Source organism: Pinus tabuliformis, chromosome 7, assembly GCF_031772625.1.
Source record: "Pinus tabuliformis cultivar Carrire ecotype Pingquan chromosome 7, CPIR1, whole genome shotgun sequence".
In the NCBI taxonomy this organism is placed as follows: domain Eukaryota; kingdom Viridiplantae; phylum Streptophyta; class Pinopsida; order Pinales; family Pinaceae; genus Pinus; species Pinus tabuliformis.
Window position 1 is genome coordinate 982,341,313 of NC_142293.1, and position 144,179 is coordinate 982,485,491.

A 144,179-nucleotide genomic window follows, 5' to 3' on the forward strand; every position below is an offset into this window, starting at 1 on the left:
CCGTACGGAGATGATTTTGACCCAGCTCTGGATACCCTGGAGAAAGTCCTACAACGTTGTATCGCTACCAGACTTTGCCTGAGTCACGAAAAGTGTTACATGATGATGACAGAAGGGCTCATTCTAGGGCACTACATCTCAGCAGCTGGCATCCAGGTAGACCCAACTAAAATTCAGATTCTTTTGCTCATCCCTACTCCCACTACTCAAACAGAGGTACACAGTTTCCTTGGATTTTCTGGGTATTACAGACGATTTATAGAACATTACTCACACATTGCTGCACCTCTATATGCTTTGACTGGAAATGTTGATTTCTTGTGGACAGAAAAATGCGACCAGGCTTTTAAGGAATTGAAGAACCTGTTATCAACAGCTCTAGTCCTTCGAGGACCCAACTGGAATTTGCCATTTCAAATCTCAACTGATGCCTCGGACACAGCAATTGGTGCAGTCTTGGGACAAGAAGAGGATAAGAAGCCATATGCTATTTACTATATCAGCAAAAATTTATCCTCTGCCGAACTTAATTATACTGTTACTGAAAAGGAATTCCTGGCTGTAATACATGCTGTTAACAAATTTAGACATTATATTACAGGCTATCCTGTTGTGTTATATACAGATCATTCTGCTATCAAATATTTGGCAAATAAACCTGTTACGAATGCTAGAATAACCAGGTGGTTGATCTTATTGCAGGAGTTCGACATCACAATTAAGGATCGACCTGGAAAGGAGAACCCTGTAGCTGATTTCCTCTCACGGATGCCGAAAGTAGTCGAAACAGCAGCAGTAGACGACCAATTCCCTGACGAGCACCTTTTTGCTGTTGCTGTTCGAACACCCTGGTATGCCGATGTCGCCAATTACCTCGCAGTCGGTAAGTTACCAAAACACTTAACCCCTCAGGAACGCAAGCAGATTGTTCAGAAAAGCACTCGCTTTTCATGGATTGGAGGCCATTTGTTCCATACAGGGGTAGACATGCAAATCAAAAGGTGTATTCGAGAAGACGAAATCTTCGACATTCTAAAAGCTTGCCATGACGGGCCATGCAGGGGACATTTCGCTGAAAAAAGAACAACACATAAAGTATTGCAGACCGGATACTATTGGCCTACAATCTTCAAGGATGCGAAAAAGTTTACACAAGCCTGTGACAGCTGCCAGCGAGCAGGAAAACCTGGCCAAGCCGATGAAATGCCTCTGAGACCACAATTGGTCATTGAGCCATTCGAACGATGGGCTCTGGACTTCGTTGGGCCCATCAATCCATCATCAAATCAGAGGACATACATTCTGGTGGCAACAAACTATGTTACTAAATGGGTCGAGGCCGAATCATTACCTAGGGCTACAGAAGACTCTGTGATACAATTCTTGTTCCATTTGTTTGTACGTTATGGACTTCCGAGAGAATTAATCACCGATGGTGGACCACAATTTGTTGGAAATAAATTAGCTGCAACACTTAACAATTACCATGTCCAACATAAGATTACTACCCCATACCATCCGCAGGCAAATGGGCAAGTAGAAAGTAGTAATAAGGTAATAGAATCAATTTTAACAAAAACCATTGTATCGCATCGGCGAGATTGGGCCGCTCGACTACCTGAGGTGCTATGGGCCTACAGAACCACATGGAGAAGCACTACAGGCTATTCACCCTATCAATTAGTGTTTGGAAAGCAACCAATTTTCCCCATAGAATTCGAAATCCGAACGCTACGAACTGCACAGGAAGTCGGCCTAGATCTGAGTGAGGCACAAATCAACCGATTACAGCAGATTAATGAATTAGACGAAATCAGGCTCTCTGCATTACAGAATACAACGTTGATTCAACAACAGCGGGCTAAATGGCACGATGCACTGATCAAGAATAAAATCTTTCATGAAGGAGACTGGGCTCTGTTATACGACTCTCGGTTTCAGGATTTTCCGGGGAAACTCCAGACTCGATGGCTAGGACCATACGAAATCCAGAAGGTACACGAGAATGGGACCCTTACCTTGGTCACAATTGACGGTTCTGGATATGCATTCAAAGTAAATGGCCACCGAGTTCGCCTTTATCGAAAGCCACTCACTCGGGAATCCTTCTGTCAACAGCTGCGACAAGATACTGATATGAAAATTTTAGGAGAGGAAGCGCAATCTTCCTCACCTATAGCTTAAGAAATTCATTTTATAACTTGTACATAACATCTTGTATATATGTTTCCTTGATTTTTTTCCAAGTGTTTTTGCTGTTCCTTTGCGAAAAGGAAAAGCACTGGCGAGTTCTTGCTGTTCCTTTGCAAAAAGGAACAACATTGGTGTGTTTTTGCTGTTCCTTTGCGAAAAGGAACAACACTGGAGTGTTTTTGCTGTTCCTTTGCAAAAAGGAACAGCACTGGTGTTTTGCTGTTCCTTTGCGAAAAGGAACAGCACTTGCGTGTTCTTGCTGTTCCTTTGCGAAAAGGAACAGCATTGGTGTGTTTTGCTGTTCCTTTGCGAAAAGGAACAGCACTTGCGTGTTCTTGCTGTTCCTTTGCGAAAAGGAACAGCATTGGTGTGTTTTTGCTGTTCCTTTGCGAAAAGGAACAACACTGGAGTGTTTTTGCTGTTCCTTTGCGAAAAGGAACAGCACTGGTGTGTTTTGCTGATCCTTTGCGAAAAGGAACAGCACTTGCATGTTCTTGTTGTTCCTTTGCGAAAAGGAACAACATTGGTGTGTTCTGCTGTTCCTTTGCGAAAAGGAACAACATTTGTGTGTTCTGCTGTTCCTTTGCGAAAAGGAACAACATTTGTGTGTTTTGCTGTTCCTTTGTGAAAAGGAACAACATTTGTGTGTCTTGCTCTTCCTTTGCGAAAAGGAACAACACTTGTGTGTTTTGCTGTTCCTTTGCGAAAAGGAACAGCACTTGTGTGTCTTGCTGTTCCTTTGCGAAAAGGAACAGCACTTGTGTGTTTGCTGTTCCTTTGCGAAAAGGAACAACACTTGTGTGTCTTGCTGTTCCTTTGCGAAAAGAACAGCACCTGTGTGTTTTGCTGTTCCTTTGCGAAAAGGAACAACACTTGGATGTTTTGCTGTTCCTTTGCGAAAAGGAACAGCACTTGAGCGTGTCTGCTGTTCCTTGTCAAAAGGAACAACATTTGAGTGACTTTGCTGTTCCTTTCTCAAAAGGAACAGCATTTGCGATTTTCAGTGCCTCCTCTCAAAGAAATGGTATCCTATGAATGCCATTGTCATGTTTTCGTCCTTATGGAGGATGCTTTGTGACCATGGTTTCCTCAATCTTTTAGATACAGCAATGAACTTATGCCGTGAACATAAACCATGAGATACCGAAATCAGCACATCATAAATCGCTATCACTATGAAGCCAGTATGTATAAAAGAACAGGAGGAGGGACGTGAACTTTTAATCTTCACTGTCATTGTCATTTACCGGTACCATTGTTATTGGTGATCTTTATTTCCCTAAAATCTTTTTTGATCACTACTTGGGAGTAAGAACGGATGATTTATATCTATCTGTTGGGATCGTAAGACTTCTTCCACCATTCCCCACTCTTAAGGAGTGTGGAACCACCCTGATGTGAAAATAAACAAGAGAGATGCTCTGCAAAAGAAAACAAAATCAAAATATGAAAGTTGTCAAATGCAGGATAGGAGGTCTCATTTAGAGCCGGCCTACCATGATCATAAGGGTGGAAGCGAAGTGGCATTCCCATAATGGCCACCACACCAGGGATATGGTCCAAAAATAAATTAACAAGCAAATCTTGGAATAGGAGGTCTCATCGCGAGCCGGCCTGACCACGTTTCGCGCCTACCTTGTGAATGGCATTATGACTATCTGTTCACCAAGCCAGCATAATGGCCTGCATTTTGACAAAGCACTCTTCAAAATATACACAAAGGATCATGGTTCCGGAGGGTGAGATAAACAACTCTGCCAAGGTTATGAACACCTGTTGGCAGCAGAGCTCTGTTAATGGCATCGAAGTCGTAATATTTACACCAACAGGTATGATATTAAAATCTTTCTGTCTCTTATATCCTTCGCATGTATCATATGTCACACCCCGATATATTTATCGCATGAACATTACCACCAATCATGGCAACGGAACTGACAATGACTACTGGAGACTTCGTACAGTTGACAAACGTCCAATCCCCCGGTTCCTCATTATATCACGCAGGCTTCTATAAAACGCGATCCACCTTTTTGCCTCGGTTTTGGCATTTCATTGTTCTTTTACAACATGGCATACTTTCATATGATGTACTTGATGATTGCACTCCCGACTGGCTGCTGCTCCTCTCTTTGACGGCTGTGGGCAGCCTATCAGATCACGGGGGGGGGAAGTAACCTCATTACTCCGTGGATTACGTGGCTGCATACCATTCGGGAAAAATAATGTACAAGGAAATGGCATGATTTAATGGTATGATGCTTCCATCTCATGGAGACTGTTGTCCACGATCTCTTCTTTTTGTTGCATGCCCTGTGAAGTCCTTTCCTAAATTGGCATCGATCATCCTTTTTGCGTCGTAAATACCACAAACAGTTGCTGTTCCATTTCTGAGTTGAATCATGGGCGGAAGGATGGTCCGGAGCGAACCTCACAAGCTGACAGTCTCCGATGCTGCTCGCAAAATCCTGGAAAATGCAGGATGGTTGAATTACTTCAACCGCCTGCAAGAATCAAATGAAGCAGTAGCATTGGAATTCCTGCAGAATTTGCAGGAAAACTACTCCGTAGTAGGAGGAAAGCGGATAGAGGTTACAGAGGATATCATCGCGGAAGTCTCAGGATTACCAGCTGTTGGACCCAAATGGGCGCCAAAGAAGGAGAGATTACAAAAAGCTATGGAAACTTTCCAGGACGAAGGCCAAAGCTTGACAGTCAAAGGGAAAGGAGTTCTGCCGGCAGCACTAGGGGAACCCTGGACCGAGCTAGCGAAGACAGTACAAAGCTATATCACCTACGAAGGGAGAAAAGACGTGGTAAGACCTCGTCATCTGAAACTCTTAGCTATTTTAAAAGGAAAATGTTCTATAAATCTCCCTGCACTTTTAAATTCGTTACTGCATGGCGCGGCCCAAAGCCTGAAAAAGGCCCAGCACATAGAAACAGTCATTAGCCACCATGGGTTGATTCGGTTGATAGTGAGCCACGGTCTCACTCAACAGCAAAGCTCTTGGGAGGAATTGGTCGCAATAGTCGAAGGGGGATCGGCTGTACCACCCCCAAAACCTGAACAATCCTCTGGCACGCCGGAATGATTAGAGAAACGCAAGAAGTCAGCAGCAGAGAGACATGCCGCTTCAAAACGGAAGCAACCTCCCGATACGCCAGAGCAACCAGAGAAACCCGCAGAACCTACTGATACTCCCGACCAACTTGAGAGGCCAAGGAAGTCAGCTCGGCTGGCCCGGATACGAGGAAGGTTGGAAAGAATTCAGGGAACAACGGCCCAGCCAATTGAAATTGCAGATGAACCTCCAGAATCAGAGGGAAGACCCTCCGAAGGAAATGCTGAGAAATCGGAGGCCGAGACTGACCAGCCAGAAGGAGAAATTGTAAAAGGACATGAACCCTCTGAGGGAGAAGAGGCCACCAAACAAGGCAATCAGGAAGAAGAAATTGCACAGCCAGGGGGTAGCCCGTTGCAAGGCCCTCCAAGTGAGGAGGAATTGGCAGCAGTTTTGGCCAATATGGGAGGATATGGCCAGGACTCCAGCACAGGAGGTGTCCCTGACGGTCCCACAGAAAGAGAATTACCCGAGGAAATGCATGCAGAAGAGGCAGGGGGAGAAAACCTGCCTGGCCATGATAATGAAATGGAAGATAACAGTCTGGGACAATCTGTCCCCAGGATGCCGGAAGATATCACAGAAGACGCAAGCCTGAGAACCAAACCCTCTGCCGAAACAAGGGAAATTGCGAAATTAAGAAAGAAGCAGCAGAGGTTGCTGGGCACTATAACCAGACTCCGGCGGCAAATTCAGATGCTGAAAGCCAGTCTGAGGATACAAAAGACTGCAGGGAAAAGGAAGAGGACCATGGTAGCAAGAACCCCAAGGACGAGAATTCGCTTTGATGGATGAAACCCCATCAGGAGACCTACTGCCGAGGAATAGTCTGCTGTTCCAAATAATAATGAGGAACAGGGTGTTGTTCCAAATGACATGGAGGGACAAACTGCTGTTCCAAATAGCGCAGAGGGACAGACTGCTGTTCCATCTGGCCTTGAAGAACGAATGGATATCCCAATGGAACAACAAGAGGCTCCGATGGCAGGAAGACCACAACAACCCTTCGTTCGCATTAAGAAGGAAACAGAAAACAAAGAAGTCCAAACAGAAGCACCACCCTCGGGCGTAATTCGGGTCCGAAACTCAAAGCAACGTAATAAGAAGGTCCAGGTTAAACTCCCAGCCTCTACGGCTGTGTGGAAGAAGGACCCAAAAACCAGAACCTTGCATAAAATGATGAAGGAAGCCCAGCAGGAAGCCGAGCAATTGCGAGAACAGACAGTCCCCAAGGAAAGATACGAAGAGCTCCAACAACAACTTCGAGACATCAGTCAGTTCGAGAGCCAGGCTTTTGAAGGATGGCAGAAGGAGCAGGAAAAGGTTGCTAAGGTAACTCGTCGATTAGATAGTGTTGTTAAGCAGATGGACACCGTGTGTTCCTTATATAATGATGTTTTGACTTGTAGGGTCCCTGCTAAAAATTATGCTTTATTTTTTCTTGAACGATATCTGAGATTAAAAATAAAAGCCGTTAGGGCAGGAGCACCTATCCACATCAACACTGTTAACGATTTTATAGATTGTTGCAAGCACTATGGAGTTAGAGTTCAGAGGTTATTATGCGAGTTTTACCTGCACAATCTTGTGCTAGACCAGGAAACTGATTTAAATCCTGGCCCTTTTGTTGGTGATGTACAATTCCAAGCCTTCATCTCATTTGGGGTTAATCAGGTGAAATGGCTCAGAGCTTATAACACCTTTCAGAGACAAGAAAATAGCCTAGACTTGTGGATACGAGTTGAACCTAGAGACCCAGTGACGCTATGGAGAAAGCATAGGAGTCTCATAAGGACCCCAGGAGTCATTGAGATAATAGGGCCCATGCACGAAGACTTGATCCGAAACGGTCTGGAATATTTCCTGACTATTAAAGATCTTGCCCTCGATGCTGCAAAATTTCGATACCGGACTTCTAGTCCAAGCATCCAGCTCAGGGAACCATTCAAATATGAGAATTTTGAGCTGGCTGCCAGCCGGTTGAACCTTTATGGGGAACGGATTCTGCAAGCAGGGCCATCCTGGTTAGGGTATCGATTTCGCAGTCCAATTATTTGGCACCCTGCACCCGGATATCAGGCCTTATATGAGATGCCTGCAGATCAAATAGACTAGTTCTTTGACCATCTAGTTGCTCATCACGGTTGCCGGCCTCCTCATGAGATCCCTTCTCCGGCCTATTCTCTCACCGCCTTGCATCTCAACTAAAGTGTTTTCATGAGGCCATGAAACAGGGTAAGCAGGGGGGTGTGTGGAGCACCTGGAAGGTATGCTTTTGACTAGCAATCTAGTGGTTTTTCAATAATAGTTGTAACCTTTTCTGCATTATGATTTCAAAGAAGATAAAGGGTTTTGATAAAATGTGCAACAATCGATAAAGGAAGCTTAAGTGCTAATGATTGACGTTTTCTATGCAGGAAGACGTGAAAACAAAGGATCGGCGATTGAAAGCAAGAAGCAAAGGGAAAATAACTACTGTCCCGCCAACAGGGAACTGGATGCGGACAAGATCAAGTAAAATTAGAGCCGAATAGCCCAAAGAAAGAAGGCGGGATACTGAGACGGAGAACGCAAGAAGGGAAAGAGAAGAATCGAACGATTAGCGAATCCCTCAGGATCCTTGATCCTGAGGGATCGCTGCTTTAACTTATCTTTTGATTATCTAGATACCTCCGTCATTTCTGTTATATAAAGGCACCACGCCATTGAACGGAGGAGGACTGTCTTTGTAATTTTCAATTCCAGAACCAACTGTAATTATTGAGTCTCTCTGAGACCTGACTTTGTTATACTTTTGTTGATGCAATTAATATAAAAGACTTGGTGTTCATTTCGTCTCTGCATCTGGAGTAACCTCAGGCAGTGTTCCATTGGTAGCCAAGGGCGCAGCTCCGAAGGAAACTTGCTTTTGTACTATTATACTGTGTGGTTTGTTTATTTCCATTATTTCAGTAATCTGATACATCTTCTATATGATATGATATGTTTCATTATAACTGACATCTGAATGAGTTCTTTTATCTCATGTCTCTGCATTGTATAAGTGGATCCATTCGAATTACGTCCTTCAGCTATTTCTGTAGCGGAATGTTGGTATGAATATTACTGTTATCAGATCCATGTGAAATAGTATTTGTAAGACTTGAAAGCAATATTACCTCGTTCAAGAACATAGTCATATCATCCATTATTCTCAGATTGTTGTGGTAGTAGAGAACGTGTACATACGGTTGAGGATTGTTGTTCCATTATTGTTGTTCCATTATTGTTGTTCCATTATTGCTGTTCCATTATTGCTGTTCCATTTATTACTGCTGTTCCATTTCCTTACTGCTGTTCCATTTCCAGACTGCTGTTCCATTTTCCTTTTCGCTGCTTGATTTACCTACCTTTGTTGTTTTTAGTGTGAGAGCAGGCCTAAGGCTATCGTGAGCCTCAGCAAGACGCTGCTTAGCCCCAGACCTATAAGTCCATGCTCTGATTTCCTTTCTTTATCAGTTTCTAAAGGGATGGGTTATTGTTTCCGTACCCTTGACTGATCGATTGCCTTGTGTGATTTTGGGTTAGTTTCGTTACAACTTAGCATCTGTTTCCTTTCAAACCATTAGGACACTATACTACTGAGAATTACTCGGACAAACAGCCTCGGATTGAGTTACTCCTTGCAATAACAAAACGTTCCCGGATTGACTTATTAATGTAGGATAATTAGCAGTGTGAGAGACCCTAGTTACAGCTCTACAGAGAGGTGATAGAAATAGGTATTATTCCAGCTCTGGTTCTGACCGGAATTTGTCATCGTCATCATCCTTACAGGAGGATTGATAGGGGATACTTTCCGGATGAGTTTAAGAAAGTGAAGCCACCTACCTTTGATGGAGAGATGAAGAAATCACTAGATGCAGAGGCATGGTTTCTTGGTATGAAAAAATTCTTTCGATTGCATGATTATTCCGAAAACATGAAAGAAAAGATAACCACTTTCAGTCTCAAAGGTAAAGTGGATATTTGGTGGGAAGACGTGAAGAATTCCTAAGATACACATGAGGAGGATTTGACTTGCAATGCATTTGAAAGTATTTTCAAGAAGTACTTGTCTAAGAGGTACTATCATGATAGAGCTAAGGAGTTTTATGAGTTGCAGATGGGTTATATGGTAGATGATGAGTATACTAGAAGGTTTTTGGAGTTGTTGATATATGTGTCTTACCTCAGGGAGGAGAAATCCAAGGTTCAAAGATTCATCAATGGATTTAAAGTTGCATACAAATATCGGATTGAGTTCGATGAGCCTAGATCGTTGGTGGAGGCCATCCGAAATTTGAAGCAATGTTATGAGTAGTTGAAGCGCAAAGTTGAGCCTAAGAATGAATTGAAAAGAAATGATAAAGCTAAAGGAAAATGGACACCAAATAGAGGAAGACCTCAATATGCAAGTGAGAAAGAAAATGTAGTTCCTTACAAGAGATTCAATACATCTGTGAAGGGACATGGAGCGCAACAAGCTAGAGGCGGTTGTAGGGAACCATTACAGTGTTGAATATGTGGTAAGGATCATTGTAAGAGGGATTGTCCGCAGTATCAGAGTGGTGGTAGACCCTAGATCTATAATTCTTAGGAGGCATATACAGTTGGTGATGTTGGTCATAGCATTCCTCGAATCTATGTAGCTGTGGACAATAGGCAGGCATATCATCACGCATCGATCATTCAGATGGATGGTAAGCTTTGTGATCAAGTTGTTTCTATTTTGATTGATCCTAGATCTAACTGTAGTTATATTAATCCTAACCTGGTGGATAAGTGTGGCTTGAGAAAAGAAATGCATGCAAAATCTTGGTTGGTACAAATGGATACATGTATAAAGAAGTGAGTTTACCATTGGGTAAGAGCTTGTGCATTTGAGTTAAATGGTATGCCTACAACAACACATTTGAATGTATTTCCATTGGGATTGTATAGTATGCTTTTGGATGTGGATTGGCTATACCTTCACAGAACCAAGGTGGATTTCTTCGACAAGGCCATTGAGTGTGTGGATCATAGTGGGGAAAAGAGGACTTTACAGGGGAAGAAGAAGCCTACATTAGTACACATTTCTAGTGACAAGGGTAAGGAGGTTGAGGATGCAGATGTGTTAAGCAGATACCTAGTTTTGTAATAGTTTCAAGATGTATTTCCTGAGGACATTACAGAGTTGCCACCTCACAGGGAGGTAGAATTTTCTATTGAGTTGGTGCTAGGGGTAGCTCCAGCATCAAAAGCACCTTATAGGATGAGAACACCTTAGTTGGTTGAGTTAAATTTGCAGCTGAAGGAAATGTTGAACAAGGGATACATTAGGCCAAGTTTATCACCTTGGGGTGTGCGAGTGTTGTTCGTGAAGAAGAATGATGGTACTATTAGATTGTGCATGGATTATAGGAAAATGGAAAAAGTAACTATCAAGAACATGTACTTCCGAGGATTTATGATTTGTTTGATCAGTTGAAGGGAGAAGCAGTGTTCTTTAAGATCGAATTGAGATTAGGATACCATTAGGTACACATCAAGGAAGGGGATATATTCAAGATTGTGTTCATGGAAACTAAATGAGCATGAGGATACTACCCCACACACATCTTGAGATAATAATGATTATACATGCATTGAAGATGTGGAGGCACTATCTTCTGGGTAGGAGGTTTACATTGATGAGCGATCACTGTGGGTTGAGATATTTGTTTGATCAGTGAAACCTAAATGCCATGCAAGCTAGATGGTTGGCTACCCTTAGTGAGTTCGACTTCGAGATCAGATACATCAAAGGGAAGGATAATCAGGTTGCAGATGCTCTTAGAAGGAAGGTATAGGTAAATCATATAATAAATATGAGATCTTATGGGACAAAGTTACAAGATAGGATCTTGCAGGCAGGACAACGTGATGAAAAATACATGGAGATCATTACAAGCTAAAACAAAGCACATGTACAGGTGCTGGTACAGGTGAAGGTATAGGTATAGGTGATCGAGATGTAGACTATCGTCTCATGACAAATGGTTTGGTGATATTTAGAGACAGGATCTATGTAGCAGATTGTAGTGAGATCAAGAAGCTTATATTGAGGTGGTTTCACACCAAACCATACTTGGGTTATCCAGGATATCAGAATATGTTGAAGGCAGTGAAGAAGTTCAACTATTGGCCGAATCTAGAGAAGGAAGTGGCAGAGTTCATGGCTAGATGTTTAGATTGTCAACAGGTTAAGAAGGAATGCAAGCATCTAGGTGGTTTACTACAACCTATAGCAATTCTGGAATGAAAATGGGAGGTCATTTCCATGGCTTTCATCACAGGTTTTTCGAGGAAAATGAGGCATCATGATTCTATTATGGTCATGGTTGACAAGTTGAGAAAGGTAGTTCACTTCATTCCAGTAAAGACTACATATTCAACTAGTGAGGTAGCATAAGTGTTCATCAAGAATATAGTGATACTACATGGTGTTCCAAAGAAGATTATGTCGGGCAGGGATGAAAAGTTCACTTTCAATATTTGGAAGGATCTATTTGTAGGTTTGGGTAAAAGTTGGCCTTCAGTACAACTTATCATCCGAAGAAAGATGGATAGACAGAGTGGGTCAACATGATCTTGGAGGATATGTTGAGGATGTACGTGATGAACCAGTAAAAGAAATGGGAGGAGTATCTTCCATTGGCTGAGTTTGCATATAGCAATAGTTATCAGGAGTCATTGAGGATGAGTTCCTTCGAGACATTGTATGTGAAAATTTGTAACACTACCATAAACTGGAGTGATCTAGTGAATAGGTTACTTATTGGACCGAACATGTTGGTAGACATGGAGCAAGAAATGCAGGTTATAAAGAAGAATCTAAAGGTGGCACAGGATAGACAGAAGATTTATGTGGATCAACATAGGGTGTTCAAGGAGTTTCAAGTTGGGGAGCATGTGTATTTTCACATCAAGCCTAAGAAAATCTGTTTGAGGATTGGTTCATGTGCCAAGTTGGCATCACGGTATTACAGGTCTTTCAAGATCCTTGAGAGGATTGGATTGGTGGCATATCGACTTGCACTACCTCCAATAGTGAAAGTCCATGATGTTTTCCACATTTCATTGCTTAAGAAACATATAAAGGATGTTGATCATGTTATTGATTGGTATCTATTGCAGGTGGAGCAAGAAGAATATTTCCAGCTGGAGCCTTAGTGCATATTACAACGAAAACATCTCATGCTCAGGAACAAAGCCCTAGAGCAAGTTAAAGTGTAGTGGAAGCACTTTGGGCTTGAAGAAGCTAAATGGGATATGGTGAATCAGATGCAGACCTTGTATCCTTCATTGTTTTCTGGTTGAGGAAAAACAATTTTGGTTTGATGTTGGTATGTGTTTGGCATATGTTTTATTGATGTTTTTGTATATTTACGCGTATGTATATGGATGTAAATACCACCATGAGATAAGTTATAAATCTCCAATAAGCGGTATGGCTGTCATGTTAATATGGTTGTTATATTGTCATGTTCTCATGATGTTTTTCTTTTGAGTAGGTCTTCCATTGTAAATACTGCAATGAGCTATGTTACAAAGCTCCATGGGAAGTATGTTTGCATTTCAATGATTTTTCTGAGGTCTTGGTGTGGTTTAACACCGAGGAAGGTGTTCCCCGAGGGGGAGGGTTCTATAACAACACTCGTGAAAATTCCATGTAATAAAGGTTAATAAAGGCAAAAAAAGACCATGGTTAAGAGACATTTATTCCAAGCTAAATATTGGGCAAAGATATCCTAGTGGGCATCACTGGATGTGCGTTTTTGGCTAAGTAAAATTGGTAAAGGATAAGGAAAAGGCATTAAAAGGAAAAATGGAAATTTTAGCACATTTATTAATGAAAATAAAGGATATTAGGAGAAAATTAAGGTGAAATTTTGCAGGTTGCATGTGAGGAGAAAATTGAAGGAAAATAATGGAAAATGAAGATCAATTGGTAACATTTTGTCAGTTCAAGTTTGGATCTCCCTCTCTCTCTCTCTCACAATATTGGTAACTTAGAGTTTTCTTGGAGCACTTTAGCTTTGGATCAAGGAAGGAAAAACAAGCAAATTGAAAGGAAGGAAAGCAAGGATCAAGGAAGAAGAGCAAGATCAGGTAGCTTCAACAGGAATAATTGTAGGTAACCTTTTGCATGTGTGATTTCCTAGCTTCTTCGGACGTTCATGGCTTTTCATGCTAGTTTATGGTTCTCTTCTTGTCGGTGGCATGGTTTTGTCAGGTTATGACAATGGGTTTTAGCCTAGTCTTACCTTTTTTTGGATTCTATGGTGTTGGGATGTTTACGTTGGTTTTTTAGCTTTGGTTTTCTGGATGGATTTGAGAATCCAGGGTGGAGGTGGTCTCAAGTTTCATTCCCAAAGGCCTAGGAATCCCTTGACCGATTTTGGCAGGATACACGGTAAAGCCTGAGGGATAAGTCTAGGTTTAGGGCCTAGTGATATGGGTTTATATTGTGGTAAATCCTGAGACACTAGTCTCGGTTTAGGGCCTAGTGACCCATGATTGGTTTCTAGTAAATCCTAAAAGATGAGGAGTTAGAAAATTCCTCAAGGATAGCGATGGATTCCAAATGGAATTCCAAGTTCAGTTTGGTTGTGATAGGAGAAATGGTTTTGGTGTGATCATGGTTTTATGAGGATGGAGTTTGTTTAACCTCTGGATTCCCTTGGTTGTTCATGGATTGGTTTTTCTATGATATCCCACATTCATGATTGGAATATGGCACGGGGGTGACTGGCTGAAAGAGAGATTTGGTTCAACCATTTCTATGGTCGGGTGGTATGTGGAAGTCCTGAAACTGGTTGGATTTGCCTATGATTAATAAAAGTTAAGTTATCTTACTTTTTCACTGGTTTATATGTGGATTTAATGGTTGTCATATCTATGATATTTATATGGTTTTATGCTAGTTATAAGCATGGTTAAATGACTAGTTCATGTCATGGTTATTTCATGTATTTACTTTTAATTGTTAAATGGATGGATGCAAGACCTAAATGATGTTATAATAGTTCAATGGAGAAGGAAGTGATCCTTCTGGTTATGTTTCATAAGTTCTTTCAGTCATTTATGTTCTGTCTTGTATCCTAGACTTGTAGGTTACATTGATGCCAAGGGTTTGACAGAATGCCAGTCCCAGTTAGGGATGCTTAGGGCTAGTCCTGAGGTTTATTTTTTATTTGTTTATATTATCATTAGCTCTTTGATGTATTCTGAAGGTTAGAACACGTTCTTGGTATAGGTCGTGATTATGGGCTAGGAAAATGGCCCAAATCTTGAGGACATTGGCACATGTATACTGGAAAAAGTCTAAGGACGCTGGAACACAGGCATGTGACATAAAATTTGGCTTCTGGTCACTGTCTTTTCCAGAACATGAGAGTGACCAGGGGTTAAAAGGCTTAAACCATTAGTGGGACTCAGGGACATGATGTCTGAGTGGTTGACATGTCTCCTAAGGGTGTTGTTGTTGATGTGGATGGTTTTGTTTGATATGTTTCATCGGTTCCACTTCCTTAAGGTCACCAAGGAAGTTGAATCCCTTATAGTAGCCTCTCTCCTCGCATGTTTACCCCAACTAGATGGCTACTTGGGTGGACCTAGGAGGAGGGGGTGTTATAGTGGACTAGTGATATCACAAGGTTTACCAATCATAAGCTCATTTTTCTTGAACAAAAAAAGGTTCTCATGAAAGAACATATTGTATTGAGGTGAAGGAGGTCTTTAGGTGAGGGTTGCTTCCATCAACATGCCTAGCTAAATATTTTGTATTCCCAACTTATTGAATTGCATTCTATCTTGTCCACTTATTTCCTCCTCTGCTTTCCATTTGATCTTGTAAATTTCTATTGTTTTTACCCATTTATCTTTCATTACTTTAAAAATCTTTTGGTTCTCCTTTAAGGGTATAAGTACTTTTTCATAATACAAAATCAATTCTTTCCACTTATATTATTGTTTCATCACCCATCTCTCAATGATGTTAACTTGTATCTCTTTGTGTTCCCCTATCTTGGTTTCCATTTTAGTTTGAGTGATTTTATTAGTAGTGGCACATGTGAGACTTGTGACTTGAATTTCCACATCTCCCCTTTCTCTCTCTTCATCCTAGGTTGTCTCTTTTTGGTGTTCAATGGGTTCCTTTGCAACAAGATAATATATTACCTCAGCTAGATATTCCAATCCTTCAAAATATTTCACTCTATTTGACTTCTTCCTCAACATATTAATAATTGCTTGAATTTTCTTATTTTCCATTATGATTACTTTGTTTTATCAAATGAGTGATGCATATAGAGGAAAAAAGTGCATATTTCTTACCCTTTTACACATCCTAGGAGTAGTACCAATTTTTTCTTTAGGATTGACAACATTGGTTTCCTTATCAGTGGCAACAATTATTTCCACAAGGGTGGCCACAACTATTTCCTTAGTGACACCCTCATTAGGGGAATTTTGAGGTCTAAAATGGGTTTCCTAAGAAAAATGCACAACCAAAATAAACTTTATAAGAACCAATATGATTCAAGATGATGATGTCAACCATGGGGGATGATTCACCATTTTTGGAGTAAAAAAGTAAAAATAATAAAAAATAACAAAATAATAAAAGTACTTTTTCATCTCATATTTTCAACTTATCTCCCTAAGATTTTAATCAAATTTTGAGTGGGAGTACTTGTTGGATGCAAAATTTAATTTCTCATGCAAGGAGATGTTTCATACTTTTGATGGACCCTGCTACACGAAAAATGAGAAATACATGAAACAAATGTGATTGCAATCACGTTTTTCATGTATTTCTCATTTTTCTTGTAGCAGGGTCCATAGAAAGTATGCAACATGGGTACTCCTTGGATGAGGAATCAAATTGTGCATCCAATGAGTGTTTCGACTTGAAATTGGAGTAAACCCATAGGGAGAAAAGTTGAAAATACGACTTGAAAAAATAGTTTTTTCCTTTGTCCCTCTATATTTTGACGATGTAATCTAATCTTATTTTTTTTATTTCCACTATTATTTTATAATTTCCTTATGAGGCCCATTTTAGACCTCAAAATTCCCCTAATGTATATTTAGAATATACCTCAAATAAGGCAACAAAAATTGCTCCAAGAGTGCTCTTGGTTTGTTCTTGTGGAGTAGCAATGACATCTACTTTAAAGTCTCCAAACCCTAGGTCATCTTCCCTTGCTATTTTTTGTGTGGTAGTAGGGGTTTTTGTTGGGAATCATGATTTATGTTAGACCAAAACCTGCAGGAATTAGTCAACGGTCGCATCGCCAGAGATAAGGATCCATGAGAGGTGGTTAGTCCATGTCACAAAACACATGAGGAGCAATCATTTATCTAATGTCTAACAATCTCCCCGCCAATGCAATCTAGGTGTGTATTGAACTCCTGACCTACGCTCTGATACCACTTGTTGGGAATCATGATTGTCATTAGACCAAAAACTCAAGTGTTAGTCAACGATTGCATCATGAGAGATAAGGGCCCACAAGAGGCGGTTATTCCGGTCGCAAAACACAGGAGGAGCATTGGTTTATCTAATTTCCAATAATTTCATATCCCTCTTTCTCTTCGACTTCTTCTATCCATACTAGTAGTTATGGAATTGTAAGGGTTTCATAAGGTCCCATATCTAGTTCTCCAATTTCTTCTATTCTTGTTGGGGTTATTGTGGAGAAGTAGGGGTCTCATGGGTTTCTTGAATTATCATAGGAGTATACCTAGTTATTATTTTCTTTGGAACATTATCGACATAGGGTGGTCTTATTCGAGTCAACCCTCTCACCCTTTTTGTAGCTAGAATGCTACTTATTATTTCTACATCACCATCACGATTGATTTCCCTTTACATAGTTTCAGTTCTTGACCTTTCCTCCTTGAAAGGTACTGGTGGGTATTCTATGGCTAGAGGAGTTACTGTGATGTAGCCTCCTACTACAATTCCTAAAATGTCATCTTCATGGGATTCTAGAGTTGAAAATTTTTCATTCCCTGGGGGAGCTGTAGATGTAGGAGCTACAACTGGTTCCTGTACAAGCTCTTCCCATGTTCTTCCCACTCTACTAAAATATTGTTCCACCATTAATTTAGTCATTATGTGTTGTGGAATGGCATCTCATGGTTTTCTCAACCTATCCCCATAAGTTACCATATTAAATAATTTTTTGAGGAGGAAATACAGTAGGTTGAGGATGGAGCCATGCCTGAAGTGTTTGAGGAGTCTAATGTGCTAAAGATAAACAATTCCATAGTGTCCTTCACATGTGATATAGCTTTTCACTATATAAAATATGTTGTCCTAGGGGTTTGGTACAAACAAATAGTCAAATCTTGTCCCTTTCTTCACTAAGACCTCTCTCAGTTCCAAGAGCTATTGGTAAATCTCTAGTTTGGAGGTTACCCCTGTAATACCATTTCTCTCATGTCTATGGAAGCCAAATCACTTCTACTACATTTTTCTCAATCATATCTACAATGTATCGCCAACCTCAAATCTGTTAGTCATACAATTCAATGAAAACATGCGTGCAACTTTTTGAGTATACCAATTTAGTCTCTACGCATATTTCATCCATCATACCTATTGAAAAATGGTTTGATTATGGTCATAAGTTTCTAATAGAAATGCCTCAACATGTTCATGGTGAATCAGAGAGCCCCCCATGGTACTTGTTCTTTCCTTTCTCTTGATTGTTACTGTTGCAAGGGGGAATGGATGCTTTGTAATTTCCATGGTAGATTCCAAATTCAACTTGACTATAATGAAATGAAGAGTGATTAGTGATGTTAGCAATAATAAATAGGAAATTCCACTTAAACCCTATTCATTACACAATGTTAGAAATTGCACCTGTTAATTCTTACCTTAGTGACTTCACCTTCATACAATTGTTGTGTTGGTGGATAGGCCCCAAACTCATATGATTTAACATTTCCATTGGAGGTGAAGCCACATGAGTTTCAACAATAGGGGTTGATTGTATCATGGCTTGAAATTGTAGTACCAACATCATGGACTAGGGTTGCAACAATTGGAATTGCATCAACAACGTCGGGTTCCATTATGGGAATTGTAGTTGTAGTGTCACAAAATGGAGTTACATAATGGAAATTACAACAATTGGAGTTGCAACCATAAGGTATATGGTTATAGGGTTTGCAACAATAGGAGTTGAAATTTATTAAACTATGTTCCTTGTTGTTGAGTTGTGGCAAAGTTGTAGAAAAAAGAGTTGTAGAAATGCTCCACCTTGCATGTTCTTAAGTTCAGTTATTAGTTGGAAAAATACGAGAATGATACTGACATAACCATAAAACAAAATATGAAGTTCCTCGCCCCCCTTTTTTTAACCATGTCATGTGCCAACTAGGGTTGGTTTTCACATGGCATCGGCCCATGCATTCCCCTAAGAGTTTTCAAACATGGTCGCTATTTTTTTAGATGGACATAGGAATGAATCATCCAACAAGGATTTTTCCTTTTTGGACCAACTCCAAATCACTATTAGGCCACCCACGTGTAATTTTACTTAGAAAGGATTCCTTAGATAGAGGTTGGTGATATAAGAAAAGCTTGTTTCTGTTGACCATCAGAGTGGTCCTGAATTCACCTATTTTTCAAATTTTGATGGCTCCATTATCATACATTATGTTGATCTCATATGACCTCAACTATCGAATATGGAATGCTCCTCTAAATTCCTTGAATCTAGAGTCAAATAATAGAGCCCACTCGCCTACTTTGATCCTCTTATTTTTTATGAACCTATTGTGCCAATTGGATCTTTGATGTTGTATCGTTGTATCATGATGTAGTGTTTCTTGACATAGATGATCCAACTCATTTATTTGAAGATCATTTGTTTTTGAGCTTCTAATAGTTACATTCCAAGTTTTGTTGTGGTCCATAGTGTTTGGATTTCTATCTATGTCCACAAAAGCACCCTCTTCCCTTACACTCGTTCATAGGGTGTACATCTAATGGTGGTTCTCCAAGTTATCTTATAGGCCCATGAAGATTTAGGGAGCCTTTCAACCCAATCATTGAGGTGAAACTTCACTGTTTTGGTGATGATGGCCTCAAAAACCTTATTAGCCCCCTCTACTTGTCCATTTTCTCGCGGATGATATGGTGTGATCATTTTTTTCTTGATATTGTAGTTGCGCATTAATTCATCAACAATCGTAGTGTGAACTGAGTTCCTCCATGGATCACTATTTCTCATGGAATCCAAAACGTTTTGAAGAATAATTTCTTCATAAAAAAATTGTATAAATTTTTGTTTGATTGTTGCTAGTAGTATCTTAAATTCCATCCATTTGGTCACATAGTCTATGCAAACGAGGATATAAGAATTTTGACAAGAGGGGGGATTCATAGGTCCCACAAATTAAATAACCCATTTGTTAAAGGGCTCCAACACCACTTATGGTTGTAATGGATTTTTTCCGAATGCACCCGTCTACACATACATTGGCAGTTGTCAAGCTTCTTTACATATTATTTTACATCTCTAAATATGGTGGGAGAATAGTACCCCTAGTGGAGTGCCTTGTACCTAGTTATTTTATCAGAAAAATGGCCTCCACATGAACTAGCATGGTAGGACTTCAAAATTTCATGCACTTGGTATTCTCACACACATCTTCTGATAAAAAGGTCAAACCCTGTGTAGAAATGGAAACCATCAACCCATGAGAATATCTCATTTTGTCAAATGATCTTTTGTTGTTCTTTTGGAGTCATATGATGCAGTAATTTTTTGACATCCAAATAGTTAGAAATATCTACAAACCAAAGTGAGTTACTAGATACTACATAAATGTACTCATCTAGAAACAAATCCTCAATGGATGGCTCATTTTCATTAGATGCTATTAGAGAATGATAATCAACAACTATATTGTTCTTTCCTATTTTATTGAAGATGGTAATATTGAATTCTTATAGCAAAAACATCCATCTAGTAATCCTACCATTGGTATTAGGTTTGTTCATTAAATATTTGATAGCAAATGACCAATGTGCAAAAAAAAAATGGATACCATGTGTTGTAATGTCTAAATTTATTGATAACATGTATGATAGTAAGAAATTCAATTTTGCAAGTGAAAGGTTCTTGCTAATGAAATAAATTGTGTACAAATAATTACCATCTTATTATATTATCAAAACTCTGATGGTGGTGTTTGACACATATTTAAAGACATGGAACGAAAGGGACCAATTAGGCCCTCTCAATATAGGATATTCTAACACATGGAGCTTAATATTTCAAAGGCATGTTAGCAGCTATCCATCCACAAAAACTCATTTATTTAAAAAAGTAATACAAGCAATGGATGAGTTGTATGTCAAAAATATTCAATAAGATGATGATAATATCCAATGTACCCTAGAAATATTGTACATATTTTTGTGAATGTGGAACAGGTAGGTCAAGTATCACCTTTGTTTTAGTCGAATCCTCCTTTACACCTTTCTCTTAAGCTCTACTACAATTCCATCCATTAGCATTATGCAACATTTTTCATTACTAAGAGAAACATTACTTATTTACACCATATTAAGGTTTTTTCCAAATTGGCAAGTTCTTCATTGAATTCATCAAAGTTGTGAAATCCTCCATATAAATTTCCATGTAGTCATTAACAAGATCGGAAAAGATTCTAATCACAACTCTTTGGAATGTGATTGGAGCATTACATAAACCAAATGGTCACACATGATAGGAAAATGTCCCCCATAGACAAGTGAATGCTTTTTTATCTTAGTCTTATGAAGAAATTTGGATTTGGTTATACCCATTGTATCATTCATGGAAGGAAAAATACTTCTTCCCTATAAGTGTATCTGGGACTTGGTCAATAAATGGAAGAGGGAAGTGATATTTTTGCGTGGCCTTATTGATATCTATGTAGTCTACACAAATTCTCCACTTTCCATTCTTTTTGGTAAATTAAATAAATGAAATTAGCTGTAAGTAACTTCTACAATTCTTCTTTTAATATTTCCTTCATTGCAGGGTTCATGATATGTTGAGGTTATCTAACGGGTTATGATCCTTTTTTGATATAAATATGTTGTGTGCATAGATCTGAATGGTTTCATTTCATTTCCACATAAGACAATGCAATGGCGTCATTATGCTTCAATAACAATTTGACTAGTCGATATTATTCCTATGGTGTTATAGCTCATTTTATTTTCAAGGTTTTCTAGGGATTATTTTGATGGTTTCTCTGGATGAAATTTTGTCTTCCTTTATTGAGGACTTGTGTTTGGGTAATGAAGCACTAGTTGTAGCCAGAGATTCTTGTATGAAAAGTTGCATAATATGCTCAAGGGTATGCATGTTTGTAGATGAATAAGAGGTGGTTGAAATAAAATCATTAATTTCATCATCCTCCATTTTATCTCTAACAACAAGATACTAATCTATGTTAATTACTTTATGGGATACTTCCTTTCTATCACTATCTTCCCCATCTACCTAAAGAGGTTCTCCATAGTCAACGTCGAGTTTAGAAGGTGTGTATAAAGTCCATTATTTGGTGTAAATTCCATAGGAGATTTTCATGCTCCCAGAACTACATCCAATATATGCATTTGCAATGGAAAACCATGATCTTCTAGGAATAAGAGGGTATGCCTAGAAGAATATTTAGGTTATAGGTCTATGAATTCTGCAGGATACTCTTAAGAATCTATAGATTTCACCATATCTTCTAGGATCCCTTCTGGATTAATAGTAGACCTATCAACTAATTGAATTATAGTTGGAGTTTATCTAAGTCTTGAAATTACTAAGGTTTCAATGGTTTCTCATGTCATTAAATTGATAACAACACCCAGGTCATTCAATTTTTTTTGGATAACGATATTATTGATTTTCACATTGAATACAAAGCTACTATGTTCATAGTATTTTTCTACTAGGACTCCTTCCATCATAAGCCTAATAGTTTTCCCATGACATGAAAGGTTTGGAGATATTTTCTCTTCCAACTAGGTTTCCTCAAATAAATTTTTCTTAGTACCTTAGAATAGATTGGCACATCCTTTTTTTTTTTTTTTCACTTCTGGTTCACGGATACCATGGTCAGTGGTCCGCTACGTCCAGGATCGAAAGTCTCTAGAGTGGACCCCACCCGAAGGGGGTCACACCCCTCGGCCATCACAAACCTAACCCCAAGGGCTTTCGGGTTTCGACCCTGTGACCTCCCATTGGCGAGGCCACGGCTTGACCGATTGAGCTAACCCTTGGGGCTGATTGGCACATCCTTTATTTCTTAGAACATTATAATTTTAATGCATTCATTCTTGAGTTCTCCCAAGAAATTGTATCTGGGCTAGGTTAATGGTTTCTCTACGTTTAATCTCGCAAGATAAGGTGGTCCTTGGGGCTCAAGGTTCTTAGGTTCAACCCTTAATGATTTAGGAGATGTTTTTTTCTTGGGTTCTTCATTTGGAATTTCCTCATTAAGGTCTTCAATGTGTACTGGAGGGTTTTTTTTGGCTAGCATCTTCCATGATCGAAGGTGGATGTCATGGAAATATAAGGAATAAATAGCATAAGTGGGGTAAGATTCCATCCCAATAACTTTCTTTGGATGATTGGTTCTAATGGTATTGGGGTTAGTAACAAGTTGTACAAATATTGTGTAACAAAGGTCATGGTAGGTTCTTTTATGGGTGGGGAAGGTATAAGTTGCATGGGTGGCTGCATAGAGGGTTGTTGAGGCCCTTCACATGTTAGGTTTATCCATCCTTTCTACTAAGGATGCTAAGGAAGAGGGTCCATCCATGGTTAAGAAGCTAAGATAAACAGTTGAGAAGAGTTCTATGTAGAATGATTAGAGCAATAAGAATTGCCATAATGAGACGGGTATTGAGTCATAATTTATGGATTTTGGGACCAGGGTCATTTCTAGGCCATGGAGCATATTTTTTTTTATTCCTCTGCTTCTTGATACACAAATTTCAGCCATGATAGATAGGGACAACTACCTATAGAATTCTCTTTACTAGAAATGGAACATATATGGCATTCCTTCAGTGGGTGCTTTCTTCTACATTTCTGGCAAAAAATTGCGATTGCTAGTTATTCATCTTATTTTTTCTTCTTCTCATGCAAAGTATCTATTTGAGAACTAAATGTGCTAAAGGCACTAATAAAAATTGAGTCTTTTTCCATGGAATGTTTGTTGTTATTTCCATGACATTTTGTTGCTACAATGACGAAATGGGGTTTCTAAATGTGGAACATGGTACAATCACATTATTGATGTTTTCTAAATTCATTGTAATTATGACACCTACTTCATGTCAACAAACCGATGAAATGAAAATATTATGATGTCATAGATCAACAAAATTTATCATTGAAATACCAACGTAAGTAGGAGAATTATGGTGTCGTATGATCGATGATAACTATGGTCGGTCTACCACTGAATTGGTGTCGCATGATTAACAAAAATTGTTGTCAAACTACAAATAGAAGAAGGGGTCTTATGCTATCACATGATCAACCATAGTTTTGGTCAGTCTATCACCAAAATCAGACTTACTTCTATGAAATGGGTCATTGATGAGCCTCAATATTGCAACAAGAATGGTACAACTCCCAAGGCTACTGACTTTAATTATCAACCCAGAGTTCATACAAAATTAAGAGGTATCAGAACTATATGTGCAGCGTTCAATGTATCCTTCCTTTGTTGTCATGATGTAATGGAGTGAATGTACTGAAATCAAATCCTAAACTAATTGCAGAAAATGAAATGCTCGAAATGGAAACCCTAAGCTATTGCAAGAAAATAAAGTACAAGGAAAGAAACATATTCTAATTGCATAAAGATCATGAGCTAAATGTAAAAGAAGCCTAACTCAACCCTATTTATCACATGTGATGACTTAAGCTAACTGAGCATGGAATCTGATCTAGGGATTATTAACTGTTGCAAGCAGGTGCTAATTAAGAAATAAAAAGAACTATTTTTCTTTATCTTTTGATTTTGTAAATGCAAATGCTAATCTTTCCTTGTTCTTTGGTAGGGGAGACAGTTGTGGAGGAAGAGGGGTACAATGGTTTTGATGGATTGGAGGTCAAGTAGAGGCTTAATCCTAGCTTAAATGATTATTTTCTCAATTTGGTCTCAAAAGAGGCCGCTACAATATTTCCTATAGGATGTACTAGTTCCTATAGGATGTCTACACGATCCCCTATTTTATTACCAAAAACAGGTCAAAAGCTTAGGAAGTGGTCTAGAAAGTGGAATGGAGCTTGGGAAAGGTGGATAATGGAAGAATAAGACATGGAGGTGGTGGACACTACCCAAAACTCAAGAAAGGGCTTCAAGATGGGTAGATTTTCTCAATGGAAATGGAAAAACAACAATTTAGATTGAGATTTTAGTGGATTTTGATGACGTGGGTTGATGGGGCTTGGATGAGACGAATGATATGAGGTCTCCCTACAATGTAGAAGCTCCTGCAACAACACACATTATTGTCTTCATCTATCCACAAATTCATCTATGCATGGGAAATATTTATTAAATAATGGAAAATTACTAGTGTAAAAATTAGGAATTCGAGAACTAGTGAGCTATTAAATCTATCAAATGACTAACCTAATCAAGTGCAAATGAAATGGGGTAAATTTTCTTATTAAATAGAATGTTTTTGTGATCTAATTAAAGTGGAACCAACTTGATTGGATCTTGTTAGAATGCTCTAAAAAATAGCAGAAATTTGTTGCTATTTGCCACAAAGGAGTTCCAAAAATCTAGATTTGGGAATAAGAAGACTAATCCAAGTAGCTCAATGAATACTATGACCTTCCAAATATTTTCCAAGTATGAAATTATTCTTTTTATCCCACAAAATAACTTACATCAACCATTTAACCAAATCCTACAACAAGAAATCATTAATACTAAATACAGAAATATAAATAAACAAAAAGAAGAGATGCATGTGAATAAGAAGCGAAAAGAGTAAAAAAAAATGATACAAAAGGGCTCTGAGGCTCCTAGGATGGCCAAGAACATGGAAACTCGGAGACCTATGGAGGAAAACAATATTTAGAAGTTGAACATGACAACAATATTCATTATTTTCATCAATACAATTACATCCCTGCAAGAAAATACAATGGAGCTGTAAAAATACGAGTTATATCCACAAGAAGACTAATAAAGATCTACCCCTAGAGGAAAATTCAACTTGGTACTTATAAAAAATGATTAGGAATCATTCCCCATGAAAGGAGGAAGCTTTCCCACCAAAATACCTCGATTAGTGGATCTGGTTCCCAATACTAGGAATTTGCATTAAATGGCAGGGAACACATTCCTAGATTTTCTCAATCATTGGAGTTCCACAATCTATGCCATAATTCCATAATATCTTTTTGATTTATTATTTAATGTTGATCCTCCTATAGTAGGGAGAAAGTCCCTAAATTATCTCCTCCTCCAAATCTTCATAATCTGCATAATATTCTCATAAAATACCACAAAAATAAATAATATTAGGCACAAATATGTAATTATTTATAAAATTCCTGATGAATATATTAAAGTTAAAATACATTATCTAATTCAAAAAGAGAGGTTTAATGTGTTGAAGGATACTCAGATGGGCCTTAATTTATGTTTAATTCAGAGGCATGGGCCTTAATTTATGTCTAATTTAGAGGCCCATCATACCTCCCTGCTGAAAGTATTGCTAATCCTTTGAGCAACTTAGTGACCTCATTGTGCCCCATTCATGGCCCGCGTGGCCTCTCTCTTGTGCATTAAGAATATTGGCTGTAAGTTCTACAGGGACAAGCCCAAAAACATATTTGTGCAAAGAAAAATCATTGTTTCTTGTGACCATTAACTTTCCTTCTTCTTTTATTTTGTGGCCTAGATGATTGCCTAATGGCCTTGGAGTTTTCTGTTTTGATTAGGTCTTGTTATAACCCCAAGAAACTCTCCTAGATTGTAGCTCGGAGATGCTCGAGACATCAAAAACTCAACTTAATGTTGGAAATGGATGAGTGGAAGGAATGATGCATATTCAAGCCAGATAACCACTCCTACTTTGCTTGACTCCAGACATGCATGAACACCCCCAAACTACAAGGCTTTAGACCACCAATTACTCACAATTTAAGGATTGGGTGAATATGGAGGATACTGACCACACCAGCAGATGCATAGGACCCTGTGATGGCTAGCTGCAACCAGTAAAAATGACTGCAAATCTAATTCCCTAGTGCGCAGATAGGATGACAGCTCTCTGTCACTAAGTGAAAAGAAACCTAATCAATACATTCACTGATACATGCAAGATTATAACACAGAGGTAGGATGATAACTCCTCTAATGCTACACATCAATAGTTCAAGAAAAAATGCAAATCAAGCATAGCTTAGAACAGAAAAGAGGTGGAAAGTGAGAAATTAACAACAAAAGAAGCTTGTATTAGCTGAAAATGTCGACGAGACGCTGCAAGTATCAAAGGAGTTACCGTCTCCAGAAGTTGAACCTTACATCAAAACAATAACCATCAACCCTCATTACATCTATCTTTTGGTTATATATAGAGTTTTATTACAAAAATGTTCTGCTATTCTATGCGTGGAGGGGTCATAATGGACCACCAACCGCTTTAACTCTCTGGCAAAACTTCTGAGTGCAGTTGCTTGCTGTAGTGAATAAAATTGTTATTCTTGGATGCTCTGTTGTCTTTCTCAGGCATGTGGAGTGTTATATGGGATGAAGTCCCATAGCCATTAAATGTGTTTACCTACTCGGCTCTGTACCTTTCTTTCTCGGCCTTGCTGTTTGTTGAAGACGGTGGTTGAGGAGTAACTGCGTAGAGTACTGGATGCTAGCCACCTTCGTCCTTTCGGGAGTTTGGAATGGCTATGGACGTGGACAGTATGGATGAACATAGGGGGGAAGATCAGCCTTTGGATCGCGCAGATTGACAGTGGGAATTGGTCGGCGGAGGGTATCGGGAGATACGGAGGCGGAGAAATGCGGGCCGTTGGATCAAATGAATGGACGACAGGGATCTCTCGGCGGGCGGCATCGGGCTGAAGCGGGAACAGAAAATCGTGATCCATTGGATCTCGGGCAGACAGATCCAACGACCATTGGGCAGAGGAGATACAAAGGGGTTAACCGGCGGGGATGGTTGGTTGCGGTAGTGAGCGGTATTTATCGCACCGCCTTTGGGGGGAAAGTGGTAATCATACAATGGGGTGCGATCCTGATCATCAGGTGACGCGTGGCGGATGAGACACGATGAAAATTGCTTTTGATCGTGGGTTATTGTGCGATCAGTTTGCGAGCACGGGAAGAGCGGATGTCGTTGGATCGCATGGTAGGAAATCATATGGTGGGGTTTAATTGCACATGTTTTCATTGGATGTGATGGGGAAGGGCTTGTGAAAGCACGCGGCCATGTGATCATAGTCTTATGGGTTTAAACGTCGCACCCGGGGACCTGAGGGAATATGGGTTTATACAGAGTTTTGGAGGAAAGTAGAGATAGTGGGAAGGTATGAGAGTATAAGCTGAGTGAAGGAGAATATGAAAGATGACTGATGCAAACCTTCCCTAAGCACAAACCACACGGCCAAACTTGTATTTGACCCTCAAAGTGCCCAAATATGTATCAGAGCTAACACTGGCTCCCTCTGGGGATGAGATCCTCCCTGTGAGGTCTCAAGAACTTGCGGACCACTGCCTTTCCTATGAAAATAAAATAGCAAAATATCCTAGTGTTCCATTGGGCATGGAGTCTAATTGATCTTACACTAAAACTGATAAAACAACATATTTACAAATTTAAGGCCAAAAGACCTTAAACCACATAAATTTTCAGAAAATTCCCATTAACTGGGCCATCAAAAATTGCTTCTCTTCCAATACTTTTCAGCATGAAGGTATTGTTCCCTTGAATCTGAGAAATAATAAAAGGCCCTGTCCAGAAAACATCAAACTTCCCATGGTTGCCTTTCTTTTCTTTCAATGCATCCCACTTCAGAACCAGATCTCCAACCTGAAAATTATCTGTTTTTGTCTTTCTGTCAAAAGCTTCCTTGATATTCTTTTGATGTGTTGTTGACTTCTCCACTAGCTGTTCTCTAATCTGATGTACCTCTGCTAAATCAATGATATTTTTTGCCATGTCTTCTTCCTCATTCTGTTCTTTTTGCAGGAATTTTGCCACAGGGAGAGTTAACTGAATTGGAAACACAACCTCAGTGCCAGATACCAACCTGAACGGAGAATTCCCTGTGGATTTCTTAATGATCACTCTGTCAGTCCATAGTGCATATTTGAGCTTAGAATCCAAATTCTTTTTATAGTCTTCTAGCAGCTTTTTAATTATCCTTATTAGGCTTTTGTGGGAAGATTCTACCATACCATTGCCTTGAGGGTAATATCAGGTGGAATGAACTAGTTTAATGCCCATTGAACCACACAAATCCACCAATCCCTTTGCCCTGAATGCTGTTGCATTATCTATGATTATTTTATGTGGACAACCAAATCTGGTAAAGATATTCTCTGTTAAAAACTTCATGACCGCATGGTGATCAACCTTTCTGGTAGGGATTGCTTCAATCCATTTAGCGAAGTAATCTGTGGCTACCAATATCCATCTGTGTTGGCCACTGGAATGTAGATTGATTTCTCCAAAGAAATCCAAGCCCCATTGCTGAAAAGGACCATTTGCAAGTATTGGTTTTAAGGGCAGGGACTTCAGTTTTTGTTTTCCTTCAAATCTTTGGCACCTGTCACAAGATTTAACAAATGAGAAGACACTAGAAAATAAGGTGGGCCAATAGTACCCAGCTCTGAGAATTTTGTGGGCTGTAGTTTTCCAATAATGATGCCCTCCACACATGCTGGAATGAAATTGCTACATGACTTCAATGGATTGTTCTTTGTCCAGACATCTCAAAAGAATTCCAAAGGAATCCCTCCAATAGAGCAGATTTTCATGAATGCAATATTTTGCTGCCCTGAGCTTAACAGTTCTGGCTTGACTTTGAGTAAGGCCTGGAGGGATTTCTAGCTTCAACAAGAATTTAGCTATTGCAGAGTACCAATCACAAGAAGCTATATTTTCTACTAATGACTGTTCTTTCCCTGGTTTAGTTGCTTTCCCTTCCTCTGTTTGACCATTTTCTGCAATTGTGCCCATGAAATCTATGTCCAACGATCTGCAATTTCTTCACCCAATAACTTGGAAAGGCCCTGACCTCTGACAAGCTTGGTGGGCTTCAATTCTATATTGAACTCAATTAATTTTGCAATCAATTTAGCCCTTCTCCCATCAGCGTCAGGTTGTGTTAAGACACCTTTTATTGAAGTAGAGGGCACATTTGCAATTACTTTAGAATGCAGAACGTAAACTTTGAAAGCCTTCAAAGACTTGATAAGATCATATGCTTGTTTCTCCATGATATCATACCTCAGCTCAGTATCCCTTAAGGTTTTGCTGAAGAACGCTACTGGATGCTTTGAGTCTTCTTCATCTGCTTGCAATAAAACTGTTGCGAGGGTGTCTTTAGAGGAAAATGAAAATATATGGAACTCCTTGCTGTAATCTGGGTTGATTAAAGTAGGAGCTTCCATAATAGATTTCTTAATGGAATCAAAGGATCTTCTTGCTATATCAGTCCATTTGATCTCTGACCCCTTTTTCAACATGGAGGTGATATGCTTCACAAGTTCTGCAAAATTTGGGATAAACCTCCTCACAAAATTTATTTTGCCTAGAAAGGACTGAATATCGTTCTTTGATCTCGAGACAGACAAGGTCTGTATTTCTCTTACTCTTTCTGGGTCAATTTTGACACCTGCAACAGAAACAACGTGTCCTAACAGCTTGCCCTCTTGTAAAGCAAACTGTGACTTTTTAGGATTGGCTGAAATTCCAAGCCTTCTGCACTTCAGGAACACTTTCTTTAAATGTTGCAAATGGTCTTGATGGCTGTTGGAGTATACTGTTATATCATCAAGGTAGATAAGGACAAACTTATCCTTCTCTCCCACAAATGTTATATCCATAGCTCTCTGAAAGGTGGCTCCAACATTCATCAACCTAAAAGGCATATTGGAATACATAAAAGTGCCCCAAGGAGTGGTGAATGTAGTCTTCTCTTGGTCATCTGGATGTATAGCAACCTAGTTATAACCTAAAAATCCATCCAGGAAAGACATTACTTTGGCTCCTGAGAACTTCTGTAACAAATGCTCCATCTTGGGTAGAGGGTAATTGTCTTTCTTAGAACATTTGTTTAAGTTTCTGAAATCAACACAAAGTTTGATTTCTCCACTTTTCTTCCTCACCACAACCAAATTGGCTACCCATTTTGAATATTTGAGAGGAACTATGATTTTGGCAGCCAGTAATTTCCTGATATCTTTTTCAATTAGAGTAAGGAGGAAAGGATTTATTGGTCTCAGCTTTTGCTTGAAAGGGATGGTGTCTTTTTCTAAAGGGATTTTATGTTGTATAATCTTATTGTCATATGTTTTCAGGTCACTATATTCCTAGGCAAAGACATCAGAAAACTACTTCATTAAATTGCAGTATTGAGTGCTTTGGTCCGCAGACAGACGAGCAGACAGATTTATGTGTCTTGGCTGATCTAGACTCCCTATGTTATGCTTACAGACTGTAGATTGATCTTCTTTTTGGGCAGCCTTATAAGGCACATCATTATGGTCAAACAACTTTTCTAATGCAACCAGACCCTTAGGTATATGATTTCCGGGTAGTTGGACAATGCTATCTTTACCAATTCTATTTCTAAGCTGGGATTGGTTTTCTTCCAAGGCTCCATTCTCTTGGTCAATTTTCATTTAAGAAAATTCATCAATGACTTGCAGGAACATATTTACTTCATCATCATCCTCAAAAACTTTCCAATTCTGGACATTATCAGGAAAGGATGGTCTATACTTCACTTGGACTTCATAAACTAGTCTGGGAGGCATGTGAGGAATAAAATGCGAGCAGACACAACAAGAGAATTAGCAAGCTGAGTTTTGGCTCTAGGGACATATGAGATACAAAAATGATCAAAGGAATCTCTGAGTCTCCATACCTCATCTCTGTATGCTTTCAGCCTTGGGTGCTTTGCTTGGAATGTTTTATTTACTTGCTGAATGATAAGATCAACGTCTCCAAACACTTTTATATTTCTGATTCCTCTATCTTTAGCTGCATTAAGGCCCAATAGCAGAGCTTCATATTTTGCTATATTGTTGGTCACTTGGAAAGCTAGCTTAAAAGACAGATGTGTGCTTTCTTGTTCTGGAGATATCATCACCACCCCTGCTCCTGCAGTCTCCCTGGAACATGCTCCATCAAAGAACATCTCCAAAACCTGACCTCCTTGCTCTCCCTCGACCTGATTGATTGGTTTCTTGATCTGCATTGAGGCCTTCTGAGATTCTTCTATTTGGAGGATACAAGCTCCAATATCAGTGTCCATGGCATATATGGGATGATTAGTAGGGTTCTCCTCATCACTGATGATGTATGCCAACTGTGCTTCCCTGTACAATCTCCTGCTTTCTCCTCCAAAAACTGGGACAGTGGCATAAGATAGATCATTTTGCAATGTCCCACCTAGTCTCTTTATCCATCATCATACTCTTCATGAGCAACTGAGTTAGGGTAATGGCTAGATCATTGATTAATCCTAGACATTTCACCATCCTTGAATCAAATGAGAATAAATCATGATATGGTCTAGTGATATCAAGGCCTAACTCTTCCATGACGGCTTTAGGCATCAGATTGTGGCTGGCCCCCGTGTCTAGCAGGTAGTTGTGGAGGATTTTGTCATGAATGGTCAAGGAGACATAAAATGATGGAGAATTATTATTAGCAAGTTCGATCATAGGGCTAAGCACAGCTGTGGGCTTGTCATCTTGCAAATTCACATAATCAGTGGAGGTTTGTGTGGCTTTCAGCTCAAGGGCCTCAAGGATAGGCTTTTTAAAAACTTCACTCTTACAAGTTCTAACAGAGGCACAAATATTTTTAACTTTTGGACTTCTGACTCAAAACTGAAAGGGGAAGGGGACTTATCAGGGCCTCTTACCTCTTGAGATGGTATTTTGAGGATGACTGGATCAGCTGCTGGTCTTTTCTGTCTGATATTCTATGGCTCTGTCTGGACAACAGCTCTTTGGGCAGGACACTCCTTGACATTTTTTTCTTTTTACCTCAAATTATATCTTTGTTGTTCACCAGTCTGTAGAATAGCCTCTCTGTCCCACTCTTGACTGGTTTCGTCCAATATTAATGATTCTTCATATGCAGCTAATGTAAAAAAGGTAGCACTACCTTTATCTTCCATGCAATGAATTTCATCCTCTTCTTCAAACTGCTCCTCCTCCATGACTACATTCTGGGAAGGAGCCTTAACCTTTTGTTCTTCATTTGTTTCTTTACCCCTTTGAATGAGTTGTAATTGTTCATTTGCTCTTTTAAGTGGATTTGGATTTCTTGAAGCAAATGTGTTTTGAAACCTTGGTTTCCCAAAGCTCTGCTCAAATTTCAGCTTAGATATCTCAGTAGCCAATGACTCTATCATTTTATTCATTTTATCTAACTTGGGTTTTGAAAATGAAGCAGAGGAAGAAGAAGCCTCACCTCTCTGCCTTCTTCTGTCAGCATGTGTTTTAAGCTTTTCTGCAGCCATAATATTTGATTCCACCTCCAGTGCTGCATCTTGCATATCAACTAGAGTGGCACATCTTCTCTCTCTCAAAAGCAGGCAGAAATCAGAGTCAAAAGAATTAGCATAAGTGAGTTTGGCAGAGGTGCGGGTAGGCTTCACTTCAGCTGGTATCTTACTATACATACGGTTAAATCTTTTGTTAAAATCGGGCAAAGATTCCCCATTTTCCCTCTTTAGGTTTTCAAACTCTGTATGGTAGTAGAGCAGGTCTTTTCTATCTCCCCATTGCTTCAGGAATGCATCATCGAATGCTTCAATGTCAGTAATAGACCTATGGGGAAATTCTCTGAACCAATTTCTAGCCTCTCCATCAAGGCTCTGAACAAACACTCTCATCCACACATCATCTTCACTGATATCTAGGTTATCAGCATAACTATAAAAGGACTCAAGGTGTTCTTCAGCTGTTACCCCCTCTGTACCAGTGAATTTGGGCATATATTTATGATATTATCCCACAGACATGGCATTCAAAGGAACAGGCAAGACCCGGGGTCCATACCTAGCAGCTATAATTCTTTCCATCTTCATGGGAGCTTGTTGACCTGCCATGACTGGGCGAGGTGGGAGGATACTGGTAGATTGAATGGTAGGAAGTAATGAAATGGATGACAGAACTAAGGGAAAATGATGGACTGTATGGGAGGCTTTCTTTGGACTGAGATCCAAAGGGGAACTGACTGAACAAGGAGCTGTATGAATCTCTGAAGGTATTTTTTTACTAACAAAGCTAGGCTCTAAATCTTCAAACTGTGTATTCTCAGCTGTAATATTTCCTTTCAGAGATGCATAAGATTTCTTAGACTTACCTGATCCTGATGCTCCTTTCAGTGAGGTTTTCTTCTGCCTAGAAATCTTCTCAAGGTCAGGCACTGGGTCAGCTGGTGATTTCTGAGGATTTCTCTGGGTATGCCTCACAAATTGAGCTAGAACTGAAACGTGGAGTCGCCACCGGGTATGTTCTCCAGTAGAGTCACTAGATAGATAATTACAACCAGAAATGTGTCCAGAATTTGTCTATCATCAAAGCATGGAACTGTGTTGTTCTCCCAAGGAAGTTGAGCTTCAATCTCCTCTCCCCGACAACGGCGCCAATCGATGTTATCACCCCAAGGAACTCTCCTAGGTTGTAGCTCGGAGATGCTCAGGACATCAGAAACTCAACTTAATGTTGGAAATGGATGAATGGAAGGAATGATGCATATTCAATCTAGATAACCACTCCTACTTTGCTTGACTCCAGACATGTGTGAACACCCCCAAACTACAAGGCTTTAAACCACCAATTACTCACAATTTAAGGATTGGGTGAATATGGAGAATACTGACCACACTAGCAGATGCATAGGACCCTGTGATGGCCGACTGCAACTAGTAAAAATGATTGCAAATGTAATTCCCTAGTGCACAGATAGGATGACAACTCTCTGTCACTAAGTGAAAAGAAACCTGATCAATACATTCACTGATACATGCAAGATTATAACATAGAGGTAGGATGACAGCTCCTCTAATGCTACACATCAAGAGTTCAAGAAAAAATGCAAATAAAGCACAACCTAGAACAGAAAAGAGGTGGAAAGTGAGCAATTAACAATAAAATACTCTTGTATTAGCTAAAAATGCCAATGAGATGCTGCAAGTATCAAAGTAGTTACCATCTCCAGAAGTTGAACCTTACATCAAAACAAAAACCATCAACCCTCATTACATTTGTCTTTCAGGTATATATAAAGTTTGATTACAAAAATGTTCTGCTATTCTATGTGTGGAGGGGTCATAATGGACCACCAACCGCTTTAACTGTCTGGCAGAACTTCTGAGTGAAATTGCTTGCTGTAGTGAACAAAATTGTTCTTCTTGGATGTGCTGTTGTCCTTCTTGGGCATGTGGAATGTTATATGGGATGAAGTCCCATAGCCATTAAATGTGTTTACCTGCTCGGCTCTGTACCTTTCTTTCTCGGCCATGATGTTTGTTAAAGATGGTGGTTGAGGAGTAACTGCACAGAGTACTGGATGCTGGCCACATTTGTCCTTTCGGGAGTTTGGAATGGTTATGGACGTTGACAGTATGGACGAAGGAGGGGGGAAGATCGGCCATTGGATCATGTAGATCGACGAAGGGAATTGGTTGGCGAAGGGTATTGAGAGATATGGAGGTGGAGAAATATGGGCCGTTGGATCAAATGAATGGATGGCGGGGATCTATCGGCAGGAGGCATCAGGTAGAAGCGGAAACAGACAATCACGAGCTGTTGGATCTCGGGCAGACAGATCTGATGGCCATCGGGTAGAGGAGATACGTGGGGGTTAACCGGTGGGGACAGGCGGTTTTGGCGATGAGTGGTATTTATCGCACTGCCTTTGGGGGGAAGCGGTAATCGTACAACGGGGTGCGATCCCTATCATCGGGTGTGTGTGGTAGACGGGACGTGACGAAAACTACTTTTGATCGCAGGTTATCATGCGGTCAGTTTGCGGGTGCGGGAAGAGCAGATGTCATTGGATCGCGCGGTAGGCGATCGAACGACGGGGCTTAATTGCACATGTCTTTGTCGGATGTGATGGGGAAAGGGCTTGTGAAAGCGCGCGCCCATGTGATCACGATCTTATGGGTTTAAAATTCGCACCCAGGGACCTAGGGGAATATGGGTTTATATAGAGTTTTGGAGGAAAACAGAGATAGCGGGGGGGTATGCGAGTATAAGCAGATTGAAGAAGAATATTAAAGATGACTGATGCGAACCTTCCTTAAGCACAAAATGCATGGCCAGACTTGTATTTGACCCTCAAAGTGCCAAAATATGTAGCAGAGCTAATAGGTCTCTCTTAGGTATTTCCTTTTTTTGGTTTTTAGGACAGTTTTTTGCTTTCTTCCTTCTTATAGTAGCATTTTGCATTCCTGTAGTAGTCATTCCTTCTTCCTTTAGATTCTTCTAACCGTATGGGAGTGATGAGAAATAATGTAGGTTTATGAAAATGGAGAGGATGCTTTGTTTGTTTTTTCAAGAAATTTTCAAGGTGAGATAGAGTGTAGGTCTTGTTCTTGAAATTATGAAATGGGATGGATGAATGCTGGGTAGATAGTGAATATGAAGTGGATGGAGGGCTTGGAGTGTTGTGGTGACTTGGCCTTTGAAAAAATTTCTTCTTCTAATTGTTGTCCTCATTCCTTAAAATCATCACCCTTCATAATTTGACTTTTCAACATTGCATGAGTGAAGGAGTGAGTTGCAATTAACTAGTTGAAGGTGGCTGAGACTACTGACCCATCCTTAGCTTATAAAACCTCATATCTCATGCATTGACAACAAATTTCTAACTATAATATGCTCAAAAGAAGAGGTCAAGAATATTGCATACCTGTACCTACTTGATGGCTATTGGAGAGACATGCATGCTACTGCTGAGTTGATGTTGTTGTGCTGCTCATGATTAAGGTACAACTTCTTAACTGTCTTTTTCTTTTTTATTGATCTTATTTTGCTGATGGGTTATGTTATTTTTAATGTGTAGGTGTTGGATTCCTCTATTGCTGCTAAGATCTGGAGGAGTTTCATTGTGCCTATAGTTAGGCCTGGAGCCTGCTATTACCTCAAAATAGGCTGCTACAAGGTTTCTTGTAGAAATATTATAGGAAGTCCTATAGCTTCCATTTTTTTGAATTTTTGTGCCTTTTCTCTGTTAGAGGGTAAATAGGTATTGGAATGAGTGGAAGGTGTGGCCATAGAGTGACATGGTCATGATGGGTGTTTTTGGGCATGAAATCCCCCCACAACATGTTTTGGGGCTCAAAGCCCAAGTTTTGAGTTGATATTGTTGTAAAGCTCCGTGAATTGCGGGTGCGAAATGTATGTTAGAGTCATAGGGTTGTCCACCCTAGTTTTGAATGTAATGTCGGCCTACCCATGGTCCACGGACCATGGGATTATATAAATAGAGTGAATCTCTAAGTGTAAAATATAGTAAGTTAGGAAGAGCGAAGTATGAGATAGAAGCACAGAGCAAGTGTCTAAGTGTGTCTTGGGTCGTAGAGTAGGAAAAGGCTCTGCAGCTGAGTGCACAGAGGCCTAGTAGAGTCAGAAGCTGAGTGCATAGGGCGGAGTCAAGTCTGTAATCGAAGAAGAGATTAATAAAGAAAGGTTTTGTTACCAATTATATGTATCTATTCTGAGTTATTACATGTTTGATATCATTTGCGAATATATTGTTTCTTTACTACACACACTTGTATGAATTGTGAGTATTGTTAAGTATAACTGAAAGCATACAAATAAGCTAAGTTAATCACTCAATATTGGATTACTAGTAAGGACTTGGGTAATAACACTATTCGGCCCCTGAGTAGGGTTTCGAGATATGAACATCATAGGCTGCAAGGTATGGGTAAGTGCGCGTAGTGATGTGCGCGTGGGGTCGAACTGCGGACCAATTGAAACCATCAGACATATCTAGGGTGCGGAAACTTGGTTCTAGCACCCTCCCACACTACTTCGGGTGAGACCTCAGTCTACGCTCCGTGGACTATTGCTGAAAGGGCTAGTAGTACCGGGATTTTTTGGCTAAATCAACTCCGAACCTGGGTCAGGCCCTAACAAGCCAACAAATGGTTCCATTTTCGGGACCAAGATCTGCATAATGGATGTCTGATGTTGTGTCACTGGAATCCGACAAAGAAAGAAATTGAAGGGTGGCTGGAGAGAAAAATTCACAAGTTCACAACGCAAGAAAATAGGAATCCATGAGTATTAAAGGAATAGTGGTTAGAGCACTACTTATATACGAAAATTCACAAAATTTTCTTTGAATCCTTCCCCTCTAAGTTGTATGAATGGATCACGAAGCTAGTAGACAATCAGGGAAGGTGTAGGTTTGACAAAACGATTGTGTGGACTCTAGAATTGATGCACAGACTAGAAGCATCGGAAGATAAGATTGCGTGAGATGCAGACCATTAGCTCGATGGAATTATAGGAGGGTTTATCATCGAGTTCGTGGTAGACATGATAGTCAGGTACATCGAGGTGGAGCGATGCTTCTTCAAAGGACCGTGAGGTAAGTATATTAAATCTTTGAACACTTGGATTAAAATGCTACTATGTGAAAAGTGTGTTATGTGAAAGAATTGATGTTTGGGGCTACGTGAAGTGGGAGGATCTATAGAAACGAATGTAGTGTAGAGATAGAAAATAGCCCCTTGATTTCGCCTCGGCGGGAAAGCAAGGAAGAGCTTGCAAAAGTTTCTTTGAGAAGTGTGATTAGTCTGATAAGGCAGCGAATTCCACGCATACCAACCCCACCTACACCACCACCAGTCTCACCATCATCACCCCCATCTCTGCCCACACCACTTCCACCACAACCACAGTTCAATATGGCAAGCGCAATAAAATTCCGGTATTTAGAGGAGTAGGGGACGAAGATATGGACCAATTTTGGTCCATGGTAAAAGCTGTATGGGAAGCTCAAGGAGTCATGGATGAAAATATAAAGAAGGAAATGCTGGTAAGCAGGTTGCAAGGTCACGCACTAACATGGTACATTAAGCATTATAATGACCATCCAAACACGGGGATCGCAGATATCCAGGCTGGGCTTAACAGGGAATTTAGTAGGCCAACGTCAGAGACACAATTGATTATCAAGTTTAAGGAAATCATGATGCTTCCAAGTGAGACCCCATGGGATATGGATTAGTGACTGAAGAGTATGATTCATGAATCCAACATGACCTTGACGGATGGATAGCACCGCAAATGGCTTGTAGCATCATTAACGCCGCATTTAAGGATGGCACTGTCACAACAGAAGTTATCCACCCAGGCTGAAGCCTTGGAAATTGCAATGAGACTGCATGAGACCCCAATACAAGATCCTAGCCTGGGAGTCCAACAAATCCACACGAAATTGCAAAATTTGTGTCTAGAAATGCAGAGTTTGAAACAGGATAGGACAACTCACCCAGAAGTGCGTGAGGAGGTATGGTGCATAAAATGCAAAGGCCAGGGCCATGACAAGGACCATTGTCCAGTCTTCCCGAACTACTTGGCGAGAGGAGGGCCGATGCCATTAAGACTAGAGGCAGAAGTAGGACCGAGTGCGGTGCCTGCATTATGGTGTGCAATTTGTCAGATAGGAGGAAAACATGTTATGGATAATTGTCATCTATTACAGAAGTATACATAGACTTCCCAGCAATTGTTCTATAATTTCTGCAGGTCAGTAAGCCATGATGAGCGCACCTGCGGAAGTTATGAACTGATGATGGATCAGATTTTTACCTACAAAGTACAGACTGAAACACGAGCCCTCGATCCAAATGCAGGGATGGCATGCACTGGACTTCATGGGCATGGATGAGGTTGAGGTGGAATGGGACCAGGAAGGGGTCGAGGTGGAATGGGACTAGGAAGGGGTCACGGACAACTAATTTGTTACAACTGCAGAGGGCCAAAGCATTATGCCCACAATTGTACAAATCCGACGAGAGCATCATGTTTATATTGTACTCAGTTTGATCATGAGACAGACGACTGCCCTACACTTATAGTGAGGTTGCATTTTAAAGGGATACTCCAGCCTCCTTTGACTCAGAATTTACAAATGATGAGGTCTTACCTGAGTAAGAGGTCCCAAATGTAAACATCGTTCTCCGAAGCGGTATCATGACAGGAGATGACAAAGGTAAGTAGCCTGAAGAAAGTGAGTGGGTTCGCTAGGCTCCTACAAAGGAACCTGAATTTGATTTGGAGCATGTGAAGGAGACATTCATGGAATCTAAGAAGAGCTTCACAGAGGCTTCCACTTTAGGTAGTAAGGATAAACTAGAGCCAGAGATGGATCCTTCAATGCTCACTACCTTTCTGGAGACATGTATGAAGCTACTGTGTGAAAACAAGGTTGTGAAAGGACTACAGGCTAGGTCAGGAGAACTGCGTGTAGTCTGGAAGCTCGGGAAACATACATCGCAAACAGGAAGGGAAATGAGATTGACTACGCAAATCAGGGAGTATGAAATGGATCATGTAATTCTGGATCTAGGATTGGACGTGAATGTACTGCTAAAGAAGACATGGGAGCGCATGGGCAGGCTCGTGCTGCAGTGGTATCCTATTCAATTGCGAATGGCGAACCAGCAGAAGATCCTACCAATGGGAAGATTGCAGGGAATAACGGTAGACATCGAAGGTGTGAGCATGCTTGTAGATTTCAAAGTGATAGAGGTTGTTGATGACAACAATCCCTATCCCACAATGCTTGGAATAAATTGGGCCACTGATATGAATGAAGTGATAAATCTAAAGAAGTACAAAATTATTTTTGAGAAAAATTCACTGCACGTAGTGGTACCTTTAGACCTTGTGGAAGGATTGCATTATACAGAGCCATTGCGCAATGATGATCTAGACTATATCTACAAGATAACTGCTCATAACAGGATTGGGTTAATCCTACAGTGGATGGCAGGAATTCATGGGAGCACAAAAGCTCCTACACATCAGATTTGGATGAGGAAATAGAATGATGGAGGAACCGGTTACACGAGGTAACCACACTCAATTGCAACATGATGGTAAGTTCACTGCACTGCGTGACAACAGAGGTAAGGGATCTACCTATGTACGATGGGTTGATAGCAGTGAATGAATTTCTGTACAAATTTTGAAAGCAAAGTTCCAGAATAGCAATGGTTCGATGCTCTAAAATGGGCATTGCGCACTACGCCTGCAAGGTGGTGGTGTACACATCAGAGAAGTATTAAGAGCTAGTGTGAATGTAGAAATATGATGCGCTTATGGTTTGGGAAGCCTCAGATGTGGATGGAATCTGGGCATGATGGATGAAATAGCCTATGCGCCCACCTTTCCAGATGGGTATAGGTGTATGGTATGCAACTCGCATGAATTCACACCGCTCTCACGATAGGAAACTGGAACAACAAGCAGAAGCAGGCAAGGAAAGTGTGCGAATGACGAAGTATGATAAGACCTAGCGTGACAAAAATAATACATGAGGAAGCCTTTAATAAGGTGTGTGAAGTGCTGAACAAGGTACACCATGTGAGATGCATCGACTGGGACCTGCGCAGACCTATCGTGCTATGGTCTTACAGGACAACATGCAAGAAACTGATGGGAAAAACACCTTTCCGGTTAGTTTAAGGCGTGGAAGCTATCATGAAGATGGAATATATTATACCTAGTCTACGAATAGTAATGCTCACATGGATGACAGACCACAAAGTTCTGGAGGAAAGGCTCATGCAATTGGAAGAACTTGAGGAAGGATGGTTTTTGGCTAGGTTTCATCAGCAGGTGCAAAAGAAGCCTGAAAACTCTTGGCACGACCACCATATCAAGTTGCGCACCTTCAAGGTAAATGACTTAGTGTTGCTGTATGATGATAAGTTTGAAAAATTTCTAGGAAAATTCAAAATCCATTGGCTGGGACCATACTTGGTTAAGGAGGTCACAGATGGAGGCGCGGTCAAGCTAGTCAAACTAAATGGAGAATCCTTCCCAGGAAAATAAAATGGCAGCTGCTTGAAGCCCTACACTGGTGGGCTGGCTATCTGACTAGAAGGCTGAAGCACAGTATTCACGCTCTGAGGAGTCAGAAAAAGGCACGAGACTATAAACATACGCAACAGATGCTGGTACAAATGTAAGGAAACAATTCAGACACGAAGGTCTTAGAATAGAGGATGCAATAGATTCAGCAAGCAGCAGTGCAGTGTGCTGCCGACATCAACATCGTTCGAGAACAATTGGAGGGACTCCACGCCAAGATCATCATGTCGACAGAATGACTCAAGAGTGAGTCATGATGTTTGTGTTGGGAGCTTGTTGGGCATGAAATCCCCCCACAACATGTTTTGGGGCTCAAAGCCCAAGTTTTGAGTTGATATTGTTGTAAAGCTCTACGAATTGAGGGTGCGGAATGTATGTTAGAGTCATAGGGTTGTCCACCCTAGTTTTGAATGTAATGTCAGCCTACCCATGGTATGTGGACCATGGGATTGTATAAATAGAGCAAAGCTCTAAGTGTAAAAGATAGTAAGTTAGGAAGAGCGAAGAATGAGATAGAAGCATAGAGCAAGTGTCTAAGTGTGTCTTGGGTCGTAGAGTAGGAAAAGGCTCTATAGCTGAGTACACAGAGGCCTAGTAGAGTCCACACCTGAGTGCGCAGACCCCTATAGCTGAGTGCACAGGGCAGAGTCAAGTCTGTAATCAGAGAAGAGATTAATAAAGAAAGGTTTTGTTACCAATTCTATGTATCTGTTCTGAGTTATTACTTGTTTGATATCATTTGCGAATATATTGTTTCTTTACTATGCGTACTTGTATGAATTGTGAATATTTTTAAGTATAACTGAAAGCATACAAATAAGCTAAGTTAATCACTAAATATTGGATTACTAGTAAGGACTTGGGTAATAAAAACTGTTCAACACCCGAGTAGGGTTGCACGATAGCAACATCATAGGCTGCAAGGTACGTGTAAGTGCGCGTAGCGACGTGCACGCAGGGTCGAACCGCAGACCACTTGAAGCCATCAGACATATCCAGGGTACGAAAACCAGGTTCTAGCACCCTCCCATACTAATTTGGGTGACACCTCAGTCCGCACTCCACGGAATCTTGTCGAAAGGGCCACTAGTACCGGGACTTGTTTGGCTAAATCAACTTCGAACCTGGGTCAGGCTCCAACAAGCCAACGTGTGTTGGCTAGGATGTGGTGAAGTCAGTGTCTTTTTTTCCTGTTCCAAAATAGGTCTACATCATAGTTTTTCCATCGGATTGCCTTTCCTGTAAATTTTCAGACTTCATGTAGTACTACTGGAAAATCCCGTAGTAATTACAGGAAATCATATAGAAAGAAAAAACTTGCTTGAAATTGAAATTTTTCTATCATTGGAGATGAGTATGGATGAAGGAACATGGGTATTATGGATGAGATGAAATGGATGAAGAAAAACATGTGGATTTGTATGGCTTGCTGCCCACTTATCTTTGTGTTTATTATCTTCTTGCAAACTCGCAAAAACCAAAATTGTTATGAGTGGGCAGGTTTGAGGTCCCTGCCATTATTTTTGTGCTTTTCTTAAAAAAGAAAACCAGGTTGCCGCAAAGGAGGCTTTCATCATGGTTTCCTTCCCTGGGCGCCTCAAAAGAGGTTTTCACCCATAGTTTTTTTTTTTTTTCATGTGAGGCAGAGTGAAATTTGAAGATGGATTCTGTTAGATGGAGTGGATGAGTGATGAAAGTGGTGTTGGGGACATATATAAACTTTCCCTAAAGAATACATGACATTTTAACCCATTTCTACATCATATTGCCTCTTGCAGCTTCTTCTCAGCCTTCCTGTAGAGATCCTATAGTAATTCAGGACAACCTCTTATAGTAGACTTGTTTTGTCCATATCTCCCAAAAGGTAGTATGGATTTACCTGAAACTCTATGAGCCTATTTTCCTCATCATTATGCACCTCCCCCTAAAAACATCTTAATCAATGGATGCATAAATAAACAAAAAAATTAAAAATGGCTGAAGGTGATGGAGGCCAATTTCTTGGAAACCGTGTACTGCAATTAGCTGAAATTTCTTGGGCATGTTACCATCATCCATATGCATCTCTTGATGAAACAATTTTTTAAGCATATGTAGGAATATCAAGAAAATGAAAAAATGGATGTACGTTGATGGAGGTCAATTTCTCGAAAACTGTGCACTAGAATTTGCTGAAATTTCTTGAGCATGTTACCATCATCCATATGCATCACCCCCTAAAATGGATGGAAAATGGATGCATGGTTTTCAAGTTATGGAAAAATTAAAATTCTTCTCTATGTATTTTTGTTTCCTGTAGTAAAACAAAGAATTCATGTAGGTTTTTAGGACATCAAGCAAATTGAATGGGAAAAACTTGAATGATGGGTGGATGGTGGAAATAGATGAGTTTGATCGATTGGCATGGCCTTGGCCTTGTTGGAGCATTTGAGCAAAGGAGGAGAATGTCAAAATCTGACTTCTTTTGACTAGACTTGACCAATTTTTTCTTTTGGTACCAACTTGTTTTTGTTGCTTGTAGATGTTGGAGAGTACATGCATTCATTAGAGAGATACATGGATCAAAGATTTTTTTTTTCCCTTTTTTTTCTTCTAGGCCTAGCCGCCTCAAAGAGGTTTTCAACTAGTAGGTCTTCCTAGGTGCCCCAAAGGAGGTTTTCACCTAGGATCTTTTATTTTTTCTCCTTTTTTTTTTCTTTTTTTCCCAACCCATTGATTTCCTCTTAGAGGTTTTCAATCAATGAGCCAATCTAAGGCATCTCAAAGAATGTTTTCACCTGAAGTTTTTATTTTTTCTCTTATTTTTCATTTTTTTTTCTACCCTACCCTACTTGAAAGACAAAATCACTTTCAAGTATAAGAATACTTCTAATGGATCCATGTGCACATCAAGATTATAGAAAAGCTAATGTGTAGGCTTGAAATGTATGCTTTGACATGTACCTGAATTTGAGTGATTAAATGCTTTGACTTTGATGATATTAAGCACGATTGAAGAAGAGAGTATTGTTGCACCTTGTTGATTTTCTGGAACCAAACCTCAATATAAATTTGATGCCCTTGGTTTTCTTGTTGATTTGGATCATCTTGGATGTCTTCTTCTTCCATGAAATTCAAATCTTCCCCTTTTTGCTAATTTTTCTCTTGAATACATGGAGGATTTGATGGTAACCATGAGGGAGATTTCTTGATCTTTGATTTTGTTGTTTGATCTTCATCAAAAGTAACCCATGATCCTTTGGTATTCTCATTTGAATCTTCTTATTTTGGATGTAGTCTTTCAATGATATCAAGAGAATATCTTTTTTGCAATACGCTTCTTGATCTATGGTGAATACCATTTGGCTGAAGAGGAGATGTTTGGAAGTGTTGTACCTCAACATTGTAAGTAGGTAGAGCCACTATTAACACTCAGGTTGTTTCCTTTGACTCCAAAGGGAATACGGCCGAGGTAACCACTAACCAATATTTTAGCCACAGGTCCTAGCCTACCTGCAACCAGAGAGGGCTCTCTCTTTCTGATTTAGCTTTATTTTGGTGTAATTTTAGGCTAGTTATTATGCAGAGGATTTTGTTTTGTATTTGTTGGGATGATGATTTCAGTCAGAACTGGTACGTTGTTTCAGAATAATCTATGCCATTGGGCATGGAGTCAATGATGGTTTACTGCTGGAAATGTTTATTGAGAAAAAAGGTTATGCTACAGAGCGAGACAGGCATTCATGGAACAATTCTTCAAATCTGTAATATGATGGCATGAAATCAGGAAATGAAAGGCAGCTAAGGATCTTTCACTATACTGATAGAGGGAAAAAGTGGGAACATTATCTAGGAGCATTTAAGAATTCCTGAATAACATTCATAATGATAGAATGAATACAAACATCAGCAGTTAAGAATTCATGTTTATGATTAATTCTGAAGAAAACATAGTTAACAACAGAGATTGAGCAGAGGGTGCATTTGAACAAGTCCTCAGCTATTCTTTTTCTCTTTTGCTAAGTTAATGAAACATATATTTGAATTAAGCAAACATAGAGAGAAAAAACATGGTTTAGAATAAATTATTGCTCCATCAAACAACACAGGAATTCTGTAGTAGAACGCAGATCATCACTTTGACATCAAATAGTGCATAGATCATGAACTTTCCCAGCCATTTGTATTAGATAGTTTGAAAATTTACAAGACAGTGTCTTAGAGAGAAAATCACCAACCCCAAATACGTTCTGTGGGGAGGTATGTATACAAAAATAAGATACAAAATATCTAGCTGATGAGTTAATAGCTCATAAATTCTATGCCAACCCTTGAGGAATTATAGCTGAAAGAGTAAACGTTGGAGTAAATATTTAATGCATTAGCTCTCCATTTTGTCAGAGAGTTTTGACTTTTGTGACCAATTGAGTTGGCTGGGGCTGCGCTGTCTAAAATCTGTGTTTTTTCCTTTTTGGGCTTGCTGTCCCAGTATTTTGCTGAGTCACTATTCTCACCTGCTCTGCCCATTGTCTCCATGCTATGCCTGGTGCCTGCGTATTCAATTCCGTTGACCTGAGGTTGACCAAAAAGAGACATGACTGAGATCATTTTGGCAAAATTTGCAGCATTGCTTTCCACCAATCTTCTTTAGGCAGTTGGTGTCTTCGTATTTTTATTAAAGTCTCATCTGCCTCTGTGTATTTGTAAAAATTGGGTGGGACCTCAAACAAGTGATTAATTTCATGTTCAATGTAAAATAAATTTTCCAGCTTATCATACAGGCTCTGTCCTGATGGAGGTCCTGTTTCTTCTGAGGTACTTGTGGATGTTGTTATCTGATTGGAAATGAAATTACTCATCCTGGTGGCATACTGCTCACGGGTCAAAAGTATTCCAGCACCGGTCAGTAGGCTGGGAAATCCTTTGCCTTGCAATGCTCCCATCCTCAGCTTGTAATCATCTACCTCTGCCTTCATTTCCTGACATTTTCTCTCCAAACTTTGCACAAAATTTCTGAGGGTCAGCACCTTTTTTGCTGTTAAAATAGTTTCTGTTCTGTTAGTGATGTCTAAGGCTGCCAACTCCTATTTAGTGTGAGTATTTAGGAAGTGTATCATCTTACTAGCATGCTCAGGCATATTTCCTAGTGCTGCTTTGGCATTTTGACTTTCAATTTGGGCTTGGCATATTAATTCGATCTGCTCATGCACAGTTCGGATTGATTTCCACTGTCTAGTGATAGAGTGGTCAATCCTGGTCCACAAAATCTTCTTTATTTCATCCAGAGTCTTTTCTAAATTCAGCTCCTTCTCCAAGGCCTTTATTCTGTCCTTCAGGGCCTTAATTTCTCTGGTCTGTTCAACCACTGTCATTTTGGATTTATCATATTTTGCTTCTAGATCAGCCAATTTTTCTTTGGCCTGTTTAATCTCTGTTGCCTGAAGCTCTAGCTCCTTGAATACTTTTGTCAGTTCATCCATGCTTATGCTAGACTCAGGAGCTGTTGTTGTTGCCGCTGTAGCATCTGTAGTTGTTGTAGTTGCTATAGTAATAGGAGGGGTCACTGCTACTTGTGTAGCTGCAATAGTAGTTGGGGCAGTTTGAGGTGGCTGGGAGGTCGACTCTCCCTGCTTGTCTTACAGTGCTCTCTCCAATTCTCCTTCCATTTGAACTATTCTCTGGTTCATTTGCATTAGCAGGTCCAATGTATCCTTAGCTTCTTTCTCTTTCACTAGCTATCCCGTTTGTGGGTGCATAGTCGAGGAGAGCCTCGTTTGCTTTTTCAAAGCAGCAATATCGTCCTCCTTTTTCTTCATTAGGGCCTTGATAGCTTTGGGATTCTTAGGATCATGCCCCAGGTCCACAATAATGTCCTCCAATGTTTTAATTCAGTTGTCTTTGGCTGTGGAGGACATTCTTTCTAAATCAAGCTGAGTATTTGTGTTGATCAGAGATTCCTTTAACTCATGAGCCAGTGTGACCTTGTCTCCAAGTGTGGCATAGACCATTTCCCATGTTTGCTTATGTAACTCTATTTGATCCATGGGGTGAATGTCCTTTGCCATAACCTCTAACTTTGTCCTGACATAGTCTGCAGCTGACTGAGGCTGCTGAACTTTGGGTTTAAAATGGCTGAGAACCATTTTTTCTTCTTTGATGTCATATGCTGCCATCAACCTTTCCTGCTTGGCAGGTGTTGCCTTAAGAAATTGGTCATATAACTGTACTCTTAATAGTTCATTTTGGGCCTTAATTTCTTTAAAGGTGGCCTTGATGCTAGCTGGCCTCTTGCTCTGCTGTGTGGAGGAGGACACCTCCATGCCATGCTGTCTATCTTGCTCTTGTTGGAAAGAGCTTGTGGCTATTTGTTGACTGTCTTCTCTATCTTTCCTTGGACTTCCAAGGATTTCTTCACTAACTTCCTCCACAATTGGAGAATCAGCCTTTTGCCTCTTGGCTTCGGGCTGCTGAGCAGACCCACTAGCAGGTGTGGAGTCTTCTCGGTCTCGCTTTCTACCTCTTTTCTCATGGGCAGGAATCTGTAAGGCAGGCACTGGTGGTGCTTCTGTTTGCTGTAGAGGAGCCTGTACTTGAGGTTGCTCCATTGAAGAGGCAGGCTTTTATGTAATCACTTCTTTCTCTGCATCCATTATTTCCTTCCCTTTTGTCGTACTTGTTGCTGATGTAGATGGTCCCTGGGTGGCTTGTGTGGCTGCAGCAGCGGATGTGCCTTCTCCAATTTGATGTGGAAACTTGAATGTTACCTGTTGCAAAGAATCCAAGTCAAGAGTTTTTTCTAAATCCTTGACATTTTTCTCCATTATTTCCTCTTGAGTCAATTCCTCAACTAATGTGCCTTGGAACCACTCATCTTGGTTGGCATATTGTTCAATTTGTGGATATTTACAATGGTCATAACCTAGCAACCTGTATTTAACTCTTCTGGCACTGATAAAACCTTCCGGGTCATAAGGGACCCACCAGAAGCTCCTCTTTAACTTATATTTGTCCCTGAGAATTTGATCAGCATCTTGCCAACCTTCTTTCTTGTTCATAATGAAGGGGCCTAGATGGTCTTTGAATTTGAGGTGAGATTTCTTTTTGGCACTATGAAAATGGGTAAGATCAGAACTAATGAGTTGCCTATAGTATTCCAAGGCAAACAGTCTCATTGGTACATACCTTGGAAGCCTGTAAGGGCAGAGCTCACAACCATAGATTCTAATGACAATGTGATTTTGATATAGGTACCAATCACCTATTTTGTAACTCTTGGATAGCTGCAAGGTCTTCTGTATGTCAAATGACAATCTAGGAGGAGGGGATCTCATTAGGAGACAAGAGACTGGGTATACAAATTGGTCAATGAACTCAGAGTAGGAAAATGGAGAGTTTTGAACCTCATGGAAAACAGATGACCAAAAGATGACAGATCTCTTTTCACCCTTGGAATCCAATTTCTTGATGGGGCATTGGAAGCTTTCAGACTGGTAATATATGAACAATTGGTAGATATATGATGAATATTTGAATACTCCCTCCCTATCCACTTTCAATAGCTGATCATGTATTTTATTGGCTATGAACTTGGCATAGTTATACTTGTAAGCAGGGGGTTGTCCTGGATTATATGCAGCTAATAACACCAACATTGTTTCATCAATGTGCTCACTTGTTTTAAAACCTAGCACATAAGAGATCATATCAAATAGTATCTTGCCCACCTCATTGAAATGGAGATATAGGAAAGGAGGTGGCCCTGTAGGCTGGTGGTCTACCCTCATGAATGTCTTGGTAATTTTTTCAATTTCAGAACTGGAGAGTTTGGAGCCTGCATCCAGCAAATAGTTCATGGAAAAGGGAAACAATAGCTGAGTCTGTTTGAAGTTGAGCATTTGGTTGATGGAGTCAGGAGTAATGTGAAAAAGTATGCTCCCAGATGGAGACTTAACAGCTCTCTGAGTTGGCTCATAGTTCTCGGCACATAAGCGAATGATCTCAGGAAAAACATTGATAGAGGGGAGGAAGTAATAAGGCAACTTGGACTCCCATATACCATACATGTCACAGTTGCTTTGATAGCTGTTTCTCAACTGGCAGAAGGTCTGCAAGTGATTTCTGTCACCAACTAGATCTTGAATAAGGTAATCTCTATCAGCAAGAGGCATGGCTTCAAGCTCTTTGTTTGGTGGATTCATAGGAGTGACACTAAGAGCTGATGGAGTAGCCATTATAGAACTTTTCAGATGTTATCTTTAGAGTGAAGTTTTTGAATAGAAACAGACTGAGGATAACTGCTTGTGAGGATTTGTAGAGGGGTGGCAAAATGATTTCAGCTGAACCAAAAGTCTTCAATTTTTGTGGCCGTTGTGAAAAGAACAAACTTTGCAGAGTTTGACTTATACTTTGGTTTATTTTTAGCAAATTCTCTGAATTTAGAGACTATGAGGGCCAAATGCAGAGGGGAAAGCGATTATCATAGCTCAATGCACTAAGGTTTTGTAGTGAAACGCGACAAAAGGGAACAATGCCGAGCAGGTATGAAATTATATCAAGAATTCAAGCTCGAAAATGGATTTTGGCACGGTGAAATCGTGAATGGACTGTGGTTCTCTTAGCTTAATAGATACAAGAAATGGATGGAATATGAAATGAGGGTTTTACACAAGAAATGTTGCTTCTTTTTATTGAAGAAGGTCAAAACTTGACATGATTTTCTGAAGGGGGAAGTGCAAGTAGGACTGGTTAGGCAGATCCTAAAGCCCTCAAGGGGATATTAGTAAGAAACTTTTTAAGGGGAGTGAGGGGAATTAGACATGCTTTGATAGTTCTGCCATTTAGACCACTGCTTTGACCCTTCTCTTATTGATGAGATAAGATATTATTTTCAATAGATCAGGTGGTCAAACCTTGCTTCTGTAACCTCAAACTACCTACCCAGCCAAATACACCTAACATTTTTTCTTCTTTGTGAATGGGTGCGCTTAGCCTTGCAAACCCTGATTATCCTCTTTTCTTTTGACTGTCCTCCTATCTAAATCTACCCTTATCTCTTCCAAGGGCCCAGATTAAGTAGTTGGGCTCCTTCATTTCTCTATCTAGCTACTCATCTTCCAAGCTTGAACTGTTTGGGTAGATATTCATTCCCTAGCCTAGAACAGGCAATTTAAAACATGGCATGGTCCAGTTTGAACTGTTGTGCCACCCAGCAAGCTAGCAGTGGCATTTTGGTTAGCCACTTTCCTGGTCTTTCTTTGGGGTTCATTTCAATTATTTTTTCTGACCAATTCATTTTCTTTCCTTTTGATCATTCTTTTAAGGCATACCCTCTTTACATTTTTTAACTCTCTTTTCTTTTCACAAAATATGGAACCTTTGTAGCATCAAAGATGAACATATTTGGCACTTCCACTGACAATCATGAAAAATGAAACCTATTGGTATAGGAGACTAACAGTGGCTCCACTTGGGGATGGATTTTCTAGATGAAAAGCCAAGAACAGCAGGTCAGATCGCCTTATTTTTCCATTCTTGCTGCAGTCTGAATTTTCCTTCTGTTAGAGACCATTGATATGAATCCTTGTAACTTGTATGAAGTACCCTTTGAGCTGATTTGCTGTGAAATTATAGCTCTGTTTTTACTGGTTTCTCTGAGTATTCATCACCACCTTCATAGCTCCCAAGTGTTTTCTCTTGCTTTCCAATGATAGAATCAAAACATATGTCAAAAATGGTGCAGTACCCTGATTTTCCTTAAAATTTGCTTCACTTGGTCCCTTATCTAACCGCTGTAAATGAAAATGCTGGAAATACAAATATTTATGTACAATATATAGCTGCGTTGTGTTTCATCAAAGGGGGTCAAAATAATGTTTGAGCATCCTCCCATTGACTGGGCCTTCCTCAGTATTTGAGCCATCCAAACTCTTCAGAAAATAGGTGTTATTACCTTGTACAACATAAATGACATAAGGTCCCTTCCACAAGAAATCGAACTTGCCATGTTTTCCTTTGTCCTCTCTCCTAGAATCCCATCTCAGCACTTTGCTTCCTATGAAGAAGTCTTTAGCTTTGGTTCTTTTGTCAAACATTCTTTTGAGCTTCTCTTGCAGTACTTGGGTTCTATGATACACTTCCTCTCTTGTTTGTTGTAAGTGAATTGTCTGATTGATCCTTATTTGAATATCATTAGGCTCAACTTGTATTTCTTGCAGCAACTTGATTACATGGATCCCTAAAGATGAAGGGAATCTTGCCTCCATTCCATAAACTAGTTCATATGGGCTTGTGCCAATGGATCTTTTGGTGGTTAATCTATCTGCCCATAGTGCATTTACTAACTTTTTATGCCAATTCTTTTTGTTCTCGTCCAAGACCTTTTTGATGATGTTGATGAGGCTTTTGTTGGAAGACTCAGCTAGGCCATTGCCTTGAGGATAATAGGTTGTGGAATGGCCCAAGGTCATGTGGTATTTATGGAAAAAGTTGATCATTTTTTTGGATTTGAAAGCAGGAGCATTGTCTGTAATAATTTTATCTGGATAGCCAAACCTAGACAAGATGTTGGTTTCTAAAAGTTGCATAATAATGGAGTCATTGGCTTGCCTACAAGGGATGGCTTCTATCCATTTGGTAAAGTAATCTGTAGCAGTCAAAATCCACCTATGCTGGCCAGAGGACGAAGGGTGGATTTCACTAATGAAGTCTAAACCCCATTGCTGGAATGGTCTCTCAGTTGAAACATGCTTGAGTGGTAAAGGTAACAACTTTCTCGTGCCTTCGAAAATTTGGCATTTGTGACAAGAAATTACAAAATTTTTCACATCAGTAAATAAGGAAGGCCAATAAAATCCAGCCCTTAGGATTTTATCAGTTGTGGATTTCCAGTATAAGTGTCCTCCACAGTCACTTGCATGAAATTCCTTGAGGACATTATTAGTTTCATCCAATGTTAGGCAATTAAGTAAAATTCCTTCATGATTTCTCCAAAACAAAACATTGTCTATGATACAAAACTTTGACAACCCTGGAGGAGCTTGCAGGTTTAACAATACAAAACATATATCAGCATACCAGGGAGATTGCAAAAAGGCTTGATTAATCTGTGGAGTCGCCATCTCATCTTCGTTGTCCAGTTCATTAATATCAAGGGCTTGGAAATTGGTTTCAGTCATTAGTTTGGCTAACCCTTGTCCTTTTATCAGTTTTGTAGGCTTGATTTCAATGTCATATTCTAAGATATTGGCAATCCATTTGCCCCTTTTGCCTTCAATTCCCTCTTGGGTTAAAATATCCTTAACCACTGCATTTGGGACATAGGCAATCACATGAGAGTATAAAATATAAATTCTGAAGTCTTTGATGGCCTTTACCAAGGCATAGGCTTGCTTTTCCGTAATCTGATATTTTAAGGGAGCATCTCTAAGGGCTTTGCTAAAAAATGCAATGGGTTTTTCACACCCTTGGTCATCTTTTTGTAATAGGACAACAACAATTGTATGCTCAGATGCGAAAGAAAAAATGATGAAATCCCTATCAAACCTAGGACTTGTGAGGACTGGTGTGTTTGTCAAAGCTCTTTTGATATCCTCAAAGGGTTGTTTAACTTCCATGGTCCATTTGACCTTAGAATCCTTCTTCAACATATTGTTTAACAGTCTTATGAGCTCAGCCAAATTAGGAATGAATCTTCTCAAGAATTTGATCTTTCCTAAGAAGCCTTGTAGTTATTTGATATTTCTCGGATGAGGCACTTTAAGGATAGCTTGAATTCTGTCTGGGTCGATCCTAATGCCATATTTTGAGATTATATGACCTAGGAGCTTGCCTTCCTCTAGGCCAAATAGTGATTTGTTTGGATTCAAAGATATGCCATATTTTCTACAAATTAAGAAAACCTGCCTCAAATGTTCTAAGTGTTCTAGATCTGATTTTGAAAAGGCAGTGAGATCATCAAGGTAGACTACTAGGAAATCATGGATTTCTTTGACAAAGGCTATATCCATTGCTCTTTGGAAAGTGGCCCCTGCATTCTTAAGCCCAAAAGGCATTTTGACATATTTAAAAGTTCCCCAAGGTGTTGTAAAGGGAGTTTTGTCTTGATCATCCGGGTGTACTAAAATCTGATTGAATCTAGAGAATCCATCTAATAATGAGATCCTAGAGGCTCCCACTACCCTTTGTAGGATATGATCCATTTTTGGTAAGGGGTAATGGTCTTTGAGAGAGAATTTGTTCAAATTCCTTAAGTTAACACACAGTCTAATCTCTCCTGTCTTCTTCCTAGTAGGCACTAGGTGTGAAATCCACTCTGAGAACCTGATTGGAGCAATGATTCCTGCTTCATACATACGTTTAAATTCTTTTTCAATGAGGGGAAGGAGGACAGGATTCACTCTCCTCAGCTTTTGTTTAAAAGGTTTTTGGTTCTCTTTCAAAGGTATAGTGTGTTGGATGACTGAGGTATCATAGGACTTGAGGTCCTCATAACTCCAGGCAAAGATATCTTGGAACTCTTTGAACAATTCAATGTATTTAAACTTCTGATCAGCTGGTAATGCCTTGGATAATTTTACCATTTTGGGATTTTTTGTGGTTCCAATGTTACAGTCTTCAATTTCAACATTCAATGGTTGCATTTTTGGTTTCCTTGAGATATCATTTGAATCAAACAAATCCTCCAAAGGGGTTAAACCTATGGGAAGAAAACTGTCTTTTAGATCAATTACTTCGGCTTCTGTCTCAGCTATTTCATCAAAATCTGTTTGCTTCAGCTCCTGTACATTTTCGTCATTAAAGGTAGTAGGATGCAAAACCAGATTCACTGTTTCAGCTGATATATTCTGCTTATTTGTGTATGCCTATTGTTGATCATCCATAGTGCTGGTATCAATGTTTATGCTAGAAAACTCTTCCTTTAAAGTCAGGAAGTTATTTATCTGTGTGTCACTTTCAAAGACTTGCCAATTTTTGATGTTATCCGGGACTGCAGGTCTATGTTTGATTTCAGCAGTGAAACTATGGTTGGGTTCAAAAGGTAGCTTGCAAGTGCTGGCAAAGGTTGCCAAGCTATGAGCATGTAAATTGAGCTTTCTGGAAATTTTAGTTAACTGAGATTCTGAGAAGGTGTCAAGTATTTGAATAGCTGCCCCTTTATAAGCCCTTAACCTAAGATCATTTGTGATAAAGTTTCCTTTCATCTACTGTATGATCAGATCTGAATCCCCTAGAATTGAAACTTTGGTTGCACCTAGATTTTTGATGAGCTTGAGACCTAACAAAAGGGCATCGAAAGTTTTACCTATATGCATGGCCTTTAGCCTAGTCATTCTGCATGTTGTGAATCCAGACCCCTGCCCCTGCTCCCAACTTGTTTACAGAGCCATCAAACTCTAAATACCATAAGGTTTCATGGTCAAGGTTTGCATTGAGATTTTTAGAAAGTTGGACCATGGGCAGATTGGTTTCTTGCAAGTCATTTGATGTGTCATTCTCCTTTGTTGTATCAATTATATCAAAGGTTTTTTGATCTTGAGAAGCAAATTGTTCATTCAACCCCTCTGTCTGTGCCGCTACTAGTAGTTTGGCATTAGCTTTGGTACACATGTTAGCATTATACAAAATGAATGAATCCATGTCGGAATGTATTCAATAGATGGGGAAGTTTTGGGGCTTTTCTTGACTACTCACCACATATTTCATTAATGTTTCACGGTATAACCTCTTTGGCTGTCCAAAGACTGAAATGGTGGCATAGGACATGTCTAGTTGCAAAGATCCTTGGAGTTTGGCCCCCCAAGATCTAGATAAAATCATACCGTACTTGGGTGGAATGTCAGCTACCACCACGTCCATCAGAATTTTTTTGGTTGGGTATTTGACCAGGGAAACACACAAATCTTTAATTAGGCCTAGACCCCTGACTTGGCTTGAATCAAATGAGAACAGATCTTTATATGGCCTTGTGATATCTAGGTCTAGTTTTTCCATTACAGATTTGGGCATTAAGTTGTGTGAGGCCCCGGAATCAAACATTGCATTGTGTAACACCTTGTCATGAATGTTTAAATTGACATAGAAGGGTGGAACCCCTCCATTTGATGTCTTTCCGTTAACCTCAGGACCAAACAGTAATTCAGGTTGATCATCTAGAACATTCACAACATCCCTATTGTCTGATATTTGGAGTGACCTATTAATTTGTTGTTTATATACTTCATGTTTGGCCAATTCAAAAAGAGGAACAACTATCTTAAGCTTACTTTTTTCTGTTTCCAAGTTGAAGGGTTTTTCCATCTGAGTCTTAGCATTATGGGCAACAGATTTTTCCTTTTCAGCTGAATTTTCAGTAACCTTTTCTTCATGATTGGTATGATTTTGAATCAAATCAGTCTTAAATTTATTTTCAGGAATGCTGTTTGAACTTGCTTTTGAGGGGAGGGATTGGGATGGCTGGTTTCCAGAGGGCTGTACATTTGATATATCCTCCACAGTGACTTCTCTTGGATGTGGGTCCGTTTTATCAGAGGATTCTGGAAAAATAGTTTTATCTTTTGTCTTTTTTGGCTATTTATTATCCTCTGGTTTGATAATTTTAGGCACATCTATGGTTCTAATCCTTAGTTTATACTGTTTATGTACCTCATAAACTGCTAGATCATAGCCTTCCCTAAAGTCAAATGACTCTCCTGATTTGGTTTGAAATTGATTGCAATTATGGGCCTCTTGATCCTCTTGTGTTAGAAAGACCTGATATTCGTTGTCCAAACCCATTAAGTTGATGTGAGGGTCCTCAGTCGGTTCACTAGATGTTGAGGCCTCAACATAATTTTCTTGAAAAGGAGGTCTAATGTTCTGGTCAGGATCAGCCCTTCCAACATTCGGATTGTGATTCTTTCTAAAAAATGGGTTTCTAGTAGTACTTGGTTGACCTTCCCATGATGATTTTCTCTCTATGGTTTCCACCCTATCCCCAAGGCTGTCCATGCATTTGATAATAGCATCTAAATTTTGTTCAAATGCTGAAGGTTTTTCCTTAAAAGTAGTTCTTCTCTCAGCTCTAGCCCTATTTCTTTTAGCAATCAGGTTTGCCTCTACACTAACAGCTATGTTTTGCATGTCTGCCAAAGTTAGAGGGGCTCTTTCCCTTAGTTGATATGCCATGTCAGAATCAAATCCATCAGGGAATTTGATTAATGCTAAATCAGGGGGAGGTCTAAGGTTTTGAGGGATGTCATTGTAAACATTGTTGAATCTTGCACAATAATCTAGGACAGTTTCTTCTAGGCCTCTTTTTATGCTGTCATACTTAGATAAGATATGCAGTGGGTCTTTTTCCTTTTCCCATGTGTTTAGGAAGGATTGGTAAAGAGCACCCGGATCGGCTATGGAATTTGTAGCAAGTGCTCAAAACCAAGTTCTTACTTCACCTGTTAAACTTTGGACAAAAATTTTCATTCTCACATCATCATCGTCTATTTCATAATTTTCAAAGTAGTCTTGCATTTTCTTGGTATGATGTAAGGCAGTATATGTGTCGGTACCATCAAAATAAGTGATCTTACATTGGTAGTCCTGAGGCATAGCCCCAGGATTACCAGGAAGCTGTAAAGGGGCATAACGATTTGCCATATTTACAGGGATAAATGGGACAACAGGAAGGAAGGGAACAACTGGAACAACAGGGACAACAACGACAATTTGTGCAGTGGATGGAGGTGTGAAGAATATGTTTTGAGAGGTGGATGAGGAAGAAGGAGAAGGAGTTATGTGAGGACGAACTGATGGTTTAGCAGGGGTTGGGATATAACTTTGCTGAACTGCTTCAGGGCTAGAATCAGCAAGATCTTCTTGTTCCTCTTGCTTCCTAAGAATCTTCAGGATTAAATTAGGATTGTCAAAAACAACCAGAGGATCTGGGTCAGGATTTGACCTGGTATACGTAGTTTTCTTCTTAGGAGCCAGCTTCCGAATTTGTTTTTGGTATTTTTGGGAATGTTTTTAGAATTAACAAGGAACTTCTCAAATTTTTGGAACAACTATCTAGAGTTTAAAACTAGCATGAAGTTTGATTGAAGGAGCTTTTATTTACTCCTGTAAAAGCAAAGCAAGAACAGTTTCAAAGGATTTCTGGCTGACATTCAGGCTTCATCTGTAGTTTTAAAGAATAGATAACAATTGAAAAATTCGTTCTGTTCCCCAGTGGAGTCGCCAATTATGTTAACACTCAGGTTGTTCCCTTTGACTCCAAAGGGAATACGGCCGAGGTAACCACTAACCAATCTTTTAGCCACAAGTCCTAGCCTACCTGCAAACAGAGAGGGCTCTCTCTTTCTGATTTAGCTTTATTTTGGTGTAATTTTAGGCTAGTTATTATGCACAGGATTTTGTTTTGAATTTGTTGGGATGATGATTTCAGTCAGAACTAGTACATTGTTTCAGAATAATCTAGGCCATTGGGCATGGAGTCAATGATGGTGTACTGCTGGAAATGTTTATTGAGAAAAAAGGTTATGCTACAGAGCCAGACAGGCATTCATGGAACAATTCTTCAAATCTATAATATGATGGCATGACATCAGGAAATGAAAGGCAGCTAAGGATCTTTCACTATACTGATAGAGGGAAAACGTGGGAACATTATCTAGGAGCATTTAAGAATTCCTGAATAACATTCATAATGATAGAATGAATACAAACATCAGCAATTAAGAATTCATGTTTATGATTAATTTTGAAGAAAACATAGTTAACAACAGAGATTGAGCAGAGGGTGCATTCGAACAAGTCCTCAGCTATTCTTTTTCTCTTTTGCGAAGTTAATGAAACATATATTTGAATTAAGAAAAGATAGAAAGACAAAACATGGTTTAGAATAACTTATTGCTCCATCAAACAACACAAGAATTCTGTAGCAGAACGCAGATCATCACTTTGACATCAAACAGTGCATAGATCATGAACTTTCCCAGCCATTTGTATTAGATAGTCTGAAAATTTACAAGACAGTGTCTTAGAGAGAAAATCACCAACCCCAAATACGTTCTGTGGGGAGGTATATATACAAAAATAAGATACAAAATATCTAGTTGATGAGTTAATAGCTTATAAATTCTATGCCAACCCTTGAGGAATTATAGCTGAAAGAGTAAATGCTGCAGTAAATATTTAATGCATTAGCTGTCCATTTTGTCAGAGAGTTTTGACTTTTGTGACCAACTGAGTCGGCTGGGGCTGCGTTGTCTAAAATCTGTGTTTTTTCCTTTTTGGGCTTGTTGTCCCAGTATTTTGCTGAGTCACTATTCTCACCTGCTCTGCCCGTTGTCTCCATGTTGTTCCTGGTGCCTGCGTATTCAATTCCGTTTACCTGAGGTTGACCAAAAAGAGACAGGACCGAGATCATTTTGGCAAAATTTGCATCATTGCTTGCCACCAATCTTCTTTAGGCAGTTGGTGTCTTTGTATTTTTATTAAAGTCTCATCTGCCTCTGTGTATCTGTAAAAATTGGGTGGGACCTCAAACAAGTGATTAATTTCATGTTCAATGTAAAATAAATTTTCCATCTTATCATACAGGCTCTGTCCTGATGGAGGCCCTGTTTCTTTTGAGGTACTTGTGGATGCTGTAATCTGATTAGAAATGAAATTACTCATCCTAGTGGCATACTGCTCACGGGTCAGCAGTATTCCAGTGCCGGTCAGTAGGCTGGGAAATCCTTTGCATTGCAATGCTCCCATCCTCAGCTTGTAATCATCTACCTCTGCCTGCATTTCCTGACATTTTCTCTCCAAACTTTGCACAAAATTTCTGAGGGTCAACACCTTTTTTGTTGTTAAAACAGTTTTTGTTCTGTTACTAATGTCTAAGGCTGCCAACTCCTCTTTAGTGTGAGTATTCAGGAAGTGTATCATCTTGCTAGCCTGCTCAGGCATATTTCCTAGTGCTGCTTTGGCCTTTTGACTTTCAATTTGGGCTTGGCCTATTAATTCGATTTGCTCATGCACAGTTCGGATTGATTTCCACTGTCTAGTGATAGAGTTGTCAATCCTAGTCCACAAAATCTTCTTTATTTCAACCAGAGTCTTTTCTAAATTCAGCTCCTTCTCCAAGGCCTTTATTCTGTCCTTCAGGGCATTAATTTCTCTGGTCTGTTCAGCCATTGTCATTTTGGATTTATCATATTTTTCTTCTAGATCAACCAAATTTTCTTTGGCCTGTTTAATCTCTGTTGCCTGAAGCTCTAGCTCCTTGACAACTTTTGTCAATTCATCCATGCTTATGCTAGACTCAGGAGCTGTTGTTGTTGCCGTTGCAGCATCTGTAGTTTTTGTAGTTGCTATAGTAATAGGAGGGGTCACTGCTGCTTGTGTAGCTGCAACAGTAGTTGGGGCAGTTTGAGGTGGCTGGGAGGTCAACTCTCCCTACTTGTCTTGTAGTGCTCTCTCCAATTCTTCCTCCATTTGAACTATTCTCTGGTTCATTTGCATTAGTAGGTCCAATGTATCCTCAGCTTCTTTCTCTTTCACTAGCTATCCCGTTTGTGGGTGCATAGTCGAGGCGAGCCTCATTTGATTTTTCAGAGCAGCAATATTGTCCTCCTTTTTCTTCATTAGGGCCTTGATAGCTTTGGGATTCTTAGGATCATGCCCCAGGTCCACAATAATGTCCTCCAATGTTTTAATTCAGTTGTCTTTGGCTGTGGAGGAAATTCTTTCTAAATCAAGCAGAGTATTTGAGTTTATCAGAGATTCCTTTAACTCATGAGCCAGTGTGACCTTGTCTACAAGTGTGGCATAGACCATTTCCCCTGTTTGCTTATGTAACTCTATTTGATCCATGGGGTGAATGTCCTTTGCCATAACCTCTAACTTCGTCCTGACATAGTCTACATCTGACTGAGGCTGCTGAACCTTGGGTTTAAAATGGCTGAGAACCATTTTTTCTTCTTTGATGTCATATGCTGCCATCAACCTTTCGTGCTTGGCAGGTGTTTCCTTAAGAAATTGGTCATATAACTGTAATCTTAACAGTTCATTTTTGGCCTTAATTTCTTTAAAGGTGGCCTTGATGCTAGTTGGCTTCTTTCTCTGCTGTGTGGAGGAGGACACCTCCATGCCATGCTGTCTATCTTGCTCTTGTTGGAAAGAGCTTGTGGCTGTTTGTTGATTGTCTTCTCTATATGTCCTTGGACTTGCAAGGATTTCTTCACTGAATTCCTCCACAATTGGAGAATCAGCCTTTTTCCTCTTGGCTTCGGGCTGCTGAGTAGACCCACTAGCAGGTGTGGAGTCTTCTCGGTCTCGCTTTCTGCCTCTTTCCTCATGGGCAGGAGTCTGTAAGGCAGGCATTGGTGGTGCTTCTATTTGCTGTAGAGGAGCTTGTACTTGAGGTTTCTCCATTGAAGAGGCAGGCTTTTCTATAATCACTTCTTTCTCTGCATCCATTATTTCCTTCCCTTTTGCCATACCTTTTTCTGATGTAGATGGTCCTTGGGCAACTTGTGTGGCTGCAGCAGCGGATGTGCCTTCTCCAATTTGATGTGGCAACTTGAATGTTACCTGCTGCAAAGAATCCAAGTCAAGAGTTTTTTCTAAATCCTTGACATTTTTCTCCATTATTTCATCTTGAGTCAATTCCTCAACTAATATGCCTTGCAACCACTCATCTTGGTTGGCATATTGTTCAATTTGTGGATATTTACAATGGTCATAACCTAGCAGCCTGTATTTAACTCTTCTGGCACTGATAAAACCTTCCAGGTCATAAGGGACCCACCAGAAGCTCCTCTTTAACTTATATTTGTCCCTGAGAATTTGATCAGCATCTTGCCAACCTTCTTTCTTGTTCATAATGAAGGGGCCTAGATGGTCTTTGAATTTGAGGTGAGCTTTCTTTTTGGCACTATGAAAATGGGTAAGATCAGAACTAATGAGTTGCCTATAGTATTCCAAGGCAAACAGTCTCATTGGTACATACCTTGGAAACCTATAAGGGCAGAGCTCACAGCCATAGATTCTAATGACAGTGTGATTTTGATATAGGTACCAATCACCTATTTTGTAACTCTTGGACAGCTGCAAGGTCTTCTGTATGTCAAATGACAATCTAGGAGGAGGGGATCTCATTAGGAGACAAGAGACTGGGTATACAAATTGGTCAATGAACTCAGAGTAGGAAAATGGAGAGTTTTGAACCTCATGGAAAATAGATGACCAAAAGATGACAAATCTCTTTTCACCCCTGGAATCCAATTTCTTGATGGGGCATTGGAAGCTTTCAAACTGGTAATACATGAACAAGTGGTAGATATATGATGAATATTTGAATACTCCCTCCCTATCCACTTTCAATAGCTGATCATGTATTTTATTGGCTATGAACTTGGCATAGTTATACTTGTAAGTAGGGGGTTGTCCTGGACTATATGCAGCTAATAACACCAACATTGTTTCATCAATGTGCTCACTTGTTTTAAAACCTAGCACATAAGAGATCATATCAACTAGTAGCTTGCCCACCTCATTGAAATGGACATATAGGAAAGGAGGTGGCCCTGTAGGCTAGCGGTCTGCCCTCATGAATGTCTTGGTAGTTTTTTCAATTTCAGAACTGGAGAGTTTGGAGCTTGCATCCAGCAAATAGTTCATGGAAAAGGGAAACAATAGTTGATTCTATTTGAAGTTGAGCATTTGGTTGATGGAGTCAGGAGTAATGTGAAAAAGTATGCTCCCAAATGGATACTTAACAACTCTCTGAGTTGGCTAATAGTTCTCGGCACATAAGCGGATGATCTCAGGAAAAATAATTACAGATGGGAGGAAGTAATAAGGCAAATTGGACTCCCATATACCATACATGTCATAGTTGCTTTGATAGCTGTTTCTCAACTGGCAGAAGGTCTGCAAGTGATTTCTGTCGCCAACTAGATCTTGAATAAGGTAATCTCTATCAGCAAGAGGCATGGCTTCAAGCTCTTTGTTTGGTGGATTCATAGGAGTGACACTAAGAGCTGATGGAGTAGCCATTATAGAACTTTTCAGATGTTATCTTTAGAGTGAAGTTTTTGAATAGAAACAGACTGAGGATAACTGCTTGTGAGGATTTGTAGAGGGGTGGCAAAATGATTTCAGCTGAACCAAAAGTCTTCAATATTTGTGGCTGTGGTGAAAAGAACAAACTTTGCAGAGTTTGATTTATACTTTGGTTTCTTTTTAGCAAATTCTCTGAATTTAGAGACTGTGAGGGCCAAATGCAGAGGGGGAAGGGATTATCACAGCTCAATGCACTGAGGTTTTGTAGTGAAACATGGCAAAAGGGAACAATGTCGAGCAGGTATAAAAATATATCGGGAATTCAAGCTCGAAAATGGATTTTGGCACGGTGAAATCGTGAATGGATTGTGGTTCTCTTAAATAGGGGGTGTATCAGTGAATTTGAGCCAAATTTATGAGGGATAGAACCATTAACTTAGGGGATTGCAAGTAATTGAGTGAACAAATTCGAGAAAACGGGAAGAACATGGGCAAACAAATGGAATTCGGCAAATACCTAGTTTAACTAGCACCGAGGGTGGTTGAGCTGATTGAATGGCGAGTACTGATGTCGAATTTGCAGGTGGTGGCGTTCGAATTGCTTAAATTTTAAATCTGGAGGTAATGTGGCGTGAACAGCAAAACGACGCTCTCCAAACTTTCCAATGAAAATGACCGAAAACGATCACTTTGCGCGTTTTTAATAACAAATTCGACACATATGCGCGTTTGGCGCTTTCCCGCGATGACGTCATCGACGGGTCCTGGATACGGTCGTGTGCCGTGGACGCTGACTCGGATGACGACATGGTGGGACACGGTGGCACAACATGGACGCGGGTGGACCAAGTGGCGAGTGAAGTGGGGTAGCGGCGGGGACGCGGTGGTGATGTCATGGTTGACGTGATTGCTGACGTCAGGGGATGGATGGTGGTATCTGGTTCCCCTGCACCACCTTTGAGCAGAGGCGGTTTTGGGGGAGGGGCCTCCGAACACCCTGGGCGGTCGACACGTGGCGGGGGTACGGCAGGGAAACCGCCCATCCCCCGGACGTTAACCCCCAGTGTGTTGTGGGCTGAAAACACCCGCCCACCGTTGGATCTGGCACGGTGGGGAACGGACGGCTGGCGGGGCGTTTCGGGGTGGCGCGCAGCTTTGGAGCGGGTCCCTCCCGTATATAAAATACTATTACACTGCGGCGGGTTGAAACTTTGGTTTAGGTTGGTTTTGTGGGTTGGGTTAGTGCGGGGTAATATAGCTTAATGTTTTAATTTAAAACATTTTAACATTAAACATTGGAATTTGACTGCGGGGGCAAATTGCAAGGTTTAGATGGGTGGGGGTTTAGGCATAGATTATTAATCCTAACCAGAGGTTAGATTAATTCTGGGGTTAGGACACGGAAGGGTTGATAATAGCCCCAAATGGACTAATATCTCCCATAACTATATTACCTAGCTATAATGCTAGGGGTGGGATAGTTAATATGTTTTTTTTTTGGGAATTTTATATAGTTTTTTGTAGAAAATAGGGGTGGGGATGTAACTAGGGAGCTATATAATAGAGTTAGGAGTTAATATGGGTATGTGAGGTGAAGTGTGAGGGAGAGGTTAAGAATTTGAACTTAAAACTTAGATACAAGAAATGGATGGAATATGAAATGAGGGTTTTACACAAGAAATGTTGCTTCTTTTTATTGAAGAAGGTCAAAACTTGACATGATTTTCTCAAGGGGGAAGTGCAAGTAGGACTAGTTAGGCAGATCCTAAAGTCCTCAAGGGGATATTAGTAAGAAACTTCTTAAGGGGAGTGATGGGAGTTAGACATGCTTTGATAGTTCTGCCATTTAGACCATTGCTTTGACCCTTCTCTTATTGATGAGATAAGATATGATTTTCAATATATCAAGTGGTCAGACCTTTCTTCTGCAACCTCAAACTACCTACCCAGCCTAATACACCTAACATTTTTTCTTCGTTGTGAATGGGTGCACTTAGCCTTGCAAACCCTGATTATCCTCTTTTCTTTTGACTGTCCTTCTATCTAAATCTACCCTTATCTCTTCCAAGGGCCTAGATTAAGCTGTTGGGCTCCTTCATTTCTCTATCTAGCTACTCATCTGCCAAGCTTGAACTGTTTGGGTAGATATTCATTCCCTAGCCTAGAACAGGCAATTTAAAACATGGCATGGTCCAGTTTGAACTATTGGGCAACCCAGCAAGCTAGCAATGGCATTTTGGCTAGCCACTTTCCTGGTCTTTCTTTGGGGTTCATTTCAATTATTTTTTCTAACCAATTCATTTTCTTGCCTTTTGATCATTCTTTTAAGGCATACCCTCTTTACATTTTTTAACTCTCTTTTCTTTTCACAAAATATGGAACCTTTGTAGCATCAAAGATTAACATATTTGGCACTTCCACTGACAATCATGAAAAATGAAACCTATTGGTATAGGAGACTAACAACTACTTCAATGTGTGGGTTTGGAAATGGTGGTACAGGTAGTTGAGCAGGAGTGGATATTTGAGATGGATGTGGTTGGGGTTGAGGTTGTGGTGGAGGTGGATGGTAGGGATTACATGGAGTTGGGTATGGAGGATAATGAGGAAAATATTGAGGATATTGTGGATGAATCCCATAAGTTCCTTGCCAACCTTGTTGCCAAGATTGGTGTTGGGGTTGATATTGCCAATGTTACCAAGGAAAGGGTGTGCTCCAATTACTTTGAGGTGGATGCACATAAGATTGAAATTGTGAATTAGGCTCTTGCATTATATCAGGTTGAATAGACTTCCATGGTCCTCTTGGAGCTACATAACATATCTACATTGGAAATTGACTTGCTCCATCGCCCTTTTGGTAAACTTCCTTCAAACCTGGTAATGAGGGGAAATATGTAAGATCATGTGATTATGCATGGATGACACAAATATCAACATCTTATTTTTTCTCATTTTGAATTCTTAACATTTCTACTTCTTTACTTAGATGGCTAAGAATTTCAGTTTTAAACTTATCGAGCAAAGTTCCAAGTTTATCTTGACTTACCAATCTTGATGTTGATTTACTTACTCTTTCCCTTCCTCTTGATATGTGTTTTCATGTTTCAGAAATTTCTTCAAATGATAATTGGTATACATCACCTCCACTCATGAGATCAAGAAGATCAATCCACTCATCCCTAATTGTTCTTAGTAAGAGGGCTTTTAGTGTGTTGGATCCTAAATGATGTAGTTTTTCCTTCTTAACATTATACATGAACCTCTCTGTTAGATCCTCAAGGCTCTCATCTTCCTTTTGATTCATTATAAATATTTCTTCTTTAAGATCATGATATCTATATTTTTCTAGAAATATATTTTGCATATCATTCCATGATCTTATTGAATTAGTCCCTAAACTCATGAACCATTTAAGAGCTCTATCCTTCAATGTTGCCAGAAACAATCTCAATTTTTGTGTTTTTAATAAGTAGCCATAATATCTACAAACAATTTATAATTCAAAGAGAAAGGTTTCTGGATCCTCTAACCTTAGACCATGAAATTTTGGAATAAAATATGGAGGGATGTTCTTCATGTGCACACTAACTTTAGTATCTTGAATGGGAAATCCAAGAGGATCTTCCTCATTGTAATCTTCTCCATCCATTTTTTCTACTTTCTTTGCCATGAATTCTTCTTCTACATGCAAAAGTGAATGGTGATGTGGCTCTTATTGCACTAGGTGATCAAATGGGGGGCTGGGTTGGTGTTGGAGAATTTTTTGTTTTTATGATTGAATGAAAACACTAATACAATGCACTTTTCTATTTTTGAAATGAAATATGCCTATTGCAAATCTTTTTTGTTTTTTCAAAAAGTAAAAAGAATTGAATCAACTAGGGAAGAAAAAAATTCATACTTTGACACCTCCCTAACAATGGCGCCAAAAAGTGATGAGCCTCGGTATCGCAACATGAATGCTGCAACTCCCAAGGCTACTGACTTTAATTATCAACCTGGGGTTTGTACAAACTTAAGAGATATCGACACTATATGTGAATCATACAATGTGTCCTTCCTTTGCTGTCATGATGTAATGCAGTGCATGTACTGAAATCAAATCCTAAACTAATTGCAAAAAATGAAATGCTCAAAATGGAGACCCTAACCTATTGCAATAAAATAAAGTACAAGGAAAGAAACATATTCTAATTGCATAAATATCATGAAGTAAATGTAAAAGAAACCTTACTCAAACCTATTTTTCATATGTGATGATTTAAACTAACTAAGCATGGAATCTGAGCTAGGGAATATTAACTACTACATGCATGTGCTAATTAAGAAATAAAAAGAACCATTTTTCTTTATCTTTTCATTTTATAAATGCAAATGATAATCTTTCCTTGTTCTTTGGTAGGGTAGACAGTTGTGGAGGAAGAGAGGCACGATGGTTTTGATGACTTGGAGGTCAAGTAGAGGCCTAATCCTAGCTTAAATGATGATTTTTCTCAATTTAGGCTCAAAACAAGCCGCTACAGGATGTACTAGTTCCTACATGATGTTATAGGATCCCCTATTTTATCACAAAAAATAGGCCGAAAGCTTAGGAAGTGGTCTAGAAGGTGGAATGGAGCTTGGGAAAGGTGGATAATGGAAGAATAAGGCATGGAGGTGGTGGACACTACCTAGAACTCAAGAGAGGGCTTCAAGATGGGTAGATTTTCTCAATGGAAATGGCAAAACGAGAATTCAGATTGAGATTTTAGTGGATTTTGGCGATGTGGGTGGATGAGGTGAATGAGATGAGGTCTCCTTGCAATGTAGAATCTCCTACAACAACACACATTATTTTCTTCATCTATCCACAAATTCATCTATACATGGGAAAGATTTATTAAATAACAGAAAATTACTAATCTAAAAATCAGAAATTTGAGAACTAGTGAGCTAGTAAATATATCAAATGCCTAACCTAATCAAGTGAAAATTCAATGAGATAATTTTTTTTATTAAATAGAATGATTTTTTGATCTAATTCAAGTGTAACCAACTTGATTTAAGCTCGTTAGCATGCTCTAAAAAATAACAGAAATTTGCTGCTATTTTCCACAAAGGAGTTCCAGAAATCTAGATTTGGGAATAAGAAGACTAATCCAAGTAGCTCAATGATTACTATAACCTTAGAAATATTTTCAAAGGATGAAATGATGCTTGTGATCCTTCAAAAGAACTTACATCAACCATTTAACTCAATCCTACAATAAAAAATCATTAATACTAAATGCAGAAATAGAAAGAAACAAAAACAAGAGATGCATGTGAATAAGAAGTGAAAAGAATAAAAACAAATGATACAAAAGGGCTCTGAGGCTCCTGGGATGGAAATGTATAAATTCTCCCTACAGATTAATCCGATTATGCAATGTACTAAATCAAAATACTTAATCTACTTCTATAATAAATCTTGCGGAAGCTTAATCGATTTGAGAAAGATCAAACAGAACACATATAACAGAGAAGAAGAATCAACACACATGAAACATAGAAGAATGCTCTGGGGAAAGCCTCAGATAAAAAACCTGTTATCTGTATTATCATACAAGTGGAAATATCTCAGGATTACACAAAGCTTTAGCTCTCATAGGTATCCAACTCTCAGTACAATCCCTCTCTCTTCTCATAGATAGATTATACAACTCATATGCCTTTCGCTCTATCCTCCAAGCCTCCTATTTCCTTGAGCTTTTTTCCCTGGGTGTTCCTGCTATAAGCTTGTGTGACACTTGTCTCACACACTGCTCCAACTCATTGTAAAACTACGCAAATCTCAAGGAATGAATTCCTTCTGCATGCAAGAGATTTTATTATAGGAAAATTCTTGCAACTGATAGTACACTTTCCTTGCCTTTAATCTCAACTCGGTCTTTGTCTGAACTGACATGCATGAGTTATTTACGAGAGAATATTCAGTTATTTGGAGTACACTAGTTTCATGCATTCATGCATTAATTGACTGAACTCACAATTAGTTCCACAAAATGTTTGGAACTAATCTAGCTGGACTTAACTTAGTTAATTGGGCTAACTAATTACAACTCAAATACGACTCATCCTTATCTCCTTAATTAAGGGATAAGTTCCTCAATCAAAGGGATAATTGTTGCATGACTTCAAAAGGAATTCATGTTTGAATTTCTCTAACTAATTAATCCAAGATGAATTAATTAATTATTTTTCAAACAGCTAGTGAGAATAAATTCGAAATTTAATTTTCAATTTTAATTCAAGGACAAAATTGGAATATTCTTGTTTCCACATTTCAACACTCCCTCTCAACAAGAAAGAGATTATCTGCCACCCCGATCCTGTCTCTATGGAGCTCAACTTTACACTTTGACAATGCCTTGGTCAAAATGTCAGCATCTTGCTCCTCGATTAAAATATACTGCAACAACATGATCCTCCTCGCCACACAGTCTCTGAGATGATGATACCAAATGTCGATGTGCTTGGACTTGTCATGAAATGCTGGATTCTCAGAGAGTTTGATACAACTCTGATTATCACAATAGATCATAGTTGGATCCATCCTCTGATCAAACAAACCAACTAGAATTTTCTGCATCCAAATGGCCTCACATGGTGCCTGACTTGCAGCCATGTATTCATCCTCTGCTGAGCTGACTGCAACTGACCTCTATTTCCTGTTGTACCAAGAAATTGCAGTTGATCGAAGTTTGAAAATTCCTCCTGATGTGCTCTTCCGATCTGATGGACACCCTGCCCAATCTGCATTTGTGAAGCCCTCTAGCTTCACTCCCTCTCTCCGTCTGTACCATAATCCATACTGAGATGTGACTCTGAGGTATCTCATAAAATTCTTAGTGGCCTTCCAAAAAAACTTGGTAGGCTAGACCATATCTTGATTCAGCTGGTTCACCGCATAGCACAAATCTGGTTGTGTGTTCACTAAGTACATTAGTGAACCCACAAGCTGCCGATACACAATAGCTTTACTACTTCTCCTGAAGTAGCATCCTCCTTCCTCTAGTTACTTGCTAGAGGAGTCTGCATGGGCTTGCACTTCTCCATGTGGAATCTCCTGAGTATCTCATTGGCATACTTACGTTGAGACACAAACACTTCCCCATCCTTCTGCCACACTTCCATGCCTAGAAAGTAGTGCATGAGACCCATGTCTTTCATCTTGAATTCTCTTGCAAGGTCCTACTTGCAAGAAATGATCAAATGATCATCACCTGTTAATATCAGATCATCAAAATAAATAACAATGGTCAACTGCTTACCTTCCACCATGATGTGGTATAGGTTAGCATCCACTTCACTCTTTGTGAAGCCCAACTTGGTGAAGTAGTTGTCAATACTGGTGTACCAAGCACGAGGTGCTTGCTTTATCCTGTACAAAGCTCTCTTGAGTCGGCACACATTAGACTCATGATCAAAGGTCTCAAAACCTTCTAGCTGCTCTATGTACACCTCTTCCTCAATCTTTACATTAAGGAATGCAGTCTTCACATCCATCTGATGGATCTTCCAACCCATCTATGCTGATAGTGTAAACATCGATCTGGTAGATGGGTACCTTGATATAGGAGCAAAAGTCTCATCATAGTCGATACCCTTGACCTGTGAGAAACCACGGGCAACAAATCTTGCCTTATTTTTCTCCACTCTACCATCAGTAGCTTGCTTTACCTTGTAAAGCCAATGGGAACTCACAACTGACTTGTTCTTCGGTCTTGAAACAACATCCCAAACATTGTTCTCAACTATGGAGTCATATTCCTCCACCATAGCATCAACCCAAATCGGTTGCTGCACTGCTTCCTCAAAGGAAGATGGCTCAGTCTCAACACATTCCCCAATGAGGGCCATGTATCCAGTGTACCTATCAGGTGACCTCCTATTTCTGCGCTAAGAAGATGGTTCTCCCACATTCTATCCTGCATCAGATAACAATTTGTCATCTTCTCTCATGCACTTTTTCCCATCTCTGGAAGACTCTGCTTGAGTGGATGTATCCACTCTTGGAACCTCTGCATGCGGCTACTCCGCATAAGTCTGAGGCTCCTCCTCCTTAGGAACCAAAAGTTCCTCCACAGCCTGTAGTTAGATCTCCCTCTCAAGTGAAACTCACATGGCCTTCTGCTCATCAAACTTAAGATCTCTGCGAACCACTGTCCTCTGATTCGTAGGAAAACACACCCGATAGTTGTGGGGTGTATCAGTGTACCCCACAAGTATCACCAGCTTAGCTGTCGGCTCAAGTTTCTTCCTGAAATCCTTGGTCACATGGCAATATACCGATGAGCCAAAGATCCTGAAGTGACCCACAACTAGTCTCTTCCCGGAGAAAGCTTCCTCTGGTGTCATCATCCCAAGTATGTGATGCGGGCTTATATTTTTCAAATAGACCGCTATGTTGCATGCCTCAACCCACAAATGAAGTGGTAGGCCTTGGTCATGAAGTATCACTCGAGTTACCCCCACAATCATTATGTTCTTCCTCTCGGCCACCCCATTCTACTGTGAGTTATGAGGTGTCATCAACTCCCGTTGAACTCCATCCGCTGCACAGAAGTCCTTAAACTCTTGAGATACATACTCTCCACGATTGTCACTTCTCAAGGCCCTAATCTTCTTCCCTAATTATTTTTCAACCAAAGCTTTGAACTCACAAAAATTTTAGAAGGTTTGATCTTTCTTCTGCATGAAATAGATCCAGAATTTATGAGAAAAATCATCAATGAAAATCACATAATACCTTTGTTTCTCGGTGGAGGCTGTTGACAATGGTCCACACACATCTGTATGAACTCGCTCAAAGATTGCTTTAGCTTGATTTTCTCGATCATGAAAGGAATACTTGGCGTACTTTCCCAAGGTACAACCTTTTGCATGTGTCCACTTGCTCAAGTTTACCTTTGGAAAGTCTGGTAGAAATATGTTGCATTATCTTCAAGGCCCCATGATGAAAGTGGCCTAATTGACTATGCCATAACTCGCCAATGTCTTGGCTTTGTACCAATTCTGCTTTCAAACTCAATGCAGCATATTCATCTACCTCCAGCTTGTAGAGATTCTTCACTCGAATCCCAATACTCTTGGTCTGACCCGTGGCTATGTGTCTTAGGAATGCCTTTCCTTTACTAAAGCCTGCATCATAGCCTTTGTCTTCCAACATCGCGACCAATATCACGTTCTTCTTCAGTTCAGGCACACACTTTACATTACTTAGGGTGAGAGGAGCTCCATGCTCCTTGTGAAACACAAATGTGCCTTCACCTGAAACATGATACTCTCCATTATCACACATATTTGTGCACATCTTGAGGTGTTTCTCCTCTAAGGTACTGAATAAACTATTATCGCTGGTCATGTGGAATGAGGCTCCATTGTCCATGTACCCAACACAAACCACCATCGATGAAAACATGCATGCGATGAGGGTAAAATCCAATTCGAACTGAGAGGCCAGTGCCTCACCTTCTGATCCTTTGGAGGATCCCTTCTTGGATTTCTTCAATGGACAATTAGTTGCATAATGGCCCACCTCATGACAATTAAAGCATCTCACTTTAGATTTGTCAATCTTCTTCCCACCATGAGAAGAACTCGATTTGGAATGGGAAGCCTTCCCTTTCCCTTTCCTTGCCTTATTGGCTAAGGCTAGATTTTCTTCATCATCATGCTTAGACGAAGAACCATCTATGGTGCTCCTCTTGATCTCTTCCTGCATCAGATCCGACCACAGTCGTTCCCAATCCGACAGTTTCTCTCTTCCATTCACTGAGTCCTAGTAGCTATACCAGCTCTTAGGAAGACTAAGGAGAGCAATACTCACCATATCATCATCGGCTGTCATTATTACCACACTACCAAGCTCATTTATGCAGGTGGTGATCTTGTTCAGATATGTAGAAATAGTGTCTCCCTTTTCACACTTGATTTTCCGAAGCTTGTGCTTGAGTGCCAGTTTCCTCTGGTCGCTACTGTTCTAATGTAGGTCCTTAAATGTCTTCCACATTGAAAAAGGAAGTCTCCTTCCCATGGAGACTCGGGGAAATATGGTCTCGAACTCCCTCCAAAAGAATCCTCCTCGCCTTTGCAACACATTTCTTCCATTCCTCCAATTCTTGTGCATTAGTTGCAACTGGCTTGGGGATTTCTTGATCAATGAAATCCTTCAAACCATTGTCTTCTAATACCGCTTCCATGCGATCCTTCCATGCTATTTAATTCGAGCTTCCATCTAGTGCATACTTGAATCTCAAGCCATTGAATGCCATTGGTGAACTTTGAGGTGTGATAAGAATTCGATTTTGTACCTGCAATCAAGAACTTCAAACTTCGACTTTTTCCCTTCTCACTATGCTTTTCACAGCTATGATCACCTTTGCTCTGATACCATGTAGAGATTCTCACTATAGATTAATCTGATTATGCAATGTACTAAAGAAAAATACTTAATCTACTTCTACAATCAAACTTGCAAAAGCTTAATTGATTTGAGTAAGATCAATCAGAACACATATAATAGAGAAGAAGAATCAACACACATGAAACACAGAAGAATACTCTGGGGAAAGCCTCAACTACCTCGCTATATATATTATCATACAAGTGGAAATATCTCAGGATTACACAAAGCTTTAGCTCTCACAACTATCCATCTCTCAGTACAATCCCTCTCTCTGCTCATAAACAGACTAGACAACTCATATGCTTTTCCCTCTATCCTCCAAGCATCCTATTTCCTTGCACTGTTTTCCATGGGTGTTCCTGCTGTAACCTTGTGTGACACTGGTCTCACACACTGCTCCAACACACTGTGAAACTGGACAAATATCAAGGAATTTATTCCTTCTGCATGCAAGAGATTTTCTTATAGAAAAATTCTTGCAACTGATAGTACATTGTCCCTGCCTTTACTCTCAACTGGGTCTTTGTCTGAAATGACATGCATGAGTTATTTATGAGAGAATATTTAGTTATTTGGAGTACACTAGTTTCATGCATGCATGCATTAACTGACTGAACTCACAATCAGTTCCACAAACTATTTGGAACTAATCTAGCTGGACTTAACTCAGTTAACTGAGCTAACTAATTACAACTCAAATACAACTCATCCTTATCTCCTTAATTAAGGGATAACTTCCTTAATCAAAGGGATAACTGTTGCATGACTTCACAAGGACTTCATGTTTGAATTTCTCCAACTAATTAATCCAAGATGAATTAATTAATTATTTTTCAAACAACTAGTGAGAATAAATTCGAATTTTAATTCTCAATTTTAATTCAAGGACAAATTAAAATTGGAATATTCTTGTTGCCACATTTCAGCAGGCAAAGACCAAGGAAACTAATAAAAATATACCCCTAGAGCCAAATTCGACTTGGTACTTATAAAAAATTATTATGAATCATTCCCCATGAAAGGAGGAAGCTTTACCCACCAAAATCCCTTGATTAGTGGATCTGGTTCCCAAGAATCCACATTAAATGGTAGGGAACACATTATTTTATTTTCTCAATCATTGGAGTTCCAAAATATGTGCAATAATTCCATAATATCTTGTTGATTTATTATTTAATGTTGATCCTCCTGTAGTAGGGAGAAAGTCCTAAAATTATCTCATCCTCCAAATCTTCATAATATGCCCAATATTCTCATAATATTTGACAAAAGTAAATAATATTAGGCACAAATATGCAATTATTCATAAACCTTCCTAATGAATATATTAAAGTTAAAAATACATTATCTAATGCAAAAAGAGAGGTTTAATGTGCTGAAGGATCATCAAATGGGCCTTAATTTATGTTTAATTCAGAGGCATGGGCATTAGTTCATGTCTAATTTAGAGGCCCATCTATCGTTGAAAGGCTACTAGAAATTGGTGTCACTCTATCAACATCACTAGGCATAGGGGTATAAATAGTGATGGACAAATAACGTCAGTAGACTGATGATATGTGATTTCTAGTGACGAATGTGTTATATCATTAATGTTAACAATCATCATAAGATTGACAAGTCGACTGTCGTAAGATCGACAAGGTGTATTTTTTTTAATACTCAAAAATACGATTGTCACGTAAATTTTAATTAATTAATTAATTAAAATAAATTTCACAATGTGTGTTTTGAGATAAAGAAAAAAATTGTATAAAAAGATATTTTGAAAGTCTTCAGAAATGAAATATTTTTGCGATAATTTGTTCATGAATGTGCTTGTTATCCCTGTCATTTTGAATAAATATGGAAAACGTTTGCAATATTTTGTTTAAAGGTGCTTGTTATCCTTGTCAATTTCAATGCATAGACAATTTTTTTTATTAAATTATATTGAGCTTAAGCTAGCGTAAGTCTTGATGGAAAAGTAATTTGTCAATCTACGAGATGCAATCACCAAAATGATATAAGATTTAGTCAAACCTAAATACCCTATAAGTTTTCATCACTATGAAACAATGTAAACAAATATACATACCAATATTGATGTTTTTGTTGATGTTTTCTTTCACTATTGTTTGTGTTTGAGTGATCGATTCCATTAAATCATGTTTTTCTTTTTTGTAGGTGAACCATATAACTCTATCCTTCCTCCTTTTTATAGAAGTTTGTTCTTATTCCTACTTGAAAACATGTCATTTTGATAACATACCATGGGAATCTAATGTCACCTGAAGTGTGTTAAGCCTTGGGCGATGGAAAAATTGATGAAAAACATGGAATTATGTAGGTAAATTTCTTTTCCTTTGATCTACCTCATATACAAACCAAATGCTCACATTGGGGAAATTGGAAATCATGAGAAGTTTATTGCTTCATCCTATTCTTTTGTAACTAGGAACAACTATAACACAAACGAGTTTGTTGGAAATCAATGTGTAAAATTATGCTTTAAAATATATTTTTTGAATTCTTGGGAATTAAAATGGTTATTTCTTTTGTCTCAACGTTCAAAGTAAAAATTCCTTGCTACATTTCAATTTTTTTTACCATGCATCATTCAGTACCATACATGATATTAAACTTTAAAAGACATATATTCTAGTTCCGCATGAAAATAATTGTACATGATTCATTCCCCTTACCGTGTTGTTTTTTCCTCTCCATTAATACAATGTAATCATTCCCCTTACTGTGTGCTTTTTCCCTCTCTTAGATACAAGTATACATTGTACACCCCATATTCTTTGAATTGTAGACACACAGTTTTAAAGCCAAATTATGAAAATGTGTTGAAATTATTGTTCCATTTATTTTCTCATGTAAATGTAGATGTTACCATTTTTATTTTTTTTAGATAATAAGCAATGATAAAAGTCATGTTTATATTTTTCCAATTAAATTTTGAATGGTAATTGTGAAACACATTTTTGATTGTAACATTTATGTTGGATGAAATATGTTTATTGAAATTATGTGTTTGTATGATGTCCAAGAGTCACATTCATGTTGGAAGAAATAGGTTTGTTTAAAGGATGTGTTTGTATGTCATCCAAGGGTCGTTACCAATAAGATATTTTTTCCCATTTCCAACTCACCAAATCAACCAATTTCCAATAAAAATAAAGACATTCATAATATATTTTTATACAATTTGTTTCTTTATCTCAAAACACATTGTGAAATTTATTTTATGTAATTAATTAATTAATTTTGATTTCATCGGTCATGGTCTTCCAATGTATTTATTTTTTGAGATAGTGATATGGTAGCAGAATAATAGTATAAATATGTACAAATTTATAATGGAAACGAGAATGAATTTTGAGATTTGAACAATAATATTATAAGACAATCGTAAAGTTATGGAGCTTATTGTTTTAAAAAATGAACTAGTATTTAATATACTATTTACAAATATTTTTGGAATACTAAATAATGATTGGAACATATTGATTTTATTTGGTTACCCCTCTATATCTAATCTAATCTTATTTCTTTGAAAGGTTTGTGCATAAATAAGTTCAGTTACATATGGCGATAGAAGATGCTACAAGGAGACTATTATAGTCTTCAAATGGGGGATTAATACCAAAATACCTAGGAGGAGACATATTCATAGATGCCACACCTCTATAAGAAGTCTAACCTAGATGAAGGAGTCTATCAATGAATTAGATACTCCCAGTTACATAAGGTAGCTACATGGCTAGCTATATCACCTTGCACATAAACCATCTCTTGGATCATCAACCTAACTGTAATTGATAAAACAATTATTAGATATAAAAATGGGAAAGTTCTCACATTATTCCAGACCTCTTGGATATATACTATAATTCCTTGTGTAATAGGTCGACCTCACTAAAGAGTGGATGTAGTAATTCTCGTTGTATGATAAAGAGGTGTTGAAAACTAGTGGGTACTCGATAAACTTGATGAGCCTCATGAATGGGTAATTATATGGGCTCATTTTACCTCCTAACCTAGTCAAATCAACCATTCTCATAGCTTATTGTATGATTTTCTGATTATATTTATGCTTATAGGGTGAGTTGAGTTAGTTATTATGCCATGTGGTCTAACATGTATTTAATGAAAATTATTGATGGATTTCGAGGTCAAAGTCAAGGATCTAGTGGTCAAACTGTAGCAATAACTTGAAGTAGACAGAGGAGAGGACTTATAGGAGGGAATCCCCTCATTTATTGCTCCTCACTTCAAATTCCCCTTCATTCAGCTCAGAGTATAAGCAGCCGAATCATGCACTAGAAGGCAGTTGAGCAAGTGGAAGATGATTGATAGTTATCTCGAGTTTTGGAAGCCAAGCCTCCCTAATTTTAAAGAAGTTGATGGTAGCTTCAGATGTATAGGTAGAGAGGCCTACGACCTCACTGAGGCATTTTTTTTTTCTTGTGTAAACTCTGCTCAAATTTCGAGCTTACTATTTTATGACAGTTTTATGTAATCTTGTTGTTTTTTTATAATGAAGATGGAATCATTTTTGAGCTAGCACTGAGTTACCTCAGAGGGCCAAAGCTCTTGTGTTAGGGCCCAATCCAAGCAGGCAAGCTTCTATTTACTTGTATTTGTATGCTTTACTTCAGTTTGTAGATTAGTTTGCTGTTAGATGTATTCTCTTATGGTTAATAATAGGTTACTTTTGATGATTTAGTAGCTTGCTTCCATTTGTTCTTTCTGTAGAAGGTTAAGCAATGATTAGAGAAGATTCAAAAGGCTAGCAATAGTGCCTTTGCCTCTCTTCCTCCCTCTGGGACCATGATTTGAGGCAAAGACTCTCTTTCTGCCCCAAAAACACTGAATTTCCTCATTCCTAGGACTTCTAGTGTTTGCAGCTCTCTAGTAGGTTGATAGTCCAGTTTTGCTTTGCTTTAGATCTTCTTTATCATGTTCACTTCCTTATTTTCAATAGTCCTTTTGCATTCTTTCCTTTCTTACAACATTTCCCAACATTTCCTTCTATACATCATAGTTTAGGCCATTTTAATGCAAAACCCTATTTTTCATAGGATGCACTCATTTCATTGGTTGCTTGATTTTCTTGGTTGACTGTCAGTTTCTATGTAGCAGATCTCTTCCAGTAGTAGGCCAGCTTACCAACAATCACACCCTCCATCTGATCCAATCCCTATAGGTCTCCCAAACCTCACTTCAATTCCGCCCTAGTTTCATTCATTTTTCATAGAACTGCTTCCTCTTCCCTTGAGCAAACCCAATCATATTTCTCTCTCCTGGTGATTCATGGTAGACATTAGGTGCCCTAACACCTCATTCCAACCTTCATCCACCTTTTTCATCCACTCTCACACCCTAAAAACAACGAAAATTTCTCTTGGCCTCCTCCTGTAGGTCTCTTGTAGTTTCCTTGTTTTCCTCCTGTAGATTCCTGTGTCCTCCTATAATTTTTCTTGTAGAATTTCTTTTAAAGGCCGAGTGTGGGAAAAGCCTCTAGAAGGCCACCTAATACCTCCTAGGATCCATCCACACCATCCTACATCCTCCCAAGCTCCAAAATTTCCCACTAACGCCACCTGTTCGCTGCCACACTCACACACAATACATTAGATGCATGTTAAATTCACATAAAAACACATAAAAATCCAAAAATATGTTTTTTCCTTATTTAATTCTAGAAATAGCATGGTTAGATGTTGTTTACTTCCTTGAGTAGGTAATGGCATTTCTTTCATGGTTTTCATAGTGTTTTTGGCAAAAGTAGAATTAGCTTGTTAATTAGGGTCTACTAGGTTTTGCTTTACATTCCAATCTTTCTCCTTTCTATAGTTAGAATAGTATCTGTAGAGCAATCTTTCTTTCCTTTCATCACACATGGAGCTTCTTCTGAAATCTATAGAATTTGGCTTGAGATCTTAGTGATCTCGCGTCGGCTGACCAAGTGACAACCTGTAGTGATAACTAGTACTTGTGCATATAGCACCGACGCTTCCAAGTTTGTTACGAACTACCAGGTTGATAAAAGTAATTTTGGTAGCCCATGAGTTGCAGCATTCTTGCTGCAATACTGGTGCTCACTAAAACTATTTAGAGCAAAGAGAACAACAACTTATCTAAGAAACCTACTAACAACTCCTTACAATATTATTGTATCTCTCCTAAGTAAATTATATGGAGCATAAAATTCCATGAACTTCAAGGAATCATAGATGCCACTAATATACACAATAACCAAATCACACATACTATTCAACTAGACAACCATTCTTTACATCTCCCTACCACCAACCATCACAAGGGCCAAGTAGATACCACTCATGACGCACCAAGAATTTTACGTGGCCTCTTTCTAGATATTATTTGTGTGATCAATATTTTCCTGGCAATGAGCTGGTAGTGGAAAAAAGTGACCCTATTATACATATACAATTCCAATGCACAATTATCAAATCCACCATCACAATATATCTATGAAACTTATAATTTTTCTATATCAATTGTTGTTCTACACTTCAACTCGATGTATGCAAAATAAATCGATACATGTAGTGAGAAAGGTATATGATTGATACATTTCTCCTTTAATTTAAATCCTCTAGTTTATTTGATATCAAGCTTAGATCAAATGAATCTCTCTAACTCTTCTCGTATCCACGATCTTTATCCAAGATGGAAAGAAGGAATAAATCTCCTTGTTTTTCCTACTGAGCTCTAAAACACTTATAATTTAAGGATTAATATTCTAGATAATTTAAATTCATTTGAGTGACTTAAAAAGAAGCTTCTAATTAACAAATTTATCTTTATGGTTTTATTTGAAATTATTATTTCCTTGTATCTTGTTTATGGTTAGATATATGTATATTAATGGAGTACATGGATAACTAATGAGCTTACATTTCAAATTTGGACATGCACTAGTCTCACCAAAAATCCTCACAACATGTGGTTTATCTTACCTTATGAATGGAATGCCATGAGAGGCCCTTTATCATACAATATAAGTTCAAGTTGTATACCCAAAATGGAAAGAGGAGTCTTTGTATTTAATTTTGTATGGGAATGATACTAATGCACAACAAATGCAGAAGGATGATGCTTCCATTAAATAAAAAAGGAAATACAATTATATGAAGAATTAATTGTTACAGGTCCAGTTAATTTGATGGAGAGATTCAATACCATAGAAGTCAACATATTACATAAATGAGTTTCTACACTTTGCAGTATGACAGGATCCACTATGTTAATCTTAGATCTACTTCCATGCAAAATAAGGGTTGTCATTCCCAGGGTCGTACCCAATAACAATTGAGGATATTTTTGTGATGTAAGTCTAGTTGTTAGGGAAATTTTGTATTAATATTAATTTGGAGTAACCCTCATGAACATCTTAAAATTATTGGGTACAGATGCTAGGCTTTTGGGCTATTGGGAACTAGAGAAACTAGAATTGTGTTTCAACTAAAGATGAATTTTGATAGTGATTGTATCTTCCTTAACAAGGACTATGGTTTCCATTTAGCCATGTTTTTATGAGATAAGTTCAAGGTAAATTTATAGTAGGATGTCTTATTGTAAGCCAACGTATTTGTCTAAATAGATTTCAACTATCTACATACCATTTTAGAATTGTGAGAAAAATTTATTGTCTTTAGGCAATGTCCATGCACCTAGACTATAATATATGACAAGGTTTAAGTTATTAATTAAGAGATTTCATCATAACATTCCTCAAGAAATTTAAGAGCGGAAGGACATGAATCTATGACCTGGAGTTAGAGTAAAATGCTACAAAGCGAACATGAATAGCGTCACTAAGTTAAGAAATTGCACTTTTGAGTTGCAAGAGGAACTAAGGAAAACACTATGACAATTAAACACTAACATAAAAGAGTTCCAAGAATTATCTATTTATTTTCTTGCATTGTTGGATACAAATGAGGAGAAAAAGGTACAACTACATAGAATCTAGTTGGATATTAATGAATTGAATAAATGGTGCGAGGAAGAGATCAAAACACACCTCCATACCTACCTAAAATGATAAAGTAAAACTATATTAATTATGAAACACTAGATAACTACCAGAGAATAGGCACAATGCTAAAAAATATATATATCTACATCAATCAACAACTATTCTCACCTACACACAATTGTCAAAAACTTAATTGAATGATGCCACTTACCCAAATTTATCACATTTAGATAAATTTGGGCTAGTGCCCATATCCAATGAATCCACTGCATTATTTAGTTTTACATTCAAAATTTGTGTGAAATCAAGACTTGCATCCTCAAGCTTTGTAACATGGAGCTTCATATTTAACTATGGTTAAGATGCATTAGGGCTAGTCTCCATATTTAATATGCCAAATGTGAAATCTAGATCATGTTTTCCATTTATGTGCATGCAATATTTGCATCCTCAAGATTTGAACCTCCATCTTCACAATTTCGAGGTGCATAACAGAACTAAATTTAGATGGATCCGGTCTAGTTTCCATATTAATGCACCCAATGCACAATCTGGATTTACATTTCCCATTTGGGTAAACTTGATATATGCAACCTAGGGGTGCAAGACATAAATTTGAGCATGTAACTAGGTTACTGCCAATATTGAATGCTTCCAATCCACTTTAATTATTAATATTTCCATTCAAAGTCTGCATTCTAAAACACTCATTTCATATTCCCAAAAATTGAATTCATTTACAAATGATAGGATATAAAGGGAAGAGATCATATCTTGTAAGAAGTATAGGGGATAAATTGTTCATATTGACACTGTCAGTTTAAAGATTTTTTTTGAAAGTTAAGGGTGATGCGTTGATTTTAGATGATAAATTTGAATCATATATGCCTTGGATGGAACTAAATTTAAAGATTGGGTGCATTCTCAACAAACAATTGATACTTTTCACATCATCTATATTCATAATGTAGCAGATAGTGTTCTAAGAAAATCCCAATTTTTTTTAATGGAAATGATGAATCTCCTACAATGGATATCCTATTCCAAAATTCTATGGAAGCCTCCATTCTTGAATATGTGTAAAATTATTCACAGAGTGTTACTAGCCATCTCATTAGTACCCTCAACAACACAAGTTACAATATATTAACTAGTGATTTGATCATATCTAGAAATACATGAGATGGGTATTCATGATTTTTGTTGGGGAAAGCAATAAATACAATAAGTGTGCTTACAATAATTTCTCAAAAACCCATGTTGTAATTTTGGAGAAATAGGTTATTTATAAATTTTATATGGAATCAAACTTGTAGCAATTTGGTATCAAATTAGGTTTGCAACAACTTTTTGTATAACCCTCATAGAAAATTGATGCAAAATCATCTAAAGTTGTTGCTATTGGAGGTATATTTTCCATATATCACTCTAGAAACCATACTTGACTTCACAAAATATCCAAGTGAACATGTGATGATAAATTATTAAATGGATCAAGCTACTTTATGGATAAATGCATTGAATGTGTGAAATGAATTTTATTCCAAGTGTCGCTTAGGGAATAATAATCTGGAACCAAACAAACCTATTCGAAACTCCTAGAATATTCCTCAAATAATGACCTTGGAGCACATATGTGGAGAGTAGAGAAGAAAGATGGAATACGAATATGAATTTGTCTAGTAACTTATCCCAAATTCCAAATTTTCCATTCTTTGGATGGGAAGGATCAATAAGATATGCCATAAAAGGAAGATTTTCCTTACTCATGAAGCCATTATGTTAAAGGAAGTTGTGGAGGGAAAAAATAGATGGGGGGCCTTCCAATTATGCTATCATTCCAAATACTATTGTTTCCCATTACCTAGAGTCCATGAGAGCTTTTATTAAATGGGAGGAGAGGATGTGTATAGAAAATTATGAATTTGTGAACCATTAGAGGGTCAACAAGTATAATCCAAATGAAAGTGTCGATCTCTAGAGAGGTATTTCCTATGGATTTCTTTTTTGCACTTATCAACTTTCCAATGACACTTATAGCTCCTAAGGCTTCGCTGAATGAAGAAGGGTCTTTTATTCCTATCTCACCATGAGATTTGGGGTTCTAACTATGCACCAACTCACTAAATGAAAATGCTTGTCATTTTTTTCCTCCTTCCTAAAGGAATTTGAATAGCTATTTAGTTGTAACTTGTTTCAATCTCATAGGGACAAGTAGAGATGATAATCAGTAAATTGGATAAGTCAAGAGGATCAATTTTAAGAGAATAAGATGTCCAAATGGACTTAACCACTGTGAATCGATTTGGTTATTTGGAGAAAGTGCAACTAGTGGATTGGATATTGGAAATAAGGTGCAACCAGTGGATTAATAAGGTGCAACTAGTGGATTGAATATAAAAGCAAAGGATTTTCAAATCTAATGAAGAAACACTAGATCCTTTGAAGAAAAAATGTGGGATAGACTACAATTCATTTTTCCATTATATCCCATGCTATCAATATTAATACATATTAAGGGAATGGAGAATATGACCCATAAACTTTATTTAATATTTTTTCTTGCATAATCTTTACTAATATAAACCCAATGATCCATCTCCATCTCCTATCACTTGCTTCCTACACACAAGAGAACAAGAACACCAATATAAAACCCTTTAAATCTATAGGAATATCGACTATTATTAGATCTAACCTAATATAATTAAGGAATATTAGATATACCATTATTTTCAATAAAAGAGTGAATACAAAAGATAATGAAGGGGAAAATCATATAAATATATATCCATAACAAGAGACACATCACGTCAGCCAAGTTTTTTTTTACCTTGAGTCCCAATTGAAGGTCTCGTAGATTCTTAATCCAAATCCTCCTTGGCCCTCACACGAAGATGAATTCTATGATCTCTAAAGGTTGCTACTGAAGGGTTTCGTACAAGATTCAACCAACACTTAAAGAATTGACAAAATAATAAAATAAATTAACAAACATTTTTGTGAATAAATAATAATTCAAAATACTTGAGAACATGAATACCCAAATGAGATCCTCTTGGTTTCTATGATCATTTATTGGAGTAATATAATATTAGAGAAAACCTCACTTGATTTGACAGAGCAACAATGAAGTCAACATTGAATTTGTTGTTTCTTTGTTGGATCGCGGGAGGTTTTCTCCAGTATTATTCGAATCCTAATTCATTCTCTATTGAAAAATGGCCAATCACGTGAAGGTGGAAGCTCATATGGTCCCTCCCCTAAGCCTTGTACCTTCAAAATGGAAAAATCATAGGCACAGGGAATCTTCATATCTCCTTTTTTTTCCTCTTCCTAAAAAATATGACATTCAACCATTGTAGCATCTCCATAACCTATTAGTGATTGTGGAGATGCTACAATGGATGAATTTTGTATTTGTCAGGAAGAAGACAACAAAGGAGATAAGGAGATTGATTTTTTTCTCTATACTACCATTTTGAAGGTTCAGGGTTTAGGGGAATATATAAGAGAGGTATGTATAAGGGAATCAATGCCAAATATTCCTACTACAATGTCCTCAACAATTTTTCTATTGACTCAACCAACACTTAGAGAATCAACAAAATAATAAAATAAATTAACAAACATTTGTATGAATAAATAATAATTAAAATGACTTGAGTGCATGAATACCTGAATGAGATCCTCTTAGCTTCAAGAATAGTTTATTAGAGTAGTCTAATATTGGACCAAACCTCCCTCAATTTGATAGAGTAGCAGCTAAATCAACATTGACTTTATTGTTGCTCTGTTGAATCGAGAGAGGTTTTCTCCAAGATTATTCAAATCCTAATTTATTCTCTATTGAAAAGGGCCAACAATGTGAAGGTGGAAGCTCTTATGGCCCCTCCCCCCTTCACATCGCTCTCAATTCCCTAGTACCAATCTATCTACTAGAATATAGTTGAAAGAAACATATTAAGGTTCATGCATAAACATTAGCATAAAAAAATCATAAATAAAGATATGTGCAGGTTTTTCACATAAATATAAATATAACAATCATTCAACATATAACATTAATTCATTTATTCATTAATCCTAAACACAAAATACTTCCATCTTAGTAAATTTTATCATAAAAAATGTGTTTTCAAAATAATATGGTACATGATGTTTCTAATTATGTAACTAGTTCAAACATGTATTTTCATTTTCTTTTTTTACATGAATTGAGAATGGAGAACATTAGTTTCTTCTTCCCCTTCAGTCGTTATGGCCTTTGGAAGTCTTCTTGACAACCTAGTTGTGTAATCATGACGTGGAGGCTAGTGCAAGAGGGGAGAATGATAAGATGAAACAAGAAATTAATTCAAAATTGATATTTTTGTTATTATTATTCCAAGTATTTCATTAATAGAAAGAGAATTAGAGTGGTATTTACCTACTCGAGTAGAAGAGGTAGGCATATTAGTTTCTTGTCTAGCCTCATTCTTTACTTGCTCTAGATTCAGAACACAAAAGGTTATAATTAATACACCATTTGTAATTAAATATTTTTAATTGAAATCCGCTTTCTAAATGAAGAAAAGGTGAGATTACCAAATTATTCAAAGTAAATATCAGTTAAGTATTTCATTAATACTAAAAATACCTTTGTAATATTATTATTTAACTGTGCCCTAGTTGACACCATTGGAATTGATGCCTTGTGCTCCTCTTCTGGTAGAGGATACTGATGTATGGTATGATCTATGATTCAAAGCACAAAATTTATAAGTACAAAATCATAAATTACCACCATAAAATTTATAATCACAATTGTAAAATTACCACGGTGGGCTTCATTTGAAGTAATATCATGGGGCTGAACCCCACTATCATGGGCCTGTGAGGGAGCATCATTTTCTCATTGCACTGCACTAGTAATGTATTTCTCATTGCTATTGTTGCTCCCTTTCTTAAAAACAAAGAACAAAAAACATTAAATTTATGTATGATATGACACATGACTATATTTTATAAGTAATGAAAGGTTAATGTGGATTGATTTGTATTCACCATGTCCTTCAAAATAGATATTGGATTTTGTCCACTTTTTATTTGACAATCAACAATAGTTTAAAAAAAAAACTTGAAACCAATACAAAAGTATCCCTTTATGGCTTGGGTTCCAAATTTGCTGCCCTCCATTGCATAGGAGTATTTTTTCTTTTTGGCTAGTGAAATTTCAAGACAATTGGAAGGCGATATAAAGAATAATACTATTAAGATTTTTTGGGTACTTATAACTCATGTGCGTAACTTTGAATAGTTTCCTTGGCTAGTTTTTTTTTTTTTTTCCCTACTTCTCAAGCCTTTCCTCAGTGGCTTTAGAAGTGTTGAAGAGCTTATGAAATGTTTCAAGTATGTTATATTCTGCAATTTTATTTAAAACTAAATAAAAATTAAAAGTATGGAATTGAAAATTCAATTTACCTTGATGAACCGGGTGGTGTTTTTCTTTCTTTTCTTAGTTTCTTCTCCTCTGCATCAACAATGAGGACCTTCCATTCCCTCATAGAAATCATGCGTGGAAACTCGTACCTAGAATTCTTTTCCAAGTGACCCCTATACATGCCTCATATAAATTTTGAAAAGTTACCAACTATGGTGGCAATTTCACTTTTATTGAAGGTATATACCCCAAATACACCTTCAAGGTAGTCCATAAGATCTTTCTTCAGGTTGGAATTTTGGGATTTCCACCCTTTTCATATGGTGGGCCCAAAAGTAAACAACAATTTTCCATTCATGTGTTTATATAAAAATTTGTTTCCTACATGCAAAAAGATACGATCATTAGTATGAAAATAATAATCTAGATGATTTATGTTTGAGAGAGACAACATGAAATAGTTAAAAAATTAAAAATTACTTGGGATTTTTGGTTTTGTATTGGAATTCCTCCTTCATTCACCAAAAATGTGCACAAATTTATCCTTGTGTTGGTAACACATGATGATCGAAGAAATGGATCCATAGTGTCATAAATAGGGTCACCTCCATAACCAACTATAGAAGTTGGTTGTGTGTTTTCCTCTAGAAGCATGTGCTCATGGCTCAAAGCCAAAGGTGTTGACCCATTATGGCTACGAAACTATAAACACTCGAAGGTGGGGAAGTGAATAACCTTGTAAGTATATATTGGCTCATGGTGGTCGGATGTTGTGGTGTCCCAGTTGAGAAATCCTATAGAAGAAATAAAATTAATTTTCGATTAGATAATGTAAAAGTTAAAAAAAAACTTTCATAATTCAAATTTTAACATAAAAAATATCACTTTAAAGTATGGTTATTGCCTCATATCTTTTAATATCTTCTTTCAAGACGTGTATCCTCAATGTCATCTCAAGATTTTTATGTCTAACATGAATCAAAAGAACATGTTATTTGTTGACTTAAAACACAAGTTTTTTTTTATTGTTTCGATTGGTTTAGGAAAATCAAACAACTCCTCCTCATCAAACCAATCATGATCACCATGGTCATGTCCCTTGGACTACATATTTCAACAGAAGAAAAGTTGTTTCAATTATTTAAACAAATAATCAATTTCACATTTAATGTAAATCGAAATTGTTAATTGCTTACACTTTTTTACTCTACTGACGATTTTCCATGATCTTTTTACCAATTATAATATAATTTTTGGCTTAATAAATACATAATAAACGATATGAAGATCAAATTTTGACTCTTCTTAGTTGGATAATATATACACATTCTTATAAAAAAATTAGCCATAGATTCAGTTACTTACCCCTCAAAAATGAAAAATGATAATAGATATAGCTTTTTGATAAGTCAGTCATATGATCTTTGGCCATGAAATTTTGATATGTACCACCCCCTAATAGCAATGTCGATTGTATCTATTCTATTCAAGCTGTAATTGATCAAAAACTCTTCTACTACACCTATTGATTTTATGTCCCATACAAATACATGATTTCTACATATATCTCAAATATGCAATTATGTTTCTTATTTGTTGTCTGGTTTGTGTACTATTTATAAACCTTGCAATATTCCCCAATTCTTTTGGCCTTCTGTCAATATAAATTGTCACTCTACTTTTACCGTTGTCTCTTAGTTGTAAATAATTTGAAGGCACTCCGTATCTCTATATGTTTCACATATATTGAATCGACCACATATAATCTTTGTAATTGTAATAGGGTCTCACATACCCCATAAATTCAATCAATACACCATAACAATCCTTTATGCCATCCATGGAAAATATACCCAAATGATGTAACAATGATGGTGAAATGTGATATATCCTCTCCTTGAGACAAAAATCAGTATTTATTTGAGGAAGGTCCTTGGGTACCCATTATTTCCCTATATGTTTGCTCAAGGGCACCTCGATGTCATCTATGCTCTCCGATGTTTATATGGATTTTTCTTCTAATATTCTCACCTCTAGTTGATCTCTATTTATTAGACATAATATATCTGTGAACTTCCTCCACTCTACTTCATCTTCCCTCACTTGATGAAGATAGATTTGATAGGTACCTATTTGGTTGTACCTACAGTCCATCAAATAAGAGAGGAATTAATAAATTGATGGCTTGTAACATGTAACTTATTTATATCCAAAGAAATATGAGGATATTTCAAGGTTGTTATCTAGTTGGAAGTAATCTAATAGAGACTCATTGACTCAAAATATGTTTCATCATAGATTTGGTAGCTCAGATATCTTTGACAATTGAATCCTTGAAGAAATTTAGAAGTATTGAATTGAAAATGTAATTTACCTTGGTGCACCAATTGGTGTTATTCTGAGTGTCACAAACTAAAAGAGATCCAACAAAAATAGTGCAAGGGGGATTGTGTCATACCTGTAAGGTAATCATCGAAAATCACAGCTAGGATATAAAATATTAATACTTTCTCATAAAATTCTTGTAGAACCCATGGAAGTAATTTGATTTTTATTAGTGTCGATGGTGAATTTGAATTCATTCTTAAAACTAGGGCTAAGAATGCTAGAAGTTATTCTTTCCACCTCCTCCGTAAAATATAGAGCCCACCTCTAAATGTATTGAACACCAATTGTATGCTATTCCCTTATTTACAAAAGAAAACATTTTATTAATTTCTTAACTATAATCAAATATATTTTTGGAAGACCCATTATCATCAATCATCAATTCCATTATAGGGTATTTGGATTAGATTGCAACATCTTCCCCTTATTTGTTGGGGTGATGGCATTTTTAAATCTATTAGAGACAAGTTTAGCCACTATATTACTTCCTCATAGACAAAGGAGAATATCTTATAGTATGGTAAAATTTGTGTTAAAATGGGTTTTTCAAAAGGGCTCCCAAAGTCAATTCAACTTCACTTGGAGGGTTGGAGCCATATCTAGGTACTGTATTATGAGCAGGTTCCTTTTAAATGCAATTATTTCCATGAGCATGGGAACTTTGCGAAATTTTTTCCTGATGTTTGAACATCTTAGCTTCCTTCTATCCCAACTCAATCTTCTCAAAATAATGATGAGTGAGGAGCACCCAAACAAGTATCAAGGAAGAAAAATATAAGTTGTCTAGGAGGTCTCATTTAGATCAAGTGAAAACATGGAACATATATTCACCCATTGAGGAATAGGTTCTATCTAGGGAAAATGACAAAAAAAATATTTTAGAAAGGAAGGAATAAGAAGTGGGAATAGAGAAAGAGGAGGTGGTCAATATTTTCTCCTTTATCACTCCTATTTAGATATTTCAAAAATAAATCCATGTTCCTCCCCTCCTTTAACAAGAAGTAGAAAAAATAAAAGAGAGAATTATCCAAAATATGTTTCCCAATACTCTTTTTCCTCTTGTGGATCTATTAGGGGTTTGTTCTCGCTCAAATTTTAGAAATGTTTTGATTTCGTATCATTTTGTGCAATAAATTTGTAGGAATCTCTTGCTCCACCCATGAAGCAATATGTTTAAGTTTTAGTTGTTTTAGTATTGGATCTTCCACCTCTATCATTGTATTGGGAGGAGGATGATATTTTTCCAATTTCTTTTTAGAACCATTGGAGCGATTTCCCTTTTAGCATTCATTATGGGCATGCATATTTTCCCTCCCTTCTAGAATTTAATTAATCTAGTTTTTACGTCCATAGAGGAGAATCCATCGAATTGTGTAGTGTTAAACCTATACAATACATTGAATGTATCTTGAAATTGTCCTCCCTTGATGCTCAATCAAGGAGATGGAGGTGGTAATATCAAGAAGTTTATTATTTATTATAATTATTTCTATATATGTAGTGATCTATGTTAGGCATCATCTTAGCACCAATATAATATTCCAGGAAATTTAATATTAATCCATCAAAATGTTGGTTAAGAGATCAATTTGATAAATATATTTTAAACTAAAATTTGGCAAGTATTCCATTGTCCAAGCTAACCAGTTAAATGAAATTATGGTGATGTGAGGCTCAAGACATCCCCCATGTGTGTAGTTCTTTAGTTGTGGGAATGTACTATGCATGATTGGGTAAGATGAGAAGTGCTCTCCATAAATAGAATATTTAATAATAATGCAAGTGGAAGTTAACATAGATTACAAATATAACATATCTCATTAGAGTGTTGAGGAGGTTCATATTAAATGAAATTATGGTGATGAGATATGTTCCTATATGTGAATCTATTTTGAGGATGACACATCATCTTATGTAGACACTTGAAATTTCTCAAGGAGAATATGTTTCCATTGTAGGATTTCACCTTTAAGTGGTGGAATGTAGTAAATATATGATATAATTACCTTACCAACATAGAAAGGAAAAACCTAAAATATTGTCTCATAATATGTCCAACAAACATTGGCATGAGGACTTTAAAGTTACACCCAGCTCCTTTGATCATAAAAATATTTGTTGGGATTCTAGAGCTAAACATGGTTTTAAATCACGAAGATAGTGCATGCATGATTATATAGGATGGGGAAGAGGAGACTAATGTTATGCATGCCACATATAATTCAAGGCCCATGCTTAGATATATTGATTGTTTGGAGACGATAAATATCAAGATGACAACAAGAGGTATTATGAATGGCTTGATAAATGATGAGGAATTCACCATGCATGTTTTACTAGTGCAACAAGCATATATACAAGGTTTGTTAATACCATTTTGTTGCACTATTATCTTAGAAAAAACTTCCATATCTAAATTTTATGTCTAAAAAGGCTCTTGTTTATAATAGAAGCCAATAGTTAAGAAATTATAAAAAATATTGTTAACATGTATGTAGGCATTTATTTGGATATAGATATGAATGCTCTTAGGATTCTCTCAATAACATCATCAAACATTAAATCATTTTAGATGATAAAATAAATTGAAATCAACTTGTTATACTCAAATGCAAGTGCGAAAAAATGAACATTATTAATATAATATAATATCAAATAAAACTATTATTTTTAATAATTAAAACAAATATAATATTATATTAATATTATAATATTAATATTAATATTCAATAATATTAATATTTTATTATATTAATACTATTAATGTAATCTAATATAATATTTAAAATACAAAACCCCATTACAAAACCCACTAAAACACAATATTAAATATTATTTTCCTTTTCTCCTATCCTATAGAACATTCCTTACAAAACTTATCTATAAAGAAGTTAGGCAGTCGAGGATGGAGGCCACTAGTTTTATGACATTTTCATTTATTAACCGATGGATGGTGTTATACAGTATTTTGTCACACTCCCCGTCTCATATCCTGAAGTGTTGAACTTTTTGTCGTTAATGCCACAAATGTCGCAAGATGATGAAAGATGTCAGTGTATTCATCATGAAACATGTTCAAAAGCATCCCTAAAGAAAAAGAAGAAAACTTTCCTTGAAATAATTTCGAAGAAACTTATAAAAAAAAATCTTGTTTTCAGTATCAACGCGTTTTGCATGACTAGAGACCTGTGCTGGTAACTTGTTTCACTATACAGTCCTAGTGATTTGAATGCATCTTTTATTAGGAAAACCCATGCTGAACCTCTTTAGTTAGTTTTTCCCAAAATGGAGAATAAGCTTCCATTACTAGAAGTCTCAAGAATGATGAGCTAGTTACAGGTGAATGAGGATTGGAACAAGACCTCCCATTCCTGGTCATTGATTCTAATTTCATGAATCTTTCCCTTGATATGTGAAAATTATCACTCCTTTCATGGATCCTCAAAAACCTCTCCTTCCCTATAAATGAGACCCCTACTATCCACTAATGGTGGGCTATTGATTGGTTTCCTTCCTAGTGCTAAACTATGCCCAAATTCTACCCATTTTGCTAAGGAGAAAGGAGTGCTTGAAGGTCAAGGCTAGGACTTGGATACTAACTTAAAGGAGGCTTGCAACATCAAGGATTAAGTGGTTGTAATGCTCCCTTTACCATCTATTAATAATACATTATGTGTTTTGTTTCCATAAATGTGTTAATTATTTCTCATTTAGTGTAATATTCCTTAATGTGTTACATGGTTTATATTGGAATGAATTTTTCTATGTATGCATTTATTTTCTCCATGTGATCTTCATTATAGGTATTCATCCATAACGGTGAAGAGGAGATTGGACTTGGAAGAAAAACAATAAAGGACGACACCAACGGATGTTAGCATCAGAGTGAGGTAGGTCATCTATCCTCCTTTATGTTTTCTGGTATAAACTAGGAAAGTTTACATATACTCGTCTTCGTTTGTTGCTAGATCCTCCCATAGGACTGGAGGGATCGTTTATGTCTGCAGAAAGGATTTCCTACACAAAAAAATGGTGACTCCACTGGGGAGCTTATAACATTTCAAACCTCCTTTTATGTTTAGTCTTTTTTATTAGTTTGGCCAACCTCCTAGTGATAGGAAACTTAGGTTCATTATGGGCATTTTGAGTCGTGTATGGTTTAGAGGGTCAAATCTAGGTCTTTGTTTAACTTTGTTTATTTTTTCCTAAATGTTTCTTTCCACACACACACACACACACACACACACATAAAATAGAGTGTTGCTAACACAAATTTTTCTACTTACAATAGCGGTGAAGACCTTGTCAGCATGGATTTTGACCATTAAATTAGTGTTGGTCCAAATAATAATATTTTTTATGGTTTTTGATTGAAGATCTGGAATGCATTGATCTCTAAAGTATTTCTCTTGCTTTTTGTGCATATAAATTTGAATTATTGTTGTTAGATTATTTGTGGTTTGAAAACATTTATCCCATGTCTAAGTAGTTAAAATGAACTTTGGTTGAACCTTTAGCTCTTTACAAAATCTAATTTACTATTTTTTTGCTTGCATGTGTTACTAATTTGTTGTCTGTTAAGAATTTAGTTCTTTTGGAAACTAGATCGAAATTTCATTTGCATTTGTTAAGCCTTCATCTAAAAATTGATCATTACTTCTGGAAATTGCATTAGATAACATTGCACTGGAAAGTTGTTTTTGAGATTGTCATTGAGCATAGATTACATTGCTTGGTGTTGAAAGCTTATAAGTGCATCATAATAGTGAAAGTGATAGATCTAGTTAGGAAGCTTTGTTTTTTGCATACTTGGTTGTTGTATCAATGTTTGAACTTCTTCCCTATTCTAGATAGCCTTCATTGAAATGGAAAGAGTTTTTTTTTCATATTAGTTACATCGTAGGTGTGTTAAGGTGACATCGATTTTTGAGCCTTGAAACTGAAACATAATTCGAGATCAAGTTCAAAATTCATCTCAATTAACCTAAGAAGAATTTGGAACATTAACGCAAACATCTAGAGGTCTAGGCTAGAGACGTGTTCCAGTGTCATTAAATGTAGGAGTTACCATTTTTTTAGTGTTAGATCTCAGGGGTGAAATCTCATTCCATGTATGGAAGTGTATATGATCATTCTTTGCATACCTTCAGGTATAACAGATGATTCTACACACATGAAAATTATATGGGAACACTCTCATCAAATAGTTTCACATTAGACAACACTACTACGGACTGCACTCTCACGTACCATCAATTATATTTTTGTAGTCCCCTATAGGTTGCTATCCATCCATAGGTAACCAAGTCTACCACCTTCTATGTCATGATACATCAAATGCAACATTCAGGGAGATTGGTTGCCGTACATTAAGTCCTTGGTTCGCCAAGGTGTATATTACAGTTCATGGTTTCTTGGTAAACCTTTTTTCCTAGTTAACCATTTGTTTTATTTGTGTATTTAATTTCTAAAATAAATTAATTGATCGTGGAACAACATCCTTCTTGTGGAAATACTCCTTAGTAGATTTTAGGTTTAGAGTAATGGAAACAGTTCCCAAGTCCACCAATCAAGGAAACCCCTTTGATGGGAATCTTGGTCCTTTTCCTTCTTTTGGAAATAGTTCTCCTTATATTGCAACATTGTCCCTTCCTGGATTTACCATTGGTTTTCCAGTTTGGTTATTTTCAACCCCTATGATTCCGAATGTCCAAACTGCTTCTCAAATGGTTCCCATCCACCTGAACAATATCAACCTCCAGTTGATCCTAAAGTTGTCTCTTTTCCTTCTTCACCTGTTTGGTCTTATTCCTCTTCGTCTAATGAAAGCCTCCAAGTTAGTAACCAGGTGAATAAGAAGAAGAAGAAAATGAAGATTAAGAAGAAAAAAAAATAAGCAAGGGGGAAACCAAGAAATTATTGCTACAGATGCAACTAATGTTGAAAGATAATCCAATTAGCACCCCAAAGTCAAATTCCCTTGAACGTTATGTAAGGGTGACCACCTTCTTAGATATTTTCTTGGTATTCCCAAGGTATTATAAGTATGTTCTACATGCTGACATTGGCCTTTATCATCCGCCTTTGGAGATCATGCTGGTGATAAACCCTCAACTAGTGATATTAAGGTACATGGGAAAAAGGGTAAAGTCAAATTTTCCTATAGGTTATGTGAAGGAAATAATCCTATTAACCTTTGTCCTTATATGGATGAAGCCTCAAAAGTGTTGGAAAACCTTACATCTTCTCAGCCTCGTCTTCTGACTAGTTATCGAAATCTTTCCCTAGATCCTCCACTTGTTGATTAAGCTATTTATCATAATTCATCTCTAGTCAATCCCACTCTCTCTGAATGTGAATCCCATGAGCCCATTACCGACCAACAATTAGTTGAGAAAATGGCTGACCTAATTTCAACTTTAGTTAATTGTACCTTTCCTATAGAGAATGAACTTAATACCACTTAGTTTCTTCTTATTTCTTTAGATTCCAATGAATTGGCGGGAATCCTCCCATTCTAATGGTACAGGTGGGAAATCCTCACATTCCCATGGTACAAGGGGGCAATCCTCCCATTCCCAAAATGCAAGGGGGTAGTTTTCCCATTCCCATGGCACCCCCTCCAAGTAGTATGGTCACTTCCTTTAATTGGAGTCGACTTGTAGGATATTGTCTTCCTTATTACATGCCCTTTCAGATCATAGTACAGGCTATAATATACCCGTATCTAGCACAATCATAGATGAATGTGCATCTGTTTTATTTTTTCCTCAACTACTTTGCGAGCTTTAGGTTCTCTACAGCATGTGCTCGTTACCTAGAATATGTTGGATTTTAACAGAGAAACCAATCAACCGTTAGGAATCCTTCTTGGGTTTCCTATTACTTTGGAAGGAAAAGTCATCTATATCAATGTGATGGTTGTCCAAGGTCCTTTGGCTTTTAACTTACTCCTTGGCTATGACTATGTTTATGTCATGGGAGCTCTTGTCTCTTCTCTCTTTCATGTGATATGTTTCCCACATGAAGGAAGAATCGTGGCCATTGATCGAATTTCATGCATTGGTCCTAATTTGACTCCCAATCAACCATTTTCCCTAAATGATCCTTGTATGCAAGTGGTATCACCCTTACCATAGGTTAGTTATGTGGTAATTTGTTCCATACATGTGTCTACTAATGATCTAGTCAGTGATATAGTGCATCATGTACTGGGGGCATTGGAGACTGATCTTTCCATTAGCTCCCTTAGCATGTATCTCTTGCAGAGTGTTGTTCTCCATCTGATGAGAACCTCTTGGAAGTTGTGGCCTCTTATGGACCACACAACAAGGTTTTTGGAGTAGAGTTCCTTGTATTTTGTCAAGATTAAAAAATGAATCAAGGTTTTTAGGAGTGGAGTTATTTGTCTTGTGTCAATCTCCTTAAAAAATGAATCAAGGTTCCTAGAGTAGTGTTCCTTTACTTGTGTCAAGCTTGTTAAAAATTGAAACAAGATGTCATGAGCGTGGTTCTTTTCCTATGTCAAGGTCATTAGAAAATGAAACACATCCGCTTCCAATTTGAGTCTTTGATTAGAACTCGTAAATTCCTAGTCGAGTCTTTCACTTGATCTCGTAAATGAACCTTCATTCCATACACCTATTAGTAAACAATAGTCTACTTAGGTGAATGAAATAAAGTTTGGGGACCATGTATCTCAAGTTGATTCATTATGTTTGGGGCATGCAAACTTATATCAAGCATAGTTTTTCTTTATTTCAATCTTGTGTAAAAATGAAACCAATCTCAAGTATACTTTGTCTCCATTTCAAGCTTGTGTAAAAATGAAACCAAATCTAAGCATAGTTTTTTCTCTGTTTCAAGCATGTGTAACAATGAAACAAAATCCAAGCATAGTTTTTTCTCATGTTTCAAACTATGAAAAAATGAAACCAAATCTCAAGCATAGTTTGTCTCCGTTTCAAGCTTGTGTAAAATTGAAACCAATCTCAAGCATAGTTTTGTCTTTGCTTTCAAGCTTATGTAAAAATGAAACCATTCCCACTTTACCTCTTGTGATTGCCATTTTTATTGGCCTATTTTTTCTAGATGAGACTTGCTTTTTTCATTCCATCTTCACCATCTCTATGGCTGATCATATGCTTTCACTTGGTTGTTTTACACTTGCCTGGGTAACATCTATGATGACTGGTCGTATTAGCCAGCCTCTTGACCTTTACATGTTTTGAGCAGTTCCGTCCTCACCGGAACTAGGTGCTAACCCTTTTATACCACTCGTTCCTACATGAGGAGTTCTCTTTTAGCTCTTTTCAGACTCAAAATATGAAAAGATTACCAAGCACTTGTCTTTTCGAACTCATAAAAGTAAATGAAAATACATCTACTGATTATAACTTTAACCCTTTTTTGGATTGATATAGACTAGCTATGAAAGAGGAATACCTTAGTCGAACATGGCTAAGAGGTTCTCTTGGATATTTTTTTCTACCTTTTCAAATTCAAGAGACTATCTATGAAAAGGGATATCTGTATTTTTCTTTTTTCCTCTTTTTCAAACTCTTTAAACATCAAAATGATGTTGAGTTACCCTTTTGTCAAACTCATTAAACTAAATGATGAAGGAATTCTCACCATGACGAGACCGAGCTACTCCTTCTTAGGGCTCGTTAAAAATAATAGGATGGATCCATCCAAAGGATGGACTTATATGATAAGCATATGGTATCCTCTTCAAGCTTGAGAGTAAAAATAAAGATGTACTCTCTAGAAATAGTGGGGGAAAATGGAAGGAAACATATAACGTGTATTTTGTATAAAAGCCAATATGTCTCTCTTGAACATGACACTTATCTGTATCTTGTGTCAAGTTTGGGTTATCATCAGTTCGTCATTTTCCTTACTAGGTTTTGGGAATCCACTTGCCTCTCATCTAATTATATCCCATTGTCACCATGAAATTTGATTCTATTTTGAGTCAAGTGTTGCTAAATTCCAGAGTCACATCACCGATATGTTCAAGAGAAGTCGCATCTGCAATTCGAAACACTTATACCCTATTTGACATCTATGTAACAATCCTGAATCATTCTATCCAAATATGCAAAATCCTATATTTTGTGTTAATGACGTAGAAAACATTGTGGCCCTCCTTCAGTAGATCACCTCCTGTCAACACAAACTCATTATCAAGGAAGATGATCTAGAAACTCCCTTTTAGTACCTTGGATCTGGCATGTCTCAATGGCAGGTTCTTGACATTCGACGATAGTTTCACATCACTATCCTTCAGTTGAATGATTCTATGAGTGTTCGAATTTAGCTTCATCATTCACACTCATGGATTGTGTTGTTGTACCTTGAGAGCCATTGTCATCATTGGTGGTTTCTCTTGTTCTTGTTAACGATTTACATCATTGAGAAGTAATCAGGTGGTTTCTACCATGTTCGACTTCGACACATTTATTCACATTGTTAGATTTATACTTTGGTTAGATTGGGAGAGAGATGAAGACCCTAGGTTTCATCTAATAAATCAAGGCTACATGGAATTATTAAGTATTCATGATTATACACATGATACCTTCTATTTAGATGGTTGTGCCCATGTTGTGGATCCATAAACATAATCCTTTCTATTCAGATGGTTGCGTGCATGCCGTGGATTCATGTATTATTAGATGCCTACTCAGAGATGTATTATTAGGCATACTTACATTAGAGATGTCAAATACATTATATTATGTTTGATTTGTAGGTCTCCTGATGGTGTTTCTCTAAGTCCTTGCCTTGGCTTGTAAATCACTTCAACCATCACTTCTCGTTTTGCCTTCATGCTTTAGGGGGAATTTGTTATATAATCTTGTGTCACACTCCCCGTCTCATATCCTGAAGTGTTGAAATTTGTGTCATTAATGGCATAATGTCACAAGATGATGGAATCTATCACTATATTCATCATGCAACATGTTCAGAAGCATCCTTGAAGAAAAGAAGAAAAATTTCCTTGAAATAATTCTGAAGAAACTTGAAAAAAAAAAACTTGTTTTTAGGATGAACGCGTTTTGCATGACTAGTGACCCATTCTGGTAACTTGTTGCACTATACAGTCCTCGTGTTGCCAGTGAAAATTTTATCAAGAAAACCTACGTTGAACCTCTTCAGGCAGTTTTTCCCAAAATGGAGGAGAAGCTTCTCTTACTATAAGTCTCAAGAATGATGAGTTGGTTACAGGTGAATGAGGATTGGAATGAGACCTCCCATTCTTGGTCCTTGATCCTAATTTCATGGATCTTTCCATTGAGATGTGGAACTTATCCCTCCTTTCCTAGATCCTCAACTCCCTTTCCTTTCTATAAATGAGATCCCTACTATCCACTAATGGTTGGCTATTGATTACTTGCCTTCCTAGTGATGAACTATGCCCAAATGATGCCCATTTTTCTAAGGAGAAAAGAGTTCTTGAAGGCTAAGACTAGGACTTGAAAACTCACCTAAAGGAGGCTTCCAACATCAAGGCTTAAGTGGTTGTAATTCTCCCTTTACCATCTATTAATAATACATTATTTGTTTTCTTTCCATAAATGTGTTATTTATTTCTCATTTAGTCTAATATTCCTTGATACGTTACATGGGCTATATTGGAATGAATTTTTCTATGTATGTGTTTTCTATCTCCTCGTGATCTTCCTTGAAGGTATTCATCCATAACGGTGAAGAGGAGATTGAACTTGGAAGAAAAATAATCAAGGATGACACCAAGGGATATTAGCATTAGAGTGAGGTATGTCCTCTATCCTCCTTTTTGTTTTCTGGTATAAACTAGGAAAGTTTACATATATTTGTCTTCGTTTGTTTCTAGATCCTCCCATAGGACTAGAGGGATCGTTTCTATCCGTAGAAAGGATTGTCTGCACAACATATGGTTTTGAAGCATTAGGGATGTTTTGATTTTGATCAACTATAACTCTATAATCACACCATCCCTCACAAAATTTCCTCTTCGTTATACAAATCCACTATATTAACATCTAGGGTTTACAAACTTCCTCATATCATTTGTGGAAATGGAATTTTCTTCTTTTTCTTATGTCTTGTGATGTTTTAATTGGTTGTTATGGATTCTTCGAAGGACCAAAAAACACAAGATGTAGAAGAGTAGAAGGAAGAGAGGAATAATGATACCTCTAGAGAGCCAATCCTAGAAAAAACTTCATTGGTGGTCTTTCAAGGAATACCACCACATATGTTTTCACAAGAATTTTAGTAAATGTATGGGGAATGAATAGACTTGGTTATAATGAAAGACTATGTCACAGGGAAGCCTCAGGGATTTGGTATTGTGACCATTGTTGATCCCTCTTTGGTGCACATGGTTATAAAGGACATGCACATTCTCGATGGAAAAATAGTTGAAATCAAAAGAACCATTCCAAGGGAAAATACATCCAAGGGCTCAAAGATGAAAAATATTTTATCAGTAGTAAACCCAAAGCTATTATTGATGATGATTTCAAGAATTACTTCACAAAATTTGGCAAAGTTTTAGAACATTATATTGTGAGAGATTGAAGCAGTGGGCGCTCCAGGGATTTTGGTTGTTGCCCTTTTGACAGGGAGCAAGTTTTATACGAAATCATATCAAAAGGAAAAATAATAGAGCTAGGAAAAAATCAGGTGGAGGTCAAGAAGGTTGAACCCGAGAAACCCTTGCCTGGTGTTGCTTCCATTTGACAAAAATCAAAGATCTCTTAGCTTACAAGTTTCCCCAACAACTGTTACATAGATTCTATGGGCACAATATTGATTATTCTAATTAGAGAAATACAATACAAAATAAAAATATTTACAACGTCCTTTGGTAACTCTTCAACCTTTAAATATACAAACTCCCATATCGACTTTAAGAAAAATGTGAATAATACTAAGTATAAATGTGGGAAATTTAGATAGTGATCGAAATTTTCAAAAGCGACCCAATATATTTTTTGTTCAGTTTGTTCATTGTCATATGCATTGACCTTGCAGAAAGAATGGGGAAATGGAACTAGGGGAAGGAAATGCTTGGGCTCATATATCAATAGTCCTACTATTTGGGGTGGAAATAACTCCCCTACTAGTTGGGGTTGGAAAAGCCTCTCACAATACCATCCATAGCCCATACCATGAAAATTTACTATGACAACCTAAACACCTAATAAAGAGGCAAAAATTCATAGAACCGATAATGAAACCATGATAAATATTGAAACCTTGAGTGATTACATAGGAGTGCTTACCTCCATCTTTCGTCTTGGTGATTTTGTGGTTCTCTCACATTATTACTCTTGTGAATGAATTTGAGGCCAAATGAGTCAATAGAGCGCCGATTTCAATGGATCACTACCTGATTTCCATATTTCAAACTAGGTAAATATTGGTGTTAATGGTTTATGATGAAGTTAAATAGAACGAACAAGTTTTTTTTTAACGGGTGGGAAAACATATCATAACTCAGTTTTCAAACCGACAGCGAGGATAACCATCTCTAGCTGCTATATGAAAAATCATACATACTCATTGTTGACAAGGTTATTCCTCTTTGCAGACAGAGACAACCCCTCTATCACAATGAGTGGGTCTAGCAACTAAAGGGACAATCAACTAGAAATATTCCTAGATTATAATTGAAAAGTAGAACAAGAGATAAGGCCTACTTTGCTTTGATGCTAATTTGATTTCCTTTGCTGAGATCCTTGAACCACTTGTGTCGCAAGACTTGTTCCTACTTCTTCTAGTGCTTATGTCCCTGCACAAGTGACCAAGAGACAACAAAGTATACCAAAACCAATAGAAAATCCAATAACATTCTACTCAGCTGATCAAGGAATGCCAAGCCAATACATACATGAACATATATATTTTGGGAAGAAGAACCAACCGTTGTATTATTATTAAAATAATAAAGGGGAAGCTTACAACCATAGCCTTGATATTGAAAGGCTCTAATTGAGTGGTAATCTAAGTCCAAGCGAAGAAACTCTCCAACACTCCTTCTCCAAGTCTAATGAATAACCTCTAAGCACAAGCTTAGCATAGGGGTGCAAACGGACATAAATCAACCATTTGGGAATGGTACAGGGAGTTAGGCCTCCTCCAAAGATAGGATTAGGCCCACATCTCAAGGAGGTGGCTTATAGGGATGAGACCAAGAGGTCAAATTAGGAGTATTCGACCTCATCTATGTGAAACTACCTCCAGCTTGCCGCTTTGGAAGCTTCTAGATCACAAAGCTTCTCATCCTCTTTGGGAAAACTTCCTTTTTGAGACCATAGTGAGTATGAGAGAGAACAGAGTGATGCCATCATTTGATTAACAAGGTGCAACAGGCGATCATCATGGGTTTGGGCTTCATAAGGGAAATGACTCTCATTTTAGGGTTTTAAGAGTCATTTCTTCAGGGAAAGCTCCAAAGATTTTCAAAGCAAAGTTAAAGGAGGGATCTGAGCTGTATAGATGGATGAGTACACTATATAATGATAATTTTTTGGACACTTCAGGGCATGTCACAAGGAAGTGTAGGAGGCGTGACAAAATACTGTGTAACAGATGCCCCCTAAAGCATGAAGGCCGAATGAGGAATGATGGATGAGATGCTTTACGAGATTTTGGCAAGGATGATGACACGCACTGTGAGGAGACCTAAAAATCAAGTATGCATATACATATACATATTTGAGATCAAGACATGAATCCATGACATGGATGCAACCTTCCAGATGATGAAGAATAGATAAAAGATCCATGGTATGGGAATAACCATCCAGATAACAAGGATCATCATGAATATAAAGTCTCATGGTATGGTCACAGCCATCCGTATAGTAGAATCATGAATAACATAAAACTCCACGTAGCCCGAGCCATAATAGACAAGACTCAGGGTCTTGCACTCCATCCCGACCTGATCAATGTACGAATTCCATTATGTGAATAAATGTGTTGAAGTCGAACATGCTAGAAAACCACCTGATTACCGGCCAATGATTTGCACCGTTAACAAGTACGAGAGAAACCACCAATAACGACAATGGATTTCAAGTTACAACAATACAATCTGTGAATGTGATAATGAAGTTGAGGTCGAACACTCGTGGAATCATCCAATTGAAGGTGAATAGTGTAGACTTGTTGTTGGATGCGAAGAACTAGCCATTGGGGCATGCCATCTCTAAGGTACTGAAAGGGAGTTCCTCAGTCATCTTCTTAGATAATGAGTTGAAGTCGACAGGAAGTGACTTGTCAAAGGAGGGAAATGATGAATTCCCCACCATCGACATGAAACAAGGAATAAAGTGGTATGATATTCAATATTGTAGCAATGACTCAAACAATGTATAGGTAAATAACTGCAGATTGAACTTCTCTTGAACATATTGGCGACACGACTCCGAAGTATGGTAGCATATGACTCAACATGGGACTAAAGGTCATGATGATAGTGTGGAATAGTCGAGGCGAAATGGATCACCCAAAATCGGGAGGAAAGTGACTGAGTGATCTTAAACCTGACACGAGATTAGAAGAGTGTCATGCTCAAGAGTGACATGATGCCTATACAAAGGATGTCTCATATTCATTTTTCCCCTCTATTTCTAGTGACTACCTCAATTATTTTTTATCACAAGATTGAACGGGATAGAATATGCTTGTTATGTAAGTTCATTCTTTGAATGAATCCATCCTAGTAAGTTTTATGATCCCTAGGAAGGAGAAGCTTGGTCTCATCATGGTGACGATTCTTTCGCTGCAAAGTTTTAACGAGTTCAACATAAGAATAACTCGGTATTTTTTCATGTTTAGAGATTTTAGAAAAGAAACGGAAAAGAAAACTCCATCATGTCATTTTTCGTAATTTTTCCCTTGAACTCGAAAAGGTAGAAAAAAATATCTGAGGGAACCTCTTGACCATGTTGACCAAGGTGTACCTTTTTCAACATATACTGAGGTGACGTCGATTCATTTACATTAACAAGTTCGAAATGACAAGTACTTGAAAATCTTTTCAATTTTCAAGAGTCAGAAAAGAGCTGAAACATGACTCCAGTGTGTTCCCTTTCGTTTATTTAATGAGTCCAAAAAAGAGATAAAATAAAACTCCTAGAATCGGTCAGTAATGATCACTTTTCACATTGAAGGCACTTGTAACTGCACAAGAAACATACCCATCACTGATATCGAGAGAAAAATATTAAAATATTATGAAAATATTTGACAAAATGACTTTCAAAAGTTATAAATAGGTAAAAGTAATTTCATTTGTTACCATTTTACCAAACTGAGGTCTGAATGTGTTTTTGTGCCCTAATTCTCTTAATTTTCTGGTGGTTTTTGTGGGAGATCTAGGGTACCATTTCATGATCCTTCTATGACAGGTAAGAGCCGCATCCTTGCTTTTGGATTTCATTACTTTTTTATGTAATTTAAATGGTGAATTTTATGCCAGAAAGGAGGATTTTGAAATTTTAGGTTGTCAGCAACCATCGCAGATATGGTCATCGGACCCACGATGGTCGCACTCAATCCCAAAGACTTTGCGTGATGCCATCACACTACTTTGAAAAACAGACACGATGGAACCAAGAGTGATTTTTTGAGATTAAAAACTCTCTTTAAAGCAAAAAATGTTGCTTTTTATCTAGGTAAGCATTAATAAGTATTTAAATGTTGTTTTGCAGGAGGATATGGTCTTGGAGTGGAATGAAAGAGGCCATGAGGCCAAGGATTTCCAAGAATCTTAGGATCCAGCATGCATAGATACTCTAAGAGATTGTGGATTGTTAAAATTATTCAGGACCACAAGGTTGAACGATCAGATGGAGTTGCTACCCTATCTGATTAGCCTTTGGGATGTAGATTAAGAGATCTTCATCATTAAAGGGAAAGAACTGGAACTGGAGGAGATGGACATCTATTTCATCATGATATTATCCTGTTAAGGAGAAGTAGTTAAACTCTTTGGATCTCGCCAAGGAGGTGAGAGTACTAGGAGTCTAGTCTAGAGATACTATCCTGGTGCCGAGATAACCAACAGAGGTAAGGAGAAGATTGCAAAAATCACCAGCAACCTTGTTCTAAGAATAATTTGTTCACCATGGAGCATGTGTCCGGCATGAAATCTTTGCATGAGGCTTCCAAGTATCAGTATCATGTACACTATCACATGTTCCCCCCACCATCTTCAACTGGTGTGTATTCCTTTTAGCGAATATGAAGTGCCAACTGACCAAGGGTAAGCACAGACACCTAAAGAAATTCAGGTTCGGTTCTATATTGGCAACCTTCTTCTTGGAGTGAGTTCCCCTCTTCCAGTATCAGTGGGCAGAGGTACCACATCCTGCCCCCCGAGATCCAAGGCTTGTGACATAGAGCCAACTCATACGACGAGGAGAGACGGGTCAACATATGAATTATCCACCACAGTTCTTCACTTGGCTTGAATACCAACTATTCGTGGTAGATGACTATGCATATGCCAACATAAATTTTAGAGGGGATCCAAATGTACCTCTACCACTAGGCGAACAATGGATTGACGCAGGTAAAAGCTTGTTTTTTTAATTTTTTCAAGTTTTATGATTTTTTATAAAAGTGTAAGCAAAGACTCAACTTATGATAAATGTGTAGATGTGGGACCAGAGAGACCACCAGGCATGTCACCAATAGCACGACGAGCTACCCATCCGATACTAGGTGTAGACTACAAAGAAGGTGCTAACCCCTTAGCAGAGATGGAGTGCAATCTAGAGGCAATCACTTGTGGGGTTCCAGATTATGCCACTATCGACGATGTTCTACTATGTTGGCAGAGACATACTCTGGGAGCCCCTGCGAGACTACGTCGGCTGCTAGGCCAAATGATCAGAGCGGTCTTGTGATATCATGAGCACCATGTAGTTCGATAGTATATATAGACTTTTACACATTTTGTAGGCTTTGAAAGCCAAGTTTTCAGAAAACTCTATTTTTTTACATTTTGATGTGAATACTCCGATAGACATGATATATATATATATATATATATATATATATATATATATATATATATATATATATATATATATATATTATTTCTATTTGTGTGTTCATAACATGATTCAGTTTTACAAATGACTCAAATTTCTATCAAGGACAAAATTTGCTAATGCATCAGTTAATGTATTCAAATTATGTGGAATATGTTGATATGTAATGTAATCAAAATTTATTTCCAGAAATCTAACACATAGATACATATGCAATATTTGTGGATTTCTCACTGAATAATGATTGTTTAATTGTAACACAATGAACTGTGAATCCAACTTGACAACTAAATCCCTAATTCCAAGAGTGATTGCTTTTGACAAGAGTTCAATAACTACACTATACTCAACAATATTATTGGTTGTTTGACCAAGTAAGATACATTGTAAATTAATCAACTTGCCATTAGGGTCATAGAGTATCCATGCTACAGAAGAGAGGTTTCTTGTGCTATGGCAAGCACCATCAACAAAACCAATGTAATGACTTGATGACATCTACAAACCAAGTGGAACACAAGGTAAGTAGAAACACATATGTCTACAAAGCAAACAAGCACACCAAAAATAAAAAACACACACTAATGAATTAACAAACTAATGTAAAAAAGTTATTATACGAATCTCATGCATAATAGTTTTTTAGATACAATCCATTACGAGGCTATGGCAATGCATTTCCCTCATAATCACATAGCTCATAGCCACCTTTCTGTAAGACACGTTTTACAATGTAGGGCCCATGCCACATTGGTTCGAACTTTCCTGCCCCCAGTTTATTGTTGGCTTGATCATAAAGAAGGACCAAGTCGCCTTTAGCAAAAGTGTGAGGAGAAACGGTTTGGTTAAAATGAGCTTTGACCCATTTCTTTTGAGCTTTGATGACCATCACACCAAGGTGATGAGTCTCGTCAAGTCTCTCAAGATACAATAGTCACTCCTCTTTAGGTGAGGTATTCGGAAGAAGTTCGATAGCTAACTTAAGCGAAGGGATTTCATGTACAATTGGAAGAGTTGCCTCTAAATTGTACACCAGTTGGAACATAGTGAATCTAGTGGTCGTCTTAGCAGAAGTTCGGTAAGCCCAAAGAGATAAGAATAGCATTAAATGCCAATATTTTCTGTGCTTCCCAATGGTACACTGAAGCATAGTAATCAAAACCTTATTGACTGCTTCAACCTGGCCATGGGCCTGTGGATAATACAGAGTTGAGCTATCATGTTGAAGACCCAACTGAGTAGTTAGCTCTGCCATCATGTTATGATGAAAATGTGATCCATGGTTAGTCACGATATCTTGAGGGACAAAAAAACGTGCTATAACATGGTTAAAAAGGAACTTCACGGTAGTAATACCATTAGCATTGTATGTAGCCATTGCCTCAACCGATTTTGTAAAATAGTTAATGTCGATGATATGACCACCACAAGCACCAAAGTGGAAATCATTTAGGACCTGCTCAGCCTCTTCAAGGGTGAGACATCTATGAAGGACAAAGTCCACACCGACCTAATAAAATGTATCAATGATGATCCAATAGGGTTGGGATTGATGCCGGATGCGACATCGGTCGGATCAGGACAACCCATATTGGAAAGTCTGTGTTTGGAGATAAATAATAATGTCTACATACTAGGGGTCAAGAGTGTTGATTAGAAACAGAGTTTCATCGGGTATCTGCTCATTGAAATCAGTTAGGGTGTCTGCAGACGGAAGAACATAGATTAACTCAGTAAAGACGAGTGATTTCTTTGATTTGGAAGTAGTAAATTCCAAATCAAACTCCTACAAGATGAAAATCCATTTGGAGTAGTTTCCCCAAGTAAATGGCGAGTTAGTATATATGTCATGGGGTTGCAATTAGAAATTAAAGTGGTTTTCCATAAAAGGGTATAGTGTCAAAACCTTTGGACGGCATGAAATGCCACCAAAGAAAGCTTCTTGACATGAGCATATCAAGATTCAGTATCAAGGATATTTTGACTCAAAAAACAAACCATGTGCTTATTGTCATCAGCGTCGTCTTGAACTAAAACTATAGCAATATTGGTATCAGTTTCATCCAAGTACAAGAAATAATTACAATGGTAATCGAGGGGATGCAGTAAAGGAGCATTAATCAAGGCTTGCTTTAAAGCATCTAAGGATTCTTGGGCAACTTCATCCCAAATAAAATGGATCCCCTTCTTAAGTAGATGAGTAAAACCTTTGGCAAGTTTGACATAATTAGTGACAAACCGATGGGGAAAATTAGCTTTTCCTTGCACACTTTGCAATTATAGTAGTGATGAAGGTAGGGATAGATTGACTATGGCCTCAAATTTCAAAGGATCAATCATCATACCTTCACGAGACACAACAAAACCTAAGAGTCGGCTAGAATCGATGCAAAACACACACTTGTGTGGATTGAGATGGATATTATAATGCCAAAATCGTAAAAATATAGCTCTTAAGTCATCTAGATGGTCACGATGTTTAGCCAAATGAGTGGGAAAGTCATCGAGGTATGGATCAACAATGTGTTGAATTTCATGGAATGCATAGGACAATGCTGATTTAAAGGTAGCATCAGCATTCTTCAGACTGAAAGGAAGCTTTTTGTAAGCGAAGGTACCCTAGGGACAGATGAAGGTTGTTTTATGCTGATCGGTGGGTGAAATTTTAATTTGGTTATAGCCAGAAAAACCATCCATGAACGAGAAAATATCACTTCCAGCTCATTCGTCAATGATCGGGTCAATAAAGGGAGTAGGATAATTTTCCTTAGGACACGCGCAATTGATATCACGCTAATCAACACAAACATGTATCGTGCCCTACTTTTTGGCAATAGGGACGATATTAGATACCCAATCCGTCAATGGAATAGGATAAATGAAACCTGCTTTCAAAAGCTTCTCTACTTTTTTTTTTGATAATAACAACCTTTTGAGGGTGGATAGGGTGAAGCCATTGCCGAATAGGCTTAGCACCAGGGCAAGTCAAAATCTCATGCACCACTATGGCTAGATCGATACCAAGAATTTCCTCGTATGACCAAGCGAAAACAACTCAGGATTCTTTTAAAAGTTGAGTATAAATCTTGATCTCATCTGGAGAACAAGAAACCCCTAAATGGATGTTCTAAAAAATTCTCGGTTTAAAATAAACATCAAAATGCATCATAACAGTGATGTTTCCCATATTACCATTCAAAAGGTCTTCATATACCCAGATAAGTGTCTGAAGTGGAGGTGTAGGAGAATGAGAAACAAACACTTCAAGACAGGAAGGTATCCCATCGAGGATAGGGAGAAAGGATGAACGATGATGTAGACCATTCCGTGGCAATTCTTCCAAAGACATCACCTCCACGATACTCTTGTTAGTGGGGAATGTTGCGTTCAAAGGATCCAGAGAATCCCAAGAACCAAGCCAAGGAGATGGCACCTAAGTGCCTAGGTTCACACTAAAGACAATATGACTTTTTGAAGTGGCCATCGAAGCTAAAAAAATTTCTTGATAATTTATCTCCAATGGAATTAAAGTCATATCATCATCAAAAGAGTCAATTTGATTGTCGGAAGGGATAATCAAAAGATCCGTAGAATCTAAGATCATATTGACTGAATTAACATTTGGAAGTGGGAGAGAAAAGGTACCCATTAAAGTAGAGTCTTTGAAGAGACCTGCTCCCATGCTCTCGTAAGGAATCTTAGTATTTCCCACATAAGGAACGTTACCATTGGATGAACCAGAAGAAAAGAAAGACAGTTGATCAACAGTGACAAACTTTCCTTCATGACGAAAACAAAGTACGCGGAACAAAGAAGACACCATATAAAATATGGTGTGAATCCAAATTCACTCGAGAAGAAGGTTGTAGTTGAGACTGGCATCTATAACTTCTACTTCTAATTCAACAATATTTCCTTCTAATGTAATCGGAAAGTTTGTGAGAATACCATATGGTCGTGAACCTATACCATTAAAGGCTTCCAAGGTGTTCGAATATTGGTTAAGAGGAGGAGAGTTAATGTCTTTCCAACATGAAACTGACATGATGCAACTAGAGGCACCTTCATTAATAGCCGTTCTATGGATCATATTACTTTTGATAAGGACCTGGATCAGAAATGAAATCTGATTCTCTAGATCGAAATCAGACTTGAATCAAAAGGATCAATAGCACCTATGGCAGACAACAATGACTTCCACTGCGTTGGACAGGATTGAAGAACCTCCAAGGTAGACATTGCCGAAGGTGCCTGAGCTAAATCCTCAACAATATTGTAATGTTTTGCATCTCTAGCATTCGGATTGAAAGATGACTTCCGAATAACACATTTGGGGGGTGGCTGATTGATAGAATCACTGTTAGGGCGCTCAATATGGAGTGGACCAGAAGAGGATGGAGTATAAGTAGAAGGAGTATCAGTGACTTCTTTCTCCATCATATACTTAGACATGAATTGATAGTCCTTAGTTTGAGTAGCGATCGATATAGGTGATGAACCTTGCATCATGAACACTTGGGAACCTAAGGAAGCAGAAGAGTGAGGTTGCTCTACCAATTGGGTTTGTTGTGATGGAAAGGTTTCTTTTAACATAGCCGGAGTCCCTTTCAGTAAGAGACTAACTTCAGATCATCAGGGACAATCCTTAGTGTAATGATCCTCCTCACAGATGAGGCAAGGATACTTCGGCTTTCTTCGAGAAGCATCATGAATAGAAGATTTAGGAAGGTCCTGTTTTGGGGCACCGACTCTGGCCTTACCTTTTCCCTTCTTTTTACCTTTAGAGGTTTTTTCTGCTGCGGTAGACTGGATAACATGTACCTCAGAGGTTTTACCAGGAATAGATGATTTCTTGGAGGGATTATTGGAAACAGTGTTCGAGACCAACTTCTACTTTGAAGAATCTTTCACAGGAGTCTGTGACGCGAAACCAATCACACCATCAATAGGTGGTGTACTTGGAGACTTTGATTTTATCATATTCGATGATGGTGTCAGTGCATCCAGTAACATCTAATACAATGTGCCAAATTACGAATAGACTAGGTATAAATACTGGGCACGGGTGATAGCTTTCTCTTCAGTAACACATCCACCCATGGCTATGTCCTTAGCAATTTTTCTAACAAATGATTTTGTGAACCATTTTATTAACAATCTCAAACTTGATGAGGCAACACCGACATCTCCATTCATGGATATGATTGGAAATGTGGGTCACGGTGTCTTGCTTAATAAGGGCCAGTTTCATAGCGAACCGACAGTTGGAAATGAGTAAGGAAATACATGGCGAGAGAGTTGAAGTCACTATAGGTGCCTCGAGGAAATTCGATGTATCATTTAGTGGTAGCACCTGTGAGAGTTCTTTGAAAGAGTCAAAGACGGATAGAATCATCGACACATGAATTGGCGCAGCACCATAGGTGATATGTCATCATGTGGGCTTGTGTATCATCCTTCTCTTTTCCCTCTAATTTGGGGCAATCGCTTGGAATTTTCATCGGAACTGGAGGCCAGTAAGGCGAATGAAGAATGGGATCATTCGTAAGCCTCGAAACATCAGGAAGTTCCAACGTAGCCAAGAAAGGCAATTGTGTGTTAAAAAACATATAGGGCCTTTGAGGAGACCCAAATTGTGGAGTCCATCCTTGTTGGTAAATATTTTTCCCCCACAGTGGAGGATTTTGTCCATATGGAATCTGGTTTTGTCCCCACTGAGGGTTACCTTGCCCATAAGGAGGATTTTGTCCTAGAAAGGTTTGATACTACCTTGCCATAGGTCGCTGATGAGAATTATACGTGGCATACAAGTTACAAGGCTGCTGAACCTGTTGACCTTGGACATAAGGAGATTGACCCTGGTGATGCAGGGTTGACCTTGAGCTTACAAAGGCTGAACTTGTTGCTATGCATATAAGGCTTGCTGCTGCCAAGGTTAACCTCATTGCTGCTAAGGATGGATTTGCTACTGTAAAGGTTGCCCTTGCTGCTGCAAAGGTTGGCCTTGAGAGGATAACGTTTGGGAGGAGTGCTACACAAACTGTGTCTACAGCTCCAAAGGTTGTTGTGACTGTTGGAAATGTTTTCCTTGTGGTTGTAGCAGTTTTCCTTACTGCTGCAATGCTTGCCCTTACAGCTGCAAAGATTTCCCTTACTGCTACAAAGGTTTCCCTTGCTGCTGCAAAGGTTGTCCTTATTGCTACAAGGGTAGCTGGACAGTTCCTGGGGTTATTGTTGGGCATGGAATCCCCCCAAGTAATTTTTTGGGTCTCAAAGCCCAAGTTTTGACCGAATCTTGTTGTAAAGCTCTATGAATTGTAGGCGCGGGGCACGAAAATATGATAGAGTCACAGGGTTGTCCGCCCTAGTTTTGTAATGTAATGTTGACTAGATAGACCTACCCATGGTCTACAGACCATGGGATTGTATAAATAGAGGGAGGCTCTTAGTAGATAATAGAAGAAAAATATGAGAAGTCTAAGTAACTGAGTCTCAAGTTGAAGTGTGTCTTTCGGTTTTAGTGTAAGAGAAGGCTCTACAGCTGAGTGTGCAGAGGCCTAGTAACCTGTAGTTCAGTGTCTGGACCCTTGCAGCTAAGTGCATAGGGTGAAGTCAAGTCTGTAACTGAGGAAGGAATTCATAAATAGAAATTTTATCATAATTCTATGTATCTGTTCTTAGGTTAATGCATGTTTGATATAGTTTGCAAATATATTGTTTATTTACTATGTGCACCTGTATGATTGGTTTATGTTGTTAAGTATAACTCAAAGCATGGAAGTAGGCTAAGATAATCAACTAACATTGGAATACTAGTAAGGTCTTGGGTAATAACGCAGAGTGCGACGTTCAGCCACTATATCAGGTTGAGAGGTACGAGAAAGTGCACGAAGTAACCTCTGCGCAGGGTTACACCACGAACCAGTTGAACTCATCAGACATCTCTAGGGTGCGGAAACATGGTTCTAGCACCCTCCCATACTACTTCGGGTGAGACCTCAGTTTGCGCTCCACGGACTATTGCCGAAAGGGCGAGTAGTACCAAGATTTGTTTGGCTAACTAACTCTGAACCTGGGTCAGGACCCACTAAGCCAACAAATGGTTTCGTTTCCAGGATCGAGATCTACATAGAGATGTCTGATGTTGTATCACTAGAATCTGACAAAGAAAGGAATTGAAGGGTGGTTGGAGAGAAAGATTCATGAGTTCGCAATGCAAGAAAACAGTAACTCATGATTATCAAAGGAAGAGTGGTTAGATTGCTACTTATATACGAAAACCCATGAAATTTTCTTTTTATTGTTCCCATCTAAGCTGTACGAGTGGATCGAGAAGCTAGCATACAGTCAAGGAAGGTGTAGGCTCGAAAAACCTATTGTGTGGACTCCAGAGTTGGTGTGAAAACTAGAAGCATCGGAAGATAAGATCCCGCACGCTGTGGATCACTGGCTCGATCAAATTATAGGAGGATTTATCACCGAGTTCGCGGTAGATACTTCAGTCAGCTATAGTGAGGTGGAACGATGCTTCCTCAAGGGACCATGAGGTAAGTGCACTAAATATTTTAACACCTGGATTAAGATGCTACTGTGTGAAAAACAGGTTATGCGAATAAATTAATGTTGGGGCTATGCAGAGTTGGAGGATCTATAGAAATGAAGGTAGCACGGAACTAGAAACTATCCCCTTGATTTCGCCACCGTGAGAAAGCGAGGAAGAGCTCGCGAAGGTCTCACCAAGAAGTGCAATCAGTTTGATAAAGCAGTGAATTCCACGCATACCACTTCCACCACCACAGTTCAATATGGCAAGCGCGATAAAGTTGCCGGTGTTCAAAGGAGTAGGGAATGAAGATCCGGACCAGTTTTGGTTCCTGGTAAGGGTTGTATGGGAAGCGTAGGGAGTCACAAATGAAAATATAAAGAAAGTAACACTGGTCAACGCTTTGCAGGATCGTGCACTGACTTGGTACATTAAGCACTCCAATGAAAATCTGAACGTAGGGATCGTGGATATCTAAGCTGCGCTAAACAAGGAATTTAGCAGGCAAAAATAAGAGACACAATTGATCGTCGGATTTAAGGAAATTGTGATGCTTCCATGCGAGACCCCTTGGGAGCTGGATCAGAGTCTGAAGTGCACAATTTGTGAAGCCAACATGACCTTGATGGATGGGCAACACCATGCATGGTTCGTAGCATCGCCAACACCGCATCTAAGGAATGCGCTGTCACGGCAGAAGCTAACCACTCAGTCTGAGGCCTTGGCGATCACAATGAGACTGCACGAGACCCTAATACAAGACCCTAACCTGGGAGAATGCATAGTTGAAAAACTTATGCCTTGAGATGCAGAGTTTGAAACAAGACAGGACAGCTCGCCTAGAAGCATGCGAGGAGGTATGGTGCATAAAGTGCAAAGGCCAAGGACATGAAAAGGATCACTGTCTAGTCTTCGTGAACTACCTGGTGGGATGAGGACCAATGCCATTGAGACCAGAGGCACAAGCAGGACCCAGTGTGGCACCTGCATTATGGTGCATGATTTGTTAGATAGGAGGGAAGCATGCTACGGATAACTGCCATCTATTACAAAAGTATACACATAATTCCCAACAGTTGTTCTATAAATTTTACAAGTTAGTAGGCCACGATGAGCGTACTTGTAGAAGTTATGAATTGATGATGGAGCAGACTCCTACCTATAGATTTTAGACCAAAACATGGGCCCTCGATCAAAATGCAGGGATGGCGCGCACTGGATTTTAGAGGCGCAGATGAGGTCGAGGTGGAATGGGACTAGGAAGAGGTCACAGACAACTGATATGTTACAATTGTGGAGGACTAGGGCATTATGCATGTGATTGTACAAATCTGATGAGACCACCATGCTTATATTGTACCTAGTTTGATCATGAGATGGAGGACTATCCCACGCTGATAGAGAGGTTGCGCGATAAAGGAGCACTCCAAACTCCCCCGACTCAGGACCCGCAAATGATGAGATTTGAGCCGTGCGAGGAAGACTTGAATGTAAATAACATGCTCTGAAGTGGTGTCACGATAGGAGATGACAAAGGCAAGTAGCCTAAAGAGAGTGCCTGGGTTCACAAAGCTCCAACAAGGGAACCAGACTTTGATTTAGAGCATGTTAAAAAGACAGTCATGGAAGCTAAGAAGAGCTTCGTGGATGCCTCCACTTCAGGAAGTAAAGACAACATGGAACCGGAAATGGACCCATCATTGCTCACTACATTTTTGGAGACATGCACGAAGCTGCTTCTTGATAGAAAAACTGTGAAGGGACTGCAAGAACTCATCACTAGATGTGCTGGAACCACGCTAGGAGAACCACGCATAGTCCTAAAGCTTAGGAAGCACACAACGTGAATAGGGAGAGAGATGAGATTGACCACACATATCGGGGAATATGAAATGGATCAAGTGATTTTGGATCTAGGATTGGACGTAAATGTCCTACCAAAGAAGACATGGGAGTGCATGGGCAGGTCTGCACTGCAATGGTCTCCTATTCAATTGTGAATGGTGAACTAGAAAATATCCTACCTATGGGAATATTGCAGGGAATAACGGTAGATATCGAAGGTGTGAGTGCGCTTGCAAATTTTGAAGTGATAGATATTTTTGATGACATTAATCCCTATTCCACATTGCTTGGAATAGATTGGGCCACTCACATGAATGGAGTGATAAATCTAAAGAAGTGCAAGATGATTTTTGAGAAAAAGTCACTGCATGTAGTGGTACCTTTAGACCCTATAGAAGGATCGTGCTACATAGAACCAGTGCACGAAAATGACAACAACAATGATCTGGACTACATCTACAAGATAACTGCATGGGAGAAAGACTAGGTAAATCCCACCGTGGATGGCAGAATCTATTGGGAGCGCGAAAGTTCCTGCACATCAAATTTTGACAAAGAAATAGAATGATGGAAAAACCAGTTACACGAGGTAACCACGCTCAACTGTAACATGATGATAAGGTCGCTGCACTGGATGGAAACATAGGTAAGATATCTACCTATGTATGATGGGTTGAGTGAGGTGGATGATTTCCTGAAGAAATTAGAAAGAGAAGTACCAGAACAGTAGCAGTTCGACGCTCTAAAATGGGTACTGCGTTCTACACTCACAAGATGGTGGGGTACGTATCAAAAAAGTTTTGAGGACTGGTGCGAATTATGAAGGATGATGCACATGCGGTTTGGAAAGCCTCATATGCAGATGACAACTGAGCATGACAGACAAAATACCCCACGCACCCACCTTTTTAGATGGGTACGGGTGTATGGCGTGAAACCTGCACGAATGCATAGCAGCCTCGCGATAGGACACATGACCAACAAGTAGAAGCGGGAAAGAAAATGGCGAAAATGACCAAGAAGTATGGTATGACCAAGCACGCAGAAGCTTTTGACAAGGTACATGAAGCATTGAACATGGTCCACCATGAGAAACGAACTGATTGGGACCTGCGGGTACCAGCAGTTCTCTGGGCTTATAGAGCCATGTACAAAACCCTGACCATGCGGGCACTCCGAAATTGAAGTATGAAGTGAATGTTGTAGTCCCCATGGAGCATGCAAAGCCTAGTCCGCACATAGTAGCACCAATAGATATGATGGTTTGTGAAGCCTGGAAAGAAGGGATCTGTTAAATTGGCAAATAGGGCCAAACTCCATGTGGGTCGGCTTATTTATGGCAGCTGATATTTTTATTGGATCCCTCTCGTCGAGAGGTGTAGGATTGATCCAAATATCATCCGATTCCGATAAGTATTTATGGAGATATGAATTTATTTTGTTTATGTAATTATTATCAAGCCGACTAGCTCTTATGTAGGCTAAAGAAGCCCAACCGACGTTTCTATTCATCATCCTCATTTTAGTATAAATATAGAGGACTTGAAGTCATTTCTTCACACACATTCTTGATGTGATCTCCTCTCCACGTCTTGGGTTTTCGGAGAAGGAGAGTCACAAAAGGAATGCGTTGACCTAGTTTGATGATGCCCTAAATCCAATACAGTCATAACCTTACACGTTGGTCATGGTGAAGCCGCAGATGGAAGGAGCCCTACCTCAGCGATACACAAGGCATAAAGAGTACTTATACACTATCACATTCGCAGTTCTTGGAAGCAACCATGAAATCATCTATACACAGGTCATGAATGTATGAACAGCTGGGAGACCTTATGGAATTTGTCACGTGGAAAGAGTCGTTAGTGCGGACACAACCGACCTTCCTAGAAAGCCTAAGACTCTCTAATGACAAACAAGACAAATAAGAGCAATCCTTCTCTAAATATGCTTTTACAATATGAGAAATCAAGTGTTTAGATCCTACCTGTAATCCAACGCTGTTGTAGTAGTCCAACTTCGTTGATCCGGATGAGCTCCTCCTTCCCTTCGAAACCTGCATTCATCAAAAATCAAACGATTAAATAACACCTGAATATCACATAAAATAAAACATATTTAACATGTAGACCAAGGAGTACATGAAACAACTCATTAATAACAAATTGTTGAGAAGAATGGACTAATTTGTATTAAAAGGTAACAAAAGGAACCATTACAACCTGAGCCTTGGTGTTGTGCAAGCTCCTCCCAGGGTCCACAAGAGTTCTCCTTTACTCTGATCAGCTCACCCACCTCCCAATGGAAACAAGTAAAGATGGTAATCTCTCCTCACAAGCTTCTACAAGGAAGTCCTAATTCCAGCAACATCTACCCTTAGGAACGTTCAGCTTTCAACCTCTCCTCCCTTTGGCCCAATGCCTGTATTTATAGTGCTCTAGAAAAAGTTATTCAGGTCCACCATCAATGGGATAAGTCCCTCTTTGGATGGGATAGCTCCCTTATTGATGGGATAAGTTCCTCTTTGGTAGGGATACATGAACCATCTGGAGGCGCTTCATACATGTCAAACATACTTCTAGAAGAGTCTAGAAATGACCACAAGTAACTTTTTTAGAGTGAAACTTGTGCCTTTTGACCTTTACAGGAGTACGCACTCATCCCTTTACATACAGAGCGTACAAGTACGCAGGTTTTGTGAACTTGGGTTGCGTACCCGCAGGGGAGGCTAAGAGAAACTGCGTAGCAGAGATAATTGATTTTTAAATGACTTTTCTCTCTTTCTTGAAGTTTGACATGGAAATCAGAGGCACGAGACTTGCCAAGGAGGATAGTATGACAGTGGATGGAGCCATACTAACTGCAAATAGTCATGGTGACATTTTTTAGTGTAACAGATTGCCCCCTAAAGTGCGAAGCCTGTAGTAGATTAGGGTTTTTATGATCTAGGAAGGGTGAAGTACTTTATCATTTCAAGGAGTATCTTGCGGAGGACTCGGTCAGAACCTGCAAATATTCAACACAAAATATATATATAAGATGATATCATCGCTGAGGTAGGCATTCCCATACTCAGATTGAAAACTTTAACTAACAATCTAACTACTGCTCTGATACAAGAATGATTTCACAGTACATCACAATCATAGAATTTTGTAGACATAGTATGGACGCAGCCATCTATTTATGATTAGTCTACTGTATAATGAATACAAAACTCCTCGCAGCCTGGATGTTGGAAACTAGATCTAGGGTCTTCATTTCTACTTCCCAAATTGGTACGATTCTATCCATGCGAATAAATGAGTTGATGTCGCGCATGGTAGAAACCACTTGATTGCCAGTCAATGATGTAAACCGTTAACAAGTGTGAGAGAGACCATCAGTGATGTCAATGGTTCTCAAAGTACCCAGTACAATCCATGAAATGTGAATGAATGAGTTGATGTCGAACACGTCACGGAATCCTCTGATCGAAAGTCAATAATGTAAACTGTCGTCAAAGGCGAGAAACCTACCATTGATGCATGCAGCCTTCAAGGTATTGACGATTTCTAAGTCATCTTTCCAGATAATGTGCTGGTGTCGATAGAAAGCGACCCGTTGCAGGCAAGCCCACAACACGAAATCATTGTTCAAGTTGAAGAAATGTTGCTGTAAGGACTGACTCAGGGATGGTCAAATGAATGACAAGTATTTTGCATATGAATGGTTTATTTGCAGAGACCTCTTGAACACATAACGACACGACAAATGGTTTGGTGACGATTGACCCAAAGTTAATACCCGGAAATGGTTGAAGACTTTCAAAGTGGTTTGATCAGCTTTTAAGGCAAAGGATTTCCCAACCCAGGTGAATGAAAAGTGTCGTGTTCAAGAGCGGTGATAAGGTTCTTCTGTAACAAAGGATAACAAATTGGTTCATTCTTCTCTCTTTTCCCACACCATTTCTGGCAAGTACCTCTTTATTTTTTACAAGCTTGAGGAGGATAACATATGCTTGATTATATGCTCATCCTTCAGATGAGTCCAACATAGTTTAGATTCGGACCCTAAGAAGGAGTGGTCCGTTCCTGTTTGTAATCGAACAAGTCCTTTACTGTGAAATTTTAACGAGTCCAGTATAGGAGAAACTCGGCGTTTTTCATTTTTAGAGAGTATGAAAAAACTAAAGAAGACTCCAAGGTGAACTTTTTCGTAAATTTGTGTCTCCCAAGCCCGAAAAAGTATAAAATAATACCTGAGAGAACCGCTTGATCTCGCGACCAAGGAGTACTTTCATAATTAGTGTCTCTGACCTGAAAAGTAAAAAGCGATCAAGGACACGTCGTTTTATTTCCATATCGAGTTTGAAACGACAAAAACCCGGCAATCTTTTCCTGTTTTTACGGTCAGAAAAGAGCTATAAGGGGACCATCTTTTAGTTCCATTTTAACGAGTGTAAAAGAAACGCTCGACAATCTTTTCATGTTTTACGAGTCAGAAAAGAGCTTAAAAGATGACTCTAATGTTTTGGTTCGTGAAAAATGATGATTTTACTCTAAAGTCCTTTTGTCCTGCACAAAAACGACACATTACTCATACCTATTTAAGATGGGTAAAAATACATTGAAAAACGTCCTTTCATGGTGAAAAATAAACAAACTTAGCATTCATTCATCCAAAAAACCTATAAAAAGACTTTTAGCATGTCATTTTTACCATTTTACTGTTGAGGTTTAGAAAAGGGCTTTTGACAAGAAAACTTCCCGTGGACTTTGCGGAGAATCCGACCGTCAGAATCGAGCGTCGTCTCTTTCAGGTATTTCACAACATCCTCCTCTTCAATTTCATCTGTTTAGAATTTAATTTCAAGTCTTAGTTTGATTTTTTGGAGGGTTTAGGGTTTTAAAATGCGCTTCTCGGGGGACGCAGGTGCCCCATGGGCGACCTGCGTACCCCGACTTTTTTGTATATGGAAAAAAGGTCGGGGTACGCAGCCCGCCTTCAGACCAGCTGCGTACCGCCACTCTGTGTTCTGAACGCGGGGTGCGTACCCCGTGAAACGCGATTTTTTAAACCCCAAACTCCAATTTTAACCAATCCAAAATTGTTTAATGGATTCTAACTATTGTTTCTTGGTGTGTACGTCACTCACCATGCTAGATTGGCGTGAAAGAGAGCACGAAGATGTTGATTTGGCCGCAATAGGTCATCAACCTTCTATTGATGCATTAAAGGCATGCGGTCTATAAATACTGGGCCATACCTGGCATGAGGGCCCAGGTGCCATTCTTAGAGTGGCTGGTTGAAAGGTGGAACATTCAGGAACAATGTTTTTACATGGGAGAACAGCAGCTCGAGATAGAGTCCTCTGACATATACTTTCTCACTGGCTTGCCTAACATGGGCGAGCAACTCTCTCTATTCGGGACTAGGCCGGGTGGCCAATCCCTTGCTAGTCTCCGGCTAGAGTGGTGCAACAATCAAAACCAGGAGAAGGGGATAGAAATCAAATATATATCCCGACCTGAACTTATGGTAATTGCCTTTACAGTTACCAGACTTTGCGGTGCTGTCGCTTTGCACATGGCCACTGGATCCCAAATGCGGATGGCTATAGATTGCTTCCAAGGCACCATTTTCAACTGGTGCGATGCTGTGTTGGCCAATATGAAGGGCCAACTAACCAGGGCAAAGAGAGGACAACTGAAGACCTTTGGATATGGGCCTTTAGTTGTGAGCTTTTCCCTAGAGAGAGTTCCAATGCTGATCCCCCAGCATCTTACAGTTCCAGTTGGGGCTCCTCGGGAGCCTAAGTTGACGAGATGGGTCGCGGTCATGGCCCGGCATCCTGATGAGGGAGCAGCAGTTGTTCGATTTCCTGATGGTTACTTTCACTGGCTAGAGGGCCAAGTCTTTTCGATTCAGGATTTTCCGTATGCCGGAATGGATTTTCGCAATGCTCCGGACATGGTTCTTCCACAGGGAGAACAATGGGACGACAGAGGTACTTCATTCTTCACAAGTTTTTAAATTATGTATATTTTTTTGTTTTTATATATCGCCTCAAAACTGACAGCACAAATTTTCAAAATGCAGATGTAGGTCCACGGCGTCCGGTCAACCTCCGGGCTTTTGAGAGGAGAGTACCAGCTGTACTAGCACCAGCCCCACAGGATGCGGCCGCAGAGACCTTAGCCGAGCTGGAACAGGATCTAGAGCGTCTGACGGTGGATATACCAGAGACCACTATAGATGACATTCCTATCTGACTTCAGCGCTATGTGGTCGCAGTCCCAGGACCTTTCAGGAGGTTCCTGTGTAGGGTAGCGCGGGCAGTGGTCTCGTATAGAGAGCACCACCAGTGATTGGCTAGTCACTTTTGTAGACACATATGACATTTTTGGTTTTTTGTACTTATCATTTTTGCCGATCATAAGGTGTTTTTCAACCTATGATTGAAGACGATGTATATTTTTGACACACTCCTATCTATATATATCATTATTACCGGCTTATTTTGTTAAACATGTGTGATGAAATGTTTATAAATTTACATTTATGATTGTTACAAATGTCTATTTAACATTCGAGACACCATTGCATCTGCTAATGTATTTAAAGACCTTGGAATATGCTGATATTCAATGTAATAAAATTCACGTTCCAAGAGACGCACCCTCAAAAATAATCTTAATAACACTGGATTTCTAATGGCATAGACTCTATTAAGCTGTAATACAACGAGTTCAGAATCTAACCTCACTATCAAACTCTGAATCCCAAATGAAATAGATTCAGATAATAATTCAATCACTGCACTATATTCTGCAATGTTGTTTGTTGTTTGACCGAGGCTCACCCCATGCATAGAAACTAACTCGTCAGAGGGCGAATAGATAACATAAGCTGCGGAAGAGATATTCCATGTACTACGACAAGCACCATCAGCAAATCCAATGTATGTTTGGAGAGGCGTCGACATCTACAATATCAAGAGTAAAACCAAGATAAGCCAGAATAACGACAAAAACACACTCTTTAAACTAAGCACACAGCGTAAACTAAGCAAACATACCAGTTAAAAAGAAAAATAACCTAACTAAGACTAACTAAATCTCCATACCCACCATTTAAGCATAATACCTCTTTAGGTAAAGTCCATTTCTGGGCTTACCCAAAGAGTCCCCATCAAAATCTACCAGCTCATAGGCCCCTTTTGCCAGCTTTCGCTTGACAATGTAGGGCCCATGCCACATGGGAACGAATTTTCCAGCACCTAATTTATCGTTAGCTTGATCATATAATAGCACCAGGTCTCCTTCCGAAAAATTACGAGGGGTCACGTTACGGTCATACTGAGCTTTCATCCTTTTTGCGTGAGCCTCGATTGCCAAAGCAGCGTCACGTCGAGTCTCATCTAATTTAGCTAAGTATAACAGACGCTTCTCCTCTTCGGAAGTAGTTGGGAGTAATTCGATAGCCATTTGAAGTGATGGGATTTCGCATTCAATGGGCAACACTGCTTCCAAACCATAAACTAGTTGGAAAGGAGTGAACCCCGTTGATGTTTTTACTGAGGTTCGATACGCCCAAAGCGCTGAGAATAACATGTTATGCCAATTCGACCGACGAATACCAATGATTCATCGGATCATGATAATGAGAACTTTGTTGATGGATTCAACCAAACCGTTTGCTTGAGGATAATAAGGAGTAGAACTATCATGGCGTAAACTAAGCTGGCTTGTAAGTTCTGTCATCATAATGTTTCGAAAATGGCACCCATGGTCAGTGATGATCGCTTGTGGGACACCAAACCTAGCAATAATATGATTGAATACGAAAATCGCTGCTGTTTTGCCGCTTGCCTCGAATGTAGGCATCGCCTCGGCCCATTTAGTAAAATAATCAACCGCAAGGATGATATACGCATGCCCCCCGACCGAGTGAGGGTTACAAGTAATAAAATCAATACCCCATTTAGCAAAAGGACCAACGACAATTATAGGGTGGAGAGGAGCAGGTGGTGCGCGCATCTTGCGATCAAACACTTGGCAGTTGTGGCATTTTCGGACCGCAATGATACAATCTTTAAACATGGACGGCCAGAAATAGCCAGCACGCAACACCTTCTGGGTTGTGGCATACCCAGACATATGACCGCCACATGCTCCAGAATGACAGTCATTCAAAACCTTTTCTACCTCTTCATGAGTCAAGGAACGACGAAAAACCAAGTCTGCCCCATGACGATAAAGAGTATCTCCGATAATTTTGTATTGTTGGGACTGGAATCGAATTTTCCGGCGTTCCGAATTTGAAGCTTCGGGCCAAAAGGATTGGGTTTGGAGATAGACGATTATATCCCCATACCACGGATCTAAAGTGCTGATAAGAAATAGAGATTCGTCCGCAATGGGTTCCTCTGCCACAGTTTCCGTGTCAGCACGCGGGAAGTCACACATCAATTCCGCAAAAACTAAGGATTTCTTAGACTTGGACTTCTCAAACTCCAAATCGAACTCCTGTAGGATAACAATCCATTTGGAGTACTTGCCCCCTAGCAATTGTTTTGTCAAAATATAGATCATAGGGTTGCAATCCGAAATCACTGTAGTTTTATGGAGAAGAATGTAATGACGGAAACGCTGGACAGCTTGAACAGCTGCCAGGGCCAATTTCTCCACATACGAATATTTTAGCTCAGTGGGATTTAACGTCCTACTAAGATAATATATCACATGTTCTGTTCCGAATTCATCTTCCTGAACTAAGACCATTCCAATGGTGGAGTGGGAGGCGGCGAGATACAAAAAGTAGTCCTGGTTGTAGTTGGGAGGATGCAGCAACGGTGCATGGGTCAATGCGTGCTTAAGTGCATCAAAAGATTTCTGAGCTATCTCATCCCAAGAAAATCGAGTGTTTTGTTTCAACAACCGGGTGAAAACCTTTGTAACCTCGGCGTAGTTAGGAATGAATCGACGTAAAAAGTTTGCTTTCCCCTGCAAACTTTGGAGTTGGTGCAAACTCGAAGGAGGAGGCAATTTGATGACGGCTTCGACCTTCGAGGGATCGACGTGGATACCGGATTTTGAAACGACAAATCCTAGCAATCGTCCCACTTCTATGCAGAAGACACATTTGTGTGGGTTCAACCGAATTCGATAATGCCGACACCTCATAAAAATAGCTCGTAAATGGACAAGGTGATCAGCTCGATGTAAAGAATGAGCAAGCAAATCATAGAGATATGGTTGCAAAATGTGCTTGATGTCGTGAAACGCGTAAGACATTACCCGTTGGAAAGTGGCTCCGGCATTCTTAAGTCCGAAAGGTAATTTGCAATAAGCAAACGTCCCCCAAGGACAAATGAAAGCCGTTTTTGGTTGATCGGCAGGTAGAATATTGATTTGGTTGTAACCGGAAAAACCATCCATAAAGGAAAATATTTCACTGCCGGCACAATCATCAATTATTTGATCGATATAGGGTGTAGGATAGTTGTCTTTTGGACAAGCACGATTTATATCCCTATAGTCGATACATATTCTTATTGTTCCTTGTTTCTTGTTAACCGGAACAATATTCGATACCCAATCCGTTAACGGGATCGGATAAATGAAACCTGCTTTCAACAGCTTCTCGACTTCTGCTTTAATCGTGGCCGCTTTCTGAGGGTGTATCTGACGTAGACGTTGCCGAACGGGTTTAGCATCCGGGTAGGTCTTGATTTCATGAACAACAATGGAGGGATCAATTCCTGGCATTTCCTCATAGGACCAGGCAAACACGCCGCGGAATTCTTGAAATAGGACCTTGTATGTTTGAATTTCGTTATCTGTACACGAGGAACCTATATGAACGTTTTCAATAACTCCGGTTTTGATTGAAATGTCAATGGCAATAGTTTGGGAAATGTTTCCCAAATTCAACTCTGAATCAGGATGTTTCATGGGATTCTGAGCGTCCCTGACATATTCAGATGTAAAAATTGATGAAAAATCATTTCCAAAGTCATCAGCCTCAGGTAAAAACGAAGATCTATGATGAAGATCTTCCCATGGTAGATCATCTACACTTAGGATTTTGCGAAGTTGTTCGTCAGATGACACAACTTCGGGAAACGTTATCCATTCCGAGGTTGACGTGAAAAATGATTCCTCACGGACCACATTCATTTGGTCGAATTGGGTTGAACTAGAGTCGGAAAAAGACTGCACGGCGTCATAAGCAATTTCATATGGACACAAAGGCATTGCATTACCGAAGGAGTCTATTTCAGATTCAGATGGGACAATCCAAGGATCATCGTAAATAATAGCGTCTAAAGTAATCATATGAATGGATGCGAATGAAGGGTCTGCATTGATGGAAGGAAAGGGAAAAGTTCCCAGTAAACCAGAATCTTTAACCAATCCTACACCAACATCCCTGTAAGGGATAGTCGTTTTACCGACATGCTGGATACTCTCTGAAGAGGCTGGGTCGGATGAAAAGTAAGCCAGCTGGTCTATCGTCATGATCTTACCATTATGTGGGAACTTTATAACTCTGAAGACCGATGACACAACCGCTGTCATAGCGTAAGACCAACTACGACCCAAAAGAAGGTTGTAGTCTAGAGGGGCATCAACCACCTCCACATCCAGACTAACGGTTTTTCCTTCAACCCCTATAGGCAAATCCTGTAGAATGCCAAATGGATGGAACCCACGGCCATCAAAGGCCTTAAGAATTGTCGGGGATTGGTTCAGTGAAGGAGAACCAAGCGATCTCCAACACTGAATCGACATAATACACGTAGAAGCTCCTTCATCAATTACAGTCCGATGAATAGGCTTGTTTTTGACTATCACTGGAATCTGGAAAGCCATTTGATGAGGGAGACGTGGTGTACTATTTTCTAGATCAAAGATTATCAGGTTCGGGTCCTGAATATCAACAACTCCTATAGCCGACAAGAGTAATTTTCGTTGTGCTGGGCATGATTGCAGCACTTCCAAAGCCGACATTGCTGAGGGTGAAACAGCTAAATCCTCAAAAATGTTATAATTCTGAGCTGCTCTCGCATGTGGATTGAAAGCAGACTTTCGAGGTATACCCTTGGCGGGCGGTTTAATTATCAAGTCTGGGTTAGGTTTCTTGATCTGTAGTGGATCGGAACCGAGAGCTGAGGTTGATGGATTAGAATGAGAAGATTCTGCTTCTTTGCCATCAACAGGATTCTTACTACCATAATCTTGTGATCGAGTCGCAATCTGTACATGAGACATCATCAATATGGGTTCTTCACTGGCACTCGAGGAAGAACCTATCATCTTACTCTCCTGCTTTTGAAATGGATCTTTCAAAACAGCAGGAGTTGGGGAACCTTTAACGATTTTCACAACCTCTGCTTGATGAGGGCAATCTCTTGTGAAATGATCTTCTTCACAAATTAAACAAGGATAGCGAGGTTTGCGCTTTTCGTCGTTAGATTACGACTTCTCTTTTTTCTCCTTTGGAGCCTTGTCTGCTTTATCCTTCTTCTTGCCTTTCTTCTTACCACCGTTTTTTGATTTAGCCGTAGATGACTCTACAACATGAATATCGGCAGTAATTTCAGGAGAATATTCTCCTGTCGGGGAGTCCGGTAAGGTTATTATTGGAGAAGAATTCTTTGAGGATTTCTTCTTACTTTTAGTATTCACCGTACCAATCATGCCATCAGCAACATGAGACCCCGAAGGAGCAGCAACAATTTGATTCGACTTAGGAAGATCTGGGATCTTCTTGTGCAACGTACCCGACTGAGTGTAAACTAAGTCAAGGTACTGGGCTTGAGCAATGACTTGCTCCTCAGTAACTACTCCGGCCTTAGCTACATCTTCAGTAATCTTTGGTAATAATGATTTTACAAACCATTCAGCTAAGATTTGGTCCGGGATAAAAACTTTCACTAAACGTCTTCGACGTCTCCATTCATGAATATGATCGGAAATATAAGTGGAGGTCGACTGTTTTAATGAAGTTAATAGCTCCGTGCCGTTATCGTATCTGACCGGCAACTAAAAATGAGTTAGGAACGAGGTAGCTAACTGGCTAAAATTGTAAAAAGAGGCCCGTGGTAACTCAATGTACCACTTGGCCGCGAGACCAATGAGCGTACGCTGGAAAAGACGTAAGCGGATCGAATCATCCGAGATAGAATTTGAAGCACACCAGAGGTGGTAAGTCATCACGTGATTGGACGGATCCTCTCCAGACTTACCTTCGAACTTGGGTATATCACTGGGCAACTTATTTGGCATTGGCGGCCAGAACGGAAGATATTGAATTGGATCGTTCGTTAGGCGCGTCAAGTCCGGTAAATCCAAAGTTGCGATAAACGGTAACTGCCAGTTAGGATCTCTAAAACTCTGGGTCACAAGACCAGTCCCAGGGGGAGGATATCCAGGATAACTAGGAACAGGAATCGCATTAGGGATATTATATCCTCCTGGAAAACCAGGATTAACCGGACCATACTGGGGTTGTTGAGGTTGTTGATAAGTGTACCCAGGATACGGTTGATACTAGTAAACCGGTTGTTGGATAGCAGGACCGAATTGGTACTGTCCCTGGTACTGTTGGTGGGTAAATTGAGGTTGCGTTGTTACAACAGTACTTAAACCAGGCTGTCCTACAGGCATCTGGACCGTGGTTTGAATCGTAGATCCGGACAACGGTAAAGATGTCTGAGGAGTGGTTGCAGAGACAGTAGAAACCGGAGCTGTCGATACTCCAGAAGTAAGTGCGGTAGATGTTGCGGTAGTTGCAGCAGCCGTTTGAGATGGAGTACTAGGTGCGATTGGCGGCTGAGTAACTACCAAAGTTACAGAAGTTTGAATATTTGACTGGACAGGTTGCGGTTGCTGGGGTGGACCAGAAACTACGGGTTGTCCAGTTTTAGGTACCAACTGTATACTTGGCTGCAACACCTGTTGACCTTGTGATGGATCCCACACTATCATTCCGGGGTATTGACCCGTAACAGGTTGAGGATACTGAGATCCATAACCGGATTGAGGATAGGATTGATAACTGAAAGGCATAGTTCCCATACCTTGAACATATGACTGACCTTGAGGTGGTTGATAACTTTGACTTGAGTATTGACCTTGAGGTTGATAACCTTGGGGTAAATACTGATACTGGGGTTGACCTTGACCTTGAGGTTGATACCCTTGAGGTTGATACCCTTGGGGTTGATACCCTTGAGGTAAATATTGATACTGAGGTTGACCCTGGGGTACATATTGAGGCTGGGGTTGACCTTGAGGCATGTATTGTACCACGGGTACATACTGACCTTGAAGCTGCCCCCCAGACACAATTTGTGTACCTTGAGGTTGCCCCCCAGGCGTTAATTGAGGCTGTCCCCCAGGCGGTAATTGACCACCTTGAGGTTGAGAAACGGAAACTGAACCTGACATCATGTAAATATCCCCTACACCCAACGGTTTAATACCATTGTTTCCAGCTAATAACCCATGATCAATGGGTTGAGGAGATGCTCCCGCAAAGGTACCAGAAAGTGATTGATACCCGGTGGGAATAGAAGGACCGCCGTGCAAAAAAGATTTAGGAGATTGAGTAAACACGGACGACTGACCAGACATATTTACCGGAGTATAAATACCTCCCGGTGGAAAAGGAGTACGAGGTGGAGAAAAACCTACCCCTGAGTTGTCTAAATAATTGGTTAACGAAAGGTACCAAGTAGTACTTCTAGGAGGACTGTAAAAGATAGATTCATGCTCCCGGAGATCAATAGTAGGTTGATCTTCAAGGGTAGATACGCCTAATTCTTCCTCTGGAGCAAGTTCTTCAATAGCTATCAAACCAGTAGGAAGATTTTCGGTGATTACTCTTTCTACCCTAGGTGAATCTGGTACACTAGAAGTTGGAGTAACAGGTTCAGATATTTCAGGTTCTTCGCCTATATCACTAGTAGATGAAAAACTACCAGCAAGCTCAAAAACTTCAACTGCTTCAGGATTATAACCTGTCTCTAGACTTTGGTAATCTTGATGGACTACCAACGAAGACTCTCCTTTTTCTGGTGAACCTACTCTACTGCCACTAGGAGGAGTTACAAGGACCTTTAAACCTTCATAATGACTTGGGACCTCTTGAGGAGATTCACCCCGAAGTCTACGGGATCTTCTCAACAATTCGGCCACAGAAACAACCTCAGGAGATTTTCCCCGAAGTCTACGGGACTGTCTCGGTAATTCCGCCACAATTAAAAACTTTTAACTACTACACACGCAAACAAAGTAAAATCTCAAAACAAACCACCTAAAGTCTCTAAAGAACCAAACAAATTTGAATCATACGCCTAAAGAATCTAGGGCGTCAAACCAAGCACAAACAGTAGCCTTCCAGACTGAAAACGCTAGTTGGAGATGAAACCCAACATCGCTGGAGTCAGTACAGAAGTGGCGGGTGGAACAGTTACCCCGGCAACCTGCTTAATGAATAGACCGGCACAAGTTCCTCCACTTTAACCGTCTCGAGTGAAGTGAACCCCCCGGAAAATCCAAGTGAGTCTAGCCGACATCTGTTCCAGGTACAGTGGGATCTTCCCTCCACCGTCACCTCGGTATAATCCTAAAGATAATGGTCACTAAGGTTACCAACCGCAACAAATGCACCTGGGGGAACAGTCTACACTCTGACAGCACGTAAGGGCAGAGTATCAAGCTCAATCCCCTTGCCGGTTCCTTGACAATAATCTAAGGTTTACCGACAAGTGACCCCTGGCTCCTCGACAATGGTTAATCTGAGGTTTACCGTTTGTGATATGTGCGTGTCTGGCGTCGTTCCCAACGAGGGAGGATTGATCCCCTCACTGGTTCAGACACGAGCTCGTGCTTCTTCTTTAAGAGGAGCTTTCCCAGAGTACAAATGAGACAATTGGATTTATTCTATCACAAGATAAGCTACTTGTTTGGTTTTGTTGTCTTGGAGAGTTAATTACTCTCCTACTCCAAGACACTAGCCTGATCTAAATTGGTGTTTCAGAGCCCTAGTAAATAAAAGTTACTACGTTGATTTTACTTTAAGCGTTAATTTTATGGTTTTTCTTAAAGACAAAAGGTGATGGAGATGAAACTGGTGGTGTGTAGACTCGACTCGCAACCACTACAAAGATGCACCTAAGATGATTTACACTACTTTTATTTTTCAATGAATCTCCTAACTAAGAGAGTTGGAAAATGCAAATTTTATAAAAAACACTTTCTTAGTAAAGACAATCAAAGAAACAATTCTCTTTATCTTTTCAAAACACACAACTCATGACCACTGATTACTCTACGAAATTTCCTTTTTCTCCCAAAAGTCTACAAATGCTACCAAAGCAAACTTTTTCCAAAAGAATTTTTTGTGTTTTTTCTATGTTAATAAAGCATATAAAACTATTTTATCAAATCGAATTTAACAAATCTAATACAATCAAATCAAATTCATTCAAAAGCAAATCAAAAGCAAATTTACCTAAAAGTAAAAATAACGAGGACAAAAGCCTACAAGGATGATTCCCGGATGTTTTACTTAGTCAAAATGCAACTAAGGATCAGTTCATGCAGAATCATAAACTAACCAAAAAACAAAATCGAAATCTTTTTGTTCTTTTTTCTCAAGAATGGAATTCAAGGCTTTAACAAACAAACTTTTCGAGATTCGTAAAGAGAAGACACAAAGGTAGGTCTCTCACTAGGGTGACTTCTATGACAGGCCCGACTCCTAAGAGGACTGATCAAAACCAGGGAGATCCAAAATTTGACAACCTCTAACGCCAAAGTCACTACAGGACCAGTTAAAAATCAAACCCTAAGGCAAAATCCCTATGAATTCCACCAAAACCCTCGACACTAACGGGACAAGTTCAGGTGAAGATCTTTGACAGTAAACTGATGGATCTGGGCAGTAAAAACAAAGTAAAAGCAAAATCTAAAAGAGCAAAAAGCAAAAATTGAAATTTTCTCAAAATTGACAGGGGTACGCAGGTCATCTGTTCACACAGGCGCGGGTACGCACTGTGCACAAAGATGCAGTGCGTACAAGTACGCACTGTGTTAAACCCAGAGACTGCGTACTGCTGGCAAAGCTAAGAAAAATAAAAAACTAAATTGACTCTAAGCTAACCCACCCAAATACACAGCTAAACAACCAAAAATCAGAAAACAAGCAAGTTTTCTCATACCAAAATATCAAATCAAAAAGAACTCAAACACATTAATGGAGTCCCCAGTTGAGTTGCCATTTTGTCACGCGGAAAGTGTCGTTAGTGCGGACACAACCGACCTTCCTAGAAAGCCTAAGACTCTCTAATGACAAACAAGACAAATAAGAGCAATCCTTCTCTAAATATGCTTTTACAATATGAGAAATCAAGTGTTTAGATCCTACCTGTAATCCAACGCTGTTGTAGTAGTCCAGCTTCGTTGATCCGGATGAGCTCCTCCTTCCCTTCGAAACCTGCATTCACCAACAATCAAACAATTAAATAACACCTGAATATCACATAAAATAAAACATATTTAACATGTAGACCAAGGAGTACATGAAACAACTCATTAATAACAAATTGTTGAGAAGAATGGACTAATTTGTATTAAAAGGTAACAAAAGGAACCATTACAACCTGAGCCTTGGTGTTGTGCAAGCTCCTCCCAGGGTCCACAAGAGTTCTCCTTTACTCTGATCAGCTCACCCACCTCCCAATGGAAACAAGTAAAGATGGTAATCTCTCCTCACAAGCTTCTACAAGGAAGTCCTAATTCCAGCAGCATCTACCCTTAGGAATGTTCAGCTTTCAACCTCTCCTCCCTTTGGCCCAATGCCTGTATTTATAGTGCTCTAGAGGAAGTTATTCAGGTCCACCATCAATGGGATAAGTCCCTCTTTGGATGGGATAGCTCCCTTATTGATGGGATAAGTTCCTCTTTGGTAGGGATACATGAACCATCTGGAGGCACTTCATACATGTCAAACATACTTCTAGAAGACTCTAGAAATGACCACAAGTAACTTTTTTAGAGTGAAACTTGCGCCTTTTTACCTTTACAGGAGTACGCACCCATCCCTTTACATACATAGCGTACAAGTATGCAGGTTTTGTGAACTTGGGTTCCGTACCCGCAGGTGAGGCTAAGAGAAACTGCGTACCAGAGATAATTGATTTTTAAATGACTTTTCTCTCTTTCTTGAAGTTTGACATGGAAAGCAGAGGCATGAGACTTGCCAAGGAGGATAGTATGACAGTGGATGGAGCCATACTAACTGCAAATAGTCATGGTGACATTTTTTAGTGTAACAGAATTAATGGATGAGACCTTATGCAAAAAAAATATATGTCATACGCTGTTCTAACCTAGCCGCAGTCATAAAAGGGTATTGACTGCACCATGTTTAGGTGCAGTCATGTTGAGACAGTCTCGTCTTGTAATATATCAGAGTTTGCCTATAATGGATCTAGCAGCGTGGTACACAGTGCATCAACGCAGTCAGGATTATGGTGAACGCAATTTAAATATCCACCTCATGCTAGATTGTCACATATAAGGAACGCGGATATATAACGCAGTCATATAGCCGGTCATATTCATGACGTATGAAAACAGTTAAGTGATACCCTCACGCAACAAATATACGCAGGACCGAAGTGATGAATCCGTGTGTGATCAGAGATCTGACAGTGTAGATTTGGAAACCTATACATGATGAGGGTTCTGCACATAGCTAGTCGCAGGTAATGGAGAGATCTGGCCGCAGTCCTAGAGGGGAGCTCTAGCCCTAGTCGTAGTCAAAGGGAGCTTCAATACGCACTTAAGGAGTAGCCCTTGATCCGCAATCAAGAGGCCTTAGCTGCAACCAAAAGGGAGGCCCTAAACTACAGTCAAGAAGAACCCTAAGATGCAGTCAAGAAGAGATCCTTAACTGCAGCAAGAAGGGGTCTTATCTCAGTGTGAATAAGCCTGAAAAGATAGTGTGTTTGCTGTAGGTAACATCGTGATGAAAGAGGCTGTTCAACACATGGTTTTAAGACTGTTTGCTAGATAATGAAGCCGTAGTCATAAGGTCTGAAAAGATCAGTGCAGGGCTAAATAGCATATGTGGATTAGGTGCTAACATTAAGATGAGTTCTTATAGTCCCATATTGATGCATTGATGATGTTTGTATAGCTGTTTTGAGAACATATGCTACAGAAGTTGCTATCTGCTAGGCCAAAGGCCATGGCATCATAGCAAAGGCTATTTAGGGCTGCTATTTGTGCTCTTATCAGATTTGCAGGTGCTGCAAGCTATCAATGGAATGTTTCAGCTATGAGGGTTACTAGATTGATGATCTGCTACAACACTCTTATTGGTTGAAGAATGTCATGAGAATTCAGGATTGCATCTCAGAACTGTCATCATTAGTAGAATGATGGTCTTGCTACTGCTGTCATAAAATCTCATGTATTTGTACTATCTCTCTCTCTCTCTGCTGAACTATTGAAGAACATTAAAGAAGATTTGATCAAAGGGTTTCCCCACACATTGTGGGGTTTTTCCCTGGCTCGCGCCATATCTTGTGTCCTCTTGTCTTGGCTTGTCTTCTGCGTTTTATATTTATGTTCTATCTGCAGTTTATCGTAATGTTGATGTGATTGCTAACTGTCAAAATTTAAATAAATTGCTCTAGCATAGAACATACCTAAACTTAATAGGATCACATAATTGCAAGAAAAAAAACGCATGGGACTTGAGGACGAAATCCAACAGGGGAACGTTAGACTCCAATAACTTGAAGAAGAAAGCAGATGATTAAGAAATAAAAGTGCTCTGGTGGACACAGAAGTCAAGAAGCTGGAGGATGGGATAAAGGAAGATTTTCTAGCTGAAAAACCTAGAATGGTAAGTGGTTGAAGGGAAAGTACCCCTAGGGTCCTTTGGGCTAAGACTCTACCAGACTGAAAATTGCTTATTCAAAGAAACACACACACAACCATCATCTTTACTTTTAAACAAATTCTAATGTTAAGGGTACGTACCTAAGGTCCTACGTTCGAGAAGGCCTTTAGGGTCCAAACCCTTCTTGGAGTTCCCTTCTTCTTCATTTGACCTATAAGACAAACAAATCAAAGAACACAACAGTACATGTACAAATACTTATGTATAAACCATCTTTATGCTATAAAGTTAGTTATAAAAATCTTTAAGTAACCACTTGCATAAGAATTCAAAACAAGAATCTCATAAGCATAAAGAAAGATTGTTTCGGGAACAAAGACATGTTTCTTTATATATAAAGGCAAATAAAGTACATATAACGGAAAGATATCACCTGAACACCTTCAGCAGGCTCCAAGCAAAGCTTCCTCCCGGATTCATTCCAGCCTCAAGCCTCCAACAAGAGCTCCTTCCAAGTCTTACTCAATGATGATATCAAGGATGAATGATCACGAATACACATGGAAACAAGGGTTTCCTATGCAAAATGGGGGAAGTGCAGAAAGCACCAAGGAATTCAGACTTGGTCTAAGGGGAAAATCTCAGCATAACAATCTTGCTCTCCTCTTTCTCTCCCCTTTTTGGCCTTCCCTTTGATGTCTTTTTATACCATCTCCAAAGTAGTTTTTTAGTTAGGAGTTGGTTGGGAACAGTTGGGCCACGGGCACTAACAGGTGATCCAGCAGGTAAAACCCGCGATCTCCGCCCGAAAATAAGGAATTTATTATTTTTTTAAGTGTTTTAATACATACACGCGGGTTGGGTATACACAGACCCGCGTGTACACGCGTTTAACTCAGGGCAATGTCGCGTATAGGGAATAAAACACTGTTTTTTAAATTTTAGGACCACGTCTGGAAGGAGGGGTTGCCCTAGGCCATGAGTGCAACATCACAAACCATAAGAGTGAGATTTGGAGCTATAACAGTAAGGCAAGGTGCGTATGATCATGCTAACAAGTTTGCGAACTACCATTGTGAATTGATTAGTCTGATGCCTTGGTTGGGTCCACATGTTGCTAAGCATGATGACAGGGGTAGCGCATTGCAAATGGTGAAGTGTGCGAGGCCAACCGTAACAATAAAAGGTGGGGATTCTCTAGGAACCATGACGGAGGATAGGATGGAACTCTACACAGGTGGTGCAGCCACCTGACTAGCTGAGATAAGGATAGTCTTAGTGCTCTAGGCAGTTGGAAGGGAGCGCATGACTATAAACTATTATTCCCAGGAGCTGCGCGATATTGGAGAGGCGTGTAGAAGCGAAGAGTCACAAGACCTATTACCACACACAGGGGGCTGCACTTTTGCACGAGTTAGCTAGAAAGTGATAGTTGAAGTCAATATTCATGATGGGATTCTCGAATTAAGGCAAAATGGAGTGGGCAACAGGCATTTAAGACGCAATTTATGGGCATGATTTGGGAAAATCTACTGCTAGGAAAGAATTAATGAACCGGAATTGGGGGGAACGGTCGAATTCGAATTCAAAAAGTGTTGTGAAATACAAAGGGTTGCCCAACAAACAACACTTGGTAATTTGAAAATTGAGTGATTGAGTAGAGCCCTGAGTGTTGTGAACCGAGCGTTGATTGAGCCCCTGAATTTGCAAGTGATAGATTGCAACACAGATACAATGGCAACAACTAAGGATGGTATGAAGATAGTAGAAGTGACTGTCGAGGAGGCCGTGCAGGCCCTAACTGTGGGGGATGTTCCAGAAGGTGCCAGGATTATGGTAGAAATCTTGAAATCACTGTACACACCAAGATCCAAGAAAGACAAGCAAGCAATGGCTCCCTTACGCATGTCCCCGTGGAACCTGCTGTGCAACAAACTTTCGATGGAGGAGAAGGGGAAGATGTCAATATAGAAATAGATGAAGAAGAAGAAGATTTGCAGGATCTTACCATCGTAGGAGAAGAAGATGAAGGCATGGAGGATGATACTCAGCCTATGCACCCTGCGACAAAACTACTTGCCTATGTCCCCCCGTGAAAAGGGAAGGCCAAAGTGCCCAAGGACCTGGACAAGACCAAGAACTTGATCCAGACCCTGCTGTTATAGACATTTTTGTGCCTAACAGCATGAAGCATGAAATGTCAATAATCTAAGGGATCCAAAGTCCCTAAAGATGTTGTTCCTACCCCTAGAGGAACAAGGTCAGCAAACCACAGCACTGAAAATCAGTTCTCCACCTGAAAACACTCAAAAAAAGCTATTTCTGGATCATGTCAGCTGCTCCACTGAGCATCTGCGCTGAATGTCAACTGCTCCACTCTGTACCTGCGCTGAATGTCAAAAGCAATGAAGGCTACCTGTGCTGGGTGAGATTGGCCAAGTGGCACAGTCATTCTGCAAGGTGTCAAATGCCCAGGAAGCTTCCAAAATGACACTTGGATCAGGGAATTCGCCCTGTGATGAGTAAGAGGATCTAGATCTCCAAGTGGAAGCAAGAAACTCCAAGTGGACTCAAGAACTGAAGTATAACTGAAGTGGGAGAGGACACTAGTCAGCTTCATGCCAGCCTCAAGCTGACTCATCCTTTCTCCAAAACTCCTATATATAGAGCTCTCTCATGAGGTCTAAGGAGGCTGGAATCTTGTGAATGTAAGGAAGTGGTGTTGGTTTGTGTATAGAACTATTGGGTGATTGTTTTGAAGGAGGTGAAGAGGAGATTTCTTGCTGCTGGGAGGTGTTGCTGGATTGGGCCTCTTATGGTTGTAACACTCTCAGAACTTTACTTCTTCCATTAATAAAGCATTTGAGGTTCTTCTATATGCATGTGTCTCAATGGTGTATTGATGCTTGTATATTTGATTTATTCGAATCCTTGAATCAATTATGGATGTATGCTTCTTGTAGTTTCCCTTTCTTGTGCTTTTGCAGGATCTTTGTGTAGCTAGGCCAGTGAAAGAGCAAGGAGCTGGGAGCAAGCAGCTAAGAGGGAAGATTGGATCAATCATTAGTGGAAGATAACGGTTAGTGGATCTCTTCCTCCCCTCTCTTACATCTCATAAAGAAGTAATCTTGAATAGCTTTGCGTTCGGTTGTTGATGAGGTACTATCACCCTTAGAGTGGGATAGGGTCATTCTGTATTGGATACTTTTCCCAAAAACAAATTGGCGACTCCACTGGGGATCGTATCTTGTTGGTTGTTTGTGTTTTTGCTATTCATTTCATAAACAAAGGGAGTACCGAATCGAACTGCATTTGGATCTTTCAAATGCAAAGTAGAGGGCAGCTACTCTAGCTCAGTTTCTGGGCAAGTTTATGATTTGAAGAGCTGATCCACAAAGACTCTAATAAGCTCTTAGTGATAGCTTTTCATCCTCCTTGTCATCCCTTAGTGTGTCCTTGACTGATAGCTTCTGATTTGAGCAAAAACTGTGAATTTTTGAGCAATCTGTGACCCAGAAACCAAGAGAAACGAAAGTTTCGTTCTTCAGTGCAGGTTGTACAAAGGCTGTCTGCATTTCAGCGCAGTTCCCGAAGGGGCTACCTACGCTGAAGGTCAAACAGACAGTGTCCCACCTGCGCTGGACCAGTCTTGCCTTGTGCTACTGGGGTTTCCTGCTGTTTCTTGCCCTGTTTTCACTCTTGTTTGCTGTTTGTTACCAGTCAGTGTGCCTATCTGAAACCAACTTTCCTTGTCACTATTCCGCTTCGATTGTATAAAGAAACTGTGTTTGTTCTTTTTGTATTTCTTATATCATTTATAGTTTCCCATAACGAAAGTGAACTAGTCTTGCTGTGGCCTCTTAGATCTAGACCTGTGATAAAGTGTCGTTTTGATCTTAAGAGTTAGTTTGTTTGCTGTTCATAGCTGATTGAGCTTTTTCTTTCGTCATTTGGTTTGAGTTTATATATTTCTAGTGTCGAAACAAGTAAATCTTAAGGTGTCTTTTGATTTTGGACAAGCTTGTTTGCTTTCGCTTGAAATTGAATTCGAAATTATACAACAACTTTCTTTTTGTATCGCACAAACATTAAAAAAGAGAAAAGAAATACCTGCATCTTTGCATTTTTCATATAAGTTTGTATGTTGATTTAGGGAAAAAGTGCATTAGCGAGTGCTCTTTGATCTGTGTGAAAATATTTTGTCTCTCTTTTCGCTCAGTAGTTAAGATTTTCATAAGTCGAAAAGATTGAAAAAGCTTGCTTCTCATCTTAGACTGCATTTAGGAATTTGTATCAATACATCTCGTGGTGAACCTTGAAAGGAAAACTTTAAAAAGATCAACTTAAAATATATTGAATGAACCTAACAACGCTTTGAAACATAACGCAAACATCTAGAGGTCTAAGCTAGAGACGTGTTCCGGCGTCGTTAAACGTAGTGACTGTCGATCTCGACGAAGGTGGGTGATTCCTCCTGAGAGTCGGTGGCACTAATACGGACTTGTGCTCCCACGTACCGTCGCGTATATATTGGGAGACCCCTATAGGAATAAAGCCTTTATCCATAGGAAACCGTGTCGACCGCCCTACTGATCGCAATATAGTGAACACAGCATTCACGAAGATCGACCACCCGTACCGTAAAACGTATTCTGTGGTTTTGCGAAAAGTTTGGCACACCCTCTGCCTAGATCTCCAGAGCAGTTTCTTTTGGCCTTTTTCAAACTCTATAACTGAAAAAGTCCATCCGAGCATTTGTCACTTCGGGCTCGTTAAAACATCGAAGGAGACTAGAGTCATCTTTAGCTTTTTCTCGACTCTTAAAAAGTGAAAAAGCAAGTTGTGTCTAAAGCGTCGTTATAAAATTTATTTTAAACGGAACATAATCACCTCCTATTCCCGCGTTGATCTTAAGTTGAGAACATGGAACGCCCCAACCAAGGAATTCCACATGATGGAAATCCTAGTCCATTCTCCTCTTGGGGAGAAGTTGGTGCACCCCACATGGCCACATTGTCGCTTCCAGGACTGACAATTGGCCTGCCTGTTTGGCTATTCTCAACCAATGTAGTTCAAACCACCATGGTTCCTGAACAGTCGAGTCAACAGTTAGATCAGTCTAGAGCTGCCCACCAGCCTTCTACTTCTTATAACTCTTCCTCCAATCCTTCATCTTCGCAGGGTAGAGCCGGCAAAAGCCAAGCTCCCATGGAGAAGAAGGAGAAGAAGAAGAAAGAGCCTAAGGCGACTGGGGGCAAGCAAAAGACATCTGACAAAAATCCACACACAGCACAGACCGGGCCTAAATCGCCATGTGTCATATGTAGAGGAGACCACTTCCATAGAGATTGTCCCTGTATTCCCCGGATACTAAGGGACTGGTCCCCTCGTCTGCACAATTCGGGAGCATCAACCTCTGATAGCCATGTTGATTGCTTACCGTCAACCAGCGAAAGTGAAGGTTCAAGACAAAGAGGGGGAGAAAGATCCCCCTGCAGACTGTGTGAAGGCGATCACGCCATCCACCATTGTCCCTTCTTAGACGAAGCGAAGAGAGTTTTGGAAGATCGCCCGGTTTCACCATTGGGACTTCCTCCTGGATACAAAAAACTCATGCCAAGTCCTTCGTTGGTTGAAAATACAGCTAGCCTGCTCAAGTGGTCAGCTGAAGCGTTAGTCATTTAAAATGAACCTACTGAATCCAGACCAGACGAAAGTCTAAAGGTCGATACGGCAGTTGACCCGGTTCTTCCTTTGGAGGTTTCATCCTCAAATGACACCCTCACTGAAGAGAATAAGGATGACACCATCCAGATTCTTTTCATCAACACAGACTCTGATGAGCATCAGGGCAATGCGCCCATTCCTTTATCGTAGGAAGGAACATCGTCAGGGTCATATCCGGCCGTGTATTCGGTCCCACCACCAAGCAACCTGGTTGTGTCCTTTGATTGGAACCAACTAGGCAGACCCCGGTTACCAGCCAGTATACCATTCAGAATCATAGTCCAAATCTACAGAATGGTAATGGCTGGAACTATCATTGATGAAGGGGCATCTGTGAGTATCCTTTCCTCTATTGCTTGGAAAGCACTGGGTTCCCCAGAGCTTTTGCCTGAGATAAGAAATCTCTCAGGTTTTGATAAAGGAACCAGTCGACCATTAGGGATCCTCCCCAATGTACCTGTTACATTGAAAGGGAATACCGTTAAAATGAACGTGATGGTTGTTCAAGGACCCTTGGATTATAACCTACTCCTTGGACGAGACTATATATATTGCATGGGAGCTATAGTCTCCTCACTCTTTAGAGTAATGTGTTTTCCACACGAAGGAAGAATGGTCAAGCTCGTAGACCAACTTTCATTTCCGGGATCACGCATCGCAAATAGTCAAATACCAACCCTGAATGGTCTATTCACCCAAGAAATGTCTCCACCCCCAGTCCTCCTTCCCGATGAGTGCGAGTGATTCGGAAAGATGGGACTGGAACCCAGGGGGCATGCATCTTGGTCTGCTTTGGGCAGAGGAAACCTTGGGTATAAGGTAGAATTTCCGCGAAAGAATGTGACTAGTCCGTACCCCGTCCGTGGATGGAAGAGGGGTTGTTCTAGAACATAATTCTTTTGATAAGGTTACTTGTCTGACGAAGGTCATTCACCATTGTCTACTTCGGTAGACAGTGCCGAAGAAAGAGATTGATTTGCGGCAGCAAATAGAACCATCTTTGGGTAACCAGGAAGAGGCAAGCCTCACCCTTTAAAACAAATGTTTTATAGGATAAGTAGGGGCAGCCTTGAAATTATACTTTATACCTGGGGGCATGCAAACCTTTTGGAGTGCAAGCTAGGGGCGGTTGTTTATCTGTTTTTGAGATTAACTGTTTCCGAACTTGCATAAAGAAAGGATGAGATGGAGCACAACTTATGTGAGGTGCAAGCTCTATAAAAATTGGAATCTTGCAGGAGACATTTCTTATCTTATGACTGGTATATCGAGCAGTTTTACCGTAGAATTTATGCTCGTTAAAAAATAGAAAAGCGAGATCCGAGCAGTTTTAGCACATAGTTCATGCTCGTTAAAAAATAAACATAAGGTTGAGCATTCAAGCTCATTAAAAAATGAACACACCCCAGTAAATAACCATTGTGATCGTAAATTTATTAGCCATAAAAAGCCTTGGTCGTGTTTTGCACCTGCCACCTCCATTTCATTTGGCCAATCGTTCACCTCCATATGATTGTTTACCTATTTTGAGGAACAGCTGCGAAGAGTGATTTCACTTAGCCATCCTTGTGACACTGCCGTGATTGGAAAATTCCAACCTGTACCTGGAATCTGCTGCTATCCCTGTTTATCACTCATTCCTCAAAAGACGAGTCTTCTTTGAGCTCTTTTCTCCTGACTCGTAAAATACGAAAAGTTTGCCGAGTTTTGGCCTTCCAGCTCGTTAAAGTGACCGGAAGAGCTATCCCTCCTCTAGATTTTAATCTTTTTGGACTTGAGGGATTATTACACAAAAAGGTCGAGCGCTTGTTTTATTCGGCTCGTTAAAATTATCGAAAACTCATCCCTTCTGTATTGTTTTATACTTTTTCGGACTTAAGGGATTAGATGACGAAAAAGGAATTTTGGAGTTGACTTTCTGTACCTTTTCAGACTCTCTAAAAATGAAAAGGACCGAGTTTTCCTTGTCGTTAGACTCGTTAAAATGATTAAATAGCGACAAACTTGTCTTTAGACGAGAACGAGTCTCCCTATCGCTAGGCTCGTTAAAACATAGCGATGGGCTTGCCCGAAGGGCAGGTTATAGAACAAGCATATGTTATCCTCCTCAAGCTTGACAAAAATAAAGAGGTACTGGTCAGAAATGACTGGGGAAAAATTGGGAGAACCTCAAAGCTTTAATGGTAGCAAGTCGCTCTTGAACATGACACTTTGTCCTCCGTATCACATCGGGTTGGGTTGTTTCATTCACCGGTCTCATCACCATGGTCTTTGCCAAACCATACACATTTGGGGTAATGCTACCGATCCATCACATCAGTGTCGTTACATGTTCAAGAGATGTTGTTCAGAAAGAGTCAACCGTGTCCCATCCACTGCCATACATTATCCTTCATCCACCCATGATCGCCACCCTGAATCATATTTCACAGATTGTTTTCACCTCCACTAAAATCATTAGCTCCGTTCCGTGTCACTGATGTGGGATTCATTAAGGCCCTCCTGTGACGGATCGCTTCTTGTCGACTTCAGCTCATTATCCAAGAAGTTGATCTAGGAACACCCCCCCTAGTACTTTGAAGCTTGCATGCCTCAATGGAAAGTTTCTCACTTCCGGCGACAGGTATACATCAATGACCTTCGACCAGAAGATTTTGCGTGGTGTTCGACGCCAAGTCCTTTATTCACACCACGTGAATTGTACTGCAGTACCTTCAGGGTCATTATCATTATCGGTGATTCCTCTCGCGCTTGTTAACGGTTTACATTATTGACCGGTAATCAAGCGACGTCTTTCCATGTTCGACTTCAGCGCAATTCTCACATGGATCGACTTGTACTTAGAGTGAAGATCGAACGAGTTTGGAGACCCCGGATCTAGTTTCATCCATCCGGGATGCGATATATATATTCAGGATATAAAGACATTTGTTATGTACATCATTGCAGCAGATGATCATCCTACTCAAAGGATGATAATTTCAGCAGAGAATTATCAGTCTACCACCAGACGATCGTCTGTTCTATGTACCAAAATTAATTTATAAAGCTGAGCATGGGAATGCCCGCCTCAGCTAGATCATGAAAGCAGAATGAAAAATAATGTATTGTATTGTATTTTATTACAGGGCACCTCTCAGCGATTGAATGAACTTCGGATCCTCCTGATAAAGCATTTCACCCGATAAACGACCTCATACTTTAGGGGGCAACTGTTATAGACATTTTTGTGCCTAACAGCATGAAGCATGAAATGTCAATAATCTAAGGGATCCAAAGTCCCTAAACATGTTGTTCCTACCCATAGAGGAACAAGGTCAGCAAACCACAGCACTGAAAATCAGTTCTCCACCTGAAAACACTCAAAAACAAGCTATTTCTGGATCATGTCAGCTACTCCACTGAGCATCTGCGCTGAATGTCAACTGCTCCACTCTGTACCTGCGCTGAATGTCAAAAGCAATGAAGGCTACTTGCGCTGGGCGAGATTGGCCAAGTGGCATAGTCATTCTGCAAGGTGTCAAATGCCCAGGAAGCTTCCAAAATGACACTTGGATCAGGGAATTCGCCTTGTGATGAGTAAGAGGATCTAGATCTCCAAGTGGAAGCAAGAAACTCCAAGTGGACTCAAGAACTGAAGTATAACTGAAGTGGGAGAGGACACTAGTCAGCTTCATGCCAGCCTCAAGCTGACTCATCCTTTCTCCAAAACTCCTATATATAGAGCTCTCTCATGAGGTCTAAGGAGGCTGGAATCTTGTGAATGTAAGGAAGTGCTATTGGTTTGTGTATAGAACTATTGGGTGATTGCTTTGAAGGAGGTGAAGAGGAGATTTCTTGCTGCTGGGAGGTGTTGCTGGATTGGGCCTCTTATGGTTGTAACACTCTCAGAACTTTACTTCTTCCATTAATAAAGCATTTGAGGTTCTTCTATATGCATGTGTCTCAATGGTGTATCGATGCTTGTATATTTGATTTATTCGAATCCTTGAATCAATTATGGATGTATGCTTCTTGTAGTTTCCCTTTCTTGTGCTTTTGCAGGATCTTTGTGTAGCTGGGCCAGTGAAAGAGCAAGGAGCTGGGAGCAAGCAGCTAAGAGGG